We start from the raw sequence: 144,179 nt of genomic DNA, 5'->3' as shown, positions 1-144,179 counted from the left end.
CCACTTGCATGTCGCCTAATGGTCCTCTTTTGATCTCTAGTAGCATGCTCGGGGTATTCTTGTGTCTTCAGGAACCTCTTGATGTCATGGTACCAAGGGTGAGTATTTGATCCCGCCTTGATTACGTTGCAGTAACCGTGTCTTTCCTTGATTTGGATTTCCAAATGATCGACGTGGGCGTTGCCCGGGTAGGGTAGTATTGAAGCCAAAGTAGCAAGTGCATCTGCCAGTTCATTGTGACACCTCGGGATATACCTGAACTCTATTGATGTAAAGCGCTTGCCGAGGTCCTCCACATGCTGTCGGTAAGGGATAGGTTTGACATCCCGAGTTTCCCACTCGCCTTGGGCTTGCCGGATAATCAAGTCAGAATCTCCCATAATCAGTAAGTCTTCGACATCCTGATCGATTGCCATATGCATGCCCATGATGCAGGCTTCATACTCAGCTGTATTATTTGTGCAAAAGAAATGAAGTCTAGCTGTGGCGGGATAATGCTGACCAGAAGGCGAGATCACAATTGCCCCAATCCCTACACCTTTGGCATTCACGGCTCCGTCAAAGAACATCTTCCAAACATGAGCGTCCTCCGAGACCACTTCTACGGTGTTCACTTCTTCATCTGGAAAGTAGGTACTCAATGGATGGTATTCCTCATCGACCGGATTTTCGGCCAAATGATCTGCTAGCACCTGGGCTTTCATTGCCGTGCGAGTGACATAGACTATGTCGAATTCAGTAATCAGGATTTGCCACTTCGCCAGTCTTCCAGTAGGCATCGGTTTCTGAAATATATACTTCAAAGGATCCAACCTGCTTATGAGGAACGTAGTGTGGGCTTGGAGATAATGTTTCAGCTTTTGAGCAACCCACGTGAGAGCGCAACATGTCCTTTCCAGCAGAGTGTATTTGGCCTCGTAGCCGGTGAATTTCTTGCTCAAGTAGTAGATTGCTTGCTCTTTCTTTCCGGTTATGTCGTGTTGCCCTAGGACGCAATCGAAAGAGTTCTCTAAGACTGTCAGATACAAGAAACGTGGCCTCCCTGGTTCTGGAGGGACCAAGACTGGGGGATTCGAAAGGTATTCTTTGACTTTATCAAAGGCTTCTTGACACTCAGTTGTCCATTTGATCGCCGCATCTTTCCTTAACAGCTTGAATATGGGCTCACACGTGCTTGTCAGCTGGGCAATAAACCGACTGATGTAGTTCAACCTGCCCAACAAACTCATCACGTCTTTCTTCGTTCTCGGGGGAGGCAAATCTCTGATAGATTTTATCTTAGTTGGATCTAGTTCGATACCTCTCTTGCTTACGATGAAGCCCAAAAGTTTGCCCGACGGAACTCCGAAAGCACATTTGGCTGGGTTCATCTTCAAGTCATACTTACTTAATCTCTCGAAGAACTTCCTCAAATCTTGGATGTGATTATCCTGCGTCCTGGACTTGACTATCATGTCGTCCACGTATACCTCTATTTCCTGATGCATCATGTCATGAAAGATGGCAGTCATGGCCCTCATGTAAGTAGCCCCAGCATTCTTCAAACCAAATGGCATGACCCGATAACAGTAGGTGCCCCAAGGCGTGGTGAAGGCAGTTTTCTCGGCGTCCTCTTCATCCATCAATACCTGATGATACCCAGCGTAACAATCTACGAAAGACTGTATTTCATGTTTGGCGCAATTATCAATGAGGATGCGGATGTTGGGCAGTGGGAAATTATCTTTGGGACTTGCTCTATTCAAATCTCGGTAATCTACACATACCCGAGTCTTCCCGTCCTTTTTCGGTACTGGAACCACATTCGCCAACCATGTTGTATATTGGACTACCCGAATCACTCCCGTTTTCAGTTGTTTAGTGATCTCCTCTTTAATCTTGTCGCTGACCTCAGTTTTGAACTTTCGTTGCTTTTGTTAACTGGAGGACAATCAGAATGAATCGGCAATTTATGAACCACTAGATCAATACCTAGTCCCGGCATGTCATCATATGACCAAGCAAACACGTCTTTAAATTCAAAAAGAAGTTGAATTATCGCATCTCGCGTTTTCTTGTCCGTGTGAATGCTTATCTTGGTCTCCCGGATTTCCTCCGGGGTTCCTAAATTTACCGGTTCAGTGTCATTCAGATTTGGTTTAGGTTTATTCTCGAAATGTTCCAAATCTCGGTTTATTTCCCTAAAAGCCTCTTCTTCGTCATATTCTGGTTCTGAGTTCATTAATTCACAGTTAAATAGCTCGTTGTGATCTGGGCGTGAAGTCCGCAAGCATGTCATATTTAAAGCCGCATTATTATAACTGAAAGGAAAGATAAAAGGAAAAATAACACAAATCAGAACAAAAGAAAGAATGGGAAAGCAATGATGATTTTTTTTCATTTTCTTTGGAAAGTTGGAAGACAACAATGTTTACAACTCAGGAATTCAAAACAACAATTGAAAGGAAGAAAACGTTCAAGTTATGTCCTGGAGACAACTTGTGACACAGGAAAGGTGGCAGGACAGGTCTACCCGGACTTCCGTTCTAGTCGGGAATGGCGTGGCCTCCCAGTTTTGAAGTTTGGCATTCGGCCCCACGTACATCATCTCAGCAGTGCTTGTGCCTTCACCTGGTTGAACCATGTGGACCTCGTAGAGCATCTCTCTCATCGCCCCACATATCTCCTCGATTTCCTCAGCTGTGAAGACCTCATCATCTTCTTCTTCAGCATACCCTGGCCTGATGAAAGTTGCATATAAATCCGGCAATGGTCGAGGTAACTTCCAACCCTCATTTTTCCTTTTCTTTGCCCACTCTTTATCTGCTGGAGTAGGTTTGAAACCTAGTCCAAAAGGTTTCTTGGTGACTGGCAAGGAAATGGGTTCTGTTATTCCCTGAAGGGTTCGTCCAAGCCCTTTTCCTGGCCTAAATCCGTGCCGGATCATCTCTTTGGCCACCATAACCGAGGCATTAGACAAGAAAGGCTGGGGGCAGGGTATTCCCTCTTCGTGCTGCTCTGCCAGTACAATCTCGAAAGCTTGATAGACCGTATGTTTGCTCCCTTCTCTTGGTTCAAGGTATGGGATAGATGGGTCCCGATAAATAGCATGCTCATCTTCCCCATGGACCACGATCTCTCGGTCTTCGTACTCGAACTTCACCATCTGGTGAAGAGTGGAAGGCACAGCTCCTGCCGCATGGATCCAAGGTCTGCCGAGGAGGAAATTGTAGGATGTATCCATGTCGAGCACCTGGAAGGTTACTTCAAACTCGACTGGCCCTATGACCAACAACAGGTCTATTTCCCCCATGGTATCTCTCTTGATGCCGTCGAAAGCCCTTACGCAGACATTGTTGGGTCGGATTCTTCCGGTCCCAATTTCCATTCTTTGTAGCGTGGAGAGCGGGCAAATGTCAACACCTGATCCCCTATCCAACATTACCCGCTTGACATAGTAGTCCTCGCATTTAACTGTTAGATGCAAGGCCTTGTTGTGTGCCGCTCCTTCCGGGGGTAAATCATTTTTGCTGAAAGAGATTTGGTTGACGTCGAAGAATCTTTCTGTCATCCGCTCTAGTTGTTCTACCGAGGTTTCAACTGGCACATATGCTTCATTCATGGTCTTCAGTAAGATCTTTTGATGCTCGGTTGACCTCATCAACAATGACAACATGGACACTTGTTCGAGGTACTTGCGCAGTTGATCTATCACTTCGTAATCCGGCATTTTCATTTGTTGGAAGAACACTTCCGCTTCTTCAACACTTACGGGCTTCTTTGGCGGGAAGCGCCTTTGTGTGGCGTTGTTCAGCTCTTGGGTATTTGAATACCTTCCAATGAAAGTGTTTTCTGGAAGTTCTCCCATGACCTCTTTACCTTTGTACATTACCAAAGTCTTTTGATAATTCCACGGCACTGTGGACGGGTTGGTCATTGGCTTTTGTGGCACGCGTCCGATAACCACTGGCTCATTCAGCCGAGGTGGTTGTATCGTCCCCCGGACCACATAGGCCCCTTTTGGCACGTACCTAGGTTTTGTCTTTTTGATCCCGAAGTTCTGCGTCTTCTCAGCTCGACCTCGTGGTATGTAAAGAACTCCATCCTTTACCGGTACCACTTTCTTCTCCACCTTCTTTTCAGGCTCGCTCTTTATAGCCTTGGCCTCCTCCCCCTTTTCTGATTTCTGGTCTGTTTCAGGCCTTTTCCCCGTGTCGACAATGGCAATTATAGCTTTCAAAGCAGGGTCGAATTCTTTATCTTCACAAATCATTCTGATCAGCGGCCCATTATTATGAGCAGGCAATGGATTGTTAGTCACATTTGGGATCTCTTCGTCCCTTAGCACTATTTTCCCTTGCTCTATCAAATTCTCGACCACTCTTTTCAACGACCAGCAGTCATTTGTATCATGTCCCTCGGCCCCTGAATGATAGGCGCATCTGACTCCAGCTTTGTAAGAAGGTGACGTTGGGTTTTGCCTCGTTTGAGGGATTGGTTGTAAGAAACCCAACTGGACTAGCTTCGGGAACAAAGTAGAGTATTGTTCACCGATGGGCGTGAAAGTCCGCCTTCGAGGTGGCTCTTGAGGGCAAAAGTTATTCTGCGGGGGTTGTGGGTTATAGTGGTTGCGGTAATGAGGCTGATTTCTGGGAGGTGGAGCTGGGCCTCGGTTGGCTTGTTGTGGTGGATGGGCATAAGGCTGGGCATTCATGACCATATAAGGTTGATGAGCATATGCCAAATTTGAGTAGGGGTAGTAGTGTTGTGGTGTTCTTTCCGGAAAACGGGGCCTGGGATGACGATACTCCCTTGCTTCCGAGGCTGCCATGGTCGTTTCTTCCTTCTTTTTCCCTCTTGTCATTCCTCCGGACCCGCTTTGGACGGCTTGGGAGGTCGCCCTTATGGCTGCTTGACTCAGAATCCTACCTGTTTTCAGACCATTCTCCACCATCTCTCCAATCTTAATTACTTCTGCAAACGGCTTTCCCATGGCTGACATCATGTTTTGGAAATAGTCAGACTCTTGAGCTTGGAGAAAGGTAGTGACCATTTCCACTTCATCCATGAGAGGCTTCACCCTCGACGCCTGCTCACGCCACTTAATAGCATATTGTCTGAAGCTTTCTGAAGGTTTCTTCTTTAAATTTGACAGAGAATTTCGGTCTGGTGCAATGTTGATGTTATACTGGAATTGTTTTACAAAATCTCTGGCGAGATCATCCCATATATGCCATCGGGACATTTCCTGGTCCATATACCATTCCGAGGCTATTCCTACTAGACTTTCCCCAAAATATGCCATTAGCAGTTCTTCTTTTCCGCCGGCTCCTCGCAATTGGTTGTAGTATTTCTTAAGATGTGCAATGGGGTCACCGTGCCCATCGTATTTCTCGAACTTTGGGGTCTTGAAACCCGCTGGCAGGTGCACGTGAGGGAACATGCATAGGTCGGCGTAAGAGACGCTCTTCTGCCCGCTCAATCCTTGCATATTCTTCAAACTTTGTTCAAGGCTTCTCATTCTCTTTGCAATCTCATTTTGTTCTGCAATTCTGGGGTTCTGATCCTGCCCGGGTGCAAGCTCGCACTGAGGCGGTGGAGGATTAGTGCTGGTAGCGAACCTAGTTGGTTCCATTGAGAACGATGGTGCTTGGAATGTAAAAGAGGATGAGTCAAAGCTCGGTTTGTATGTGGCAGGCTGTGCCGTAATCGGGCAAGGCGGTGCAGTAAAGATGTTCATGCTTGCATCGGTGGCTGACATTCGGGGATGAGGCTCAGAAGGCGATCCAGCAGAGAAGGCTGAGGTGGCTGGGTACCCGAATGGGGTAGCAGGATAATTTATGGGGACATTAGAAGTCCCACTTGACCTGGAGAATAATTCAGGGAATCCGGGGACGACACTTGGCGGCTCTTTCCCATTATTCCAGTCGTCCAGCATTTCCAACATGCGGAGCCGTAGGATTCTATTTTCCTCCGCAGTTGCGGATTCAGGTGTGAGGACGGCTGAGATCGAGCTCTCCTCGGAAACAGGGATTGTTTGCAACGGAATTTCTGAAGACATTTCCACACTTCCTTTTGACCTGGTGAAGTAAGTGTGAGTACTGCTTCTGGTCCTAACAACAGGTAGTTGAACACTTCTCCTTGACCTCGTGAAGTATGAGTGCGAGGCCAGACTTTCACCAAACCAACCGTCTTTTCCAAAAACCCTGAGGTACTCAACGACAAACGCACGGTTAATTTGCAGCAAATAACAGATAGTCAATCTCACGTTGGGCATGATGCACCTATACAGTTGAGTGGATTACTACATGTTTTCTACGAGAGCATGTGTCATTTCGGCATTTTTCCTCTTATTATTTTTTCCCTTTTTTTTTGTTTTTGTTTTTCTTTTATTATTTTTTTATTTTGCAGTAAAAGAAATGTGGCCGGATCTGATGAGGACTGCCTACGTATCACGATGCCTACGTGAATCAGATCATTACGTAGTTCGAAACATACAAATGAGCGTAGAAAGCAACACACTTTTTATTGTTGAAATGGTATATTATAAGCTATATTTTGCAAAAGGAAAAACAAACTTTGAAAATAAACCTAGACTCAAAACAGACTAAAATCACTCTTAAGGAAAAACAGGTAGAAGATGCTAAGACATAGACTTGACTTATGAGTACATTATGGTTTTGAGAATTGGTGTCCGCGGGGCATCGTTCGGCCTCGCTGCGGTCCTAGGTGTGAGATCCCTCTCGAGTTGTTCCAGCTCATGCATGGTCTGCTTGACATAACTCATCACTGCCGAGAGGACGGTAACGCTGGTCATGTTCTCACATCGTAGACATCGTCGGGTGATGGCATGGGCAATGGCCTTGATCCTATTTCTGGTTTGCTTCTTCTCTATAAGTAGGCATTTTATCTGATCGCTGCACATCTTGAATACCTGAGCATCCTGAATATGCTGATTCTTCAGTTGCCGTACTTCTAACTTCATTCGGGCCAACAAGTCTTACCAGTATCTGCTCTCAATTTGGAGATCCTTGGCCTGATTAGCTGCTTTGATTTCAAGTGTAGCCATCTCTCTTTTCATTTTAGCAACAGTTTTCTCGTGGTCGCCTTCCAATTGATTCAGGTATCGGCGATGCTTATCTGCTCTTGTATCCCACTGTGCCCTGAGCTCTGCTATGACGTTTTCGGATTTCTCCAAACCATCTTGCCATTCCTTGATTTCACTTTTTAGCCTTTTTATCAGCTTCTCGTCTGATCGACGCCTTGGCTGTTTATCCGCATCCACCCTTATCTGTTTGATCTGGGCTCTGAGCATTTCGTTTTCCTGAATTAACTTGTTCCGCTCTCCCAGATTGGTAGCAACTTGCACATTGTGCTCATATTTCAAGCCTTCCACTTGTCGCTTCAACCTGCTGATTTCGGCGCAATAGCCTCTTTCCTTCGCTAACCAATCCCACTGCTTTTGCGATGATTCGGTGAAATTCCGGATGTGGGGTCTCTTAGCCGGCCTTTCATGCTCAAATTCCCTTCTATACCATGCAAGGTAACCTGGCGCCGTCTCTCCTTTGGCTCGATCCCGCACGCAAGTATCTGATTTCAAATATTGACACTCACTCCAGATCTGGCGAATCTTCGTTTCTGGGAATTGTCCGTTAGGACTTATCTCAACTGCTTGAGTGCTAAGATCTTCTTCATGAGGTACTGTCTGGCATCTTCCGAACTGTCTCAAAACTCGGCAGGGTGCGTAAGGTTGAATGCTCTTAAGCCCCATCAGTAAGAAATGAGTTTTAGCTGCCGATATATATAGGATCTCATCAACAGGCAACCATTCTAGCGTCCATTGTATTTGGCTGGCAGTAAGAGCTTGAAAGAACGAGGTCCATGCCAAGACTCCTTTGGGCAAACTGATCTCTTTGGTTCTCGTGTAAAATTCTTCTATGCAAGTCTTTTCTGGGGAACCATGGCTCAAAATCTCGGAATGATGGCAGAGGTGCTCGGTCATCCATATTTGTAGGAGCAAGTTACAACCTTTGAAGAAGTTTCCCCCAGCTTTACAAGCTGTAAGAGCTCAAAAGATGTCAGATACCACCATAGGTGCGAGAGTACTGTCATTTTGCGTGAGTAAAGTGCTGACGACCCCGGATATCTTCAAATCAATGTTTCCGTCTTTCCTTGGAAATACCAGAAGGCCCAGGAACATCATCATGAAATCTACCCGTCTGTGTTTGTCTCACTTCTGACGAACACCTTTGCTGCACAGTTTGTTGATTGGATTGTTGAATCTCCCCTCATGACCGTACCTATCATATATGAAACATGGAGTACAAAATCCGGCTGCCAGATCCGGGTTGTGGACCGTTTTGGGTATCTTCAATGAATCTAGGAACCGATGTACCGTGACAACTCTTGGGGCGACCAAGTATTTTTGCCTCAACGGACGTTCAGCATTCCCGAGGTACCCGGCCATTTCTTCCAAAGTCGGGGTGAGTTCAAAATCAGAGAAATGGAAAACATTGTACGCTGGGTCCCAGTAGGTAACCAGAGCTCTTATGATATCTCCCCGAGGCTGGATTTCCAACAAACCCACGAGACCTTTCAGATATTTCTTGACCTCATTTTGTCCTTCAACACCTAGATCATTCCACCATAGCCGTAACTTGACAGGGATTTTGGTCATTATTGAAAAATGTTCATTTTGCATCGTGCTCATCCTGCACATTTATTAAGGTGATTTTAACAAAAATGACTTGACTCAAAAATATTTTACAAAGGGGATCAAGTTTTGAACACGACCTTTAAACACTTCGGGGACGAAGATTTTAAGGCTGTGTGGGTCAACTGGACAAAAATGCTAAACAAGACCCAAAGGTGGCTGTTTATGCAAAGTCAGCCTTCCGGCGTCCCTTTTCGGGAACATTCGGCTATTTATGACAAAACAGCATCACCTGACTTATTTATGACTCTTTTAAAATTTGACACATTTTTTTTCTTTTTTTTTATTTATTTATTGATTTTGGCTATTTTAGCAAAAATGGGGTTGAACCCGATGAGGGTTGCCTACGTATCTCACATCCGGTGAGAATCAAACCGGCGTAGTTCGGGCTATCGTGAATAGAGAAAATCAAATAAACCTAGAAAACAAGAATATATATTTTTATACTATTTTTGAAAAGAGATAAAGACTAAAGAAAATATTTATTATTATTTTTTTTAGGAAATATTTGGACTATTAGTCTGAATTTATAAAAGGGGTACTACAAAAGAAACAATATTTTTTTTTGAATTATGAATTTTCCGTTTTTTTTTTACTTTTAAATAAATACCTTCTCTTTTTTTTGATTTTGAAAATGATAAAAAGAAAATTTTTATATTATTTTTTTTAAAATCAAACTAGAAGACAATCTTTTTTTTATATATATATATTTTTTAGAAGAAATTCCGGCGAGGTTTCGACACTACTCGGACATTGGTTTTTCCAAAAGAAGTAATTATCTCCCTACGCTGCTATTTTTCCCTTTTATTTTTAGAAACCGGTCAGCATGCGGAACTGAAGCAAATAAATGCACAAAACAAATAGGATGCAGCAGGATGGTCTTTTCATTTCAGGTTGCTAGTCCTAGACGGACCCAACCCCTGTGTTGAGTCCCCTAAGTCAAATGCAACATGATGCAAATAAGCGTTCCTACTAGGGATCCGGCATGAAGTTTCGTTATACTAGGTTCACAACCTGGGTATTTGTTCTAGACTGTGTACCCGAGCGGACAACTCGAGTCGAGGAGGGGGCTACGTACCGGGGACCCGCGAGATCGTCCGGCTTTGTAACTTGTCCGACCTCTTTCTTATTTCAGGTATTGACACTAACAGAATAGGGAGTCTCGACCAGCGAGCTTCTCCCCGGAGGTAAGAAGAGAAGGGTTTCGGCATAGTTTATATACAGTTCAAATAATATCAAAGCGGTAAAAGACAACATTTAGCACGTTATGCAAAAGCATGTAATAAAGATCAGATAATAAAGCCAAATATAACAATTATTCTAAGCTCGAATTCTTGAACCCTGAACCAGTGGTTCTGGGTTGCATCTCCCCAGCAAAGTCGCCAGAGCTGTCACACCTCCTTTTCTGCGCGCCCGCCCCGATGGGTTAAATGCGTGAGGGAGTTTTTCCAATTTAAGTGACAATATTCGAAATGGGATTATTTATTTAGAGTCGCCACTTGGGAAAGGTTTGGCTTTTGGTGTCCCGAGTCACCAGTTTATCTTGAATCCCAAATCGAGGAAATTTTCGACTTTTCCAAATGAAGTCTGCGAACCAGAAATTCTAAGTAAGAAATTCTGTTGACCCGAGGGAAGGTGTTAGGCACCCTCGAATCCCGTGGTTCTAGCACGGTCGCTTAAATTGTTATAATGGCTAAATATCTGATTTAAATACATGTTATGACTTACGTGCTTTTATTAAGTTTAAACCGCTTTTGTTATTATCATTTATTTTTATAGAATTGCAACGTCGTGAAAATGCATCTCGAACCACGTCACAATCAATGCACCCATGGTCGTCGACACATTTTGACTCCGTTGAGATTCGGATTTGGGTCACATCAATGTGCACCCGTGTTTAAGAAGGTCAAATTATTAAACCGCGCCTAAAGAGTCTAGCACGTTATTATTTTTGTAGAAGGCCATGAAATTCACTAAACGGCCTATCCCGAATTCTAAAATATTTATTATGGTTATTTATTGAGGGCCCCGCAATTTCGCGTTTTATTTGGCGAGGCTCGTCTCTATTTTTTAGAAAGGATATCCTAAAGTGGCTACATTTCTAATGCTTTTGTCTCTAAAACTAGAAGAGAAAGGTACATGCTAATTTAATTATATGCTTTGGCCTAATCCGGATTCTTATGGTTAATTATTTACAAAGTTGAGAAAAACATTATACTTCAATGAAAAAATGCTTTAATTTGACAAAAAAAATCCATTTATTCTAACGAAATACAACACTTAATCCGAACAAACATCTTTAGGTCGAATTTAGATTAACTTGCTTAAACAGGGTTAATAGAATTCCTTATTAAAGAATACTACCGATGATATTCAAAACTAATCCTATAAACTGCCTAAAGAAATCGAAAACTGGACGATTCAAAAACTGTATTATACTTGGCTAGTTTAATAGCCATTTGCCCCTACTTATTCAAAACATGCTGAAAGAGTGAATTTAACTTTAGCAATCGCACTAAATAGTTTCACATTTCATGTATTACATTTACATCATGTATGCTACTAAACGAATCAAACACCACAGTTTCAAATCAACACAAACATTAATTAAGTACAAGCTTACTAATGTATTCTCTCTTAGGCTACAAGTTAAAGGATTTATACATTTTTAACAATATTCGCAAAGCTATAAGTAAGGCAACATATGATTAAAAATTCTTCGGATCTTTCGATCCAACTTTCATTGCGACATCAGTTACATCAGACAGATTCGAAGTGTGTACCTGAGGAGAATCTTACAATGAAGAAAGCAAGAGAGTCAGTTGAGCAACAGCGCAAGCGAAACAGCAGTAACAGATGAACAAACAGCAGGACAAATTCCCAGTGCAAGGTGCAGTTTAGAACCAATGAAAAATGGCAGAATGTAGCAAATTCCCAGCAGAGTGAATCAGAATTTGGGCAGAATAGATCCAGAAATGAACTGATGCTACACACAACTAGTAATCTCAAACAGGACTCAGAAGAAATCAATATGGAACAAGGAAATCCAGACCAGTGAGAATCAAGACAAAGATGAAGATGCAGTCCCTCTTTTCTGTGTTATGCCTCTCTCTATCTATTTCTGTCTGTATGTGTTAATATGTGTGTGTCTCTATGTCTATGTGTGTATATGTATGTATTTTTGCTCTCTCTCTTCCCAGATCTCCTTCTCCTCTTCTTTCTTCCTCCCTTTAAACTGATGGAAGTCATCCTTTTATAAGCCTAAAATCAAACCTTTAACAGCCTGTTTAGATCATTAGAACACCTTCCCATGTGCTGCCCCTTTTCAGTTTCCACTTAGCTAATTAAGTATAAACCTCCCCCATCATATTCCCTGGAAGTCTTACTCTTGAGTAATGTTTATTATTTCTGAAACTAAAGTAGAGTATGGGCAGCAGAATGTGGTTTGACAGCATATGCTGTCAAACTATTTTAATTCAGAAAGGGGGCCTTTATGCACATGTGGTGCACAAGTGCACATGCCATCAATTCAGTTTGCAATTACAGACCACACCTTAGATTTCTGAAATCCAATTAATAACTATAAGTAACTAGACTCAGTTCCTAATTAGATTCAGGCAATGCTTAACAGCAGCAGGTCAATTTGTTATTGTTCAGACAGTTAAAACTAATTGACGACACATGTCGACTCGACTATATTAATCATAACATGTACAATCGTAGCCAAAATCAGACATTCAACAGTATCACACAAGGGGTTCAGATTGCAATGTTAATACAGAATGGCCCTGGGAACTAATTGAACGAACCAATTCAAATTCATTTGATTGTACAGCATACACATACACATTATCAGTGAATAGAAGAGGGACTTAATCAAACACGTAGGTTCAGGCAAAGTGGACAGGACACAGTTGATAAAATTCAGGGACACAAATTAAACAAAACATGAACAGACCTTTAATCAACACATGGACTAAAAATAAAGGAAAGAGGAAAACAAAAACTCACCATAAATCCCGAAAAATCAAAAGTCTTTGATTGGATTCGAACAGGCCCTTCTTGGGGTTGAAAGGACTTTAATCGAAGTGTTCTCAGTGAGAACACTTCGATTAAAATCCATTAGACCCTAAATACCTTGGCTCGAACGGATACGGACCAGTGACGAGGAACCCTAAGGTTCCAAAAATCAGATCTGGGATTCATGCTTCCCTGGTCAGATTCGGACCAAACCAAGCATGGTTTGGTCACAAGGGGGGTCTGGGGAGTGTCTGGTGTGAAACTGGGGTCAAACGGTGTAAGTCAGGTTCCGACTCGAATCTTCAAATGAAGATTCGAGATGGTGGGAAAGGATTCGAGCTAGGTGGTTAACAGATCCATGTTCAGGGTTGTGAGGGGGTTCTACGGTGTTAAGGTGGAGGTCACCGGCATTCATGCCACCGGCTTTCATGGTTAAGAATACAAGGGCGGCTAGGGTTTGGAGGGGAAGGGGATGAGGACGAAGGCCGGGGTCTCGGATAGAGGGGGTAGGGTATGGTAGGAAGGTTATATATGGAATGGGTGGATTGATTTCAACCGTTGGATGAGGCGAGATGGAAGGCCAGGATCCTTCAGTTAAAGGGGAACGGTGTCGTTTTAGACTAAAAGGGGTTGGGTCGGTCCGGGTGAAATTGGTCGGGTTCATCATGGGTTATGGGGAAGTGATCTTGGCCGTTGATCAATCTGAGATCAACGGCCCAGATCAGACTGGATTAAAACGGCGTCGTTTGGACGTTTTTTGAAGTGGGCTGGTCCGGACCGGGTTACACAAGGGTTTTGGGTTTGAGTTATGGGCCTCGAATTTAAAATGAAAATAAGCCCAACTGATCTTCAACCCAATTTTGCACTCTCTTTTATTATTATTTTTTTTATTTTAAAACAAAATCTGAGTAAATCAAATTAAAATTAAATAAACACTTAATACAATTATTTGCACACATATATTAAAATATTTAAAGCAGGTAAAATCAAACAAAAATCACGGACAAAGATTCCTATTTATGATTTTTCTTTTTAATAACCGGATTACGGTTCCAACTACGCATGACACATACATTTTTTTGTATTTTGTTTTAATAAAAAATAAAAATGGACAAAAATCGTAAATAATTAACAAAATGCCACGTAAAAATCCGAAAATTGTACAGCAGGACCATTTGTTAATATTTTTTATTTCTTTTTGGAGCGATTGTCGGGTAAGACAAAAATCACGTGCTCACATTAGGTACTTATGGTGACTTTAGACTTGGGCATATGCCCGGATTAGCATTTAGATATTTCTAGAAGGTTTCGACACTAATTGGCGAAAGTTGAAAATTTGAAGGTTTGGAATGTTCATAAGTTTGACTGGGAGTTGGCTTTGTTGACATTGGGTTCGGATTGTGGTTATGGGAATTGGAATATCTTCGTTATGTCATTTGGGTCTTGTGTGCAAAATTTAGGTCATTCGGAGTTGAATGATATAGTTTGGCATGAATTTTAGAAGTTGGAAGTTCAATAGTTCATTAGGCTTGAATTGATATGTGATTCGTGGTTTTGGTGTTGCTTGATGTGATTTAAAGCTTTGAGAAGTTAGTATTGTGTTTTAGGAGTGGTTTCTATGTTTGGATGGGGTCCCAAGGACCTCGGTTGTGTTTCGGGAAGTTTTGAGCAAGTTTGGGAATTTCAGAACTTTGATAATATTCTGGAGAAGTTGAAGTGTGGAGGGCACATGTTTGGAGTGCTGAGGCAAAGCTCATAGGCGGCCGCAAACGAAATTGTGTGGAGGCACTATCCAAAGTGCGGACCGCACTGAGGGCCGCAACAGAAAAATCTGCAGGTTTGTTGGTCCGTCTTCGGGAGCTTGTATCCTTCAATCTATAAGAATTTGGAGATGATCCAAAAATAAAAATTGAATCCCTTTGAATCTAGTTTTTCGAAAATCAATCGGTTCATCAATTTGACATTTGTACAGAAATCTATGGTCAATTTACTGAAGACTAGTAGTACAGTTACTGCTAAAGCGTGGTCGCACAATATGGATTGTAGCCACAGAACATGGAAGTGCGGACCACATTAGGAAATGTGTGGTCAGCACTGTGGGAGATCATATGTTGTAGTATATAAATGGGATTTTGGACTTTTATTTCATTGATCACCACTTTAGAGACTTGGGAGATCGAGTTTGAAGGGTTTCAACCTAGACCTTCATCTACAAGCGTGGGGTAAGTGATTTTAGCATATATCTATTAGATTTACATGAATCCATCACTATATTTAACATCAAAATATGGGATCTAACAAGAGAAATTGGGGTTTTGTCAAAACTTTTCTAAAGTGAATAATTGAGTTTTGAATATAGATTCGGAGTCAGATTGGGTGAAATTAATATGGTTGGACTCGTAATTGACTGTATTGTCAGATTTTATGGGTTTTGTCGGGTTTCGAGGTGCTGGCTAGGGTTTGACCTTTTGGGTTGACTTTGGGCTTTTGACTAAAAATTCCACCTTTATCGATTGGGTTCGTTTATTTTGGCATTATTTAATGTTATTGAGTTGCTTTTGGCTAGTTTTGAGTCGTTCAAAGGTTGATACGCGTGGAATGACATTTCAAGAGTATTGGTTGGCTTGCTTGATATTTGGTTCGTCTTGTTCAATGTAAGTAACAATTCTAAACTTGGTGTTGAGGGCATGAATCCCTGAATATTCGTGTTATGTGTTTGGTGTTAAGGTGGCACACATGCTAGGTTACCGGCGTGTGGGCATGCAACGTGTGAATTATGACTCGATTGATTATGTGGTACTGTATAATGACCTAATCTTTTTTCTATCCATGAAATTTCTACGTGCTAGAGTAATTGAGCTATGATCCATGTTAGAAACTATGTTTAGGCTATATGCTTATCCTGTTGTGACCCACTGAGGTCATTTCTACTGTTGAGTTATTCTCTTAAATTGTAATTACATACTCAATCATACTCATTCATTGCATATTATATCTCAGTCTCTTTTATCATTTGTCTCACATCATATTATCATTGTTTGGGCCTATTGGCATGACATTTGTGAGGCCGAGAGACTACAAAGATTAATGAATAAGTAAGGCCAAGGGCCTGATTGTAGGATGTATATGGGATCAGGTTGCACGCCGCATCAGACTTTATTGATTCTAGCCATGATTGGCTTACATTAGCGCTTGGGCAGGATCGACCCCTCCGGAGTCTGACTTACTAGCAGTGAGTGCAGGTACCTATTGAGTGCGAGTGTCTAGTGATTATGAGGACTGAGTGATTGTGAGGATTGAGTGGTTGTGAGGTCTGAGTGACCGTGAGTACTGAGTACTATGAGGTCTAAGTGACTGGGAGGACTGAGCGCATTGATACTCTGAGAGTATGCATATGGTTTTATCACTGCGTTGCATTACTGTTGGTATGTTTGGATTGGGTCCCGGGGACCTCAGGTGTGTTTCGGGTACGTTTTGAGCAAGTTTGGACATTTCGGCACATTGATGATGTTCTGGATCAGTTGAAGTGCGGAGGGCACATTTTTAGAGTGCTGAGGCAAAGCTCATGAGCGGTCGCAAACAAAATTGTGTGGAGGCATTGGCCATAGTGCGGACCGCAGTGAGGGCCGCAACAGAAAAATCTGCAAGTCTATTGGTCCGACTTTCAGGAGCTTTTATCTTTCAATCTATGAGGAATTTAGAGATGATCCAAAAATGAAAATTGTATCCCTTTGAGTCTAGTTTCCAAAAAATTAAACCGCTCATCATTTGGACATTTGTACTGAATTTTGGTCAATTTACTGAAGACTAGTAGTACATTTACTACTGAAGTGCAGCCGCACAATATGGATTGCGGCCGCAGAACTTTATAGTGCGAACCATACTAGGAAAAGTGCGGTCAGCACTATGGGAGATCAGATGTTATATTATATAAACAAGATTTTTGGACTTTTATTTCATTCTTCACCACTTTAGAGACTTGGGAGCTCGGGTTTGAAGGGTTTCAACCTAGACCTTTATCTACCAGCTTGACGTAAGTGATTCTAACATATATCTATGAGATTTACACGAATCCATTACTAGATTTAACATCAAAATATGGGATCTAAAAAGAGAAATTGGGGTTTTATCAAAACTTTTCTAAAGTGAATAATTGAGTTTTGAACTTCGATTCGGAGTCGGATTTGGCTGAAATTAGTATGGTTGGACTCGTAATTGAATGGGTAGTCGAATTTTGTGAGTTTAGCTGGGTTTGGAGATGTGGGCTAGGGTTTGACCTTTTGGGTTGACTTTGGACTTTTGATAAAAGATTCCACCTTTGTCGATTGGATTCGTTTCTTTTGGCATTATTTGATGTTCTAAAGTTACTTTTGGCTAGTTTTGAGTCGTTCAAAGGTCGATACGCGTGGAATGGCATTTTAAGAGTATTAGTTGGCTTGCTCGGTATTAGGTTTAGCTTGTTCGAGGTAAGTAACACTTCTTAACTCGATGATGAGGGTATGAATCCCTGAATACACGTGTTATGTATTTGGTGTTGGGGTGTGACACATTCTAGGTGACCTGCGTGTGGTCGTGCACCGTGTGAATTATGTCTCAATTGATTCTGTGGTACTGTGTAGTGAACTAATCTTGCTTCTATCCATGAAATTTCTATGTGTAAGGGTAATCGAGCTGTGATCCATATTTAGGCTATATGCTTATCATGGTTGGACCCACTGAGGTCATTTCTACTGTTGAGTTATTTGCTTAAATTGCAATTACATACTCAGTCATACCCATTCATTGCAGATCATATCTTAGTCTCTGTTATTATTTGTCTCACATCATATTATCATTGTTTGGGCTGATTGGTATGGGATTCATGAGGCCGAGAGACTGGAGAGATTGCTGACTGAGTGAGGCCGAGGGTCTGATTGTGAGGATGTATATGGAATCGAGTTGCAGACCATAGCATACTTTATTGATTCATGCTATGATTGGATTATATTAGCGCTTGGGTAGGATCCACCCCTCTAGAGCCTGACTTACCAGTAGTGAGCGTCGGTACCTACTAAGTACGAGTGCCGAGTGATAGTGAGGACTTAGTGGATGTGAGGTCTGAGTGGCTGTGAGGTCTTAGTGACTGTGAGGATTGAGTGACAGTAAGGACTGAGTGACTGGGAGGATTGAGTGACAGGGAGGATTAGATGGATTGATACTCCAAGAGTATGCATATGGTTTTATCGTTCTGTTGCATAACAGTTGGTATGTTTGGATGGGGTCTTGGGGACCTCGAGTGTGTTTCGGGTAAGTTTTGAGCAAGTTTGAGCATTTTAGTACTTTGATGATGTTCTGGAGTAGTTGAAGTGCGGAGGGGACATTTTTGGAGTGCTAAGGCAAAGCTCATATGCGGCCGTAAACAAAATTGTTTGGAGGCATTGGCCATAGTGTGGACCGCACTGAGGGCCGCAACAGAAAAATCTGCAGGTTTGTTTGTCCGATTTCGAGAGCTTGTACCTTTCAAACTATAAGGAATTTGGATATGTACCAAAAACAAAAGTTGTAATCCTTTGAGTCTAGTTTCCAAAAAATCAAACGTTTCTCATTTGTACATTTGTACAGAAAGTTATGATCAATTTACTGAAAACTAGTGGTGTAGTTTTTGCTGAAGGGCGATCGTATAATATCGATTGCAACCGTAGAATTTTGAAGTGCGAACCACACTAGGAAAAGTGCAGTCAACACTATGGGAGATCAGATGTTGTACTATGTATACGAGATTTTTGGACTTTTATTTCATTCTTCACCACTTTAGAGACTTGGGAGCTCGGGTTTAAAGGGTTTCAACCTAGACCTTCATCTACAAGCTTAAGGAAGTGATTCTAACATATATCTATGAGATTTACATGAATCCATCACTAGATTTAACATCAAAATATAGGATCTAACAAGAGAAATTAGGGTTTTGTCAAAGCTTTTCTAAAGTGAATAATTGAGCTTTGAATATCAATTCGGAGTCAGATTTGGTTTAAATTAGTATTGTTGGACTTGTAATTAAATGGGTTTGTCGAATTTTGTGAGTTTTTTCGAGTTCGGAGGTGCGGACCCATGTTTGACTTTTTGGGTTGACTTTGGGATTTTGATTAAAGATTTCATCATTTTTGACTAGGTTCGTTTCTTTTGGCATTATTTGATGTTCTTGAGTTGTTTTTGACTAGTTTTGAGTCGTTCAAAGGTCGATACGCATGGAATGGCATTTCAAGAGTATTGGTTGGCTTGCTCGGTATTGGGTTCGGCTTGTTCGAGGTAAGCAACACTTCTAAACTTGGTGCTGAGGGTATGAATTCCTGAATATACATGTTATGTGTTTGGTGTTGAGGTGGCGCACATTCTAGGTGATGGGTGTGTGGGTGTGCACCGTGTAAATTAGGACTCGATTGATTTTGTGGTACTGTGTATTGACCTAATCTTGTTTCTATCCATAAAACTTCTATGTGCTGGATTAATTGAGCTGTAATCCATATTAGAAATCATGTTTAGGCTATATATTTATGCTATTGGGACCCACTGAAGTCATTTTTGTTGTTGAGTTATTTTTTCAAATTGCAATTACATACTTAGTCATACCCATTCATCGCATATCATATCTTAGTCTCTGTTATCATTTATCTCACATCATATTATCATTGTTTAGGCTGATTGGCATGAGATTTGTGAGGCCGAAAAACTGGAGTGATTAATGACTGAGTGAGGCCGAGGGCTTGATTGTGAGGATGTATATGGGATCGGGTTGCATGTTGCAGTAGGCTTTATTGATTCATGACATGATTGGCTTATATTAGTGCTTGGGCAGGATCCAACCCTCCTGAGTCTAACTAACCAAAAGTGAGCATAGGTACTTACAGAGTGCGAGTGCCGAGCAATTGTGAAGACTGAACTATTGTGAGGGCTGAGTAACTGTGAGGTCTAAATGACTGTAAGGACTGAGTGACTGTGAGGACTAGGTGACTGTGAGGACTGAGTGACTGGGAGGACTGAGCGGATTAATACTCCGAGAGTATGCATATGTTTTTATCACTATATTGCATTACAATTGGCATGCATACTTGGCATGTAGGCATTAAGAAACATTTCCTTATGCGGTACGACATTGTGACATTTATGACTTAACATGTACATTGACATGTAGGCATAGAGACGTACTTTCTTCATGCCATCTAATAACGACACCTTTTATTTGTTGTTGAATGTTTTTGGGGGGAAATCGCAGTTTTCAGATTTATTCATATTTTTGAGATTTCGGCGAAATATTTGGGTTTTACTATTATACCCGAAAAGCATGTCTATTTTCCGTATCCATGAACGGGCTGAGTATCATATCTTTGAGTATTACTTGTACTATTTTCAGTATACTGTTACGAGTTGTTCTTGGCTATTGGTGTCGGACTCTAACCGTAGTCCAAGCTTGTCACTACTTTCAACCTAAGGTTAGGTTTGTTACTTATTGAGTATATGGGGTTGGTTGTACTCATACTTCACTTCTGCACCTTGCATGCAGATTTTAAAGCTGATGTTGTTGTGTATGGCGGGAGCTGGCATTGAAGACGTACCTGCGTTCCGGTTATAGCTGCCTCTTGTTCTTGGTAGCTTTAGAATTTTGAATTTGTTTATGTATATTTCGAACAGATGATGTATTTATTTCATACCAGCTTTATAAACCCTAAATCTTAGAAGCTCATGATTGGTACTAGCAGTCCTTGGTGGATTCTTAAAAAAAGTTCAGTTATATTATTATTTTTTATTATTATTCTTAGTAGAACTCCTTGGAGTCGGATTATTGTTAGATTGGCTTAACTAGCAGATTAGGTTAGGTTCCATCACGACTAGTTGGGTCGTGACATCAACCCCGGGCCTGCAACCCGATAAATCTCACAAATTTCGAACACTCATTTCAATATAGGTCCAAATATATGTGTTTCATCCAAATCCAACCTCAAATCAACCCCCAAATCACCAATTTTCATTCTTCAAAAACCATTGCAAAACCCTCCCAAACTCCTCCTTTAAATCACATAAACTAGGTTTAATAATCTGTGGAAATCAATATCTAACCTCAAAATCAAGTAGAGTTTACTTACCCCTTCAGTTATAGTGAATAACCCTCCAAAAATCATCCCTAGCCGAGCTCCAGAACTCCAAATAATGAAAAATAGCCAAACCCTTCGAAATAAATATTTTGTCCAGCAATTCCGCATTTGCAGCGGTAAATCCATCGCAAATGCGAAAGTCACTAATCTTCCAGACCAACCGCTTTTGCGGACACCAAGCCGCATCTGCACATTCCACTTTTGCGGAAGAACATGCACTTCTGCGCTAGCACATCTCCGTTCCCCACGCTGCATCTGCGGACTCAGCCTTTCCAACCATGCACCGCATCTACGCCCCCAAGTCTGATTCTGCGGACTCGCACCTGTAGCCAAACCTTCACATGTGCGAAAACACCAGAACATGTCTGCCCAAAAATATAAAAATGATCCGCAACTCATCTGAATTACACTCGAGCCCCGGGACCCCATCCAAACATACCAACCAATCTCAAAACGTAACACGGACCTACTCAAGGCCTCAAATCACACAAAACAACATCAAAATCATGAATCGCACATCAATTCAAGTTTGAGGACTAATCAACTTCCAACTTTCTAAAACTCATGCTGAATCATGTCTAATCAACTCGGAATGACCTCAAATTTTGAGCACAAGTCACAAATGACATAACGGACATATGTCAACTTTTGGAACAATAATTCGAACCTGATATCAACAAAGTCAACTCCTGGTCAAACCTATGAACCTTCCAAACCTTTAAGTTTCCAACTTTTGCCAAATAGAACCAAATCAACCTAGAAAACTCCAAATCCAAATTCAGACATACGCCTAAGTCCAAAATCACCATACGGACCTATTGAAACCATCAAATACCATTCCAGGTTCGTCTATATGTGAGCCAAACTCCAGTTAACTTTCACAACTTAAGCTTTCACCCTTGGAACTAAGTGGCCCAATTTAATCCAAAACTTTCCCGAAATCAAACCAACCGCCCCCGCAAGTCACATAATGAAAAGCACACATATGTAAAGCATCAAATGGGGGAAACGAGGCTAAAATACACAAAACAACCGGCTGAATCGTTACAAATAAGTATAATTCAGAATAACCCAGTAGGCTTTACTTAGATTCTGCATTTGTAAATTATGAAATCCACTACATATGTACATAATCAATTGCGAATTCAGTAATTAAAACAAACTTTGAGTTCGATAACAAGTTCAAAACACAAAAACTTCAAATTCTGACTATGCATCTGCTTCAGAGTCATATTTAGTTACATAAGCCTACTTCACACATATAAATTTGTCGACTAGGGATGTCAATGGTGCGGGGCGGGTGCGGGGCAGGTTAAAATAATTCTTAAAACTTTTAAAGCGGGGCGGGGCAGGTTGCGGATTTAATGCAGGGCAACTTTAAATTTCATCTTTTTTGAATCAACGCGTCGTCTTGTTACTGTAGCTTTGCTTGATACCAGCAACCCTGCTAACCAGCTTGATCTCCAATTTAGGGTAGGCATTAATTTTCGCAATTTTTATATTATAAGTATAATTTAATCAGTACTATACTATTTATCCTAGGTTATCGCTATATACTTTCTTTTAGATGATAAAGAAACAACAGTACTATTGTATTAAAAAACCCTGCTAACCGGCTTGACTTTTACTCTTGTATTCAAAAAGTCAAGGTTTTTCTGATCGTGTTATTCAGAAAGTTGTACCGGCGTAGTTTATAATATTATTTATGATTCTTTTACGTAGATTTAAGTGATATTAGTAGATTAATAGAATCTAAAATTAGATTTAAAGGAAATATTATGATAAAGAAAGTTTTCATACGTTTTCTTTTGGTACACTTTTATATGATTCTATTAAACTCTCCATTTAATAAAATAATAAATGTCAAACTCGTTTGTTTTAGAAAAAAAATTAAGAAAAAAGAAAAAAAAATTAAGTGGGGAGGGGCGGGGCGGGTTGAAATTTTTGTGGGTTTTGCTAAACCCGCCCTGCACCCGCCCGCCCCATTGCCATCCTTAAATGTCGACTGTTTTTCCTTTTTTTTTTTGGAGCTGGCATGACACAATGGATAAAATATTCCCTCTTGTTGAAGCTCTTTTATTAAATTAATATCTCCCAAATATTTCGATTGATCATTTTGAACACTTTCCGATGCATTTGGAGTTCCTGCAACTTCTGAAAATTTATTTTTATTGTGAGCAAGCATCATACGATGGGATAAACTATTCCCTCTTGTCGAACCTCATTTTGTAAATGCCCCCTCAAGTATTTTAATTGATCAGATTAATTAGGGCACCTTATCCATGCATTTGAGCTTAACATGGTTAAGCAAAGGAGTATGTGTCAATTACCATCAGGGTGAAATAGAATGGATGGATCACCATCTTTAATCAGAAATTTGGATATTCCAGTTCTCGAATGGAGAAGTTTTTGGTATGGAGTTTATCTCCCTTTAGTAAACTTACTCGATACGAAATCTGAATTATTGAACTAGTAACTTCAAATACCAAATGCCTAATCAAGTAAAAAAGGATGTGCTAATTCACCGGTGTAGCTTGGCAAGTCAATCAAAAGCATCCATTGATAAGTACAGTGTTATATTGTTTGCTTATTGCATTGTCCTATAAATAATATTTCGTGCTAGTGTGATATGGATTTATAAATTTTATTTTCCACTGTTCATATAGGCAAGAAGGCTTGCACCTTATCTATATGAGTCATGTTTAAGATGTAGCTAGCACCACCTACAATTACTACCTTTGTTACAATTGAAAGTGTTTCCCACCATCATCCCTTCACCCAAAAGGATTCAAAAGTGAAAAAAGAGATGATGGTTGGAAAAGCAATTGACTTTTAGATTTCACAAGGTTGACATTTGGTATAAAGGGTTTACATTTTGAAAGCATCCAAAGCATATAAACAAACTCTACTCCCTCTCTCCCACACACATATATAAGAGAGAGAATAAATGGCTTATGATGGAGTTGTGAGGACCCAATAGCTACCCAGACTCGCTTGGTCTGCTTGTCTCCCTAGCTAAGAATGATGAATCCCTTTGTATCTCTATTAATTTTAACCATATAATTTTATTGCTCATTTTTCACGCTTGAAATAGATTCTTAAACATTTAGTTTTCAAAAGGTTTACACTTGGCCATGTTCCAAGCGAATTTGTATCCGACGCTAACTCAAATTAATCGGGCCAATAAACTTTGAATTATACTTCCTCAGTTTCATATTATATGAGGTAGTTTGACTCGGTACGGAATTGAAGAAAAAAGAAGAAGACTTTCGAAACTTGTGATCTTAAAAGTTTAAGGGCTAAAAAGTTTGTGGGGTCATGACATTTGTGTGACTATAAAAGCTTCTCATTAAGGGTAAATGGGTAAAATAAAAAAATGTAAAGTTAAATTATTTCCAAATTTAAAAATATATCATTTGTTTTGGAACAGACTAAAAAGGAAAGTACCTAGATTGTTAAAAACGAAACAGCATACACTAAATAGTCATTTAAATAAGGATCAGAAAGCAGAAAACATTTGGACAATGGATGCACTTGAAAAACGTTCAACAAACTGCGAAAGACGATTAAATATATAAAATCATTTGATACCACACACACATACAACAAAAACTACATATTGTTTCTCCTACTTGTCTATTTGGAAGAAAATTAGACAGGGAGGACCATCAAGGCGTATGATGGGATGCGTAAGATTCCTCTATTCTTAACCAAAGATTTCGTGTTTGAGTTTGAGAATGAAAAAAAAATTCTTATGAGAAATACTTTCTCATTCAACGAGTCTTACACGGCTCAAATTTGAATTAATCGAGATCTGACTATGGGTACCGGAGATCGAACAAAGAAGTGGGGGGGGGGGTGGGGGGAGCTGGGGTCAGAATAGGGCAGTGTCCACTGACGGATGTTCCCATATCGCATTGCGTGATTTTGCAAAATTGACAAAGGTGGAAGTCCCTTTCCAGCCCCAACTAAAAAAAAAACCTAACCCTAATATATATGCATGGGGTCCCCCTAAAAGGCTTTTGTTTTGAGTGGGGAGTGAAGGTCATATCCTTTATGTCATGCACCAAAAGAAAAGAAAGTTTTGAGTCTCCCACAAGCCCCACCATATGCATTTTCTGTGCCTTTGCTTCCATTTTACATCTCTACTTTCTCACTCTTAATTCATTTCTCTAACTATTTGAAGACTTTAATTTCTTTTTTTTTCTTTTTGAGTTTATATTGTTTGTTGTTAAACATAACAGTGCACTTGAAAGAAGTCGAGCGAATAGAACTAATGTCGTCATGTATAACTTAATTAATTTGATTTATGACATGTAAGAACTCAATTATATAAATTAATTCCTTGATCTCTCGAGATGGATTTATGACAAGCTATGCAAGTTTATATATATATAATTAAAATATAAAAATATAATAAGTTTGTGAAATTTATTCTAAATATACCGACTCTAAATTCTAGACTCGTCGACCTTCCATTGGTTTTTATCTTTGGCACAGACAAGCCTATTGCCACTACCTTCCCTTTAGTCCCGTGATAATATAAGATGTCGACGTTAATTTGTACATATGCCAGCTAAAACAAAAAAAGTTGCATTTATGCATACTATACTTTTCTTTTGTGTTTATGCTTTTTATTTATTTTCTTATTTAGGAGAATCCAAGCTTGTGTAATATCATGAGGTGGTATATGGGGTCCATGAATGATACGGGTTATAAAGGTAGAAATAGGAACAAAGACTTGATACGTAGGATGCCCATGCGAGGGATTTAAGACTTCAAAAAAGAAAAAGAAAAAGAAAACTTGCCCTTTCTTTTTCTCCTAATAATGACACAATATCATCTTCTATACAAAAATACTCCTCCATGCTATGATTAAGAGTGACACTAAAGAATCTTAATCTTATTCGTCAAAGTCTTCATAAATGAAATGAAAAGGAAGATTTTAAATAGCTTGAGAGTGACTGCTCTATTAATCATATTAATCCAAAAGTCAGAATGAAAAAGCATTCATATATAAATTTCCAACGCTATTCTTTTATTTTGCTAGTATGTATATTTTTCGCTGTGATATGCATTCAATATGTATAATATCTTAATATGTGTGTGCGCTTCAAAATTATTGCATATCGTATCTTATAGTTGTATTTTATAGTTGTAATATAATTACTATATGCATGCATATAGTAATTCAGATTTTCATATATAATTAGTCCCTTTTTTCTTTCCTCGTGTCACTGTACTCTTAATTAATATATGCATGCATATAATGAGTGAATTAAAAGTTAACTTGGCTTTAGTTTCTTAATTAGTTAGATGAGGCACTTTACGCTATTAATTATATCAAGTGGTTTGTTTTTATGCAAGCACTTTACGCATCATTAATAGCTTATTAAACCGAGTCTTTTGTCAGATGATCTGATTGTGTGTGTACGGAAATCTCTCTGTTTGTGTGCCTATCTACTTCTAAATAGGATTTCTTGAAATAATTATTCACGTATGTACTTCAACAATAAATTTCTGGAAACTAATATAACTTCTTCCAAAAACAAACACTATTTTGATGAATTTAATAAGTGCAACCTCATAAAAAATAAAATTTTCTTTTGTAATTACCAGGATTAAAAAAAGAACATGGATATTTGCTAATAAAGAGTTCCGAACATGGGCCAACTAGGAGAACTTCCTTTGTCGGAAAATTATATTGTACGATTATAAAATTATTTTTATGTACATATATAGTAGATGTTGAATATCCTTTACTTCTTCGTATATTTACTTCTTTATATTTTATTTTCTTAGTGAGAATTCTAACCAGGGGCGGAGCTAGAGTGCCGGGAGTGAGTTCGGCCGAACCTAGTAGCTTTGATTCGAACCTTGTATTTGTTTTAAAAATTCAATTAATATGCATAAATTATTAATCTAAAACTCAGTAACTTCCAATGATTAGAAATCCCGAACTCATAAGCTTGAAATCTTGGCTGCGTGATCACGCCCAACTATGCCTTATAAAAAGGAGTAAGCGGTCGTTGCAAAATATAATCCGATTTACAAAACCGGAGTTGAATCCCACAAAGAACTAAGGCTTAACTACAATTGTTCAATATCGCTAAGAAACACAAGTCCAAACAATTTCCTAATTATAAAGATTATAATGCTTATTTTTATCTAATTAACTAACAAATACTAGAAAGCAGTAAAACTATGAATTAACAAGGATAAGGATTGGAGGCAAGATTAAGGAGGTCTAGAGTTATGATTTTTCCTATTGTCGGAATCCATTCCGCTACGTTTTCTACAAATTCGCCTAAGTATTCTCTACCGATCATGAGTGCTCTGACGGTTGTAACTCTCTCCCGATTAATTACCACAATTTACTAGACATATTCTCCTGAATTATGCTAGCTCGCATTAAGTACGGCGCACTCGGATCGCACCCAAGGTTTCATTATCCCTAATCCCACCTTTAAACCCTTCGTATTGATCCCTCATATATGTTAGGAGTGATGTTGTTCAACAACTACCTAAATATGCACTCTCTTCCAAGTAATACACACTAAATAGGCACAGTCGATTGAGAGCTCTTCAACCAACCACAATAATAACATAGTTGAACAAATAGAGAAAATACTACAGCAAATCTATATTAACGTAACAGGAAAATCATCTTCCAATAGGTTCCATCAAAACCCTAGATAACAAATTAGCTATTCATAATAATATGCAAAACTACAATACTAGAATTCATAACCAATAATGAAAATAGGAAGAAGGAAGTGAAAAACTCGTTGAAGAATTTTCCACCTTGCTCCTAGTGTGTTCTTGCTTCCTTGGGTCGAATCCCTGATCTCCTTAGCCTCCTTAGGTCTAAATTATGTCAAAAGTCATCAAAATACCGTTCTTCCATGTATATATACCAAGTAGGGTCAGGCCCAAACAATTATACCTTCTTCTACGCGGAAAAGGACATTTTTCCCGGACAGACGTGCGCGTCCGCGGATCAACCGCGGATGGGCCGCGTATATTGACTAGTGTTCTGCCGCATTTGCGCGGCCAGTGCGTGACTGCACACTTGACGTGCACTTTTAACCCTGTTATGTTTGGAATTTGGAAAAACGTAAAACATGTAAGTTGTAGTCCTTTGAGTTAGCTTTCCAACCATATATTGTGGAACCCAAATGGAGTTCTGAGCGAAAGGTTATGTACATTTTACTAGACAGTGTGCAATATGCCTACTCGATTCATCGTTCGTTCTTAACTATCATCCGTTGATCCTGGAACGTTCCAGGCTTAATTCCTTGGGCTTTTACTCATACTTCAAAGCTCCAAATCACTTGAATTCATTCCATAACATCTACATAACTCGGAATAACTCCTACAAGGCATAACCCACATCATTAGTACATAACACTAGCGATTAAAGCTCAGACTCAATTAAAGCGCAGTAAATTAGAGTGTAATAAGCGACTAAAATACGTAATTATAGCATATCATCAATGCAGCTCTGATTCTAACTCTTCCACAGATTTCGAATATAATTTGTTGCTTAAATTTTCTACAAGATAGTATATATGAAGATAGTATCTTAGAAAAGTCATACTCAAGTAATCGTGGATATTGGGGGACCTTTTCGAATGATTACATATTCCTATTGGAGGATACTGAATGATTTAGCGAGGAGTGAAGGGTGATTGAAATACAAAAAATAATACAAAATCTAGGGCAAAGAATATACTTCATCTATTTAGTTTATATGACGCAGGTTAATTGAACACAGTGTATATTAGACATACAAGAACATTTCTAAATCTTTTAGTCTTAAATATATCATAAAATTTGTGTGATTATAAAAGTTTCAAAACTTATTATCTTAAACGTAACATGTAATAGTTTTGTGTGGGTATAAAGGATTGTCATTATAGTAAAATGAGAAATCCAAGTTAAATTATATTTAAAACATTAAAAGGTATTTGTTTTTAACAGATTAATAAAACAATTATGTCATTCTTTTTTTAACTGATGGAGTAATATATAGTCTTGTGTTCTATAAAAAGAAGGAAAAGAAAAACATTATGCAGAAAATCTTAATGAAAATAAAAGGTGAAATTGACTAACAAGTCATAATTAGTATATATATATATATATATATATATATATATATATATATATATATATATATATATATATATATTTAAAATATTAAAAGGTATTTGTTTTTAACATATTAATAAGACAATTTTGTCATTCTTTTTTTAACTGATGGAGTAATATATAGTCTTGTGTTCTATAAAAGGTATTAATTTTATTTTTATTGTTGTTTTAAAGGCTAAATGATAACAAAATACTCTAATTGGTGTTCTTTTACTTTGCAGGGACTAATCCAAGTTAGGAAGAGACTATAGAGTGTTTTGGAGTCAATAATGTGGATATAAGGCCAATCAAGAAGAACCCAAACGAAAATAAGCAAGAATGAGGCAAAGGAGGACTGGACAAGAGGCCACCGCGACCGCGATCAACCGCGGCTGGAACGCGGTAGGCCAAAAGATTGAGGCAGAATAGTTGCGATTCACCACGGTCGCGCCGCGTTTTGCCGCGGCCGCGATCGACTGTGTAATCGCCCAGAAATTTTGGGACTAAAGTGTAAATCGGGGAGAAACTTATCCTAACCCTTTATAAACTCAACAAACTCGCCCAAGCAAAGGTCAAGCTTGTTTTTAGACTGAATTGGAGGGAAAAATAAGTGTGAGAAGAGCAATCAACCATCAGAGTTTTTCAATCTTCTCTTTGTTATCTTTGTTTGCACATTATGAATATTTTTGTGGTTTTATCTTGCTTTGCTATGAGTAGCTAAATATTTAGTCTAGGGTTTTGATGGAACCTGTTGAAGGATGAACTTCTTTTTATATTAATATAGTTTTCCTGGTTCAATCTCTATTTGTTCAACTACGTTCTTGTTATAGTTAATTGATAGGATCCTCAATTAGTTGTGCCTATTTAGTATGTATTACTCGGGAGATAGTGCATATTTAGGTAATTGTTGAACAACACCACTCCCAAACTATATGAGGAATCAATAACCGAGGGTTTAAAGGTGGGATTAGGGATAACGAAGCCTTGGGTGTGATCTAAAGTGAGCTGTAATAAAGGCCAGCTAGCGTAACTCGGCAGAGTACGTCTAGTAAATTATCGTAATTACTCGGGAGAGATTTACGGTAGTAAGAGTGCTCATGATCGATAGAGATGATTATGCTAATATGTATGAAACATAACAGGAAGGGATTCCATCAATAGAGAAATCTCAACCTTAGGTCCTTCTCTTAATTGTTTACAACGCAATCATAGTTAGTCTTTAGTTTACTTAATTGTATTCAGTTATAGTTAGTAAAAATATCATCAATTGTTATTCAAAATATTTGGGAAGTTGATTACGTAGAATTTAGTGAGTCTAACAAGAGTAATTGATAGGTTAATTCCCTGTGAATTCGACTCTGGGCTAAATACTCATATTATATTTGCAACGCCCGCTTGTCTTTTTTATAAGGCATAGTTGTACGTGATCAAGCACTAAAGGTTAAGTACAAATAAACAGGATCAAAGATAATTTTGGTACTTTGAGCTTAAATTCTCTCATTGATTGTGTAAAGGTTTCAAGGAAATTTATATGATGCTCGACTACTCTATTCATTACATTAAGGTTTTGAGTTGAATATGAGCAGATTCTTTCACATATAAACTAGCTATACTTCAAATGTCGAGCGTATGATACATCCTGAAAAAAAAGGAAATATATAACCAAGGTATTTAATTAGACCGTGCACAAAAGGAAGAATTAACTTAATCGTACTCTCAACCGCTCAAGCTAAAAATAGTCAGTAAATATATAGTAATATATTTATATAATTCATGTATAAATATGTACATAACTGTGTATAACTAGTCTATAATCTATATATATTACCTAGAAAAAGTAAACAGTAAATACAACTGGCTATTCGTATAAAGATCCCAAAATTAAATTACACCACGTAGCTATTCTCGAGAAATGAAAAGAAATTAAGAAGTGGTGATCACCTTAACCAAAAAAAAAAAAATTCTTACGCTTTTACCTATATATATATTTAGCCTGAAATTAGGGAAAACAAATAAACACAGTTAGATTTGGTGTTTTCTTAAAGTTTTCCCACAGCAGATGAGGTTTGAAAATAGCACTATAACCAGTGAAAAGAATAATATAAACAAGAGTACTCTTGTAGTCCGATTTCTGTCCTATTTATGAAGGATATCAGCGCAACTATCCAAATTCAGATAAGGTTGAAAAGATCATGCAGACCCTAAAAGGGACAAAATCCAAGAAGCATATAAGAATTTTAGGCAACTCTGAAATGATTCAAGTGTTGAATCTTTTTTAAGGTTTTAGATAACATATTATATTATAATAAAACAATACAAGAAAAGTAAAGTAATTGTGTCGTGTTGAAATTTTTGTTGGTATACATAATCAACCTCTTCCTTTTGATAGATTATTGGCACATCATGTTTTTGAATAAGACAATCCACTAAAAATCATTGACAATGGTCAAATAGCTTCTCCCATTGAGTAGATTGTTGAATTCTGATCTTCTTCCTAGTAGAAAAAAAAAAATAGTTGCCTTCATTTTCCTTTTAACCAAGTATGGCTTTTAGAGGATTTTTGTAATTGAAGTAATTGATTTTGAAAAATAACAACAGAAGCATATAGTTTGCAGTATTTCTTTAGATCATTATGCTAATTAACAAAAGTAGTCCTATTAATTAAAATCATCTTATTGATTTTTTTTCTCTTGATCTTGTTATCCATTCAACCTAACTCATGTGTAGCACAAAGAAGTGACAACTCGGTTTTTTCATTTAGGATTCATAGAATCATAATAAGTAGTTAATTAGTATAACTGCAATCTCATTACATAGTACACTATTCTCCTCGATCCGCCATTATTCATATTTTATGCCTGAGGACATATATTCTAGATACTCCTTCGCCAGTGTCTTTTTACTTCTCACTGCTGTTATAAACAATTGAAAAAATAAGAAATCAATCAAAATGGAACTGAATTGAATCATGACAATACAAGATGCGTTCTGCCAATCAAATATACTTCTTGAACCAACAAGCAAAGAGCTAAAGAGAATTCACTGTTTTTAGCATAAGATGCTTCAGGCCCATATGAATTTTTAGATGTGGAAATGATATCAGTAGCCACTTTTAAGTTTGTTGTTTAAAATATATTTACAATTTACACTACATTTAAAGATTAGTCAATTTCACTCAAACTTCAGGACACAGAATCCTAGAGTTTAAACTTCCAATTTCAAACTTCAGGACATCATATCCTATAGTTCAAAAATTGTGTCCAGAGATTCGAATTTTATTTCTTGAATTTTAAATTAGTAGTGCAGAATAGCATCTCAAAAATTCAGGACATCAAGTCCTGAATTTTCAAATTCAGAATACTTAGTCCTGAAGTTTGGATGAATTAACTAATCTTTAAATACATTATAAATTATGAATATATTTTAAATAGCAAACTTAAAAGTGGCTATTGCTGCACTTCGCCCTTTTAGTTCTCAATCAGCTTCTCAACTTCCGAAGGTTTTGGGCTTTTTCTCTTTTTGGTGTTGAACTGAAATGGGATACTTAATAGTTTAGTGTTCCTCTAGCTTACGGGCTTTTTCAAAGTACAATTTATCTTCTTCGAACATTTACCTAGAACAAATAATTTTTTAATTGAGAAAACTTCAGAGATTTACCCAAAAGAAAAAAAAATACTTATTACCAACAATTATCCATTTAATCATGCTACAAAATATAGTTAAAAAATTACCAATAATATACAACATTCAAAAAACCTAGGCAAAAAAAATATATTTCTCAATGTGTATTATTGAAATTCGTTGAAAATACATGAATGAGACAATATACAAAATTTGAGAAAGATTGGAGGTAATTTGGACTAGTTTGAAGTTAAAATTTGCAACCAATAATATATGATATTAAAAAAATTGGGAAAAAAAAAAGAAGATTTCTTTTTAATGGGTATGGTTGGAATTTATTGAAAATACATAGATGAGGAAATGTAAAATTTACGAAAGATTGGAAGTGATTTGGATTCAAAATTGGTAGTCGAAATGGAGCTTAAAAGCTTAGCTTCGAAACATGTAACGAACATGTATCCCGTATACAGATATACATGAGATATGACAGAGATAAGGAAATCAGATATGATATTCAATTGAACTGAGGGATAACACTATACGATCCTCAATCCTTAGGGAAAACAAGGAGAAACATTGAACAAAAAATGAAAAACAAGAAATGAGAGGTCCCCGACCGCTACAAGGTAGCTAATGAAATAAAAAGAAAACTTCATCCACGCCAATTCTAATTGTTGTTGCTGCTATATATGCTATTCCTCGCCAATCAATTCTTGTCCCTTCTCTAACGGCTTGACAGATATAACATTCCCTTTTAGATTGGGGAATACGTAGTGGTCCAGGTGACTTGGCAAATGCCTCTCTCTAGTACTGCGTCTAGGTAATGTTGGAGTGTGCTGCTGATTCATTACATTGCGATCCCATGAAGATGAACTTTGCCCTTAAGGTTCTGATTTGGGAACTTTTGCAGAAGAGCGTGAGTATCCTCCCAAGTTGCACCAGAAGCAGGAAATCCAGACCATTTGATAAGACATTGTGGAACCTGATGTGCTCCCCTCGAAATAGTGCGAGTTCACAAGACATCTTTAGGTTGTAGTATCAAGGAAGAGAATTGATCCAAAAGGTCAATAGGAGTGACCTGGTGCGATGGATTGCCCAGACACTTGCGGAGAACAGAAAAATGTTTTCATTGTTATTGTTGGTGTTGTTGTTTGACATGGTGATAACAATGGACAAGATGTAGCTTAAAAGAAAAGATTATCAGATTCCCGGTAACGGAACCAATTTGTTTAACCAAAAATCTGAGTCTTTGGTCAAAGCTAGAAAGAAATTCGGGTTACTGATAATCAGGAGACGAAAATAAAATATTTTTGAGAATGATGGTAAAGCAGTAAATAGTTTTGTATTTCAGTAAGATCTCAATAGTATTTCGTGTCCTTACAGATGTTGAGTCTTTCCCCTTTTATAGTTGATTCTAGGAGAAGATATAATGCCTTTGTCTTAATGAGGCAATTATGAGCAATAAATGATATTTAAAAGAAACGTTACACAATCATTTCTATTTAATTCAGATTCTCTAACGTATTTGACATTTAATGCTGTATTTAAACTCTTTTACGTCATCAGATTCGTATCTTCAACTTCTTCTGATCTTTGATCTTTAAACGACTCGAATAGGTACGAGACTCGTACCTATTTTAGTAACGGTCCACACCTATGTTGCTTTCTTTTCCCCCTATCTGTTGTCGCCCGTGCCTCTTGGCTATTTATTGCGTTTTGACCTTTTGACCAGTCCACGTGTCATGACACGTCATCTTCAATATTCAGACTCAGTTTTTTCCCAATACAGATAGTCCCCCCACTTTTCATTTATTTATCCATTAAATATTTGGGAAGTGGACCTTCACAAAAAGGGAATTTTTTGCTGTAATCAATGCTATGACAGTACTGACGCCCCAGTTGTCTTTTCTATTTAATGTTTTGCACACGTGTCACCTTACGATTGGTCTTGTAATTCTGCAGCCTTTTTCCAAGGTTTATTCATCCCTTATATTCACGAAGCGATAGTTGCCTTTATTATAGGCTTTCCATCATTACACTTCTTTGCTTGACGGTTGCTATTATATACATATATATCCTTTTTCCCTTTGTCCTTTTCTTCATAAACCCTTAACAGATCCTTTACTCTTTATTTCTACTCCTTTATCCTTGAGTTCATTCTTTTCTCTGCAATGGCATCTCCGAATCCTAACCCTAAAAGAATCCCAATTCTTGATAGCTTCCCCAATGCCCCTGTAAGACATAGAAGAGGAAGAGGAGGCAGGCTTCGTAGCCTAGGATCCGTTCGTGGTGGTGCCTCTGGTTCTGTCATGCCTTCTTCTAGCTCTGGTACTATTTCCAGAGGTTCTATCACTAAGAAATCTTCCTCTAAAGGTAAAGAACTTCCTGAGCCTCTTCAAGAGCCTTTAGTTGAGGAAATAGTACCCAACGACCTATCTTTTGAGAATGATAGGAAATCTCTTCGTGAGCAAGTTGTCAATTTAGAGAAAGCTGACACTTTTCCTTCTTTAATTACTGAACCTTTGGTTTCTATTGTTCGAAAAGATTGCAACTGGAGAAGTGATTTTCGTATAGTAATCCCTAATCCAAATCAAAGAATATCTTCTTTTAGGATTGGATTTTCTTTTGTTTATACTTACCCCTTCACTTTGGGTTTTATTCCTGCTATTGACCTAGTCATACTTGATTTCTGTCGTTTTTTCAAAATTTGTTTGGGACAAATTGGTCCCCTTGTATGGAGAACAGTGGCTTGTTTGAGGTATTTATCTGTTAAAGCCAGTGTTGATTTTTCCTTTCCCCACCTTATTCATCTTTACCACCCCAAGTTATTTCGCAATGGAGTTTTTACTCTAACTGCAAGAAGTAAAAGGGTCTTAGTAAGCCCTGAAGATGACAAGGACCGCGGGTGGTACACTCGTTATGTTGCGGTACACACAGTTGATTTGGTGGGTGAAACAAATATCCCCTTCCTTGAGAAGTGAAACTTTGCACGTAAGTTTTTTTTTACTTACCGTTCTTACCTCTTAAGAATTTCAACTTCTTTTCTAGTTTCATCCTTTTTTGCTTTTCTATAGCAACCATGGGAGATGTGGAACCCGTTCCTAATTTCTGTGGTTCGGTAGATTTAATCATGAAAGTCGTGCCTATGGAGGCGAGAACGTGGAAATCCATTTCCAATTTACATGGTTGGAAAGTGAAAACTCACGGTATGCATCTCTTTATCATTTTTCATATGATAAGTCCTTTTTTTTTTTAAATCCTTCTTTTTGTTAGGATTTGCTATTCGAGGAATGACAACCGAAGTGGCTACTACCCTTCGAGCCTCTTCTGGTACTTCTCTTTCTGTGGAGAGAACTCAAGCTAGGCTGTCAAAGAGGAAAGTTTTAGAAGAAGATTCTGAGGACGATGAAGACGAAGACACCTCTTTGATAGCTAGACCAAGAGCCAGGAGATGCATAATTTCCGAGAATGAAATGAAGTTACCCCTGTCTGTGCCTCTCTTACTGAACCTGTTCACATTCCCTCTGAAGATGAAACCACTCCGAGGGACACCAACGAATCTATTCATCATCTATTCGTTGGTGGTTTTGAAAGTGGAGAACTAGGTCCAGTTTTAGATAAAGTTCCTCTTTCTTCCTCCGTTACCATTCCTTCTTTTCCTGCTTCTTTACCTACTTCTGCTCTCTTACCTGCTTCGAGTCCTGTGACTCCTATTATTTTCACTTCTTCTACCACTCTTCCTTCTATAGCTCCCCCTTCCTTTGTTCTTATGCAGAGGAGGGTTCTAGTAGCAGAAGCTTGGCTATGAGAAGCGTTACGATTGAAGTTCCTGCTAACAACAGCCTTTTAAGGAAGTCTGGTGGAGCAGATGACTGGCTTAGGCCTTTGATTGGAGATATTGAGAAGAAGAAGAAGATGGATAGCCATAACTGCTTAACTTTGATGAATGACATTGTTCATTCTACTTTGAAGGTATTCTTCCTTTACTTACTAACAAGTTTTTTTAAAAAAAAAATCTTATTTCTATGAATTGTCACTACAGGCTAACCTCATTGGTACAGAATTAATGGGAAGAATTTCCCTTCTGGAAAAGAAAGCCCGTGAGTCTGAAAAGTCTATCCACGAGGCTGAGGAAATAGCCAGGGGAGCACAGCTAGAAGCAGCCAATTGGAAAGAGCAGTTTGAGAATGCTCAGGGAACTATAGAAGAATTGCTAGAGAGTAGAAATCTCCTGGAGCAACAAAAGCGAGGTCTGACTTCTGAGATAGTAGTTGCCAAGGCTTTTTCAAGCCAATTTGAGAAAGATAAGAAGCGCCTTGAGTGTTCATTTTCAGAACATCTATCAAATTGTAGTGAAGAGACTAGAGAACTTAAGGTACTTTTGGCCAAGAAAGAAGAGTATGCAGGGGAGTTAGTGCAAAGCTTGACTCAAGCTCAAGCTGATTTAAAAATCTCTTCTGATAAGGTACGTACCTTAGAGAGTTCTCATGCCTCCCTTGAAGCATCCTTTGAATCCTCTTTAGCTGAAAATCAAGTGTTAAAGAATGATCTTGCTATGTGGGAAAGGGAGTATGAACTTCTTGAGGAGAATTTTAACATAGAGGTGAGTTGGGCTTTTCTAAACTCTCGTCGTGATGCTTTAATGGAGGCCAGTCAAGAAAACTTTGATTTAAACTCAGAGTTGGCCAAAGTTTTAGAGACCATTGAGAGAACCCAACAACCACTTGACTTTCCCTCTCCGTCAATTGAAGCTCTCGTGGCTGAAGAACCTTTAAATGAAGAAGCCGTTGCTATGGCAGTTGAAGTTGAAAATGTTGCAATTCCAGCTTCAGAGGGTGAAACTTCTATGACTCAGTCTGTGGAAGTTGAAGCTTCCGTGACTCTTGCTTCCCTCGTTGATCCTAACATTTCAAGCTCAGCTGAAACCGTTCCTATTGTTGCTTCTTCAGAAGTTGCCACCGTGCCTGTGGCTGAAAGTGAAATTAATATTGCAACTTTTGATGTGCTAACCCCTTCAATTGGATGATGGTTTTATCCCTTAGTTTTTAAGGGATTTTTTGGTGAAAGTCCCCAGTTATCATAATGGGGCACTTGTATAAACTTTTATTGACTAAGTTTCTACTTAGTCTTTTTAATTATATTAAGAAGTTTTGTTAGTACTTCAATGTGTTCTATTCTTGCCTTTTCCTTACTTATTTAGGACTTATAGAATAGTTTAGCATTTTTATCCTTTGAAAATGCTTTATGATTCTTCTCATGACTTATTAACATGAGGTTTATAAAAGAGGGCCCTTTTATTTTATCGACACTTAATGAAGAAGACGTCTCAACTTCACAATGGTGTTATAATACGATGAAAGAAATAGGAATACACATGTTTTGTATGAAACAACTTTGACAAGTTTTATTCATGAACTTCAACAAGTTTTTTTGACTATTACATGTATTAAAATCCATCTATGACTTTCTCATAACTATTTTTCTTGTAACAGATTTTTACATAATATAAAATAAACAAGGTTTTTCTTCATAACCTGTTTTAGTACATAGCCAAGACCCTATCTTTATATATTAAGAAGGATTTGAGAGGTGACTTCGTTTATGAGTTTGAGAGATGACTCTGTTGTTCTCATGGGAAAAACATTATGATGAATGTCTTGTGTTTGTTGAACACGATGATGAATGCTGAAGACTTCGTAACTTTTTCTCAACACTTGTCTCTTTGTGGCCGACTTTTGTTCGATATTCGTATCTGTTTATCTACACATATCTGTGCATAATATGTAGTCCCCCAAGTGTTTGAGCGGTGAAGTATGAAGCCTCGAGCACTTGTTTATTTCTTTCTATTTGGTCCTTTTCCTGAAATAGAAAAAGATACGGGACTCGGAGGTGTGATTATAGATGAAGACTGCCTAACTCGTGTGTATTTCCATCAGATTAATTGTAACCCTGGGCTGGGAATTTTAGAACACTCCATTTTGCCTTGCAGGTCGTGACTCATCATTTGGCACGAGTTAGGGTTTTTGCCTAGCATCTAAAATCGTTAGTAAAACTTTAATAATTCAAAAGAAAATTTTTTAACATGGTGATACCTGACCGTGGGTACTTTCTCAGAAGTAATACCTCTTTAAATGGACGACATTCCAATGTGAGGGTAAAACTTTGCCGTCCATTGTCTCCAACTCGTATGCTCCTTTTCCCGCAATGTCACGAACTTTGTATGGTCCTTCCCACGTTGGACTTAGCTTTCTTGAATTAGCAGCCTTTGCAGATTGGAACACCTTTTTAAGCACGAAGTCCCCAATTTTGAAAAATCTGAGGCGTGCTTTCCTATTGTAATATCGTTCAATTACTTCCTTTTGTGCTTCCATTCTTATCAATGCAGCTTCTCTTCTTCCTTCAAGCAAATCAAGGTTGACCCGCATCTCTTCATCATTAGATTCCTCCGTTGCCCGAATGTACCGTGTGCTTGGTTCACCTATTTCAACTGGAATTAAGGCTTCCGCACCATAAACCATTGAAAATGGTATTTCTCCAGTGCTTGTTTTTGCCGTTGTACGATAAGCCCATAATACTCCAGATAATACCTCAGGCCAATTACCTTTTGAATCTTGTAACCACTTCTTCACGTTGTTGATAATGACTTTGTTAGTGGATTCCGCTTGTCCATTACCCACTGGATGGTATGGCGTAAACGCTATCCTTTTAATCTGCCAACTTTGAAGAAATTCTATGATTTGAGCTCCTATGAATTGTGGTCCATTGTCACACACGATCTCCTTTGGTGCTCCAAAACGGCATATTATATTTCGCCATATGAAGTCTTTAACTTCCTTCTCTCGTACCTGTTTAAATGCTCCTGCTTCTACCCATTTAGTGAAATAATCTGTGAGTACAAGTAGAAACTTTACCTGACCTTTTGCTTGTGGAAGTGGACCTACGATATCCATTCCCCATTTCATAAAGGGCCACGGGGCTATAACAGGGTGTAGTAACTCAACTGGTCTGTACATATTATTGCCGTATCTTTGACATTTATCACATTTGGACACGAAACTGTTTGCCTCTTCTTCCATCTTAGGCCAATAATATCCTGCTCGAATCAATGTTCTTACCATCGACCTTCGCCCTGCGTGATTTCCACAATGTCCTTCGTACACTTCCCTCATCACATATTCTGTTTGAGAGGGTCCGAGACACCGTGCTAGTGGTCCACCGAACATCTTTCGATAAAGATTTCCTTGATAAAAACAATATCGAGCGGCTTTTTTGCGAAGCATGTGAGTCTTCCCTTTGTCAATAGGCACGGTTCCGTGCTATAAAAAAGCAATAATTTCGTTTCTCCATTCCCATGTTAGATGATTAAAATTTACCTCATTCTTATCAGGTTCAAGAACGGAATGAAATAAATGTATGACTGAAGCATTTGCGTCGTTTGCTACGTCAGCTGCAGATGCAAGATTAGCTAAAGCATCTGCCTCCACATTCTTATCTCTTGGGATCTGCATTACCTTCCAAGTTTGGAATTGCTTAATTAGTTCCCGTACCTTTTCGAGATATTCTTGCATTCGAGTTTCCCTGGTTGTATAAGTTCCCAGCATTTGATTGACCACGAGTTGAGAATCACTCTTGATTATAATTTGTGTTATGCCGAGTTCTCTTGCCAATTCCAAACCTGCAATTACAGCTTCGTACTCTGCTTCATTGTTAGTTATAGAATGACATTTTATAGCTTGCCTAATAATTTCACCCGTAGGTGGTATGAGAACTATACCCAGACCTGCTCCTTTTATATTAGATGAACCATCAGTGAATAAAACCCAAGTCCCCAGGTTTGCACCATTAAAAACTTGTAATTCTTTTTCTGCTTCTAAATGCATCCCCTGACTAAAATCAACCACGAAATCAGCTAGTACTTGAGATTTTATAGCGGTCCTGGGTTGATAAATGATTTCGTATTCACTTAGTTTTATAGCCCATTTTGCTAATCTTCCTGACAGTTCGTGTTAATGCAAAATATTTCGAAGCGGAAAAGCAGTAACTACAATAATGGGATGACATTGAAAATAAGGTCTTAATTTTCTAGATGCCATGATCAAAGCTAATGCTAACTTTTCTAGATGTGGGTATCGTGTCTCAGCATCTAATAAGGACTTACTTACATAATAAATAGGAGATTGTTTACCTTGGTCCTCACGGACTAAAACAACACTTACCGCAACTTCAAATACAGCCAGATAGATGCGAAGCTTTTCTCCCACCTTTGGTTTTGCCAATAACGGTGGTTTTGACAAATAAGCTTTCAAATTTCTAAGGGCTTGTTGACAATCTTCATTCCATTCAAAATGATCTTGCTTTTTGAGTGCAGAGAAAAACTTAAAACACTTTTCTGAGGATTTGGAAATAAATCTCCCCAAAGCTGCAATTCTTCCCGTTAATCTTTGAACTTCCTTTTTATTAGTAAGGATATCAGGGATTTCTTCTATTGCTTTGATCTGAGAAGGATTTACCTCAATACCACGGTTAGAAACAAGAAAACCCAAAAACTTACCTGATGCAACTCCAAATGCACATTTTTCTAGATTGAGTTTCATATTAAATTTTCGCAAAATTTCAAATGTAACAGATAGATGAGAAATATGATCATGAGACTGCTGGGTTTTGACGAGCATATCATCTATATATACCTCCATTGTCTTTCCTAAATATTCTTGGAACATTTTGGTGACCAACCTTTGATAGGTTGCCCCAGCATTTTTGAGACCAAAGGGCATTACTTTATAACAGTAAGTCCCCATGTCTGTAATGGAAGAAGTTTTTTCTTCATCACTAGGGTCCATTTTAATTTGGTTGTACCCTGAATATGCATCTAAAAAACTTAGAAGTTCATGTCCTGCAGTTGCATCAATTAACTGATCTATATGTGGTAAAGGAAAAGAATCTTTTGGACAAACTTTATTAAGATATGTATAATCTACACAGACTCGCCACTTACCATTTTTCTTAGGTACAACAACTGTGTTGGCTAACCAATTAGGGTACTTTACCTCGTGGATTGACCCAATTTTTAATAGCTTTTGGACCTCATCTTGAATCACTTGGTTTTTGAAAGCCCCTTGCTTTATTTTCTTTTGCTTTATTGGTGTAAAGGATGGATCTTCATTTAATTTGTGAGTCATCACATCCGGTGGTATCCCTGTCATGTCAGCATGGGACCAAGCAAAATAGTCCACGTTAGCTTTTAAAAATTTAATCAACATACCTCGCATATCTGAGCTTAAATTGGCTCCAATGTAAACCTTCCGTTCAGGCCACTGTTCGAATAATATCACAGCTTCGAGTTCTTCAATTGTTGTTTTGATATTTTCATTCTCTTCAGGTTCTTGAATTGTATCAGGTCTCGAGTCTAAATCCGTCTTTTCTTGTTCAACTGAGGTTTGATCCTTGAATCCTTCAACTGTTTCCTGTAATTGCTATTTTTCTTTATTTACAGTGCTCGTACCTGTTACAGCGTTGATACTCCTAGCTGTCTGCTGATCCCCACGAATTTGGCAAATTCCCCATGGTGATGGGAATTTAATAACTTGATGTAGAGTTGATGGGACAACATCCATATCATGTATCCACGGTCTCCCCATGATCATATTGTAAGCCATTTCCATATCTACCACCTGAAATTTAGTTTCTTTAACAACACCTGCAGCAAAGGTTGTTAGAATTACTTCTCCTTTAGTTACCATACTTGAATTGTCGAAGCCTGACAAGGTATGCGCCTTGGGTATCATTTTATCTTCAACTTGCATTTCACGTAATACCCTTAGTAGTATAATATTTACGGAACTCCCTAGATCAATCAAAATTCGTTTTACATTAGTTTCATGTATAAGTAAAGATATTACCAGTGCGTCATTATGTGGAGTTATCACTCCTTCGGTATTTGCATCATCGAATGAAATACTTTCATTTTCTAAAACTTGCCGTACCTGTTTCCCATGTGTAAATGTTACTTTAGAAACCTTGTTGGAGGTTGTGTAGGTTATACCGTGAATATCTTCTCCCCCACTTATCACATTCACTGTTCTATTGGGTGAAGGGGGCTTTGGTGGCTCTTGCCTATTTTTCATATAGGCTTGTTTACCTTTTTCACTAAATAACTTAGTGAGGTACCCTTACTTCAATAGATGGTCCACTTCACTCTGCAAGAATCTACATTATGAAGTTTTGTGCCCGTGATTGTGGAATTAGCACCAATGATCTGGATTGCGTCTATTTGGATTTGACCGCATCTCTTTTGGCCACCGCACCTTATCTCCCATACTTCTCAAAACAGCCACGAGCTCGGAGGTAGTGATATTAAAGTGATATCCGCCGAACCGTGCCTTTAAACTTCTGTCATCATCTCATGACTCTTTTCTGTTCCGATCATTTCTGAATTTCGATGAAGAACCAGAGTCCCTATTCCTCGATTTTTGATCATATTGCTGGCTATCTTGTTTTGACGGTGGGTCTTTTCCTACAAGTCCCATATATGGATCGTACCTGTTTTTACCTGATCTTTTTTCGGTTTCTGATCTTCTGGAACCACCCCTTTCTTCATGATGAAACTTAGGTACGGTATCTTCTTCAATTCGCAGCTTCGTACTATACCTGTTGTAAACATCATTCCACGTGATTGCAGGAAATTCTCGAAGGCTTTCTTTGAGTCTTCTCGTGGCTTCAGAACTTTTGTAATTTAAATTACTTGCAAAAGCTATTGCAGCCCAGTTGTCAGGCACACGGGGTAGAGTCATTCTTTCACGCTGGAATCTATCATCAAAGTCTCTGAGCAACTCTGAATCTCCTTGTTTGATTTTGAAAATATCTTCCATTCTTTTCTCAACCTTTTGTGCTCCCGAATGTGCTTTAATAAAAGAATCTGCAAGCTCAACAAAAGAATTTATAGAATTTTCAGATAAAAGAGAATACCAGGTTAATGCACCCTTGGTGAGTGTTTCTCCAAATTTCTTGACCAGTACTGATTCAATTTCTTGTTTGGTCAATTCGTTGCCTTTTACGCCTGTTGTAAATGCAGTCACGTGGTCACGTGGGTCTGTAGTACCATCATATTTCGGGATGTCAGGCATTTTGAATTTTTTCGGAATTGGAAGGGGAGCAGCACTTGGCTTCCAAGGTTGTTGTGAGTATTTGTCCATGTCAACTCCTTTTATTACAGGCGGAACTCCAGGGATTTGCTCAATACGTTCATTTTGTTCCTTAATCTGTTTCTGCAAGGTTAGTACTAAATTTTGCAAATAGGAATTATTTGAATTACCTGGTTCCCCTTCCTGTGGTTCACTGGTGGTTCCTCCATTTCCAGAATTAACAAGACCAGAACGAGGATTCTCCAATGTATTATTATTAGGAGTTGGTGTGGGTGGTGCAACAGGAAATCGACTAACTAGAACCTGAAGAGCTTTGCCGACTTGTGCATCAATTAGCTTTTGTAAAGCTTCATTTGTACCACCTTCAAAGTGTTCAGATTATTCTTGTTGATCAGCACGAGATTCAGGAGTGCCTTCACGAGATTGACATGGTGAATTTTGAGGGGAGGGAACCACTTCAATGTTATGTAAATCTCCTTGATTTTGATGGATTTGATTTTCAGGGTTTCCCAAAGTGTTTTCATTGTTATTGTTGGTGTTGTTGTTTGACATGGTGATAATAATGGACAAGATGTAGCTTAAAAGAAAAGATTATCAGATTCCCGGTAACGGAACCAATTTGTTTAACCAAAAATCTGAGTCTTTGGTCAAAGCTAGAAAGAAATTCGGGTTACTGATAATCAGGAGACGAAAATAAAATATTTTTGAGAATGATGGTAAAGCAGTAAATAGTTTTGTATTTCAGTAAGATCTCAATAGTATTTCGTGTCCTTATAGATGTTGAGTCTTTCCCCTTTTATAGTTGATTCTAGGAGAAGATATAATGCCTTTGTCTTAATGAGGCAATTATGAGCAATAAAAGATATTTAAAATAAACGTTACACAATCATTTCTATTTAATTCAGATTCTCTAACGTATTTGACATTTAATGCTGTATTTAAACTCTTTTACGTCATCAGATTCGTATCTTCAACTTCTTCTGATCTTTGATCTTTAAACGACTCGAATAGGTACGAGACTCGTACCTATTTTAGTAACGGTCCACACCTATGTTGATTTCTTTTCCCCCTATCTGTTGTTGCCCGTGCCTCTTGGCTATTTATTGCGTTTTGACCTTTTAACCAGTCCACGTGTCATGACACGTCATCTTCAATATTCAGACTCAGTTTTTCCCAATACAATAGGGACGTAGACGAACATAAACATAATCACCCACTTCAAACACAACCTCTCGATGACCTTTATCCGCATAAACCTTCATATGCTCTTGTGCCTGGATTAAGTTTGCCTTTAATATAGCCAAAACCTCATCACGTTGGCGAAGAGAAGTAGCCACAGTTGGATTAGTTAAATAATCTTTGACATAGCGTGAAATAGTTGGTGGAAGATGGCCATATACTACCTCAAAAGGAGTTACTTTAAAATTATGGTGATAGGATGTGTTATACCAGAATTTTGCCCATGGTAACAAAGAAAACCAAGCAGTTGGTGTATCAGCGGCGAAGCAACGAAGGTACATCTCGAGATATTTGTTAAGAGCCTCGGTTTGACCATCTGATTGTGGGTGATAAGCAAAATTTACAGATAATTTGTCATGACCCAAAATGGAGGGTCATGACTAGCACCCGGGCCATATTTGTCGAGCACCAACGTACATTTTATCTATTCTTCCTTATTATCTTTAAGGGCCGATGAGATAAATATAAATGGTAGACGTGGATCATGAACAACCAACAATGAAAGATAATGGCATGGACATACATAACATGGGATGACCAGAAAGTCAAGAAACTATATATAAGGTACGAGCTACTGTGTTGCCATGAAAGACTATACAACAAAAATCAGCTGACAAGGCATACCAAACTATACATGAGTCGATACCTATCTATGAGCCTCTAAAGGAACATAAGTGTTGTAACATTACCAGAATAAGGCCCCGACATACCCATGATGTCTATAACAAAAATGCATACCAAGACCACGACAAGTCCGGAGAAGGGATCTCGCCAATAATCACTGAATTGGGCAGCATACTGTAGTGGGGGAGCTGCATCTACCCGTCTATCAGGACCTGCAACACGACATGCAGCATCCAAAAATAAAATGGGCATCAGTACGAATAAAGTACCGAGTATATAAGGCAGGGAATCATAAGTATGAATAATAATGTAAGCATGGATAGAGAATATACAACCTGTAACATATGGGTACCTCTGAGGGCTACTGATATGAAATGCATGATACATATGTGTATATATATAAACTTTTAAAACATACGCCTCTGTGGGCATCATCATCGTCATATCATACCTGGTCGTAATAGGTTCGGTAAAAACGTACTCACCCATCATCAAGCTCGGCAGAATCGTACCCGGCCGCGTGGAGCTCGGTAAAACCCAACTGATCAATGGTTGCACAATAGGTGCCGTACCCGGTCGACTATAGCGCGACTCGGTAGAGTAAAATATATACATATATATAATGCATGCTCGAGTCATTAGAATAATATTCTGAACCTTTCGGAATGACGTAAGGTCGGTATCCTCTGTACACGTTATTAGGGCTAACTCTTCATCATGAATCTTATAAGAATAAGAAAGTACCAACAACATTCATAACATAAGAATAATAGAAGTGATGATAGACCATAACTGCGTATTTTAGTCGCTTATTACACTCAAGTTAAATGCACTTTAATTGAGTTTGAGATTTAATCACTAGTGTCTTGCACTAATTGTGTGTTTTACGCCTTGTAGGAGTGATTCCGAGCTATATAGATGTTATAGAATGAATTCAAATGATTTGGAGCTTTGAAGTCTAAGTAAAAGCCCAAGGAATTAAGTCGGGATCGTATTCGGGGATCAACAGATGATAGAGCAATAAAATGAAGAATCAAGTAGGCATATTGTGCACTGTCTAGTAAAATGCACATAACTTTTTGCTCAGAACTCCATTCGGGATTCACAATACATAGTTGAAAAGCTAACACAAAAGGCTACAACTTTCATGTTTTACTTTTTTCCAAATTCCAAACGGAACAGGGTGAAAAACGCAGACGAAACCGCGACCGCAGACCTGAGGCGGGCTGAGGCAGTACACTTGCCAAATACCGCGTCCGTACCGCGGTTAACCGCGGCCATCCAGACGTGAAAAACTTATCCTTTTTCGCATAGGAGAAGGTATAATAGTTTGTGCCCGACCCTAATTGGTATATAAACATGGAAAATCATTATTTTGAGGGGAAGAGACCAATATTTGACACAGATTTGACCTAAGGAGGCAAAGACACAATAGGAGCAAGGCGGAGAATTCTTCTACGAGTTTTTCCTTCCTCTTCCTATTTTTTCATTGTTGATTATAATTTTTAATATTGTAGTTTTACATACTATTATGAATAGCTAATTTGTTATCTAGGGTTTTGATAGAACTTTTTGTAGGATAAATTCTTGTTATGATTTTATATAATTGAGTCGTTGGATTTCTCTACTTGTTCAACTACGTGTTTGTTGTTTTTTATTGAATGGTCATCAATTGACTGTGCATATTTAATGTGTAGTGCTCGAGAGAACAACTACATATTTAGGTAGTTGTTGAACATACGTCACTCCTAACGTATGTGAGAAATCAATACGGCAGGTTTAAAGGCAGGTTTAGAAATACCAAAGCCTTGACGTGGTCATAATGAGCGGTTAGATAAAACCAACTAGCATAGTTTGAGAGAATATGTCTAGTAAATTGTTGTAGTTGCTCGAGAGAGAATTACGACACCTAAAGTGCTCACGATCAGTAGAAAATACATTGGCGAAATTGTAGGGAACATAGCTAGAAGGATTCTGACAATTGGAAAAATCATAACTCTAGACCTCCTTAATTTAGTCTCCAACCATTTGTCTTGTTAGTTGATAATTTTACCGTTTTCTAGTATTTGCTAGTTAATTAGTTAAAAATATAAATCTCAATCTTTATAATTTAGAAAATTGTTCAAACTTGTCTTTTAGTGATATTAAACAGATATAGCTAAGTCTTAGTTCTCTGTAGGATTCGACTCCGGACTTTTAGACCGGATTATATTTGTAGCGACCGCTTATCCTTTTTAGGACTAGAGTTGGGCGTGATCAAATTTTGGCGTCGTTGCCGGGGAACTCACGGTGTAGTTGTAGCTATATATATTGCTAGGGTTCAAGTTTGAACTTTCATTTTGTTTTGTTTTGTTTTGTATTTTTTTATAATTGTTGATTTGATAAACATGACATCTTGGAATTATGGGAATTTAGGTGTAGATAATTCTACTATTGATCTCCATACATATTGTGAAGGAACCACCCGTGACAAAATTTTCAAAACGTTCCTGAGAGTGAGTTATGTGCACCAACTCAATCTTATTTGTGGAATGTGTGTGATGTGTGTGGTGGTAAAAATGGTCACTTTTATGGTTGTGCTTATATTTCTTATCTTCCCCCAACCCCTAACTATGATAGTTCTACCTTTTCTTGTGAAGTTAACATGAACAAATAATCTGGGGATGCAGACCTGAAGGAGATCAAGGATATGTTAAAGTGCCTTCTGAAATAAAATAATGAAAAACAATTGCAGATAGAAGGCAAGAGGCAACTATTCGCAACTTGGAGGCTCAATTGAGTCAAGTGGTTGGAGCTTGTAATGCTCAACAAACCAATATTGAGGATAGTAGACAAGAAGAGCATGAATTTGAGGTGTTAATTGGGGAGGTTAGAGTAGAACATCAACAACCTAGCCAACTACAATTTGAGGATGTCAATGTTGAAGAAGTGGGACTAGAGCCAGCCAAGGACTTTGAGGATATAAATTTTGTTGATTCTAGTATCATTGATGTTGAGGATGTTGAAAGTCCTGAAGTTCATGTGTTTGAGTGCATTGGTCCTCACTCCAAATATTTTTCCACATTGGGTTTGGATGATGATATGGAAATAGAGTCATCCGAGCCGATTGAGGAGTCAAGGAATGAGGAACAAGGTGCCTACATTCTGGAGTTTTTCTTGCTAGAAAGACAGGACTACATACCTCATCTAAAATCCAAGAAGTGTAGAATATTACAATGGTTGCTTGGGCCAATTATATTTGTTCCTCCACCCCTGGAGCATAGTCAAAAACTTGATGCCAAATTGGGGGTTCAATTCATAAGCTCGAGGTGGAGGCAAAAAGTGATACGCGTCGTGCTGCGATGTTAAATCAAGCCCTTGTTGGGAGGCAACCCAGCTTTATTGCTTTATTTTATTTTATTTAATTGTATTATTTTTGTATTGTCAATTTTTTATTTTCTAGGAGCATGGAAAGCAAAGGTATTGGAAGGATGCAATAGCAAACCAAATGGTTGGAACTAAGTGTAAGGTACCCGCACGAAGGACTAAGCTTGGGAGAAGTCTGAGTACCCTATAAGCTGTTAGTGCTTTGGCCTTTGGCCTACCAGGGAGTCTCTTTTACTCTTTTATTAGTTATGGTGTGCATTGAGGACAATGCACAATTTTAAGTATGGGGTGAGGAGATTGTTTGAGTGACTTTTTATGCTATTTTAGTTGTGTTAGTTTAATTGAATATTTTTTTTTATTTTTTTAAATAGAAAAGATTGGATTTTCCCGACGATGGATCTATTAGACAATTTTCTTGAGGGATTTAAGTCTAAAGAAAAAATAAAATAAAAAGAGTTTCTTTTGTTAGGTAGTGTAGCAATTCCCCCTTGGTTTTTCTTTGTGCCGCGGTTCTTTTCCAAGGGTTTTATTTGAACCTGGTGTAGTTAGTTTTTTTTAGGAATAGGAGCCATTGTGTTGTGTTTTGAATTGAAGCAATATCTCTTGACTTTGTTATGCCTTGAGAATTGTGAATACTTTGGTTGTGACGCTTATGCTCAGTTTTTGACTCTTGTATAAGTACCATAAATTTTATGATCTTAACTTTGCTTAACTGCTTTGACTAGAGTGTCTTGATGAAACCAATCCTGAGTGAGTTATGTGCCATGTGTGTGTAAGGATTTGTTATATTCTGTGCAATGCATTTGATTCCTAGAACTTGCCTTGTGTGTTTGCAAAGCGAAATAGTAGTTTTGTTCAGTCTTGGAAGTGATATAGGCGTTTCTTTGTTGAGCCAGATATGTATATTTTACCCACCTAATTGTTATGTATCGTAGTTAACCCCTTTGAGCATGTAATCTTATTTCTTTGGCAACCACATTACAAGCCTTACCCATTTGTTTGAATTAACCATCTATTTGAACCATTGTAACCTCTCATGAGCACTTGAATTGTTTATGAACTTTGTAAAGGTTAAAGTGTGGGGTGGTTGGTTTGGCTTTTAAGTGGAACTAATTAAATAAGGAGAAAGGTGTACTGTTTTGAAATAGTAAGAGCCACTTGAATTGAAAAAAAAATTAGTTGGATTGCTGTGAAAAAATAATTCCTTGATAAGTGATGGCTCTTGATGTAAGTGTGCTTAAAGAAGAATGGGGTAATATACATTGATGTGAAAGTGGAGTTTTAGTTTGACATAAGTATGAGGTTTGAATGTTAAAATATATGTATTAAAGTGCTTAGGGGGATGTAGTCACTCTTATATCTAAATGTATCCTATTTGTCCCGTAGCCTACATTACAACCAAATAAAGTCCTAATTGATCCTAGATTGAATGAGCTCGATTAGTGGAGTAGTACACTACAGGCAACCTTATGGTGCATATTTTATGGCATATGAATGTTATTTCTGAGAATGAGTGAATTCTTTCTATCTTGAGTTCCTAAGTGTTCTTAAATTTTATTGTGTGGAACTACTCTCTTTTGCTATGTGAGGGCACTTGATTCATGAAGGAAATGTAATCAGTGACCTCAATGTTAGAGTAAGTGGGTGAGTTGTGAATAATGCGTGGTACTTGTGAGTCAAATCTTGAGGTGAAGATGTTACGCTTTTGTGCTTAGTCTATTTTAAATACTCTTGGTGTGATGAGTTAGGAGAATTGTTTAAAAAGGTCGTGTCTATAAAAAAAAGTGCAGTTTGATTGCTCAAGGACGAGCAATGGTTTAAGTATGGGAGTGTTGATGATAGGCCATAATTGCGTATTTTAGTCGCTTATTACACTCAAATTTACTGTACTTTAATTGAGTTTGAGCTTTAGTCGCTAGTGTCTTGCACTAATTGTGTGTTTTATGCCTTGTAGGAGTGATTCTGAGCTATGTAAATGTTATGGAATGAGTTCAAGTGATTTTGAGCTTTGAAGTCTGAGTAAAAGCCCAAGGAATTAAGCCGGGATCATATTCGGGGATCAACAGATGATAGAGCAACAAAACGAAGAATAGAGTAGGCATATTGCGTACTGTCTAGTAAAATACACATAACTTTTCGATGAGAACTCCATTTGGGCTCCACAATATATAGTTGGAAATCTAACTCAAAGGGATACAATTTTCATGTTTTACATTTTTCCAAATTCTAAACGGAACAGGGTGAAAAACGCGGTCGAAACTGCGACCGCGGACCTGAGGCGGGCTGAGGCAGTACACTTGCCAAATACCGCGTCCGTACTGCGGTTGACCACGGCCGCGGCCATCCAGACGTGAAAAACTTGTCCCTTTTCGCGTAGGAGAAGGTATAATAGTTTGGGCCTGACCCTACTTGGTATATACACATGAAAAAATGTTATTTTGAGGGGAAGAGACCAATATTTGACACAGATTCGACCTAAGGAGGCAGAGACACAATAGGAGCAAGGCGGAGAATTCTTCTACGAGTTTTTCCTTTCTCTTCCTATTTTTCATTGTTGATTATGATTTTTAGTATTGTAGTTTTACATACTATTATGAATAGCTAATTTGTTATCTAGGGTTTTGATAGAACCTTTTGTACGATAAATTCTTGTTATGATTTTATATAATTGAGTCGTTGGATTTCTCTACTTGTTCAACTTCGTGTTTGTTGTTGTTGATTGAATGGCCATCAATTGACTATGCCTATTTAGTGTGTAGTGCTTGAGAGAGAGTACATAGTTAGGTAGTTGTTGAACAATGTCACTCCTAACGTATGTGAGAAATCAATACGGCGGGTTTAAAGGCAGGTTTAGAAATACCAAAGCCTTGACGTGGTCATAATGAGCGGTTAGATAAAATCAACTAGCATAGTTCGAGAGAATAAGTCTAGTAAATTGTTGTAGTTGCTCGAGAGAGAATTACGGCACCTAAAGTACTCACGATCAGTAGAGAATACATTGATGAAATTGTAGGGAACATAGCTAGAAGGATTCTGACAATTGGAAAAATCATAACTCTAGACCTCCTTAATTTAGTCTCCAACCCTTTGTCTCGTTAGTTGATAATTTTACCGTTTTCTAGTATTTGCTAGTTAACTAGTTAAAAATATAAATCTCAATCTTTATAATTTAGAAAATTGTTCAAACTTGTCTTTTTAGTGATATTAAACAGATATAGCTAAGTCTTAGTTCTCTGTGGGATTCGACTCCGGACTTTTAGACCGGATTATATTTGCAACGACCGCTTATCCTTTTTAGGACTTGAGTTGGGCGTGATCAAGAAGCAACATCAACATCAATCGCTCCATAAGAAGGGAAACAATGTAAGTACTGCTAGCTTCTAAGAGGAAAGTATCTTTGGAAGCTCATTCATTACATTATGTACAATCGGAGTCGTGCAAAAGAACGAAAGAGATAGCCTCACATACCTTGTATATACTGTCCAACCTCAAGCTATGCAAATTTCACGACTCCTTAGTCTACAATAAGAGAAATGACATTATCGTTATCGTTTAGGCGTCGTAACTATTATGTATCGACCACAACCCATTTTACGAGGAAAAGGACAGCACCTCCCCTATTTATATCCACCAACCAACGACACTACTACCAAGCCTTTCGATATATATTTCACAAATTCTAGCTTCAACGACTTAGCCGCAACTTGGATAATTTTAAATACATATAGAGTAAGAGGTTCCTTACCTTTAAACAGAAAGAACAAATCCAATTTGACCTTAATTTTCCACAAAATATCCCTCAAATGCTGCCACAAGAACAAGGAAGCGAAACTAGCAATCAATTAGGGTTTTTCGGCACTAGAATCACTTTAGAAGACTTAAAATCACCTAGGGTTGATATTAAAAATTTGAGGGAGTATTTACAGAACAAAAACCATTAAAAACAACCTCCCACACGAGCTGGAACAACATAAAAATGAGCAACAACAAGAAGAACAAGAAACTTACTAGAGCCACGGGATTTCCGACGCTTGATTTGTGTTGTTTGCCCTTTGTTTGGTCTTGTATCATGAGAGAAACTTGAGAGAGTTTTTTAGGGTTATAAGGTCTGAATATACTGAAAATGAATGACTAAAAATTAGGGTTGAGGCATCTCATTTATATCCATATGTCTTAAACTGCCTATGTGGGCCCCATAGAGAGTTGTTTGGCGCAGTCTCAGGAAAATGCGAATATCGCTCTACCCCGATATCGTCTTGATGAACTGTTTAATGTGTTGGAAACTAGACTCATATATATTCAATTTTGTGGGTAGATCACCCCATAATTCCAAGTAAATTGGGATAAAATCTTAATAACATTTGACCTAAAGTTTAAGTAAAATTATGAACCTAAGTTGCGACAACTTTTGTCGACTTTTGTTTCATAACTCGTTTGACTTCAAGACTTATGATACGGATATTATAGATTCAAATACCTTAAAACACGATCTTTTGAGTTTATTAAGCACCTCTAGGTTTACCCGAAAATATGGGTTACAACATCCTTGATTCGTTTAACTTCTAATACTTGTTAACCACCCTTGTATAATTTAAGACCAATAGGATTAACTTCTTATCATCTTAAATGTAATCTCTTCATGGATTTACGTCGACTATCTTATGTAATGAACTAACGTATGTGAATATGAGTTGTAACACCCTCCCCCCTTAAAAAACATTCGTCCTCAAATGTAAAAGTTTATTGGGAGTCTAAATCATCGGGGATTCCAACGGAAATTTCCGGCCGAATTTCCCCTATAATATGGACACTAGCCAAACATGCAAGAAGTCAAAGCCAACGTATTGCCTCACAAGGCTATACAAAGCATTATGGATATGTACATTATCTGCATATCACCATAAGGAAGAGTATTCTCAAGCTATTGCTTACCTCATAGAGTTGTTTCACATTCTAATGCGTCCTGCGTTCCCCTGGCATCCTTGTTATCTTCATTCTGGAACAGGTAAGGGTATATAGACTTCATCTCCTCTTCTGCTTCCCATGTCATTTCTTCTATATTCTTGTTCCTCCACTATACTTTGACGGAAGCAACATCTTTTGTTCTCAGCTTGCGGACTTGTCGATCTAATATAGCCACTAGCACTTCTTCATATGATAGATCCTCTGTAACTTGTACATCTTTGATAGGGACGACTCGAGAAGGGTCTCCAATACATTTCCTCAACATAGATACATGGAATATCGGGTGGACAAATTCCAATTCGGATGGCAATTCTAACTCATAAGCAACCTGTCCAATTCGTCGAAGAATTTTATATGGCCCGATATACCACGGACTCAGCTTACCTTTATCCCGAAATGCATAACACCCTTCACCGGTGAGATTCTCTAAAACCCAATCACCAACCTTAAACTCCAGATCACGACGTCGGACATCGGAATAAGACTTTTGCCTGCTTTGTGCCATCCTCAATCGTTCTTGTATAACTTTCACCTTCTCAATGGCTAGGTGAATCAAATCTAGCCCATATAATTCTATTTCACAGACTTCAAACCATCCAACTAGTGATCTATATCTTCTCCCGTAAAGTGCCTCGTACGGAGCCATTTTAATACTGGAATTGTAGCTATTATTGTAGGAAAATTCCATGAGTGGTAGATGGTCATCCAATTCCCCTTGAAATATAGAACACATGCTCGTAGCATATCTTCAAGTATCTGAATGGTACGTTCAGCCTGTCCGTCAGTCTGCAGATGGAATGCAATGCTGAGATTCACTTATGTGCCTAAACCCTTTTGAAAAGACCTCCAAAATTTAGCCGTAAATTGAGCTCCTCAGTCTGATATAATAGATATCGGCACACCATAAATCCTAACAATATCCTTGATATACAACTTCGCATAATCTTCAGCCGTGTAAGTTGTCTTAACTGGCAGAAAATGGGCACATTTTGTAAGTCGATAAACTATCACCCAGATGGTGTCAAACTTATTATAAGAGCGAGGTAATCCAATAATGAAGTCCATATTAATCACCTCCCATTTTCAGGTCGGAATCTCTATATTTTGGATCAATCCACCGGGTTTCTGGTGTTCGATATTTACTTATTGACAATTAGGACACTGGGCAACAAATTATGCAATATACTTCTTCATGTTATCCCACCAATACTGCTCCTTGACATCATGATACATCTTTGTCGAGCCGGGATGGATGGAATATCGGGATTGATAAATCTCATTAGCCGTAATTTTACACTGCTGAATGCTCTCTCTCAATCATACTAAGATAGGATCTTCATATTGCTGTGCTTTTACCTTGGCTACCAAAGATGATTAAGCTATATTCTGTACAGTAACACCTCAGTCATCAGAGTATAACAATCCGATTATCATATTGGCTAGTTGATGAAGCTCTTTAGTCAACCCCTGTCTACCTGCCTCAATGTGTACTAAGCTTCCCATTGACTTACGACTGAGAGCGTCTATCACAATATTGGCTTTACCGGGATGGTACAATATCTCGACATCGTAACCTTTTAGTAATTCAATCTACCTACGCTGCCTCAAATTCAACTCCTTCTGCTTGAAGATACATTGTAAACTCTTGTGATCTGTGTAGATGTCAACATGGACACCGTATTAGTAGTTCCACCATATCTTCAAAGCATATATTACTGCAGCCAATTCCAAATTATGGGTCGGGTAATTCTTTTCATGTTTCTTCAATTTTCTTGATGCATAAGCAATTATCTTCCCATGTTGCATCAATACGCACCGCAAACCTATACCTGAGGCATCACAATATACCACATAACCTTCTGTTCCTTCTGGGAGGGTGAGCACTGGCGTGGATGTCAATCGATTCTTTAGCTCCTAAAAACTTCGTTCACAAGCGTCAGACCACTGGAACTTAGTAGCTTTCTGTGTTAACTTAGTCAATGGTGCTGATATAGAGGAAAACCCTTCTACAAATCGCCTATAATATCCTGCTAGCCCCAGGAAGCTGCGGACTTCTGATGGTGTTGTAGGTCTCGGCCAATTCTTTACTGTATCAATCTTCTGAGTGTCGACACTAATACCCTCATCAGATATCACATGGCCAAGGAATGCCACTGAGTTCAGCCAGAATTCACATTTGGAGAGCTTAGCATGCAACTTACGATCTTGAAGCGTCTGTAATACTATGCGCAAGTGGCCCGCATGTTCTGCCTCCGAACAAGAATACACAAGAATGTCATCAATGAATACGATCATGAACACATTAAGATAGGGACTGAATACAGTATTCATGAGATCCATAAAAACAGCTGGGGCATTTGTTAGCCCGAACGACATCACCAAGAACTCAAAGTGCTCATATCTTGTCCGGAAGGCCGTATTTGGAATGTCCTTCTCCTTACCCTCACCTGATGATACCCTGAACATAAGTCAATCTTGGAGAAATACTTGGCACCCTGGAGTTGGTCAAACATGTCGTTAATCCTTGGAAGTGGATACTTGTTCTTTATAGTGAACTTATTCAATTGTCGATAGTCGATACACATCCTTAACGACCCATATTTCTTCCGCACGAACAAAATTGGCGCACTCTAAGGTGAAGTGCTAGGCCTAATGAAGCCCTTACCCAGCAAGTCCTTCAACTGCGCCTTCAACTGTTGAAACTCTGCCGGGGCCATCCTGTATAGAGGAATAGATATGGGTTGAGTGTCAGGCAACACATCAATGCTAAAATCAATCTCCCTTTCAGGAGAAAGGCTTGGGAGTTCATCTGGGAAAACATCTGGAAATTCACTAACCACAGGGATTGATTGTAGAGTAGGCAGCTTTGCCTCCGCCTCCCTAACGCGAACGAGATGATAAATGTAACCTTTTGAGATCATCTTCCTTGCCTTAAAATAGGAAATAAACCTACCTTTCAGCGTAGCAATGTTCCCCTTCCATTCAATGACGGGTTCACCAGGAAACTGAAACCTAACCATCTTCATACGATAGTCAACATTTGCATAGCATGAGGCCAACCAGTCCATTCCCATTATCACATTGAAATCAACCATTTCTAACTCAAATAAATTTGCCGAGGTTTGATGACTACAAATCATCACTGTGCAACCTCTATATACCCTTCTAGCAATCATAGAATCTCCTATCGGAGTAGATACCACAAGTGGTTTACTTATCAATTCAGGTTCAATGCCAAGCTTATTAGCCACAAAGGGTGTAACATATGATAATGTAGATCTCGGATCAATCAACGCATATACATCGTAAGAAAATACAGACAATATACCTGTAACAACATTCGGAGATGACTCGAGGTCCTGTCGACCTACTAGAGCATAGGTTCGATTTTGAGCACCACTCAAATTCGACACTGCACCTCTACCTCTGCCCCGACTTGTCGACTACTGAAAACCCCATGCTGGAGGTCGAACTGATGAGGAAGAACCAGATACAGATCCAGTTGGCTGATCCATACCACCACCTCCTCTGTTAGGATAATCCCGCATCATATGGCCAGGCAATCCGCAAGAATATCACGCATCAGAACCTCGACGACACAGTCTAAAGTGGGCCTTGCCGCACTGATCACAACGTGGTATTGCGGTTTCGTCTAACTAGAATCCCTGTGATATTGTGAGCCTGATGCCCGTGAACTCTGACCTAAACCAGAAGAGGTAACTCGATCATATCGAGGCCTTTAAAACTGTGGAGGAGCACTAGCTACAGGTGGCACCAAACTCCTCAAAGACTGGGGCCTGACACGCCTCTGAAGTCATCAGAATACCCTACAAATCTCGCCCTCTTATGTTGGCCCCTATTCTGCTCCCTATCTGCCCTTTGCTGGTGCTTACGATCCTCTAGGTTCTGGGCATAAGCCTGAATACGGGAAATGTCCATGCCTCCACCAAGGAGGCTGTCGTGCACTCATTTATCAGATGTGGTCCCAATTCGTTCACGAACAGATGCACCCTATCGCTCATATCAGCCACTATATAGGGAGCATACCTTGCTAAAGAATCAAACTGCATACTATAGTCTCGCACACTCATATTACCTTGTCAAAGGTTCAAGAACTCAGCTCTAGCTCGTCGTATCTCAACTAGCAATTAGTGACGAAGAAAGACTTCAGAAAATTCCTTCCACACAGCTGGAGGAGCGTTCGGATCCCTGGATCGCTCCTAACTATCATACCAGAAAATTGCTAAATCCCGTAATCGATAAGAAGCCAACTCTACTTCCTCCATATCACTAGCATGTATAACTCTCAGTGTACGATGAACTTGATTAATAAAAGTCTGCGGGCCCTCCTTGGGGTCTGTTTCGGTAAACACTGGAGGGTCTAGATTAATAAAATCACGAACTCTTGTACTAACTGATTTATCAATAGCACCGGTATTCTACCTCTGAGCCTGAGCAGCTATGAAGCTAGTCAAAAACTGCACCGCACTCTGCATATCCTGGTCTATAGTGCCAAACGGAGGAACTGGTGGTGCTGGGTGCCTCTTAATATCCTCTGGAGGAGACGGAGTAGATGAGGTATGAGACGGTATCTCACTCTGAGCCTCACTTTGGCCTGTTCTGGTACCCTCTCCTGCAGTTATATCAAGCCGTCTACTAATCGCTTATTTCCTAGTCAAAGGCATCGCTGAAAGAAAACAAGGTGAATATTAGAGACGAACACTTATGACTCAACTCTACACACGATCTAGATTCAAGAAGAAGATAATAACACTTATGACTCAACTCTACACATCCATAATAAAGACTCTACTAGACACGGCTCATAGACAACCCCTAGGACAGACTTGCTCTAATACCAAGTTTGTCACGACTTAAATTGGCGGGTCATGACTAGCACCCGGGCCATATTTACCGAGCACCAATGTACATTTTATCTAACCTTCCTTATTATCTTTAAGGGCCGGCGAGATCAATAAAAATGGTAGACATGGATCATGAACAACCAACAATGAAAGATAATATCATGAACATACATAACATGGGATGACCAAACAACCAAGAAACTATATATAAGGTACGAGCTACCATGCTGCCATGAAAGACTATACAACAAAAATCAGCTGACAAGGCATACCAAACTATACATGAGTTGATACCTGTCTATGAGCCTCTAAAAAAATATAAGTGCTGCAACATTGCCAGAGTAGGACCCCGACATAACTATGATGTCTATAACAAAAATGCATATCAAGACCACAACAAGTTCGGAGAAGGGACCGCGCCAATAACCGCTGAACTGGGCAGCCTACTATGGTGGGGGAGTTGCGTCTACCCATCTATCAGGACCTGCAGTGTGACATGCAACGTCCACAAATAAAAAGGACGTCAGTATGAATAAAGTACCTAGTATGTAAGGCAGGGAACCATAAGTACGAACAGTAATGCGTGCAGGGATAGAGAATATACAACCTGTAACATCTGGGTACCTCTAAGGGCTACTGACATGAAATGCATGATACATATATATATATACATAAACTTTTAAAACATACGCCTCTGTGGGATCATCATCATCATATCATACTCGGCCGTAATAGGCTCGATAAAAATGTACCCGGCCATAATAAGGCTCGGTAGAATCGTACCCGGCCACGTGGACCTCGGTAAAACCCAACTGATCAGTGGTTGCATAATAGGTGATGTACCTGGCCGTCTATAGCACGGCTCGGTAGAGTAAAATAGATACATATATATGATGCATGCTGGACTCGTTGGAATAATATTCTGAACCTTTCGGAATGACGTAAGGTCGGTATCTTCTCTACACGTTATTAGGACTAACTCTTCATCATGAATCTTATAAGAATAAGGAAGTACCAACAACATTGATAACAAAAGAATAATAGAAGCAACATCAACATCAATCGCTCCATAAGAAGGGAAACAATGTAAGTACTGTTAGCTCCTAAGAGTAGAGTATCTTTAGAAGCGCGTTCATTACATTATGTACAATCGGAATCTTGCAAAAGAAGGAAAGGGATAGCCCACACATACCTTGTATATACTGCCCAACCTCAAGCTATGCAAATTTCACGACTCCTTAGTCTACAATAAGAAAAATGAGACTATCGTTATCGTTTAGGCGTGGTAACTATTATGTATCGACCATAACCTATTTTACGAGGAAGCGGACAACACCTCCTCTATTTATATGACTTCTCACTAGTCAAAACAATCACCAAACAGCTCAAACAACAACAATAATAATCATATTGAGCCTCCCAAAATAGTCCACCAACCAACAACACTACTACCAAGCCTTTCGATATATATTTCACAAGTTCTAGCTTCAACGACTTAGCCGCAACTTGGATAATCTTAAATACATGTAGAGTAAGAGGTTCCTTACTTTTAAACAGAAAGAACAACTCCAATTTGACCTTAATTTTCCATGAAATATCCCTCCAATGCTGCCACAAGAACAAGGAAGCGAAAGTAGCAATCAATTAGGGTTTTTCAGCACTAGAATCACTTTAGAAAACTTGAAATCACCTAGGGTTGATATTAAAAACTTGAGGGAATATTTATAGAACATAAAACATTTAAAAAACCTCCCACATGAGTCGGAACAACACAAAAATGAGCAACAACAAGAAGAACAAAAAACTTACTAGCGCCACGTGATTTCCGACGCTTGATTTGTATTGTTTGGTCTTGGATCATGAGAGAAACTTAAGAGAGTATTTTTTAGGGTTCTAAGGTCTGAATATACTGAAAAAGAATGACTAAAAACGGGGTTGAGGTATCTTATATATATCCATATGTCTTAAATCGCCTATGTGGGCCCCATAGAGAGCTGCTTGGCGCAGTCTCGCGAAAACGTGAATATCTCTCTACTCCGAAATCGTATCGACGAACAGTTTAATACGTTGGAAACTAGACTCATAGATTTTCAATTTGGTGGGTATATCACCCCATAATTACAAGCAAAATTGGGAGAAAATCTTAGTAACATTTGACCTAAAGTTTAAGTAAAATTATGAACCTAAGTTGCGACAATTTTTGTCGACTTTTGTTTCATAAGTTTGACTTCAACACTTATGATATGGATATTATAGATTCAAATACCTTAAAATATGACCTTTTGAGTATATTAATCACCTATAGGTTTACCCGAAAATACAGGTTACAACATACTTGATTCGTTTAACTTCTAATACTTATTAACCACCCTTATACACCCTTATATAGTTTAAGACCAATAGAATTAACTTCTTATCATCTTAAAGATAATCTCTTTATAGATTTACGTTGAATACCTTACGACATGAACTAACGTACGTGAATATGGGTTGTAACAAAATTGTGTCCCCTGAAGCTTGTGGAGTTCATGCCAGAATTCAGTGAGAAATAAGGGGTCCCTATCCGATACAATAGTGACTAGAAAACCATGGAGTCAAATGAACTCCCGTACAAATACCTCTGCTACTTTATGACTGACGAAGTTTGTGGGCAAGGCAATAAAATGGCCGTATTTGTAAAACGATCCACAACGACCAAAATAACCGTGCGACCATGGGAAGGAGGCAAACCAGTAATGAAATCCATTGAAATATCTTCGAAGATAACCTTTGGAATTAGCAAAAGGGAAAGCAGTCCAGCAGGTTTCAAATTTGAGTCCTTCATTTGGTGGCAGATTTTGACAAGTATTGATAAAAAATTTCACATTTGTCTGCATAGTATCCAAATAAAAATTGGAAAAGAGGCGATGAAAAGTATGAGAGATGCCTGCATGTCCACCAGTTTTAGAGGAGTGAAATTCCTCAAGCAGTAATGTGCGTAGCTTAGTATCTCGAGGGACAACCCGTCGATTGCGAAACGAAAAAAAATTCTCCTGAAAGGAAAAGTGAGGTAAAGTAGTTGGACCAGTCTCCCATTTCCTTTGCAAGGGTAATAACTCAGGATTTGTTTTATTCAGGGCCCCCAGCCAGTCAATTAAAGCCAATTCAGTAACAGCCAAGGTGAGGGCATGCAATGTAGGAACTCAAGAAAGAGCATCAGCGGCTGAATTGAGTCTTCCCGATCTGTAAAGAATCTCAAAATCATACCCGATTAGTTTACTGAGCCAACGTTGTTGTTCATGTATTTGGATCACTTGACTAATGAGGGACTTTAAAGGTTGTCGGTCTTTGATTATAATAAACTTGCGTCACAATAGGTATTGCCGCCACTTTTGAATAGCTTGTGTGATAGCAAACATTTCTCTATTATAAATCGAGGCAGCCTGCATTCTTGAAGATAATTTCTGACTCAAGAAGGCAATGGGATGGCCTTCTTGAGATCGCACTGCATCAATCCATGTACTCGATGCATCTTCTTCCACCGTGAAGACTTTGGAGAAGTCAGTCAATGATAAAACAGGAATGGAGCTCAAGGCCTTCTTGAGTTTTAAAAAAGCAGCAGAAGCCAAATCAGACCAAACGAAAGAATCTTTCTTCAACAAGTCCGTGAAAGGTGAAGACAATTGAGCGTATCCTTTGACAAAACATCAATAATAGCCCGTTAGGCCAAGGAATCCACGTATATCTTTGACTGATGAAGGATAGGGCCAAGATATGATAGCAGCAATTTTCTCTGGATCAACTTGAAGGAGATCAGAAGATAAAATATGACCCAAATAGGCAATGGAGGACAAACCAAATTGACATTTTGATTGATTTACCACTAAAGCATTGCTACAAAAACTATTAAATACAGAGCGAAGGTGAGCTAGGTGATCCTTCCACTATTGGCTATAAATGAGAATATCATCAAAAAAATGAGGATAAATTGGAGAAGAAATGGTTTGAAAATGGAGTTCATTATGGACTGGAAGGTGGAGGGGGCATTCGAAAGCCCAAATGGAATAATAGTGAACTCATGATGCCCATCATGAGTGCGGAAGGCAGTATTTTCAATATCCGTGGGATGGAGGCAAATTCGGTGATACCCTATTAATAAATCCAGTTTATATAAGAAGCGAGCATTGTGCAACTCGTCAAATAATTCATCAACAGTAGGTATAGGAAAACGATCTTTAACTATAATGGAGTTCAAGGTCCGGTAATCAATGCAAAAATGCCAAGTCCCATCTTTCTTCCTAATTAATAGAAAAGGGAAAAATATGGACTTGAACTGGGACGGATAACATCGGACTTAAGCATTTCAGGCACTTGGCGTTCAATTTCAGCCTTCTAAAAATATGGATATCGATAAGGAAGCACATTAATTGGATTAGCACCCGGAAGCAGTGGAATACGATGGTCCCTAGGTCTGGAGGGTGGAAGTGACTTTGAGGATTTAAATACATCATCATAGGATTGAAGGAGAAGGCATAAGTCTTGAGGATAACCAGGTAAAGTAGTGGTAGATGTAGAGTGGAGATCTAACCGGAGGAGATAAGAAATGACATCAGTTTGTGTAAAATGACGAAGGGTTGTCATATTGATTTGGGTTGGGAAAGAAACAGGGTTACCTAACCAACAAATGCATTGCCTAGAAATGTTGAACTCGAAGAGACGTTTGACATAGTCTGTAGTACTAGGACCTAGTGTGGCTAGCCAAACCACACCCAAAACAAGGTCAAACCCGTGAAGATCACTGACAAAGAAGTCAATGGAAAAAGAAAAACCTTGAATAGTAATAAGAACATCATGTATCATTCCAAGACACGTCAACGCATGCCCATTTCTAACCACAACAGAAAATCTAGTAGATGATTCAATGGCCAATTTAAGTTTCCTAGTAGCACGCGGAATGACAAAATTATGAGTGCTACCTCCATCAATGAGAATCTGAGCTGCAAGGCCCTTGATGTAACCAGTCACGCGAATAGTGGAGGAATATAGTCCTCCAGAGAAGGCGTGAAGACTAATGGTGAGAAGAGAGGGTGAGGTAGGTGATATATCAGGAGGAGGGGAATCAGATGGTGGTGGTAACAATTCCAATGAAGGATCCTCAATGCTTCGTCATCTACGAGATGAAGAAAAGATGGGGTGTTGAGGAGAAATGATGACCTTTGTGGTATTTTTCGTCACAATTGAAACACAAATTTAGCTCGTGTTTGCGTTGAATCTCCATCGGTGTTAGTTTTTTAAAAGGGATGCGGCCAACTCTGGGAAGAGAGAGAGTTGGGGATTGCAAAGAAGGAGAGATTGACGGGGTTGGTTTAGAGTTCCAAATGGTTTGTTGTGGCAGGGAAAGAGGCTGTGGTTTAGAGAAAGAATTGGGCCGGTTGTTTGTTTGGGTTGGGCCAAATATTTCTGCTCTTGTAAAAAGGCCAAACCAATAGCCTCATTCTAGTCCACAAGATGAAAGGAAAGCACATCGACCTTAATATCTGGTAGAAGCCCTGAAGTAAAGCAATGTTTCAACATTGGCCGCGACATCTCTGTCGTACGATTAGCGAGCTTTTCAAAATGGGAGAGATAGTCATGAACGGAAGAAGTCATTTGCAATTTTGCAAGCAAACTCTCCAGTGATTCCAATGATTTCACCCCAAAAGGAGTCACAAAAACTCTTATTAAGTGAACCCAACCACATTATTTGTGACTCCGGAACATCCATTGATACCAATCTCTAGCGTTGCCTTCAAGAAAGAAGGAAAATTGATTGATATGTTCTTCATCGGGAACATTGTAGTGCTCGAAATACTGATGGGACTGGAAAATCCAACTCTCCGCAGCGTTACCGTCACACTTTAGTAATTCAATTGCTCTGTCTCTGCGAAAGTGATTATAGGGCTGTTGTTTTTATTATTGTTGTGGTTGAGTGATGTTAAAAATTGGTGTGTGTGGTGGTGTGTGTTTCTTATACCCAGTTTGTTGTTGCGGCATCGATAATTGACCCAACACAGAGGAAGAAGGGCTAGCAGAGATTGGCACCGGCGTCGGAGAAGGAGCTCTCTGAGAGGCCTTGTGCGCAACAATCTCCTGAAGGGTATTGTGGATGGAGTCCAAAACTTTGGTGTGAATAGTTGACTGTTCTTGGAGGTGTTTCACAGCTTTATCCAAAGATTTCAACCGAGTATTGTGTGCACCGTCACCCATTTGTAGAAGGAGGATCAATGAAAGCACCAAATGCAAGGAAACCAGATATGATATTCAATTGAACTGAGGGATAACACTATATGATCCTCAATCCTTAGGGAAAACAAGAAGAAACAGTGAACAAAAATGAAAAGCAAGAAAAGAGAGGTCCCAGACTGCTACAAGCTAGCTAATGAAATAAAAAGCAAACTTCATCCACGCCAATTCTAATTGTTGTTGCAGCTATATATGTTATTCCTTGCCAAGCAATTCTGTCCCTTCTCTAACGGCTTGACAGATACAACATTCCATTTTAGATTGGGGACCACGTAGTGGTCTAGATGACTTGGCAAATGCCTATCTCTAGTACTGCGTCTAGGTAATGTCGGAGTGTGCTGCTGATTTATTACATATACATTTGATATATATGTGATATACATCAAATTTGGTTCAAGGAGATACACAAGGGGATACACAAGGAGATACACAAGTAGATACACATCTTATCTTCTTCCATGTTCATCTTCAGTTTCAAATTTGGTTCAAATTTTAATTCAAACTATCTCAAGTCTATTATCCCAAAAATGAGATTCAAATACTTTGAGATGTACCCAATCTATTTCAACAACACACACTCGAAACAAAATCTAATTTGAAACACAAATTTTAAAATTCAAGCTTAAGCAATGGCTTAATTTTCTTGACTTCAGCGTTGCTCTATGGAACTTCGCCATCATGTTCACATTCTTTAGGTCACTTCATAAGCTCCATTTGGAGATTTCCTGTTTTCTGTTGCAACTGCAAAGTTGAAATTTGCGGTTCGTTAATTCTAATCATCATTGTCGTTGATAGCTTCATCTACTCCTAATGGCCTTCAACTTTTTTCTTTTTAATGAGAATCTGCTTTTTAGCACCTAATGGTTATCAGCTACTTCAAATCAGCTACTCCAAACGGGCTCTTTACCTCAAGAACTTTGTTATTTAAATTCTACAAAAAGGTATGTGATGTTTTCACTTGGATTTATTTTTGTGATGTCTTTTCACATGTTTTTTTTCTCTTATACATTTGATTTTTAATTATTTTATGTGAATGTCCCACAATATATATTTATTTTTAAATTTAATTTTTTATTTCTTCTGTATTTAGTAAATTTATAAAAAAAAAGTTTACGCCGCGCGAAGCGCTAGCAAGTTCACTAGTGTATGTATAACCACACAAGACCGATATATACGATCCGTCATAATAGAATCACCAACCGGTCTAGATACATGAATATGAATATCAAGAGAAGCACAAGGCATATACAAATAAGGAGCAAAATATGATGACACATATGAATATGTAGACCCCAGATTGAACAGCATAGAACCATCTCTATGATAGACCAAAACCATACCTGTGATCACTCCATTTGAGGCCACCGCCTCTGGTATACCCAAAAAAGTATAGCTACGAGTCTGACCACCACTGGTTTGTCCACCACCAACCTGACCCCCTCCACTTGGGCGACCTCTAGTTGCATGACCTCCCCCTATAACTGATTGGGTCGGGGATGAAGTAAGTAGTGCAGGGACTACAATTTGAGAAATCTGCAGAGTTATGCCTCTAGCAAGTCTAGGGCAATAGTATTGCCAAACTCTCCACACTCATACAAACCTCTAGCTGATGGAGGCTGCTGAACCTGAATTTGCCCTTAATGGACCGAATATCCGCTGGAAGAACCCTGAACAGACGGAGCGCAATACAAACTCACTAACAGAGCACTAAAAGATGATGGAATCGGAGTGTTGAAAAATGGCCGAGACACTATAGTGATGGCTACTTGTTGTGCAGAATAAGCTGGCCTACCATGATGACCCCTACCAAACTGACTCCTACCTCCCGATAAGGTACCAATAAAACTACTATAATGAAGAGGCCTTTTATCCTTCATCATGGCCTCTTTCCCCTGACCACAAATACGCTCAATCCTCTGAGCTATCTCTACAGCCTAGTGAAAAGTAGTCCCAATCTCTGACTCATGGACCATAGCAATTCTGATACCATAACTCAATCCCTTATTAAATCTCCTCACCTTCTCTGCCTTAGTGGGGATTAAGAAAACAACATAACGATACAACTATGTGAGTCTCGCCTCATACTCAATCACAGTCATGTGATCCTGCTGAAGTTGCTCAAGCTGACCTCTCAACTCATGGTGTGTGGGAGGCACCTCTATAGAAACAAGTTTGAGAACTAAGTCCAAGTAAGAGAAGATGAACCTATTGACCTACCGAACTCATAAGTCTGCCACTATCTCCTAGCAGCCCCTCTCAATTGAAATGTTATAAAGTCCACTCCCTTGGACTCTACCAAGCCCAAGTTGCAAAGAATCTGATGACATCGGTCTAAAAAATCCTGGGCATCATCTAAAGCGTCACCATCAAAGTGAAGAAGATGTAGCCTCTTAAACTTCTAAACCTTTTTATGCTCCTCAATAGACATAGCAGGCTCAACCATGGGTCTAGCACCATAATAGGATGCTCGAAGCCAATTGGCAATGCTTTCGGCGTCTTAACCATCGCGCTACCTGCTCTAGAGTATGAGTTTTAGGTGTTTGGGTTCCCCCTCTAACCTGAGATGTATCTGGGGCTATTTTTTTATTAACAATCCTAGAAATGACTATTTGTGCACTTCCCCAGGAATCAAGGGCTATAATCCTGGCAATATAGTAAAATTTCTCCCTTATATTTAAGAAATTATTTTACGTATAAAAAATAAATAAAGCCTCAACCAAATAAAAGATAATTTTCTCTCTAGTATTAGAGATTTGGTTTTAAGAAATTAAACAAAATGCAAACACAATCATGTATAATTGCATTAGTTTAAGATTTGCATAAAGATAGTTTATAAATTTTCTACATATATAACGTAGAACAATATGCAACTTTTCATAGAATATATGATATTTATAATAAAATACAAATAGCAATATGCTATAAACAGTCAAATTACATTAATTTGTATAAAGTCTAGCATAAACCATTCTATTTCTCTAATAGAGTAGTACTTCAAAATTTAAGACATGAGGGTGCAAAGTGCCAAAACCGGAACAAATGGACCTTTGTATATACAGCTGGATACATCCTTTGTAGCAGGCGCGCGCACACACCCAAGTCTTGGCAAAACCCCAAGAAGTTAAAAAGATGAACAAGGAGGTATTGAAGCTAGCAAAAGGTTTCAGAGGGAGAGCCAAGAACTGTATTAGAATAGCAAGGGAGAGAGTGGAAAAGGCGCTTCAGTACTCCTATAGAGACCGTCGAAACAAGAAGAGGGATATGCGTTCCCTTTGGATTCAGCGCATCAACGCCGGCACTCGCCAACATGGGGTTTGTTTACTTTTAACTCTTTCCTTATTTATATATCTTTTACTGGTTTTTAGCAATAGGAGCGCCAAATCGATTGCACTTGAATTGGGTGATAAACATTCCTACAAATTATCCAAAGAACGAGAACAGTAAATTTTTTAACCGGTCCCTGTGCTGATGGGAGGGAGGATCATGTACCCGATGGACTAGTCGAGCTGCACGCAAGTTTGTCCGCATGCCATTTGTCAAAAAAATCTAATATTTTTATGCTTCATGATCCTGTTATCTTTTTGCTTGACTCATTGTGTAATTATATTTGTTGTCATTTTGTTCCGGTTTAGTTGCTTAGACTTTTTTAACTCCCTACGTTTATCTTAGACAGTATTGTCAAAGGCTCATTTAAAGTGCGCTTACGCCCTGTAGCTCAATAAAGCTCAAGGAGGGCCCTTCGCCTCGCTTAAGCTGCGCTAAGACATACGTCTTATAGGCCATGCGTTCTATGTTTAATCGAGTGGTACTAAGCAATAAAGTATAATTAACAAAGAGATATAATAATTGTTAAAGAAAACATTATGAATGAATTTGTTACTTTTTTTTTCCTGCATTACATATATATCTTTATTTTTCCTCATTGGGCTTTTTTTTACTAAAGTCCACACCTTACCTGCACTTTGCACTTAAAGCCTCAATAGACCGTAGAACACTTTTTAAAGCTTTTCGCCTTTGGCAACACTGGTCGTAGGTATTGTTTTTTTAATAAGAAGGTAAATTTTCATTAATCATAGCACCAATTGGGTGCTCAAAAAATGTGTGTGTGACTTAGACCCTTTCAGCATAAAGGGAAATGAGGAATCTATAATGTCCAGTGCGGTATGCAAGTCATATACAGAGTCTGGGTTACACCAAACTTTTGTTATCGACAGTTGTTGCTCTCCTCCAGCCATGTTGTCAATAGAAACAGGAATATAGTTATCCAGTCTTATCAGTTTTCCACTCATGTCTATCCATCCAGGTTCGGAAGGCTATCTTTGACATCACCTAGTGCACTCCAACAGGTTGAGGAAGAGATACCGTTTCTGCTACGTATTGCTAAAGAGTATAAAAAATGATTGGGGAACTCTAGAGATCTTCTGCACTTGTAGCATAACATCTATGACGTATTTTATTAGCTACCTTTAATCAGTATGTTGTAGCATGATTTCACGGTGAATTTCTCATCTTTCCAAATAGAGAATCAGCTTCAGATGTATTTTGTTCTTCTTGTTTATGCAAGAGAAGTTCCACTCCATCGACTTCCCAATCCTCTGGACTTAATCAGCAGTCCATTGTTATTTCTGCAGTCTGCAATTGTAGCATCTCTCTGTTTGGCAGGAAATTAATCTTTCTAAACAGCTTGCACGATTTACGAGTCCTATCATTATAGTCCTAATTTACATCCATTTCCGACTTCCAATCTTAATTACCAAGGTTTGGAATTCTGTTGTTAGTTGTTTAGTAATATGAGTGCCACCATAAGAGGTAGACACCACTAAGTCATTTTGATGGAAATCTTGTATTGTTAAATGGTACTTTCCCTCTCTCTCACTACAAAAAGGAAAAACATCGACCCATATGATATGTTAAATAGTTTTTTGATGCAAATCATGATATGCTTTTCGCTTGCGTCATTTCTTTTATAGGTAAATTATGGAAACTTCATGCATAGACTGATGAAGGAGAATGTCCAGCTGAACAGGAAAGTCTTGTCCGAATTGTCGGTGCACGAACCATACGCTTCAAATCCCGCAGCGCTTTCCCAGGAAATAAGACGGCAATAGTACCTTGTCTTGCTATTGTTCTTTGACTTGCATTTCCTATTCTCTTCTTTTGTGTACTGTTTTTCTATTTCTTTCTTCTTCTTTTTATTTGTTGTTTTTTGTCAGTCAAGTATTTATCAAAATCTTTAGGAAGTAGGTTATGGGAATAAATTATATCAACATTTATGTTAGCAAACTCCCAACATACTCTAGAAATTTTGTGTTCTCAAAAAAATTAGAGTGGAAAATGTTTATACCAGTCAGTTTATATTTGTGGGAAAAACCTGACAACTATCAAATGCTCTTTAGCTTGAAGCTGCTTTAACATTTGAACTACGCTCTGTTTTTACCTCCTGAATGATCATGTCTCTGCCCAGCTTCCTTCATTTAAACCCACTCAACCTTTTAAATTATTTTTAATTAAATGGACCTGGTTAGATTTTTTTTTTTTTTTTTTTTCTTTTCTGAAGAAAAATAGATTAAACTCTTTGTTTTATAGGGAATGACAAGTTTGATTTACGAGGGCCAATTTTCCAGGTTACGTTTTTATCCATTAATGGCTTCTTGAAAATATGATTGTTTTTGTTTGACTACAGTAGTCATGTTTCTTTATTTAAGCCCGTGCCAGTTCTTATAAATTTGAGTGAGACAGACATAAATAAAACGATATGAACAATGAAAACTATATAGTTGATCCCAACTTGTTGGGAATTGAGACACATGTATTGCATAGAGCAAGCTCGAACCAATAATTTTATTTGCTGACAGTTACCAGTTAAATAGACAATTGGTTCAAGTTCAGCCCGCCCTTCATAGATGTTTTTAGGTGAGGAGAAACATACGCATCTTTGGTTTCGACTTTGTTAACCGAGAGCTTTCTGCATAATAGTAAAGAAATTTAAATAAGCAATTTTACTCTTATGTATTAGAATCCTTGAGCCCATCGAAGGGATTGAAAAAGCTAACCAAAGAGAAATTTTGAATTTTCAAATAGTTCTCTTACAAATATATGTTTCTTAATGGAAAATGTGCCCGAGTTGTTCAAGTCACATTGGACATGGATGACTCACCAGGTTCGAGTCCATAATCATTGACAATTACTCTACGAATACTCACTTTCACTAGTAATCAAGTTTTAAGCACAAGTAACACAGGAAACATTTCAAGATACTGACAAAGAGAATGTAATTGACCTTTGACAATGAGAATGTAAGGACCTGCACTGCGTTAGCTTATCTTCCTAAGCTAAAAGAACGTATTCTTACATGTTACAGCTAACGAACCTTTACCTTCGGACAAATCTACCAAAGTTCCAGCGCAAGGAACGGCTAAAATTACTTACAGAAGAAAAAGAAAAAAAAAGGAAGATTCAAAAGAGAAAGTTTAGACAGCATCTCGAAAATACATGCACAGCTGCCATTTTTGCAACTCAGCCTACTCCTGAAAATTTCATACTGAGATAATGCGACAGAAACACCAGACCCTGCCTGAACTTACCCAACTACCATAGTTTTAAGCTGTCAATGAATTTAAACAGTTCTTCCAGTGTCTGGTCCCACAAACTTCTCAATTCAAGAGGCATCTTCTGAAGAAGTAACCTCGATTTTGTTGGAGTCAATATTAACAGTTGCCTGTGACTTATCACCGTACTCATCGTTCTTCTTTGACTGAAAACGACCACCACATCCTCTAGCTCTTTTTAGTGCATGTAAATGCCAAGATTCATGCAAGTAGGGCTGCAAGATTATTTCGTAAAGTAAGACCCCCAAGGTCTTGGTGCTGGAAGCACACAGCCTCAAACAGAGATTACAACAATTAATGGGGCAGGCTGCCTTAATAACAGACAATGCTACTCGACACAATCAAAGCTTTGACTTTGAGCTCTTAATTTACTAGGAAATTAATGACATCGTTGATCAAGCGCAAGATATTCCTGATAAATAATGCGTCCAACTCAGACAAATTTTAAGCCTCATACAATTCTATTTATTCAGTTGCATTTCTCAACTATTTGGACACTTGTACAACTAAAAAATTAATACTTGGACCATCAAAAGAATAGAGGCAGCAGGAACACTTCTGACTACAATTCTGTGGCTGAAAAAGAGAAGCACAAATAGAAAAAGTCAGAAGTGTTTAGGAAGTATACACTAGGTAAAATTGCACTTGTTCCTAAGTTCAAGGACACAATTAGTCCCTCCAATATCTAAGCAACATATAAATCACCCCTTTTGTAGTGTTCTATAATTATTCACATCCAAATCTACCATCCATTTTTTATATCCTGTTTTCAGATCTAATTTGGAAAGTAGATAATCCAGTATTTCTCAATATCAATTGTGATCCAGAGAAAGAGCTAACTCCTGATTGGGTTGACCTAAAGCAAACTCAAACTTGATTACAACTAGGAGCAAAGCCAATAACAATCAAGTTCCCCCAATAAATTGCAATACATCTTTGAGAATCATTTTTATTTTATTGTATTTTTTGATCTGTGTCACTTATATTTCATATGATGCCTACTCTTTTTTATCACTTTTAATTCTGTTCAATTTTTCTTATGTGTCATCATGTTGGAAATTATCACGAAAGGAAGAACGATCTACACATGAAGTTCATTGACCTAGAGAAAGCATATGATAGAGTACCATGAAAGGTCCTTTGGGGAGCGACGGAGAAGAAAGAAATTCATATCAAATATATAAATATTATAAAGATCATGTATGAAGGAGTTGTCACTAGCGTGCAAACAATAGTAGGAGAGACTGAGGAGTTTCCCATATCAGTGGGTTTACACTGGGGTTCTAAATTGAACCCCTACATATTTATCCTAGGCATGGATGAGATAACCAATACAAGATGAGGTCCGATAGTGTATGCTATTTGCTGATGAATTGTGCTAATTGACGAAACTAGTGAGAGTGTCAACCACAAACTTGAGCAATGGAGAAGCACCTTAGAAAATAAGGGTTTCAGGATAAGTAGAAGTAAGACGGAGTACATGCACTGCAAGTTTAGTCAGCATGAGAAGAGCAAAGTTGAGGTAAGACTAGATGAGATTACGGTGACAAAATGCAAACAATTTAGATATCTAGGTTCGTTTCAAGAAAATGGAATGATAAATAAAGATGTTACTCATAAGATTAAAACCAAATGGTTGAAATAGAGAAATACTAGTATGCTACAAGGAGTTTTGTGATAGAAGGATGCTTGTCAAAGTGAAAGGTAAGTTCTATAAAACAACTATAAGACCGGCTATGTTATATGATAGTGAATGTTGGGCGGCTAAAGTCCACCATATTCACAAGATGAGTGTTGCAAAAATGCAGATCTTAAGATGGATGTGCGGTCACACAAAATTAGATAAGATTAAAAATAACCACATTCGTAGGAAGGTACAAGTTGTATGCATTGATGAGAAAATGAGAGAAGGCCGCTTGAGATGGTTTGGCCATATACTACGTCGACCTACAGATGCACCGATCCGTACGTGCGAAACTATAGTGAGGGAAAGTATTAAAAAGGGGACGGGATCGACCTAAAATCACATGGAAGGAAGTAGTCTCGAAAGACCTAATTTTTGGAATCAACATAGATTTAGCTAAAGATTAGGACACAATGGAAGAGAAATATCTATATAGTTGTTTCCTACTAATTGGGAATAGGTTTTAGACTTGGTAGAGAACTTCTAATAATATTAGTATTATTACTATTATTTATATATTTATGTGTATATACATATGTATATTTTTTTATTTATCTTACTTTTTACTTTCATTTTTGTTTTATTTTATTTTGGTAATGATGATGATACAAGGTGAGCTTAAAGAAAGAAATAAGGATTCATATTGTCAACCTCAACTTGTTCGGGATTGAAGCATAATAATTGTTATTGTTGTCATGTTGGGATGATAGACAACAAACCATAAGATGTTGATGGAGCAATTAACGAAATAGCACTTTTACTCCTCGTGTGGCCCAAAAATCATGAGTACATGTAGTTTCTTAGATTGGAGTTAGATCCTGATTTCGTCGGAATAACATTTTTAATGTTTAATACCATTTGGTGCAGCAAAGACATTGGTACAATATATCATGTTACAAAATCCTACGGATTTTCATGTGCACCAAGAGAGTATCTGAGGCATTAACTTGCACTAGACCTTAAGCAAATGGAGTAAAACTGCTTTCTGCCAATTTCCCTACTAACTTTTTCACTATCTGCTTTTTATTGTCACGATATAGTACATAAGAAATAAAATGTTGGGGTTTTACGTGTTACCATTATGTCTGACCTCAAAATATAAGGGGCCAAATAGAAGTTCTACAGGTTGGTAAATCTGGCAGGCTAATGAACTGGGAAATATAAATCAGCCGTTGAACCAATAAGCTGCCAAATGGCAGGCCTACTGAAGCAACTGACCCTGCAGGTAAAATGATACAAAGTGCATTTTGTACAAAATACCTTCCTAGCTTTTAGAAGTTTATTTTCTGATTCAGCTTTTGCACGAGATTGTCGACGCCTCAAGATGCCATGATACTGTTTTGCATTAACAAAAACAGGTTCTTCTATGGTATCTGATGGCAGAGGAACACCAACTTGCTGAATTCCCATCAATTGAAGTTGAACCTGCCAAACCATGGGTCAGATAAACTTTGTGAAGACTTCTTCACTAGATTCCAAATGAAAATGTAATTAGTAAGAAAGACTTCTTCACTAGATTCCAAATGAAAATGTAATTAGTACGAAAATCTATACCGTTGACTGTGCTGGATAAGGTTGTGCAGGGTAAGGCTGCATGTCATAGGGTGCAAAGATACCCCTGTAGTAAGGGTCTGAATAAGGATAAGCTGTTTGCGCCTGCAATAAATAAAAGACGACAGTAGATCATTCTTAGTTCCATTATACATGAAAAAACTTAACCCATGCTGATTGAGGGGTTAGTGTACAAATAGTAATGGTAGATGAACATTCTAACTAATGGATGACGTCTGAGTATGACATTTAAAGTAAAAGGAAAACATCATACCATTTGCTTACATTTGAAATGTTTGAAAATCTTGAAACTAATGCCCTAAATATTTCAAGAATTTTTATTAAAAACAATTGTCGGGGGGGGGGGGGGGGGGGCAAGATTAGATGCTTATTAATTTGATGTAGTATGACAAAAATACAAATTTGATCTCTAGACTTTACGTCCCTACACTATGGTATTGTATGGTTCCCAGCAAAACTTATTTCAATCTGCATATCAAGATGAACAAGGATATGGAAATTTGCTTCCAATTATTTAAGCCAATTTTGGAGTGTTCAGAGGATCATGTGAATTTAAATAATATATGCAACATATATGTGCGTGCACTGTATTAACTAAACAAAAGAAGATGAAAAAGGCAGATAACAAGTATCTGCATGAAGACAATACTCCCAAACCAACATCAATACATTCACATGTTCATATTTTTAGTTCTTTGCCAGATTTAACAAGAACCCTATTACTGAACAAAGATAGCAGTCATAGAACTTAAACAATCACATGTGTGTGTATTATTTTGTGGGGGGGGGGGGGGGGGGGGATGGAAATTGCATTTACTGGCAAGAATAATGACTAGGAGCAGAATAAAAAGGACTTTCATAAATAGGTTATCACAAACAAAAGTTGAAATGAGTTCAAAATAATAATACCATAGCATTTGCATCTCGGAATTGAGAAGGCATGAAGTAGTGCATGTTTGGTGGCACAGTGCCAGGGAGGGACAATTCATCTACAGGGGATGAAGACTGGCTTTGCACCTCTGACTGCTTTTGTGGCTGTTCATTCTCGCTATTATCTGAAATTTATTTATCAGACAACCTCAGATACAGTATATTAACCACATACAATACAAGTTCATTATGTTAGGCTAAAGAATCAAAGCTGATCTTCACACAATGAAGAAAAACTCCATAAGATGAAGCCATTATCAACAATTGAAATCATGAGTTAGTCAATCAGTGAGGAGAGATAAAGTCGAGCTGAGTGCAGAAAAAGTAGTTTAGTGACTTGCATTGGTACTTCTATAAGTGTAAGTCCAAGTTTTGTAACCAATTGGTTAAACAGGAACTTTGCTGTCTTGATACTTTCTTGCTGATTATTCTTTTTTCCCTTTCTGATCCATTTCCACTCTTTTGATCAGGATACAAGGATACTTTTTCTCTCCCTTCCATTGATGGAATCACATTTTATATAGAGGAAATGGACAAGGAGCAAATATAATCTGAGGTATGGAAGAGATCGTTTTCTTGGAACCAAAAATACAAGCACTTGGGGCTCTTCAGTTTTACAGTGTTTGCTAATCAAGCCCAAGGACAAGGCAAATTGCTCGCTTGCGCTCTCTCTCTCTCTCATACGCACACATACACACACAAAAAAAAAAGAGTCTTTAGACCCTAGAACTTGTTCAGTTTTTGTGAAGTATCTTCTAATCTTTTTGAAGTTTTTAATTGCTTATAAAAAATGGTTTGAAGTTGGTATGTTCTTAAATGTCCAATATTATTGTTAAGAACTTTATCTCATTTTACTAATTTGGGAACAAATAAAAGTGTGTTCTCTCTAACAGCTTAAACTTTTAGATGAGATAGTCACACACTTCAACATGGTATCAGAGCAGGCAGAGGTCCTGGGTTCGGGTCTCACCACCACCCAATATCAAAAAGAATTTTCACGTGCTTGACTCATAAAAAAAGAATCAAGCCCGCACGTGAGGGGCGTGTTGAAGACATAATTAAATAAATAAAAATGTATTCTCACTATCAATTTAAGCTTTTAAATAAATAAAAATCATAATTAAATAAATAAAAATGTATTCTCACTATCAATTTAAGCTTTTAGATGAGATGGTCACTGGTCACACACTTCAACAAATATCATTGCTCCTGGTTTACAATGATTACAATGAGTAACAGCTTTTGGGGCTAAAGTTGTTTTCATTAATCTACCTAAGCTTTCAATGAACCAAGCCTTATGTGATGGAGGCTATTGATTATTCTAGATTACTTGTCTGTGTTTAATTTGGCCAAGTTAAACTGATCTAGTAGAGGAAAGCAATTGATGGTTAAGAGGAATTTTCCAGAAATGGTCAAGAAATGCACGGGATAGTCCAATGGGCCAAAACCACGTTACAATATCCAGTTAGTGAGCAGGAAAATACTTAGCAGTAAAGGCTCCATACAAAAGAGAGAATCAACTGAAGGGGCCTCTCTCCATATTAACACAAATCAGAATAATTTTGGAAAGGATTCAAGTTCACCGTTGTCAAGAATTGGAAACTTTGATCACTTATATTAGCTCTCCCGAACTAATGATTTCGACTTATCTCTAGTTGTCGAAACTAGTTGATGTTGTGGAAGCCAAATGTATATAGTGTGAATAAGTCACAACTACTATACCAAAAATTATGACAGCCACCAAATAATAAATAAGACAATAAAGCAACAATAAAGGGAATATCAGAATTTACGAGGTTCTGCTAATTTTGCCTACTCCTCGGACACAACCAATATTTTATATTACTCCAAAAATACAAGTGAAATAATACTAAAAAGAGAAGATACAAATGCCTTAAACAGATGAGAAGGCAAATGAGAGGTGTGTTTCAATCCTAAACATTAGGCCTTCTTTTATAGGGGAAAAATCCCCCCCAAACTTAACTCCCAACCAATGTGGGACTTTGGCATTTTGCCAAACTTCAACAAATCTCCACCTTGGCAAAATTCCACATTTTCAATTCTCTCTCAATAACAAATTTTGGTTGTGTCTTCATCTTCAATCTTCAGTGTTCAACAATGTTGATCAAATCCAAACAATGTTGAAACTTGATCGCAGTCACCACCTTAGTTAGCATATCAGCAGGATTCTCTGTAGTATGAATTTTCTTCACTGTGACTCCTCCTTCTTCTATGATTTCTCGTACGAAATGATACCGAACATCAATATGCTTCGTCCTTGCATGATAAACTTGGTTCTTCGCTAATTGAATAGCACTTTGACTATCACAAAAAATTGTGATACCTTTTTGTTCAACACCAAGCTCCTTTAGCAATCCTTGAAGCCAAATTGCTTCCTTCACAGCCTCTGTAATAGCCATGTACTCTGCCTCTGTTGTAGACAAAGCAACTGTTGACTGCAAAGTGGACTTCCAACTAACTGGTGCTTTTGCAAAAGCAAACACATAACCAGTAGTTGATCTTCGTTTGTCCAGATCACCCGCAAAATCTGAGTCACAATATCCAACTACAGACTGATTGTCTTCCTGCTCAAAAACTAACCCGACATCTACAGTATTATGAATATACCGTAGAATCCACTTCACAGCTTGCCAATGCTCCTTCCCTGGATTGTGCATATATCTGCTAATAACTCCAACAGCTTGTGAAATGTCAGGCCTTGTGCAAACCATTGCATACATCAAGCTACCAACAATATTTGTGTATGGTACCTTTGACATATACTCTCGTTCAGCTTCATCCATTGGCGACATAATAGTACTTAGCTTAAAATGGGAAGCAAGTGGAGTACTAACTGGCTTAGTCTTGTCATCTATGCCAAAACGTTGAAGTACTCTTTTCAAATATTCCTTTTGAGATAAACAGAGTTTCTTTGAACGTCTATCTCTAATTATCTCCATGCCAAGAATTTTCTTTGCCTCACCCAAATCCTTCATCTCGAACTCCTTCTTCAGTTGAATCTTCAACTTATCAATTTCTTCCAAATTCTTGGAAGCTATCAACATATCATCAACATATAGGAGAAGATATACAAAGGAACCATCTTTAAGCTTGTGCAAATACACACAATGATCGTATTTGCTTCTCTTGTACCCTTGCCGCAACATAAACTCGTCAAATCGCTTGTACCATTGTCTAGAAGATTGTTTCAATCCGTACAACGATTTTTCAAGTTTGCACACCATATTTTCTTTTCCAGCAACTTTGAATCCTTCTGGCTGAGTCATGTAGATCTCCTCCTCCAAGTTTCCATGTAAAAACGCAGTTTTTACATCCATCTGAACTAGTTCCAAATCCAATTGTGCTACCAAAGCCAACATAATTCTAATGGAGGAATGTTTTACAACTGGAGAAAACACTTCATTGTAATCAATTCCCTCCTTTTGAGCATATCCTTTGGCCACCAATCTTGCTTTGTAGCGAACATCTAATTGGTTAGGAAATCCTTCTTTCTTTGCAAATACCCATTTGCACCCAATTGCTTTCTTTCCCTTCGGGAGATTGGCCAATCTCCATGTATGATTCTGATGAAGGGACTGTATTTCATCATTCATGGCAATCCTCCACTTATCTTCTTCTGAACTTTGGACAACGTCTTTATAAGTAGTAGGAACATCATCAGCTACTATTGAGGTTGCACAAGCAACCGTCTCTATGAGACGAACAGGTTTCGTTATTGTTCTTTTTGGCCTGCTGGTTGCTATTGATTCAAGTTGTTGTTGAGATTCCTAAGTTGGAATCTCCTCTACTGGCTCTCCTTCCAGAGGGTAATCTTCATTTGTTTCCTCCTCTGCTTCTTGTGTAGGAAAAATAAATTTTCCCTCAAACTCCACCTGCTTAGAAGCACCTTCATTTTGTTTGGTATCTTCTGTTACCTTATTTATCATAGCAAATTCATCAAAGGTAACATCTCTGGTGAATATTACTTTCTTTGTCATAGGACACCATAAGCGATATCCTTTGACTCCAGAAGTAATTCCCATAAAAATAGCCTTCTTTGCCCTTGGATCCAATTTTGACTCCGTCACATGATAATATGCAGTTGAGCCAAACACGTGCAAAGAGTTATAATCTATAGCAGGTTTTCCGTACCATTTTTCAAATGGTGTTTTGCCATCAATAGCAGCAGATGGTAGACGATTAATGAGGTGGCATGCATATGTAATTGCCTCAGCCCAAAATTCTTTGCCCAAGCCAGCATTGGACAACATACACCGTACCTTCTCCAGCAAGGTCCGGTTCATACGTTCTGCCACTCCATTCTGTTGTGGTGTATGTCTAACAGTGAAGTGTCGGACGATGCCATCATTTTCACAGACCTTATTGAAATGATCATTTTTGTATTCACCTCCATTGTCTGTGTGAATACACTTGATCCTCCTGCCTGTTTGATTCTCCACCATCGTCTTCCATTTGAGAAAAATTCCCAGCACTTCATCTTTGTTTTTCATTGTATACACCCACACTCTTCGAGAAAAATCATCAACAAAGGTTACAAAATAGTGCTTCCCACCCAATGAAGGTGTTTTGGAAGGACCCCAAACATCAGAGTGTACATAATCCAAAATGCCTTTAGTATTATGGATCGCTGTACAAAATTTAACCCTTGTCTGTTTCCCTTTGACACAATGCTCACAAAACTCCAAGTTGCAAGCCTTTACTCCTTTTAACAATCCTTGATCTGATAGAGTTTTCAAGGATTTTCCTCCAGCATGTCCCAAGCGCATGTGCCATAGCTTGGTTGCTTCTGCCTCTTTGTCGTCACTGGATGTCACTGTCGCTGTCCCAATAACTGTACTGCCACGATAGCGGTACATATTATTATTCTTCCGATTAGCCTTCATTACCACTAGTGCACCGGAGCATACTCTCATCACTCCATTTTCTGCAATGATTTTGAACCCTTTTGATTCTAGGGCTCCCACAGAGATGAGATTCTTCTTCAAATCCGGTACATATCGAACATCTATCAATGTTCTGATCATTCCATCATGGTTCCTTAATCGTATTGAACCAATGCCATATGAGGTAAGATGGCTGTTATCCGCTGTGTGGATGACTCCATATTCTCCTTCTTGAAATTCCACGAACCAGTCCCTGTTGGGACACATATGATAGCTACAAGCCGAGTCCATCAACCATATGTCTGATGATGTTGATGACTCTGTTGTAACTAAAGAGAAGTCTGAATCATCACAATCAGCTACATTTGAATCCATAATAGCCTTTCCATTGTTATGTTTGGCCTTATTCTTCAACTTCGGACAGTCTTTCTTCCAGTGCCCTTTTTCTCGACAAAAGGCACATTCATCTTTGCTGGGTCTGGATCTTGACTTGGATCTTCCCTTCTTTGTCCTCGTTTGATTTTAAGGACGACCCCTCACAAATAGTGCTTCTCCTTCTCCGCCCTTCTGTTTTTCTCGCTTTCTTTGTTCATAGCTGTACAAAGCCGAACAAACTTCTCTGAGAGAAACTTCGTCATTTCCATGGAGTAGAGTAGTTTCAAGGTGCTCGTACTCATCAGGAAGTGACGCCAACAACATCAAGGCCAAGTCACCATCATCATAAGTTGTATCCATATTTTGCAAATCTGTAACCAACTTATTGAAACTGGTGATATGTTCATTCATCGTGGTACCAGGAACATAGGTGAAGTGAAACAGTCTCTTCTTCATGTACAATTTATTTTGACTATTTTTCTTCAAAAATTTATCCTCCAGTGCTTTCCATAATTTACTTGCAGAAGTTTCCTTTGTGTATGGATATTTCTGCTCTCTAGCAAGGTAGGATCGAATGGTACCGCAAGCAACACGGTTGATAATTCTTCAATCTTCTTCTCCAATAACATCTGGTTTCTTTTCTTCAATGGCCAGATCTAGCCCTTGTTGAAAAAGGACATCTAGAACCTCGCCTTGCCACATCCCAAAATGTCCGGACCCGTCAAATATTTTGACCGCAAATTTCGCATTTGACACAATTCTTGTCATAAGCGAAGATGCCAATGATGACGTATTGTTGACACTTGATGTAGATTCTTCTTGTTTATTGTCTCCCATTTTTGACACAAATATTATTTAATAGCTGACGACACAAATCAAGATTATTTCCTTTCTGGTGTGGAAGATCAGACTAAGCTGCAACCACAGAGCATACTCAGACAGAACCTTGACTCAGTTACCAAGATAAATCTTTTCTGATGTGGAAGATCAGACTATGCTGCAACCACAGAGTATACTTAGACAGTACCTTGGCTCTGATACCAATTGTTGCGGAAGCCAAATGTATATAGTGTGAATAAGTCACAACTACTATACCAACAATTATGACAGCCACCAAATAATAAATAAGACAATAAAGCAACAATAAAGGGAACACCAGAATTTACGAGGTTCGGCTAATTTTGCCTACTCCTCGGACACAACCAATATTTTATTTCACTCCAAAAATACAAGTGAAATAATACTAAAGAGAGAAGATACAAATGCCTTAAACAGATGAGAAGGCAAATGAGAGGTGTGTTTCAATCCTAAACATTAGGCCTTCTTTTATAGGGGAAAAATCCACCCTAAACTTAACTCCCAACCAATGTGGGACTTTGGCATTTTGCCAAACTTAACAGTTGAAGCATTGTTCAATCTTTGTTGCGGCTTGTTAGGTCGTAGAATCATGTGCATCTCTCCATTTTGCTTTAGTGCTTTTCTGTTTCCGGCCCTAGTTCATTTTTAACTCTGACCCACTAGTTGTTCTACCACTTATATACAAGTTTTTTTTTTTTCCTGATATGTCCACTTCTACACAACTCTTTAGGTAGCTTAGATGTCCATTTGGATTTAGCAGGTCAAGCTGGGTCAGTTAAAATTTGTTACGTCATTCTAATTAGCACACCTGCTTCAGATTGAAACTTAGTTGTTGAAGTTGTTTTTGTATTCTAATCAGCACAACCAAAATCACCGTACCTTTTGCCAACTACCTCGAATTTTCACCAAATAGAACTCAAGGTCGGACTTCAAGAAAATGGTCTCCTTCCTTTTTATTCAATGCTTCCATCTTGAAGACGAACAAAATTCAAGATCTGATTTTTCTGTCTTTCACATCAGCAGAGACCTCAGTTTGAACCATGACTTTCTACATCTTGAGTATAAGGCCTTAGCAGACCCCTGAGAGCTACCATTCCACCGTCGGCAGCTTTTATTGTAAGCAGTGTTACATTATCTTCTCCAACAATTCACTCCTTTCCACCATGACCGACTAATTCAAAGGCTGCTCACCAACTTTGAAACCTCAAGTTTCAGTTACCACTTAGTCGAGAACATGAGAAGCAAGAATTCACTGAAGATTCTCTAAATTACTCAAAGAGACTACATTAAACTACTTAAAAAAGATGGTAGAAAGCATGAGAATTTAACAGAGAAAGCTATCACTATCATCCTTTGAAATAACTTACCTTTGTAAGTTTAACACAACTAATCTACTAATAATTGTACTTGACCTAAAACAGAAAATGTGAGTCAAACGGTTCCTGCATGCTTGCCCCTTTACTTCATTTTAATTGAGGAATAGAATAAACCAAACTAAATTTTTCACTCATTCGAAAGAAAATCTTACCCAATTAGTGAGATATTAGAAGATGTTCAATTTTAAATCAATCAAATATACTATGGCACGGCAAGTTTATCCATGAAGCAAATAAGTTTAGAAGCTTAGAAGCTAAACCAATTGAATAACGAGTACCAAGATGGTTGGAAAGCTTAGAAGCTAAACCAATTGAAGAAAATAAGTTTCATCGAAAGTCGACAAGTTCGGAATGTTATAACATGTACCTTAGGGTGATACTATGGTTCTTAACATGATAAGGAGGTTATGATATGAGTTATTTTAGTCGTATGATAGTAGTGTGCTATATTTTGAAGTCAAGCAAGTTGTAGAACAAAAGTTGGCAAAGGTCATCACAAGTTACATTCATAATGTGCTGAAAATTAGGTTAAATGTAAATGAATTTTTCTCCCAATATACTTGGAATTATTGGGTGATATATCAACCAAATTGAAGATCTACGAGTCTAGTTTCTAACGCATTAAACCGTTTGTCAATACAATATCGGAATAGAGAGATATTCATGTTTTCGTGAGACTGCGCCAAGCATCTCCCTATGAGACCCACATAGACGGTTTAGATATATGGATATATATAAGAAGCTTCAACCCCGTTTTTACTCATGCTTTTACAGTATATTCAGACCCTAGACATCTGGAAACACTATTCAGACCCTAGACACCTAAAAATACTCTCTCAAGGTTCTCTCATGATCCAAGACCTAAACAAAGGGCAAACAACACAAATCAAGTATCGGAAATCCCGTCGCGCTAGTAAGTTTCTTGTTCTTCTTGTTGTTGCTAATTTTTGGGTGGTTCCAGCTTATGTGGGAGGTTGTTTTAAGTGGTTTAAGTTCTGTAAAATACTCCCCCATGGTTTTTATATCAATCCTAGGTTATTTCAAGTCTTGCAAATGGATTACACCATATTTCAACATCAAAAGTGAGTTCTAGTGAAGAAGAACACCTCTTTGAGGTTGTGTTGTCATTGAGGATAGTTGTGGGATGTGTTTGGCTAAATTTTCATGTGGTTTCTGCTGGTTTAGGCATGAATAATACTCTACTACATGCTCTTGAAGTTGTTTGTATGTTGGTTGCATTATTTGAGAAAGATACTACAAGATAATACTTGGATTAGCTTAAGTCACTTCTATCGTGTTGTATTGCCATTGAGGAATGTTGTAAGCTAAATATAACTTGGATTTTAACTTGAAGCTACTGTAGGAGGTATGTATATTATTTTCTTTCATGTGCCTAAGGTTATCTTGATGTTGATTAAGTTAAATGGATGGACTAGACATGAACTAGTGAATAAAGTTGCTAATTGAAGATAGTTGAAGTTGTAGATTATTTTCGTTGTTATAAATATATGGTATAAGGTTGGAATCATTGATTAATGACTTCAGTATCATGTTAATCATATTGTTAAGGTGAATTAAGAAGTCTATAAGGGGTGATATGGGGTATACGGATTCCAATTGGAGCTTGCCACTCGTCGTGAAGTAGTTGTGACTTGTTGTTGCTATATGATGTCTTGTTATTGATATTTATATGTTGCTGGATTTCTCTGGTTTTTGTTGTTGTTGGTATATGGTATTGGAGGAGGCCCTTGTTACAGGGGAGATACTGACCAAATTTACATAAACGAGCTACTAGTTTAAGTTGCGGACTTAGCCTTTACACAACACTGATTTTGAATCGCCGTATGCTATGGTAGATTGAGTTGAGTTGTTTGAAGAATAACTTAGAATGTACTATGGACTCAAAGGAGTTAAGGTATGTTAAGGCACTTCCTTCTTTCTTTTGGCATGATCTAAAATGAAATGAATACGCTATTTCATAACGGATCTACTCCTAGCAACTAAGGTTACCGATGTTGTTCTTTCCTTATAAAGTTATTCTAAGCATGTATGATCCTTGAATCCTACTGAGGTTCATATTGATGGTATGTGTAACGACCCTATCAGTCGTTTTGAGCTCTAGAGTGTTGTTCAGCAGCTTGAGGCCATGAGCAGCTTCACTTCAGGTATTATGACTTGTACGCTTGGTCCGAATTGAATTCCGGGGAATTCGGAGTTGATTTGGAAAATGAATTCTCATTTCAGAAGCTTTAAGTTGAAAGAATTAGCTAAGGTTGGATTTTTGAGTAAACAACCTCGGAATCGAGATTCGAAGGTTCCAATAGGTTCGTATGATGATTTTGGACTTGGGCGTATGTCCGGATCGGGTTTTGGAAGACCTGGGAACCTTTTGGCGCTTATTGTGGAAGTTAGCATTTTAGAAGAAATTTCTCAAGTTTGGGTTGAAGTGCATTTCAGTGTTATCGATGTCCGTTTGGGATTCCGAGTCTGGGAATATCTCCATATGGTGATTCTAGTATTGGGAGTGCGATCAGAAGTGAATTCGGAGGTCCGTAGGTCATTTTGGAGTCATTTGGCTAAAGATAGAAATTTGAAGGTTTTTGGGAAGTTTGACCGAGAGTTGACTTTTTGATATCGGGGTCGGATTTTAATTCCGGAAATTGGAGAAGGTCTGTAATGTTGAATACGACTTGTGTGCACAATTTGAGGTTAATCGGACGTGATTTGACGGGTTTCGGCATCGAATGTAGAAGTTTGAAATTTCAAAGTTCATAAAGTTTGGATTGGAGTACGATTCATGATTTTGACGTTGTTTGATGTGATTTGAGTCCTCTAACAGGTCTGTGTTAAGTTATGGGACTGGTTTGTGTGATTGGACGGGGTCCCAGGGGCCTCGGGTGTGTTTCGGGGTGGTTTCAGATCAAATTTGGATAAAAAGTTGTTGCTAATTGCTGGTATCTGGTTTCCTTCTTCGCGAACGCGAAGGGAGTCCCGCGTTCGCGAAGTGGAAAGTGGGAGGCTGCTGGATTTGACCTTCGCGAACGCAAAGTGGAAATCGTGAACGCGAAGGGGTGGGCTGAGTTGACTACGCGAACGCGTATGAGATATCGCGAACGCGTAGAAGGAAAGATGAGAGTGGGGCTTGAGGCTGTTGGCCTATGCGAACGCGAGGCCTGGAATGCGAATGCGTAGAGTCCGGGGAGCTGGCCTTCGTGAACGCGAGCGTAGGGTCACGAACACGATGAAGAAATTTTGGGGCTGAAGCAGGTTGTGCTTCGCGAACGCGAGGGCATTTCCGCGTTCGCAAAGAAGAGTAGTGCTGGGCAGTGACTTGTTTTAAGACGTGATTTGGCCCATTTCTTTCATTTTTCTCTTGGCTTGGGCGATTCTTGGAGGATTTCAAGAGGGGGTTTCATCATTCAATGGCAAGGTAAGTTATCCCCACTTAATAGGAGTTAAATACATTGATTTCGCATGGGTTTTAACATGGAAATTAATGGAAATTTGGGGTTTTTGAGGAAGACTTAGAAATTTGGTATTCTTGAATTTTGACAACGATTTTGGACATGAAATTAAGAGAAAATCATATATTTGAGTTTGTAAGTTCATGGGTAAACTTTATCTTTGAAAAATTTCAGAATCCGGGCACGTGGGCCCGAGGGCAATTTTGTTAACTTTTCGATCGGGGTTAGGAATTGTTATAAATTAGGTTGTAATGAGTAATTGAACATATGTTAATGGATTTGCATAATTATTGGCTAGTTTTGAAGCATTGTGCATCGATTCGAGTCTTCGGAAGGGCGTGGAATGCCGGTTATGGATCTTCGGAGCGAGATGAGTCTCCTTTCTAACCTTGTAAGAGGGAATTTTCCCGATATGTGATGTGATTGGTTATGTTCTCCTATTTGTGGGGGATACGTATGCACGAGGTGACGAGAGTCCGTGCGTAGCTACTATTATGTGTAAGTTCGGGTAGTCTAGGATCCAAAAACATGCTATACTTGGAATATCTGTAATCTTGTTGGCAGTTGAATTGCTTAAATCCTATCGAATTAGTAAATGAATTTCTAAAAGGATTAAACTTCATTTTCTTAAATCGTTAAAAAAGAATTGGCTTTTATTTGGATAAATGTTCCCCGATAAATTCTTAATTGGCTGTTTGAGCATGTATTTCTATGTGTACCTGTGTCGCATGTATGATTCGCGAGCAGGGTGATTGTTTATTTAAATTTGACCGCGTCACATGTATGATTCGCGAGCGGGGTAATAGATGCATCTATGGTTTGCGCCGCTCGACCCTCGACAGTGCACATTTTACATTTATGTTGGATCGGGTCGTACTACCTCGACATGATTTGTGCATGCTTGTATTGCTTGCCTGGAGATTTATTGATATTGATATTTGCTCTCCCCGACTTGAGATAATTGTTAATGAATGGGTTATGAATTCAGAGACTTTTAAATAAAAAGGAACTTTTACCTGTTTCGTGACTTATTTGAATTTAATGTTGTTCTTAATAAATCCGTGATTCATTGCATTAATAATATTATTATTGGACCACTAGCAAGTGATGAAGTCGACCTCTCGTCTCTACTTCTTCGAGATTAGACGGGATACTCATTGGGTACACGTTGTTTTCGTACTCATACAACACTTGCTGTGCATTTTTGTTGCACAGTTTCAGATGTGGCTAGTGGCTTAGTGGCATAGCGGCATGGTTGATATGGAGACTTAGGTGAGCTGCATTTATCGAGGCGACCCGTATCCAACACGGTCTCTTCCAGATTATTGTATTTATTTTCTGTCCAATTTGTATTCTGGACAGTTGTTGTATTGTATTGCTTCCTAGAAATAGCTCATGCACTTGTGACACCGGGTTCTGGGATAGTTATGGGGTATTTTGTATTGACTTCTTGACATTTATATTTAATTTGAACTGATTATCTTTTACTAGTAAAAATTGAAGAAAAAAATCAGAGTTTTTCGCAATTGTGTAAATGAGAATTTAATTAAGTATTTTGGTTGGCTTGCCTGATAGTAGTGTCCGACGCCATTGTCACACCTCCTTTTTCCTACACCCTGCAAGGGGTATAAGGGGAGTTTTTTCCAACTTAAAGTGACAATCGAAATGAGATTTATTTATTTATTTAATAAATTCAGAGTCTCCACTTGGGATAATTTTATGGTGTCCCAAGTTACCGGTTCAAATCCTGAATCGAGGAAAAATTGACTCTGTTTTATAGCCTGCGAACACAGAAATCCGGGTAAGGAATTCTGTTAACTCGGGAGAAGGTGTTAGGCATTCCCGGATTTCGTGGTTCTAGCACGGTCGCTCAACTGTTATATTTGGCCTATTTACTTGATTTTAATACATGTTTTAACCTATGGTTCAATTTTAACTTTATAACCGCTTTAATTAATTATTTTTAGAAAGATTCAATGTCGTCAAAAGCACATCTTGAACCACGTCACATAAATGCACATGCGGTACATGACACGTTTTACTTGACGTTGTTGAGATTTAGATTTGGGTCACATAAATGCACACCTTAGTTTAGGAAGGCAATTTAAATTACACAATTTTTTTTTTAATTTGCGAGGGCCATGAAAGTTCAACTAAATGGCACGCCTTGATCTATCCTTAAGGAATCGTAATTATGTCACGCAAACGTATCCACAATCACGATAATAAATTAAAACGCGCCTAAGGCATCCTACTAATGTTCATAAGTGTTTATTTTCCTAAGTTTGAGGTTATTTGAAGGTTAGGAATTACAAAAGAAAAATTAGCACAAATATATGGCCCATTAACGTTACTTGATACACCATAAAATCACAAGGCCCAACCAACACAACTACTACCCGTCTTCAAATATTTTCCATTTTTAGCTTTTAGGACATACGTGTACAATGATTAAGCCAGAACTATATGCTAACACAATAAGAAAAAGAAGAAGAAAAACAAAACAACCAAAAGCCTATTTGATTAGAGTTTACCCGAAATCCCTTTATACTTTCATTTTTTTCTTTCATAGTTATTTATCTAAAAGAGAAATTCAAAGTGGCGATGAAATATGCAAATCAGTAATGTCCACCCATCAAGTAAACATATGAATATAAATCTTAACTCATACAATTTGTAGTAATGCTCTTGGACAAAACACAGGCAACTAAACAATTTGATAAGCTATCAAAGGCATTCAAACAAGATAGAGCACAAAAAGACTAAGCAAACACATTATATTAAACCAAAAATGAATCAAATAAGAAAGTGACCTCTGTTGAGCAGAACTTTTCAATTTGTTAATAAAGGACCTCCGAGTGTTGAATTATAAGTAAGAAAGATTGGTCAAACTCGCCCGCGGATCGGAGCATCAGTAGAAACGAAACAACAAACTTCTCCCTCGACTGAAACTCGTGAGTTTTAATGGGTAAGTGCTGCTGCGTTTTTGCAGCAATTTCAGCCGCGATTTTGGCTGATTTTCATGCATGTTTCTTAGATTTTTAAGAGTGTTTCAAGGCCGCTTCATTGACTGTGTTTGGAGCTGATTTCGGGACTGCTTGATGCTGTTTTTCAACTGATTTTACAGCAGATTTTTGCTGAAAAACGAGCTGATTTTTGGACTATTTTTTGACATTTTTATAGCTGTTTTTGAGATGATTTAAGGGTTGGTTTATGGGCAGTGTTCAGCTTGTTTTTGGAGATGAAATTGGATGGCGTTGGAGGTCGTTTTGGTGCGTTTTTGGAGATGGTTTAGCTGCCTTTCATGGCCGAAAATTTAGAAGTGAACATCGGCTTTTATGGTGAAGCTCGGTGGGGAAGACGAAGTTTCGGAGGGGGGGGGGGTTCTTTTGTCTGCGGCTGTCAGCCCTTTCAGATGCCTCTTTCTTTTGATTTTTTTAGGCGTATTTTTGTGTGTCCCCCTTCTTTTAGGCCTTACTTCCCCTATGTATAGGTCTAAGTCTAATATGTATTTTTTGTGTATTTTGCCAACTAGTCCCTAGGTCTTTTTGTGTTAAGTCCTTAAGGTCTTTTTATTTGTTTTTTGTTCCAAAGAAGAGTCTAGAAGGGTCCCTAGGATTAGCTTAATGGGTATTGGATATTGAGATTAAGGAACGGGCTAGGAACTTGGGCCTTTATGACTAGTTATGTTTAAAATTAGCTTAATTAACTAAAAGTATTATCAAAAATATTAATTAGCTCTACTTAAGTAAATATAATTATTAAAATAAGACTGACCATTAAAACAAAACTATTTTTTGGTATTTTTTCAAGATTAAAAATGACTACAAAACATTTAATGAACCTATTTTTTGTAATTTTCGTGTTCTTGTAATAAAATAAAAGTAAAAGAGTAAAAATGAGTTGAAATAGCTATATTAGGCTGAAATTAAATATTTACGTGCTAAAATATGAAAAATCTTGGGGAGGGTCAAAAATCACATGTCTACAGCTGCCCCTCTTTGACTAGAAAGACGAAGTATTATCAGACAAAGATCGACTAGACAGGTGTTTTTGACCCGACCCTTATTTACAGGGACCAAAAACTAAGAGAAATGAGAATGTGATCGAGCCTTGGTCTCTGAGCTGCCTACATATCCTTGGCTATAAAGGAATCAGGCCATGTGTAGTTCAGAAGTGAGTGAGATGATGGAGTATGCCGAGGTGGAGAGCCGGTCGAGGTGCCGTTCTGTCGAGGTTCCGGTCCGCGGTCCTATTATTACATCAAAAATCAAAACATCAAAAAGACTAGCTAAGTCCGTCAACTACGAGTAACAAGATTCCTATCTATAAGTCTTCTGAAGCTTGATCTTGAGTCTTGAGTGGTTCTTAATGCAGACTTTAGATTTGAACCTTGACGCTTACTAGTTGCAGGTGCTAGTTCATCCTTCTTCAGCTTTTCGGATCAAGACCAGGCATGTAGTGCTTGTGACCTCGGCCATGTCTTGAGCAGCCCACATCTTTCATCAACTTTTGCCTTTGGATTAACTTCTTGCCTTTCTTTTTTTCTTTATTGTGACTAACTTCTGTTGATCATCTCGGACTGTTGACTCGCATTCTTGCCGAGAGCTTCTTTTGTTGCTGACTTGATTTGCGTTCTGTAGTGAATTCCCTTATTCTCCAAGTAGGCGCCTGATTGCTAACATTTAAATTGCTGTTTTGTTCTTCAGGTGGGCTCCTGATTACCAACACTTGAATTGCTGCTTTGTTCTTCAGGTGGGCTCCTGATTACCGACACTTGACTTGTTGCTTTGTTCTTCAGGTGGGCTCCTAATTAGCAACACTTGACTTGTTATTTTGTTCTTTAGGTGGGCTCCTGATTACCAACACTTGAATTGTTGCTTTTCCTCGAAACTTGAGTTGTCTTCCTTCGAAACTGTTTTCCCTTGAAACTTGAGTTGTCTTCCTTCGAAGCTGCTTTCCCTTGAAACTTGAGTTGTCTTCCTTCAAAACTGTTTTCCCTTGAAACTTGAGTTGTCTTCCCTTGTTCTCCAGATGGGCGCCTGATTACAATAAAACAGACAAAACAAAAGAAATTTTCCTACCCCAGTTTGATATTGGGAACATCTGTGAGTGTTAACAAAACTATAAATCACTTGCGCTGCTGATGAAGGATGCAATGATAAGAGTAAAATTAATGACTCGACTAGGATGTGCGTCTCCTAAACGTGATTGAGCTTGCAGAAAACTATAAACTAAGCTTGACTAAAGTAAAAACTGACCCTATTCTCCAGGCGGGCCCCCCTAATTTCAGTAAAACTAAACATAGAAAATCTTTAAAAAACTTAAAAAAATGACTTCCCTTTTTTTTCAAATTCAGACTTCCTTTTTTAAAAAAATAAATTATTATCCTAGGAGAAAATTCATCGGACTAGGTTTTCTATCTTAGGAGAAAGATTTATCAGACTAAGATTTTGATCCTAGGAGGAAGTTCATCAGACTAAGTCTCTTTTTTACTTCTTTTTTGGTATCTTAGGAGAAAGGTTTGTCACACCTCCTTTTTACCTACACCCCCGGAAGGGAGTATATAAGGGAGTTTTTTCAATTAAAGGACAATCAAAACGGGATTATTTCATTTAAAGATTCAGAGTCGCCACTTGGGATAATTTATGGTGTCCTAAGTCACCGGTTCAAATACCGAATCGAGAAAAATATTGACTCTGTATTACTGTCCACGAACAGAGAAATTCGAGTAAGGAATTCTGTTAACCTGGGAGAAGGTGTTAGGCATTCCCGGGTTCTGTGGTTCTAGTATGGTCGCTCAACTGCTATAATTGGCCTATTATCTGATTTTAATACATGTTTTAGCCTATGGCATAATTTTAAATTATTAAGCGCTTTTAATTAATTTTAAGAAAAAATTACAATATCATTTAAAATATGTTTTGAACCACGTCACATAAATGCACCCGCGGCTCTCGACATATTTCAATCTAGCATTGTTGGGATTTGGATTTGGGTCACATAAATGCGCACCCGAGTTCAAGAACATAATTTATTAAAATAATGTGCCTAAAGCAACTACGCGTTTGCAACTTTGCGAGGGACATGAAAATTCGCTAAATGACTCACCTCGATTCTAAGGATCAAAACAATATTAATTAAATGAGTGCCATGCAATTGTCATTTTGTTTGTCACGGCGCACCTCAATTCCAATTGTAAAAGGGAATGCAAACTATGTTTTGGAGGGCCATAAACTATTTTATTGTCTAATATGGCACACCTCCAATCTACTTTTATAAGATTCAAAGTTAATTAAAGAAAAAGCCTCAAGGAGTTCAAAAGGCCCTTCATACTAAAGTTAAACTCAAAATGCGGAATGAATGAGCAAACACCCGTTCCTGTTTGAGATCTGGGCTCAAAGGAAGCCCAACACTTTGTTGCGAATGCTACTAAACTACTGATCTCTTGAGTGGCTTAAGCTAAGCCCCAAAATAAGGCCTAATTTGTGAACACAGTGCATTTATAACGCTGGGACTCAGGATCGAGTCCCTATGATGACATGAGGCAGCACACATACATATTGCAATTAACTTGATCCTATGAAACAAACACACAAGTACTATTTAACCTTCAGGTTTGACTGTTTCAGCAAGACATGAATAAATCATCATTTTTAAGACTCGAAATTTGGCAATCAACAAGTAATCATGCTTGAATCCATTCGTTGCTTTTTTAAAACTAATTCTTAAGAGAGCATTTCCATGTTATTTGAGACATTTGCTCCAAATGGATGACTGACTAATGACAATTTTGCAAGCTAATTCAGTAGACACTAATAATCTGGACTTTATCCTCAAGCTAGATGTGCTTACCAAACATCACACAAATAAATCAATGTGAATTTACAAACCATTATTCAACATTTAACGAACTTAAAGGAAATTTTCAAAAAATTCCAGAACCAATCTTGACTTCCCCTCGAACCTTCCTCATTCTCAAAGAGCTCAACACATTCACAAAAAGAGAAGCACTTAAACAGAGATCTAAAACTATGCAGGGGCAAATTTTATCATGATTGCTGGAAAATAACCTCAATAACTCATAATTGGAATTAACATGTATTTAACAACCATGACTATGGAACCAAAACTAAACACTTCAGCCAGTACACTGCAACTCACAGTCCATATTTAATGCTCATTACAGAATCCAAGACAATCTCTATTCAACTGCATCCTCATAAGTTCAAGTCTAAACTTAACAAAAAGAAAATGAAAGTCACACAAAGCTATACTAAAACAAAACAAGAACCAGATTTAAACTAAACAGATAGCAGAAAAACTAGTATTAATTATTGCTTCAATTTGAATTACAGAAGTTCATAGTTGCACTTCACATGATGGCAGATCCAAAGCATACCTGGAAATTGAAATATAAACCAAAGGGTGAGGAATCAACAGTAGTATTAGATGAAATCAGCACCAACAACACTCAGTAAACATTTCAAACTCCAGAAAATGATGTGCAACAATCCAGAAATCAGTTTCGATCAAACAGTGACCCAAACATCAAACCAAACTTCTACAACCCAAGTTCAATCCATTCTAACCCCTAAATGAGAAACCATTGTTTTCAAAAATTGAAAAAAAAAATCAGAAATCACTGAGGCAACTCAATGAAACAGTAAAAATCAGTCGTTTTTTATTTTTCTCAATTTTTCTCTTCAGGTCTGCCTTGAATGGTAAGATAGGGATGCCTTTAAAGGCAAGGCAATAGGGAAACTAATAGAGACTCAAATTTTCCTTTAGGCCATTTTCATGTTTTCATTTTTGCCTAGATATCCCTATTTAGTTTTCAGATTTTCAAAACAATCCCAAAGTCAACTTCCAAGAAGCTTCCATTTCAGTTATACAAAGATTCCCTAGACTAGAATACCCAAATTACCCTTTAATGACCATGTTTTTACTGCTGAAACCTATGGGTATGGGTCATGGGTCAATGACTCATATGTTCAGGTCCAAATGAACAAATCAAATGAACCTCAGGCCCAAACCAAAAGGAGTTAGAAACCCAACCAAATTGCTAATAAGCAGTAAAAGAAAATATTTGAGTGATTTCAGAACACGGAACCTAAGCTACGAGTGATGATTTTTCTTAAGCTAAAAGTACTAAATTGAAATTAACACTAAATTACCAGTTTATTAACAATCTAACCTAAGCTATTTTATCAGAATGGTTATCATAAAATCAAGAGAAATAGAGGATATTGGTTAAGATTTTAAAAGAAAACTGAGGAAATGAAACAGAAATAAATACATAACCACACATGAAAACAACTGCCTCAACGGGAAAACTAGACTCAAAGCTGAGTTTAGTTGGGGCATGAGAAGAAAAGGAGAAGAAGAGGCGGGGCGGAAGGATGAACAAAAAGGCAAAGAAAGACAAGAAACTTACCGATTTAAACTTGAAATCACCGGGTAGTTCTGATTTAATCCCAAAATGGTATAAATCGCCTGTTCTTTGTTAAGAACACACGAATAACACCATTCTAAGATGAATCAGGCTTTGAACACTCGGAGGAACTGGAGCGATGACCTTGCATGGATGAACTTGACTTTGACCTCTAGAACTTGAACCTTAGATTTAATATTCGAGAGGTTTTAGGGGTATTTAAAAGAAACTAAGTGAAGATTCGGAATGGGGGGGGGCTTGGAGATTGCGTAGTGTTGATTTGGTGGTGAACGGAGGTGGCGCCGCCAGCTGAGAACGGTGGAAATCAGGGCGGTGCTAGGGTTTGGTGGTGGTCTCTGAGAGGGGTGAATTGAGAGACGATGAGAGGGGGTCTTTCCGACATTTAAATACCAAAATCGAGTCAGTATAGATCGTCTGATCAACAGAGATCAACGGTCCAGATCAAAAAAATAAAAACAGTGTCGTTTGGACTGTTGGGGGGGAATAACCGGGTTAAGAGTGGGTTTGGGCTTGGACTGGGGCGGGTTTTGGGTAACTGACTTGGGCTCGAGAGAATTAAGTAAAAACGGCCCAAAATTGGATTTCCCTCTTTTCCCTTTTCAAAACCTTTTTAATTCCTTTTCTTTTTGTTTTTTTTTTCTTTTCTTTTTTCTAAAAATAAAACAAAACAAAACCCAACTTAATTCTTAACCCAAATTATCCTAGAAAATTAAATTAATTAACCCTAATAATTATTATAACTAAGTAAAATACCAAATTAAAGGAAAACCAACCAAATTCAAATCTAAAAATTGAATAATGCAACATAAACCATTTTTTGTGATTTTTCCCTTTTCATAAAATAACTAATTTGCTAATTAATCCTAAATATATAATTAAATCATAAATGCAAATGCAATATATTATTTTTGTATTTTTCATTAATTAAGCAAAATTAACATGCATAGACAGATGCAAACAATTAACAAAAAATGCTACAAAAATCTACGAAATTGCAAATAATGGAAAAATTTATTTTTCTTGAATTTATGGGAGTAATTCACATAGGGAAAAAATCACGTGCTCACAGCTGCCCTTCTTTTCTCGGAAACACGAAGAATTTTCGTGCAAAGACAAAGTGAGCGGATACGAGCGATTTTTGCCCTTTTGATTACTTCGTGGGAAACATTTTTGAAAGATTTGACCGCACCCTGCTTCCGAGGTTGCCTACATATCCTTGGCTATAAAGAAATCAGGTCAATGTAGTTCGGGAAGTTTCGGTAGCTGGGACTACCATGAAACTGTGATCTCATTGTTGCTGCTGCTGTTGCTACTATTGTTTACCGAACTCCTTATTACACCATGTCAAAATAAAAAAAAGCTAGACTAGACTATGATCTATGCATTACAAAAATCCTATCTACATATTCAAACTTGATCTTATGGTTCTCGTTGCCTTGTTGATTTGTATTCTCCCGGCGAAATCCCTTTGTTGCCAACTTGAATTGTAACCTGAAATGTTTTCCCTTTCTCCAGGTGGACGCCTGATTGCTGAACTCGAATTGTACACTGAGATGCTTTCCCTTTCTCCAGGTGGATGCCTGACTGCTGAACTTTAATTATATTCCCGTGCTCTCCAGGTGGGCGCCTGACTGTTGAACTTGAATTGTATTCCCGTGCTCTCCAGGTGGGCGCCTGATTACTGAACTTTAACTGTATTCCCGTGCTCTCTAGGTGGGCGCCTGATTTCAACAAGATAGACAAAACAAAGAAAATATTATGCCCCAGTTTGGTACCTGGGTACATATGTGAGTGTTTATCGAATATTTTAAGAAATTGAAAGCTAGATCCCATTATCCAGGAGGGTCCTGACAACTCCTAGTTAAATGACAGTTTTTTTAAAAGCTGAATTATATTTTCTAAAGGTATGACTTCCGCTAAATCTGGTTATCTAAGAAGGTCTTAAAACTACATTCCATTATCCAGGAGGGTCCTGAAAATCAAAATCAAGCCTTATCTTAAGAGTGACAATTTTTAAGGCTGAATTATGCTTCCCTACTGCAGAACTTACGCTAAATCTTGTTATCTAATGAAAATCTTAAAGCTAGGTCCCATTATTTAGGAGGGTCCTGAAAACCCCTAATTGAATCCTATCTCAAACATGCAAACTTTGAAACCATCTTATATTCCTTGGGGTATATTTATGCTAGATTTTACTACTCATGATTGTTTTGAATTTTAAACTAGGTCCATTTTACAGGAAGGTCCTGAGAACTTCAAATTAAATCCCATTATCCAGGCGGGTCTTGAGAGTTTGCGGTCAAACCTGTTTGGTGGTTGCCTTTCCTTATGGAAGGTTTCTCCGAAACAACGAAACTTTCTGCCCCTGTTTCAATCAAAGAAAAATCTTGTCAGTTTAAAATGTGGTGGTTAGTTGCTGGCATTCTTGCTAAAGGTCTCTCCGCTGCCGTGCTTTGTTTTGACTGGCTTCCCCGAACTGGCCCTAAACTACTTGGCTTTCTGACTGACTTTCAAACTACCTGACCCCGGATAACTCGAGTTGTTCTATAACCAAACCGTTGTCTTACATTTCTGACCCCTTTATCCGAACCTCTACATCTCTCATGAGGTTACTAAATCATCCCGCCGATGGAAATTTCGCTGACACTTTATACTCCACTTTACATCATACTATCTTTGGTATGTTCTGGCCACACTGTGCTTTGCAATTTTTGAAGTTGGTAGTGAGCTTTGAAATCCTTTATTTTGCTTGACCAAGACTGACATTGAAACATCTCAGAGAAATGAAACCCAAAAGAACTGAAATGCAATGACCCTGAGAGTTAAGGATAAAGATAATCCAAAACTGGATGACTTGCTAAAAAAGGAAAAAGGAAAGAGACTTATCTGAGTGGAGCAGCTGGTACCAATGATCATGACATGCATTTTAGATTAATCGGCCAGTCTGTTCAACCAATCAACTTTTAGTTGCCATACTTTGTTGCCCCGGAGTTTCCATAACCTGACTCCTTCGCCAAAACCTTGACCTTGTTCGGCCTGTGGTGCCCGGAAGGGTTTTCACCAACAAGCCTCTCTCATTTGTTCATCTCTCAACTCATTTTTGCCTTACGGTGCCCGTGAGGGTTTTTTCACCAATAAGACTCTCTCATTTTTGATTTCTCTCAGCTCCCATCGCCTTACAGTGCTCGTGAGGATTTTCACCAATAAGACTCTCTCATTCTCATTATTTTTTCCTGCTTAGACCAGAGTGTTGCCCCTGATATGAATTACCTCTCCTTGCTTGACTTGGCATCTCTCGATCAGAAGGTCTTTCTTTGGACCGTAACGTGGGCTTTTGGATAGGGTTAAAAAGAAAGGATATCAAAGGTTCAAAACAATTCACATGGGTTCAAAATTACAACTTTCGGAATCAGATTTCTTACAACAACCACAACTTCTGCCCCAGTTTCTTGCTTGGGGACTTTTGGATTTTTATTTTGAATCGAACCGTGAGGCTGCCTGCGTATCCTTAAAAGGAATCAGGTCGAACGTAGTTCATGTCGTAGAAATTGCTTTGTTTTTGTGGTTTTCTTTTCTGTTCTTCCTCTTTCTCTTCTTTATTTTCTTTCTTCCTTTTCTCTTTTTGTTGTTTTGTTGTTTTTTTTTTCTTCTTATATTTCCCTTTTTCTTCTTTTCTCTTTCTTTTTCTTTCCTTCTCTTTTTTTTCTTCTCTCTCTTTTCATTCTTTTCTTTTCTTTTTTTCCTTTACTGATCTTTCGCATTTTCGCTTCTGATCTTTGCTACTGATTACAAAAGAGGGGTATGAAAGGAAATAAATAAGGCTCAAGGGGATAACAAAGGACAAAGTGTTTAGATAGCAGAACGAAACGCCTTCGTCATTCCAATCATCAAAACATGCCAAGTACAAACAAATACAATTTAAACAAAGAAATCATACATAATATCTCTTGACCGCATCAGAATTGATGGAAATTTCTACACATTTGCCTTCTATATCTGTTAAATACAAAGCACCATTGGACAACACTCTTGTTACGACGAACGACTCCTGCCAGTTTGGGGCAACTTGCCTTTTGCTTCAGCCTGATGAGGAAGAATGCGTTTCAATACTAACTGACCCACTTCAAACTTCCTTGGACGCACCTTCTTATTATATGCTCTTGCCATTCTCTGTTGATACAACTGGCCATGACACACTGCTGCTAATCCTTTCTCATCAATCAAACTCAGTTGCTTCATGTGGGTTTTGACCCATTCATCATCATCAATTCCGGCCTCAGCAATAATCCGAAAGGATGGGACTTCAACTTCCATGGGTGTCACTGCTTCCATGCCATATACCAACAAATAAGGAGTTGCCCCTACTGAAGTACGAACAGTAGTGCGATAACCCAACAATGCAAAAGGCAGCTTCTCATGCCATTGCCTGGAACCTTTCACCATTTTCTGAAGTATCTTCTTTATATTCTTGTTGGCTGCCTCGACTGCTCCATTCGCCTTGGGGAGATATGGGGTGGAGTTGCGATGGGTAATCTTAAACTGTTGACATGCCTCTTTCATCAACAAATAATATTTGAGTGCACAAAATCGACCACCGCTTTCTTGGTCACAGGCTTGAACGTTTTAGCCTCAACCCACTTGGTGAAATAATCGATGGCCACCAGAATGAACCTGTGCCCATTTGATACTGCTGGCTTAACTGGTCCAATGGCATCCATGTCCCATGCAACAAAAGGCAATGATGCAGACATTGTGTGCAATTCAGATGGTGGAGAATGAATCAAATCTCCGTGCACTTGGCACTGATGACACTTGCGCACGAAACTGATACAATCTCGCTCCATAGTGAGCCAATAATAACCTGCTCGGAGAATCTTCTTTGCCAGCACGTACCCACTCATATGCGGTCCATAGACTCCAGAATGTAATTCGGTCATGATAGTTGTGGCCTGTCTAGTATCTATGCATCTCAATAATCCAAGATCCGGAGTCCTTTTATACAAAACCCCTCCGCTGAAGAAAAATTCGCTTGCCAAATGCCGAATTGTTCTCTTTTGATCACCTGTGGCTTGTACCGGATATGCCCCCATCCTGATATATTCCTTGATATCGTGAAACCAAGGCTCACAATCAAGTTCTTCTTCTACCACATTGCAGTAAGCATGCTGATCGTGGACCTGAATATGCAACGGGTCAACATAGGCCTTATCTGGATGGTGTAACATTGACTCCAAGGTAGCTAAAGCATCAACAACCTCATTATGGATCCTTAGAATATGCCTGAACTCTACTGCCCAAAACCGTTGACAAAGATCATGCAAACATTGCCAGTACGGTATGAGTTTTAATTCCCGTGTTGCTCATTCCCCTTGAATCTGGTGCACCAGAAGGTCCGAGTCCCCCAAGACCAAAACTTCCTAGACACCCATGTCTGTGGCTAACCTTAAACCCAAAATGCATGCCTCGTACTCAGCCATGTTGTTAGTACAATAGAAACAAAGCTGAGCCGTAACAGAGTAGTGATGTCCTATTTCAGAAATCAATACAGCTCCTATCCCAATGCCTTTCATGTTAGCAGCTCCATCAAAGAAAAGTTTCCAACCTGGCTCTCCAACTTGTTCCAGCTCATCAATGTGCATTACCTCTTCATCAGGGAAGTAAGTCTTCAAAGGCTCATATTCTTTATCCACTGGGTTCTCAGCCAAATGGTCGGCCAATGCCTGGGCTTTCATTGCAGTCCGGGTCACATAGACGATGTCAAATTCTGTGAGCAAATTTGCCACTTTGCGAGCCTCCCTATGGGCATAGGCTTCTGAAAGATATACTTTAATGGATCCAAACAAGAGATGAGGTAAGTAGTGTAAGATGACAAATAGGGCTTCAACTTCTGTTCTACCCAAGTTAGGGCGCAACACGTCCTCTCAAGGTGGGTGTACTTAACCTCGTAAGATGTGAACTTCTTGCTAAGATAATAGATGGCCTACTCCTTCCTGCCGGTGATGTCATGCTGACCCAACACACAACCAAACGAATTGTCCAAAACCGTCAAATACAGAATCAAAGGTCTCCCTGGTTCTGGTGGGACCAACACAGGTGGGTTTGACAAGTACCCCTTTATCTTATCAAATGCTTCTTGACACTCATCTGTCCACCTAACCGCAACATCCTTCTTCAACAGCTTGAAGATAGGCTCACAAGTCGTCGCAAGCTGAGCAATAAACCTGCTTATGTAATTGAACCTCCCCAACAGACTCATCACCTCAGTCTTGTTCCTCGGGGGTGACAACTCTTGGATAGCTTTGATCTTTGACAGGTCCAATTCAATACCTCGACGGCTGACTATGAATCCCGACAATTTTCCAGATGGCACACCAAATGCGCATTTTGCAGGATTGAGCTTAAGATTGTACCTGCGAATCCTTTGGAAGAATTTTCTCAAATCTCTGACATGATCAGACTGCTTTCTAGACTTTATGATTACATCATCCACATAAACCTCGATCTCCTTGTGTATCACGTCGTGGAATATGGTTGTCATTTCCCTCATGTAAGTTGCCCTAGCATTTTTCAAATCGAAAGTCATGATCCTGTAGCAGTATGTTCCCCATGGTATGATGAACTCCGTCTTCTCCACATCTTCCTCATCTATTAAGATCTGATGATAACCCGCATAACAGTCCACAAAAGACCCAAGCTCATGTTTGGCGCAATTATCAATCAAAATGTGGATATTTGGCAGTGAGAAGTTGTCCGTAGGACTCTCCTTATTGAGATCATGATAATCAACACACACCCTGATCTTGCCATCCTTCTTTGGCATAGGTACTACATTGGCTAACCAAGTGAGACACCGAGTGACCCGAATGACCTTTTCCTCAAACTGCTTTGTGACCTCTTATTTAATTTTTACACTCATGTCTGTTTTAAACTTTCTCAACTTCTGCTTGACAGGAGGGAATGCCGGGTCAGTGGGCAATTTGTGAACCACCAAGTCAGTGCTTAAACCCGGCATGTCATCATATGACCATGCAAATATGTCTTTGTACTCAAGTAACGCTTTAATTATCTCCTCCCTAAGTTGAGGTTCAAGATGGACACTTATCTTAGTTTCTCTGATATTATCTGGGTCCCCTAAATTGATTGCTTCTGTATCACTCAGGTTAGGCTTGGTTTTTTCTTCAAAATGGCTTAATTCTTTACTAATCTCTTCAAAGACCTCATCCTCATCATATTCCGATTCATCATCACACTCTATTTCTTGAATTACTATTTCAGAATTAGATTGGCTTTTAAGAATGGGCCGAAGATTCCTTGTGCATGTCATATTATTGAAACCAGCATAAAATGAACTATACAAGGAAGAAAAGAAAACAAAAATAAAACTGTCAGGAATGAGGAAAAAGGGAAGTTGTATTTCATTAAAAGATAACAAGGTTTATACATCCAAATGGACGGAACATAGAATCTGAATTACAACCCTGGAATAATTCAGATAAACTGAAAGAAAATCAAAGAAAACTACCAAAACTCCTTCCTGGTGGGGAGAGGAGTAGCTTCCCAATTGTTAATTTTTGTACTGGGTCCAACATGTTGCACATCCGCCTTGCTAGAACCCTCTCCAGCTTCCACCATGTTCACCTCGTCGAATAACTTCTCAAACCTTTCAAGCAACTCCTTATCAGGACCAACCACAGAACTAGGAACTGTTGTTACTAGGCATTTCTTGGTGCCAGGCCTGACAAATGATCTGGAGAGCCGTAGGAAGGGCTTTGGGAGGACCCAGGCCCTCTGTTTCAACTTTCTAGCTCTTTTTACGTCCGCAACTGTGGGCTTGAACCCCAAACCAAATGTATCCAAGTTCTTGGGGAGAGACACCGACTATATGATACCTTGCAGAGATGCACCCAAACCCTTGCCCAGTACAAAACCGTTTTTCAACATTTAAACGGCTACCATGACTGATGCAGCAGCTACCCTAGGAGTTGGAACACACTTCCCTTCTGGAATTTTCTCTACCGATACCATGTCAAAAACCTGGTAAACCCATGGTCCCTTGTCGTCTTCAAACTCTATTAACAGAACAATGGCATCACTGAGAATACACAAATTGTCTTTGCCGTGCACAACAGTTTCCTATCTATCCCATTCAAACATGACCATTTGATGCAGAGTAGACGGGACCGCTTTGGCAGCATGAATCCAGGGTCGACCTAACAGCAGATTGTATGAAACAGCCACATCGAGCACCAGGAACTCCATGGTAAATTAAACTGGCCCTATTGTAATCTCAAGCACTATGTCCCCGACTGAATCTTTCCCTCCACCGTTGAATCCCCGAATGCAGATACTATTTTTGTGAATTTTTTCTTCATCCACCTTTAACTTGTTCAGAGTGGAGAGAGGGCAAATGTTTGCACTAGAACCATTATCAAGTAGTACCTGAGTAACCACGGAATCTTCGCATTTTCCGTAAGATAGAGGGCTCTATTGTGCTCAGTACCCTCCACGGGCAACTCATCATCAGAAAAAGTGACTCTGTTTACCTCAAATATCTTGTTAGCTATCTTTTCCAAATGGTTTACTAAGATTTTGTCAGGAACATAGGCCTCATTTAGGATCTTCATCAAAGCCTGATGGTGCTCATCTGAATGGATCAATAATGACAATAGTGAAATCTGAGCCGGTGTCTTCCTCAACTGGTCCACAATGGAATAGTCCTGCACTTTCATCTTTCTCAAGAATTCCTATGCTTCTTCTTCGGTCACAACTTTCTTCACTAGCACTGGGTTATCTTTGGAGATCTTAGCTTTTCTCAACTCTTCGGGGGCAAATCATCTCCCCAATCGCGTCAAACCATGGGTCTTACAAACTTCTTCTTTAACCTCTTTCCCTTTGTAAGTCACTGTCACTCGTTCATAATTCCACGGGATCTCCTTGCTGTTGACTATTGGTAATTGGGTTACCGGCTTGATAATGACAGGATCTATGCGGGCACCCTCCACAATTACAGTAGGCTTGTTCGCCATTCGTGGCACAACCACTTTTGCTCTTTCTTGTTTTACTGCCACATCACTTGGGGTCCCCTTCTTGACTACTGCAGATGGTTCACTGTTTTCCCCGCTCAACCTAGTCATAGACTTCTCACTTGTTGGTTCTTCAATCAGCCTGACTTCACTGGACCGAATCATCATGACGGTCTGTGAAGGCTTCTTAGGCTTCCCTCCCCTATGTACTATCTCGATATATTTGTCTCATGATGGGCCGACAACGGATTCTGGTTGATATTGGGTGCCTCCGTAGCTTGGACCTCAATTCGATTAGTATCAATGAACTCTTGAATAGCTATTTTCAATTTCCAGCACTTCTCTTTGTCGTGCCCCGGAGCACCAGAACAATATTCGCAACTCACAGAGTGATCAAGATTCCTCGGGGGGAGGGTTTGGTAGTTTTGGCTCAATCGGACTCAGCATACCCAATTGTCGCAACCTGTGGAACAAGTTGGTATAGGATTCTCCCAATGGAGTGAAAGTTTTCTTCTTCTGTAACCTCTTATTCTTAAATGCTTGGTTGGGCCGGAAACCTGATCCAGGAGGGTTTTGGTAGGCTCTTGGGGGTGGATAGGCATTTTGTGGAGCTGGGTATGTATTTTGTGGGACTGGCGTACGCCATTGTGCGTGGGCCGAAAGTGGCTGTATGTTTGGGCATGGTGGACAGAAAAATGGGGGTCTGGTGGTGAGTAGTAATGTTAGGGTGGATTATACGGGGTATAGAGGTAGGTTTGGTGGTGGGGACGAGGCTGATGATAGTGGTGAGGTGTACCCCTAGGTCCGAACAAAGCTCCTAAATCAATCGTTACTACATCCTCTTTCTTCTTCTTTCTAATTACTCCCCCAGTTTCACTTTGAATGGCCTGGGTGGTTGCCTTAATAGCCGAATAACTCATGATTTTGTTTGTCTTGAGCCCTTCTTCTACCATACTGCCCATCTTTACCACTTCATTGAAGGACTTACCTATAGCTGATACCAGATGACCGTAATATGCAGGTTCTAAAGTCTGCAGAAAATAATCCACCATTTCACTTTCTTTCATTGGAGGGTCATCCCTTGCTGCCTATTCTCACCACCTAAAACCATACTCCCTGAAACTCTCATTGTGATTTTTCTCAAGTTTCCACAAAGACAGACGATCCAGAATAATTCGAGATTGTACTAGAAGTGACAAGCAAATGCCTGGGCTAGATCATCCCATGTGTACCATCTTCCGTGATCCTGCCGAGTATACCATTCCAACATTGATCCACTTAGACTCTGACTGAAATACGCCATTAGCAGCTCGTCTTTCCCGCCAGCTCCCCTCATTTTGCTACAAAAACCTCTCAAATGCGCCCATCATACAAATCAAACTTGGGCATTTTAAACCTTGCCGGCAATTGCACATCTGGAAACAAGCATAGGTCTTTGTAGGTCATACTTACTTGAACTCCCAACCCTCGCATGTCTCTGAACGACTGTTCCAGGCTTTTAACTTTCCTGAACATCTCCTCCTGTTCGGGATTTTTAGAGAGTTTTTCGGTTTCCCTAGGGAGGTCAAAATGAGGTGTGTAGGAATAGGGTTTGGGAACCTTGAAAGTGGGCTCCGGGGGTAATACTGGTTGTCGTGAGTCTGGAACAGAGGCTCACTGGAGGATCGGTGTAATGCAGCAGGTGGGGGTGCCACAAAAATAGGAGTGACTGGTGGAAGAGGGTATGAGACTTGTTTGGGTGGTGGAGCTTGTGATGTACGGGAAGTGGTGCCGTGGCATTATTGGTAGAGGGGAAATGCCGGAGATGAGTTCACAGTGGGAGGTTCCTGGGGCTGAGCCAATGGCGGGACAAAAGGAGGGTTGGTGGGGTAAACTGGCGGTGGGTGCCTTTTTGCCCATTCTTGATACATTTCAGCCATCTGCTGCTTCAACTTATACAACTCATCTCTCAGATTAACCTCTGATTCTTCCACCTCTTTTGACGGATCGACAATACTTGCCTCAAGTTCCTAGTTGGCCATGTTCAGCTTGTTTTTAGACCAGGTGTTGTAGGAGTGAGTTGCCAGAATGCCAATCAAACTAACCACCTTCCTGAACTATAATTTCATCAATAACAAACTTGTTAGCGATTAGGTCTTTAACGGATAGGCAACCACACATTTGAGGAGTGAATGCACCTAAGCAGTTAACCGTTTCTATTATGCATTTGATCGGTTGCTTGCGTTATCCCGACTTTTCCTTATTTCCATTTGCAATTTCTCTTTTCTCTCTTTTTTCTTCTCTTTTTCATTCTTGCCTTTCCTTGCTTGGTCTCTTTTTGTTTTTATTCTTTCATGTCTTTTTCTTCTTCTGCAATTGTTCCCTCCCATGGTTTCTTATTTTTCTCTCTTTTCTTTTCTTGTTTTTCTCTTGTTTTTCCTCTCTCTTTTTTTCTTCTTTTCTCTTTTTCTTTTGATTATGGTCGAATCCTATGGAGATTGCCTACGTATCATGACCACGCATGAATCAGACCAAGCGTAGTTCTGGGGGATAAGTGTAAAAATAAAATATTTTGGGATTTTCAGATTTTCATAAAAAGAAAATGTTTTGATTACAACGACTCAAAAACTAACAGACTTAAAAAGACACTGACAAACTTTGATGAAAAGATGAAATTACCGACTCAAAACAAACTGACAGACCCCAACAGAAAGATGAAAACACAGACTCAAAAACAAACTAACAGGCTCCAATGGAAAGAAAATACAGACTCGAGTAAAAATCATGAATACATTAATGCCTCAAATGCTCCTGGGGCCTGCGGGACATCATTCGGTCTCGCCACGAGCCTACGCGCTAAATCCCCTTGGAGGTGGTAGAGATCTTCAGTTATCTGGCGGATAAATGTCATCACAGTGGCAAAGAACATGGATCTGGTCATATCCTCACAACTACTACACTTCATCGCGATGTAGTCGGCGATCCTTCTGACTCTCTCTCTTATGACACCCTTTTCTTGCAGCAAACGCCCAATCTGCTGGGCCCTGGCTTCCAAAGTTTGTTCGGCTACATGATTCTGTTCTTGAAGTTGTTGCAAATCTCTTTCTAACTGTGCCATCGCTGCGTAACAGTGTTCCCTTTCTGCCTTAAAGTCTTTTGCCTGCTTGATCATTTTGTTCTCAAAGGTGGTAACCCTTTTCTTCAACCCCACAATCTCATTGTTGTATTTCTCTTTTAACTGTTTAACCAAGCGCGCTTGTTCCTCTGCATTCTTAGCTAGTTCACACTCGACCTTATTCAGATCAAAACCATACTCACTCACCTTTTGCCTAAGATTATTTATAAGTTTTTCATCTTTTGCACTTCTGGTGGGATTTTCTGCCGCTATTTTCATTTCTCGAATCTGGGCTCGAAGGGCCTCATTTTCTTTTCACCCTCATCCGCCGCGACTTGCAAACCATTCTCGAATTGGAGATCCCTGACTTGCTGTTCTAGCTTTCTTATTGTGGCCTTGTACTCTTTCTCCTTGGCCAACCAAGCCCATTGTTTTTGCGACGCTTCAACGAATTCCTGAATATGAGGATTTTTGGCTGGTCTTTCAGGTTCAGCCCTTGTGGTGTTCTTCTTTCTATACTAGGCAAGATAGGCGGATGAGACCTCGCCTCTAGATAGGTCACAGACTTGAGTGTTCGTTGTCAAATACTGGCACTCGTTCCCAATAGAACAAATTGTTTCTTCATGAAATTGGCTGTCAGAGCTAACCTCGACCGCATAAACACTAAGATCTTCATCTGGGTGCATCACATGACACCTTCCCAACTATCTCATCACCCGGTATGGAGTGTAAGACTAAATTCCTCGAAGACCCATTAGGAGGAATTAAGGACCAGTGGCGGGCATATACACAATTTCTTCAATAGGAAGCCAACCTAGTGTCCATTCTATTTGCCCCGCAGTGATGGAGCGAAGGCGAGATACCCAATCTCCAAACCCTTTTGGTAACTTTAACCCTGAAATCTTTGTGTCGAACTCTTCAATGCAACTTTTCTCTGTGAACCCATAACTCATATACTGAGGGTGGTGACACAGGTGTTCGATCATCCATATTTGTAGTAGCAAATTGCATCCCTCGAAGAAATCTGCCCCAACTTTACAAGCTGTGAGAGCTCGGTATATCTCAGATACTATCATAGAGGTAAGTGTGTTGTTGGCATTGGTAATCAAGACTTTGACGACCCCAGCCACCTGCAGATCGATATTCCTATCTTTCCGGGGAAACACCACGAGGCCTAAGAAAGCTACCATGAAAGCGAAACACCTATGCTCATCCCAGTTTGCTTGGTTCCCTTTGCTACAAACCCCACTTTCCGGGTTGTTGAATCCTCCTACATTCCCGTACCTCTGGTATATAAAACGTAGAGTGGAGAAACCATCCTCCAACTCGGAGTACAGGACTCCCTTGCTTATTTTTAGCAAATCCATGAATTTGTGAGAGTTAACGGCTCTTGGAGCGATCAGATACTTATGCCTTAGACCTTCAGTACTTTCCATATAACCTGCTATCTCTTCCAAGGTGGGTGTGAGTTCAAAATCCGATAAATGCAAGACGTTGTGAGCTGGGTCCCAAAACGTAACCAACGCCTTTATGATGTCTCCTCTAGGCCTTATCTTCAATAACCCGGTGAGGCCTCCCAAATGTAGATTGAACTTATCTTGCTCTGATTTAACCAGATCCTCCCACCACATATGCAACTCCAAAGGGATCTTGTTCATGACTGTTATTGGCAAACTTTGGCTCGTGCTCATTCTGCACATTTATTAGGGTGATTAAGCAAAATCAAGACTCATTTGACTCAAAAACAAAGTTAACACTGTTTTTTCTCTCTTTTCTTTTCAAATTTTCATTTCAAAATAAAACCCGGCTTTACAAATACGACCTTTCAGCACTTCTGGGGAGAAGATTTTAAAGCCGTGCTTGCTAATCGGACAAATGTCAAAAAAGAGACCAAAGGTGGCTGTTCTTGCAAAAACAGCCTTCCGGTGTCCTTTTGGGGACATTCGGCTATTTTCGATAAGAATGGCTTCACCTTACTTATTTCCAACAAAGTAAGAAAATTTTGATGCCTTTTGGGCTATTTTTGCAAAAAATAAAGTTGGACCCGATGGGGGTTGCCTACGTATCTCACACCCGATGAGAATCAAACTGGCGTAATTCGGGCAATTTAAAACAAAAACCAACCTTTTTTCTTTTTTCTTTTTTTTTTCAAAATAAAACAAGAGTTTCTGTATATTTTGGGACATCGGTTTTTCAAAAACAAGCAATTATCTCTCTTAGCCCTCACATTGACTTTCCTTCTCTCAACCTTTTCCCTATAAGCCGGTCAACAAGCAAATCCGAGGCAAATGAATGCACAAGTAGCAAGTAGGATGCATCAGGATGGTCTTTTCATTTCGGGTTCACCTGCCCTAGACAGACCCAACCCCTGTGTTGAGTCTCCAAGGCCAAATGTACATGATGCAAACAAGCGTTCCTACTAGGGATCCGACATGAGGCTGAGTTATTCTAAGTTTAAAACCCGGGTGTATTGTTCTAGACTTGGCTTACTCGACCCAAGCGGACAACTCGAGCTGACAGGGGATACCGGTAACCAAAAGATCATCCGGCTTTACAACTTGTCCAAACCTCGTTCTATTTGGGATATGACACTAACAGAAAGAAGTCACGACCAGTGTGCACTCCTCAGGAGAGAGAAGAGAGGGGTTTCGTAAAAGTTTATATATACAGTTCAGATAATATCAAAGCGGTAAAAGCAACATTTAGCACATTAGGCCCAATCATGTAATAAAATCAGATAATGAATAAAGCCAAATATAACAATTCATCTAAGCTCGAATTCTGAACCCTGAACCAGAGATTCTGGGTTCGATCCCCAGCAGAGTCGCCAGAGCTGTCACACCTCCTCTTTACCTACACCCCCGAAAGGGAGTATATAAGGGAGTTTTTCCAATTAAAGGACAATCGAAACAGGATTATTTCATTTAAAGATTTAGAGTGACCACTTGGGATAATTTATGGTGTCCTAAGTCACCGTTTCAAATCCCGAATCGATGAAAAGATTGACTCGGTATTACACTCCACGAACACAGAAATTTGGGTAAGGAATTCTGTTAACCTGAGAGAAGATGTTAGGCATTCCCGGGTTCCGTGGTTCTAGCATGGTCGCTCAACTGTTATAATTGGCCTATTATCTGATTTTAATACATGTTTTAGCCTATGGTATAATTTTAAATTATTAAGCGCTTTTAATTAATTTTAAGAAAAAATTGCAACATCATTTAAAATATGTTTTGAACCATGTCACATAAATGCACCCGCGGCTCTCAACATATTTCAATCTAGCATTGTTGAGATTTGGATTTGGGTCACATAAATGCGCACCCAAGTTTAAGAACGTAATTTATTAAAATAATGTGCCTAAAGCAACTACGCGTTTGCAACTTTGCGAGGGACATGAAAATTCGCTAAATGGCTCACCTATCTTCTAAGGATCAAAACAATATTAATTAAATGAGGGACATGAAATTGTCATTTTGTTTGGCACAGCGCACCTCAATTCCAATTCTAAAAGGGAATGCAAACTATGTTTTGGAGGGCCATAAACTATTTTATTGTCTAATATGGCACACCTCCAATCTACTTTTAAAAGAGTCAAAGTTAATTAAAGAAAAAGCCTCAAGGAGTTCAAAAGGCCCTTCATGCTAAAGTTAAACTCAAAATGCGGAATGAATGAGCAAAAGTCCGTTCCTATTTCAGATCTGGGATCAAAGGGAGCCCAACACTTCGTTGCGAATGCTACTAAACTACTGATCTCTTGAGTGGCTTAAGCTAAGCCCAAAAATAAGGCCTAATTCGAGAACACAGTGCATTTATAACGCTGGGACTCAGGATCGAGTCCCTGCGATGGCATGAGGCAGCACACATACATATTGGAATTAAATTGATCCTATGAAGCATACACGCAAGTACTATTTAACCTTCAGGTTTGACTGTTTCAGCAAGACATGAATAAATCATCATTTTTAGGACTCGGAATTTGGAAATCAACAAGTAATCATGCTTGAATCCATTTGTTGCTTTTTTAAAACTAATTCTTAAGAGAGCATTTCCATGCTATTTGAGACATTTGCTCTAAATGGGTGACTGGCTAACGACAATTTTTCAAGCTAATTCAGTAGACACTAATAATCTGGACTTTATCCTCAAGCTAGATGTGCTTACCAAACATCACACAAATAAATCAATGTGAATTTACAAACCATTATTCAGTATTTAACGAACTTAAAGGAAATTTTCAAAAAATTCCAGAACCAATCTCGACTTCCCCTCGAACCTTCGTCATTTTCAAAGAGCTCACCACATTCACAAAAAGAGAAGCACTTAAACCGAGATCTAAAACTATGCAGGGGCAGATTTTATCGTGATTGCTGGAAAATAACCTCAATAACTCATAATTGGAATTAACATGTATTTAACAACCATGACTATGGAACCAAAACTAAACACTTCAGCTAGTACACTGCAACTCACATTCCATATTTAATGCTAATTACAGAGTCCAAGACAATCTCTATTCAACTGCATCCTCATAATTTCAAGTCTAAACTTAACAAAAACAGAATGAAAATAACACAAAGCTATACTAAAACAAAACAAGAACCTGATTTAAACTAAACAGATAGTAGAAAAACTAGTATTGATTATTGGTTCAATTTGAATTACAGAAGTTCATAGTTGCACTTCACCTGATGACAGATCCAAAGCATATCTGGAAATTGAAATATAAACCAAAGGATGAGGAATCAATAGTAGTATTAGCAAAAATCAGCACCAACAACACTCAGTAAACCAATTTCAAACCCTAGAAAATGATGTGCAACAATCCATAAATCAGTTTCGATTGAAAAGTGACCCAAACTTCAAACCAAACTTCTACAACCCAAGTTCAATCCATTCTAAACCCCAAATGAGAAACCATTGTTTTCAAAAATTGAAAAAAAAATCAAAAATCACTGAGGCAACTCGATGAAACAATAAAAATCAGCCGTTTTTTATTTTTCTCAATTTTTCTCTTCAGGTCTGCTTTGAATGACAAGATAAGGATGCCTTTAAAGGCAAGACAATAGGGCAACTAATAGAGACTCAAATTTTCCTTTAGGCCCTTTTTTATGTTTTCATTTTTGCCTAGATATCCCTATTTAGTTTCCAGATTTTCAAAACAATCCAAAAGTCAACTTCCAAGAAGCTTCCATTTTAGTTATACAAAGATTCCCTAGACTAGAATACCCAAATTACCCTTTAATGACCATGTTTTTACTGCTGAAACCTATGGGTATGGGTCATGGGTCAATGACTCATATGTTCAGGTCCAAATGAACGAATCAAATGAACCTCAGGCCCAAACCAAAAGGTGTCAAAAACCCAACCAAATTGCTGATAAGCAGAAATAAGAAATATTTGAGTGATTTCAGAACACGGAACCTAAGCTACGAGTGATGATTTTTCTTAAGATAAAAGTACTAAATTGAAATTAACACTAAATTACCAGTTTATTAACAATCTAACCTAAGATATTTTATCAGAATGATTATCATAAAATCAAGAGAAATAGAGGATATTGGTTAAGATTTTAAAAGAAAACTAAGGAAATGAAACGGAAATAAATACACAACCACACACGAAAACAACTGCCTCAACGAGAAAACTAGACTCGAAGCTGAGTTTAGTTGGGGCATGCTAGAGAACAAAAGGAGAAGAAGAGGCGGGACAGAAGGATGAACAAAAAGGCGAAGAAAGACAAGAAACTTACCGATTTAAACTTGAAATCACCAGGTAGTTCTAATTTAATCCCAAAATGGTATAAATAGCCTATTCTTTGTTAAGAACACACGAATAACACCGTTCTGAAATGAACCAGGCTTTGAACACTTGGAGGAACTGGAGGGATAGCCTTGCATGGATGAACTTGACTTTGACCTCTAGAACTCGAACCCTAGATTTAAGATTCAGGAGGTTTTGAGGGTATTTGAAAGAAACTAAGTGAAGATTCGGAAGGGGGAGGGGGCTTGGAGATTGCGTGGTGTTGATTTGGTGATGAACGGAGGTGGCGACGCTAGCTGAGAACGGTGGAAATTAGGGCAGCGCTAGGGTTTGGTGGTGGTCTCCGAGAGGGGTGAATTAAGAGACGATGAGAGGGGGGGTTTTTTCCGACATTTAAATACCAAAATCGAGTCAGTTATGGACCGTCTGATCAACTGAGATCAACGGTCCATATCAAAATAATTAAAACGGTGTCGTTTGGACTGTTGGGGGGGGAAGGACCGGGTTAAGGGGGTTTGGGCTTGGACTGGGGCGGGTTTTGGGTAACTGACTTGGGCTAGAGAGAATTAAGTAAAAACGGCCCAAAATTGGATTTCCCTCTTTTCCCTTTTCAAAACCTTTTTAATTCCTTTTCTTTTTTCTAAAAAAAATAAAACAAAACCCAAATTATCCTAGAAAATTAAATTAATTAACCCTAATAATTATTATAACTAATTAAATACCAAACTAAAGGAAAACCAACCAAATTCAAATGTAAAAATTGAATAATGCAACATAAACCATTTTTTCTGATTTTCCCCTTTTCATAAAACAACTAATTTGCTAATTAATCCTAAAATGTAGAATTAAATCCTAAATGCAATTGCAACATATTTTTTTTTTGTATTTTTTATTAATTAAGCAAAATTAACATGCGTAGACAGATGCAAACAATTAACAAAAAATGCTACAAAAATCTACGAAATTGCAAATAATGGGAAAATTTATTTTTCTTGAATTTATGGGAGTAATTCAAATAGGGCAAAAATCACGTGCTCACAAGGTTCATCGGACTAAAATTTCTATCCTAGGAGAAAGTTCATCAGACTAGGTCTTCTATCTTAGGAGAAAGATTCATCAGACTAAGATTTTGATCCTAGGAGAAAATTCATCAGACTAGGTCTCTTTTTTTTGGTATCTTAGGAGAAAGATTTATCAGACTAAGATTTCTTTAATAGGATAAAGTTCATCAGACTAGGTCTTCTATCTTAGGAGAAAGATTCATCAGACTAAGATTGTGATCCTAGGAGAAAATTCATCAGACTAGGTCTCTATCTTAGGAGAAAAATTCATTAGACTAAGATTGTGATCCTAGGAGAAAGTTCATCAGACTATGTCCTCTATCTTAGGAGAAAAATTTGTCAAACTAAGATTTCGATCCTAGGAGAAAGTTCATCGGACTAGGTTCTCTTTTTTGTTATCTTAGGAGAAAGATTCATCATACTAAGATTTATATCCTCGGAGAAAATTCATCAGACTAGGTTTTCTATCTTAGGAGAAAGATTTATCAGACTAAGATTTATATTGGGAGGAAAATCCATCAGACTAGGACTTTTATCCTAGGAGGAAAAATGTGAAGATCAATGGCAAGATTTTATGCACAATAGCAAGACAAATAAAGGCAAAGATTTGAGAAACTTCCCTTTGTCAGCTCCTCTCGTCTTTCCTTTTTCTTCTCTTTTTTCTTTTTTTTTCTTTTTTTTCTTTTTGAATCACTTTCCTTGCACTGCTTTGTTCCTGTTTCATACAAAGAAAAATTTGTCAGTTTTGAAAATGGTGGTCGATTTGTGGCCTTGAATCTTGGGTAGCTTGGCTTCTGCTCAATCAGCTTGAGTCGGTTTCAAGAGACTTTTGCTCTACATCAACCCTAATTGTTTCACACCTAGTATCATTTGTACTTGTGGCTCAATCAGCCTTATCTCAACTGGAGATCTTTGCCTAGGTGACCCTTTCCGATATCTTGAATGGCTTTCTGCTTTTTGAGCAATTTGTATGTCAAAGAGAATCACCAGTTATCTTTCTTGCGCCAAGTAGGCTGAGAAGAGTCTTTTTGGGGAAGCCTTTGTATGAATCCTCAAGGTATATTGACAGAAACAACTTAGTGCTGGCCAAATTTGCTTTATGCAATTGAAAAGTTGGTAGCAGATTTTGAAATCTTTTCTTGCTTGTTTTGACAAGGACCGACTCGGAGTGAAGGACACAATGATGAAAAGAAACAAGTATTAACAAGAAATGCCCCTGTCGGAAGGACAGAAGGACGAGTTCTTTTTTCTTTTTCAATAACTAGCTTTAATGATCATGACATGCATTTTGGACTTAACGACCGATCTACCAAACTAATCCAATCTTCCCTTTTACCATTCTTATGACCTTTGAAGTCGGGCTTGTTTATGCCAATTCTTCGCATCAGCTTCACGACTCACTTTTGACAAGTTGTGCTCGAGGGGTTTTCACCAACAAGTCTCTCTCCTTTATTCATCTCTGCTTACCGTCGCCTTACAGTGCCCGTGAAGGTTTTCACTAGTAAGACTCTCTCATTTTTCTTTTTCTTTCTCTCACTTTTTGTGAGTAACTTGACAGTGCTATATGTCGTGTGACAACCGTTATCCATTGCATGCTTCTCTTGGAATTCTTGAAGGTATATCGGGAGGTCTTTATTTGGAAGGTTTTTGGATAGGGTTGGACGAAAGGCCGATATGAGGCTCAAAATAAACTAAAGATGACGGGGTTGTATACTTACAACTTTTGGAATCGACTCTTTTGAAAATGAAATAAAATCTTTGCCCCAGTTTCAGCTATTGGGGGATTTTTTTTTTGAATTTTGTTTCTTTTAAATTCTTATTTTTTTGGACCGAACCGTGAGGCTGCCTACGTATCATTCTTTAAGGAATCAGGTCGAACGTAGTTCAAACATCTGACCTAACTAATTTTTTTTCATTTTTCTTTCTGTTGTTTTTTTTCTTTTCTTTTCTTTTTTTTTTCTTTTGTTTTCAAAACAAGTTGCCCCAGCTCCTATTTTTTAGGGGATGGACCTTTGACAATTTTTTTTTTGAACTTTCTAAGACTTGCCCCAGTGTGTACTATTGGGACATGGATTTTGTTTTTTGACTCTAAACTTGATTCCAAAAGAGGGTAGTTAAAATAAAATAACAGAGGCTCAAAAAGGAGTAGCGAAGAATATAAACTGTTTGGATAGCAGAAAGAGGGCCTCCCAGCCTCGAGAATGCCAAACATAGTATCTTTCGCGATCACATCATTGGCAAACATGTCTGTCCTCTTGGTGTGTCATGGTCACAAGACACTTTCCATCCCTTAATGTCAAAATTTCTAACAAACATCAATTGATTAAACATCATCAAGCCCGATCTTCACAATGATTTGAAGGTGAATTTTACTCGACCTTAATTCCAAAGTATTTCAACTCTTTATTCATCCTCAAAAATGCCTTTTCCTCAGTTGTCCAATTCAAAATTAAATCAATTTTCTAAGTTCTGGCCAAAAATTTCGCAGGCATGTCATGTCATTAAAACTAGCATGAAAAGAACTAAGCATGGAATGACACAAAAGGACAAACTATATTTTATTGAGTAAACAACAAGACAAACAACCTAAAATCCCAGTTACAACCCTAAATAACCCGGCTAATGAAAATAGCAACAGAACAAAAAGACAAGACTCACGCAAACAGAATGGAGGGATAGAAGGATTTGACTAAATAAAACAAATAAAATCTGGATCACAACCCTGAAATAACCCAGATAATAGAAAAAACATCAAAAACAACTACCAAGATTCCTTCCTAGTGAGGAGGGAATGAATTTTCAATTGCTAGGCTTGACATTTAGCCGTAGATTTGCTCATCAGAATCATCAGAGGCTTCTCCAATTTCAACATCATTAACTTTAATTAGCAAGTTCCCGAGAGGATTCTCATACTCCATGTCACCAGGCATCATCCCCACAAAGTGTGCATCATGATGTGCAGGTAAAGGATTCTGCACGATATTCTGGGTGTCACTGTCTTTGATCACAATCAGGTTTTCCTGGATCATCCTTTCTATTTCTCTTTTCAAATCCCGACAACTTTCAACATTATGCCCCTGGGCATTGGAATGGTATTCTCACCTTTTAGAAGGGTCAAAGCTTCTTGCACGGGGGTCCACATGATTTGGAGGAATAGGTGCAATCATGTCATACTGCTTTAATTTCTCAAACAAGCTTGCATAGGACTCTCCTATTGGTGTAAAATTATCTTTCAGCCTTTGTTCCCTTCTATACCTCTGACCTGGATGTAGGTTATAGGGCATTTGAAAATTTTGTGGAGGCTGGTGGAGATTTTGCGGTGTTGGTGCTTGCTTTCTGGGGTGTCTTGGTGGGTGGCCAACATACTGAGGTGGAGCGACATAGTATTGTGGGTTCTGAGGTGGATACTAATGCTCAGGGGAGTCATGGGAAACTTGATGAGCCTGCGCATACCTTCGAGGTGCTCTCCTGGGACCTCTTCTCGACCTTGTTGTCATCATGATTTCTTCATCCTTCTCATTTGTGTCACTAAAATTATCAGATTCAACCTGGATAGCCTGAGTTGCGGCTTTAAGAACTTGCTTGACTTATAATTTTACCTGTCTTAAGACCATTCTCAATCATTTCCCCCATTTTGATTGCTTCCGAGAAGGATTTACCCACTGCGGACATCATGTTTTGAAAATAATCTGGCTCTTGAGCCTGAAGGAAGACAGTGATTAACTCGTGCTCATCCATGGGTTGCTTAACTCTGGCCGCTTGCTCTCTCCATTTAATGGCATATTCCCTGAAACTTTCAGTTGGTTTCTTCTTCAATTTTGAAAGGGAATTGCGGTCTGGGGTAATGTCAATGTTGTATTGGAACTGTCTGACAAAGGCCTGTGCCATGTCATCCCAAACATACCAGCGAGACATGTCTTGATCCATAAACCATTCGGAGGCTACTCCCGTAAGGCTTTCCCCAAAATAAGCCATCAACAATTCTTCAATTCTTCCCGCACCTCTCAGTTGATTGCAATACCTTTTCAGGTAGGCTATAAGATCTCCATGTCCATCATACTTTTCAATTTGGGAGTCTTGAAAGCAGGCGGCAAGTGGACATCGGGGAACATACATAGATCTTTGAAGGCAACACTCTTTTGACCTGCCAACCCTTGCATGTTCTTCAACCGTTATTCTAAGCTTTTCACTCTTTGGGTCATTTCTTCCTGTACCATCTTTCGGGCAGGCTTCTCAATGTTTGTAGGAAGATCAAACGAGTATGAGTGGTACTCAGGATAGTGGTACTGCTCTTGCTGTGTAGCAAATTGTGACTCATGACGAGAATGCCCTTGACCACTGGCTCATGCTTGACACATTTTAGTCATTTGCTGTTTCAGTATTCTATTTTTCTCAAACACAGTAGATTCTTATTGAACCCTCTGACCCTGAGTCTCCTGAGCACTTGTAACAGCTTTGATGTCAGTTATCATTTTTCCTTGGATCTTGTGTTTCCAGCTTACCACAAACCGGCCACCTCAACTTTCTTCACAATTCAAAACAAAACATGTTAGAATCGACTCAGTCGGTCCTTATTATTATCAATATTTTTCATTTCTTCATTTTTTTTCATTTCTTTTTAATGGTGATCGAACCTGATGCGGGTTGCCTACGTATCATGTGGGAACATGAATCAGATCTTGCATAGTTCGAGAAGATCATGTATAAAGTAAATTAACTAACTTCTTTTTTTTTGAATTTTTTATTTTATTTTTCGAAATAAAGACTTATAAAAAAGAAAGAGAACATTTTTGGATTTTGAATTTTCTTCAGCATTTTTCCAAAGAAAGACTTCTAAAGAAGAAAGATTGTTTAAAAACTTTTTTTTTCTGGAATTTCGAAAGAAAATATTTTTAGAATTTTATTTTGAATTTACGAAACAAATGTATCTAAAAATAAGAAAATATTTTTGAATTTTGAATTTTCTTTTCAATTTTGAAAGAAGAATGAAAATATTTTTAGATTTTTGGAAGAAATTAAAAGAAAATATTTTTGTATATATTTTTAAAAAAATAATAATTAGGGTCTAAAATAAAGGCTTTCAAAAGAAGCAAGTAAAGGAAAATATTTTTGAATTTTTTGAAAATTAGGGTCTAAAAAAAAGACTTTTCTAGAAAGGAAGTAAAGGAAAATATTTTTGGATTTTTTGAAAATTATGGGCCGGAACCGATGAGGTTTGCCTACGTATCTCACATCTGGTGAGAATCAGACCTGCGTAGTTCGCCCAGTTTTGACGGAACAAAAGCAAATATGACCTATTTTGAAATGACTTTTTTTTTTCAAAATTTCAACAGAATTTCAAGGTAATTCAAATACCTACCTCTCACTCTCTTTTCTTTTCTCTTTTTTCGATTTTTATTTTTTTTCATTTTCTTTCCCTATTCTATAAGCCAGTCAGCATGCAAGCCGAAGCAAATGAATGCGCAAGTAGCAAGTAGGATGCATCGGGATGGTCTTTTCATTTCGGGTACACTTGCCCTAGACAGACCCAACCCCTATGTTGAGTCTCCAAAATCAAATGCACATGATGCAAACAAACGTTCCTACTAGGGATCCGACATGAGGCTGCGTTATTCTAGGTTTAAAACCTGGGTGTGTTGCTCTAGACCTAGCTTACCCGAGCGGACAACTCGAGCCGAGGGGGGGGCAGCGTACCGGTAACCAAAAGATCATCCGACTTTGCAACTTGTCCGAACCTCATTCTATTTGGGATATGACACTAACAGAAAGAAGTCACGCCAGCGTGTACTCCTCAGAAGAGAGAAGATAGGGGCTTCGTAGCAGTTTATATAAAGTTCAAATAATATCAAAGAGGTAAAAAGCAACGTTTAGCACATTAGGCCCAAACATGTAATAAAATCAGATAATAAATATAGCCAAATATAACAATTATTCTAAGTTTGAATTCTTGAACCCTGAACCAGAGATTCTTGTCCCCAACAGAGTCGCCAGAGCTGTCACACCTCCTTTTTCCTACACCCCGCAAGGGGTATAAGGATAATTTTTTCCAACTTAAAGTGACAATCAAAACGAGATTTATTTATTATTAAATTCAGATTCGCCACTTGGGATAATTTTATGGTGTCCCAAGTCACCGGTTCAAATCCCGCATCGAGGAAAAATTGACTCTGTTTTACAGTCTGCGAACACAGAAATCCGGGTAAGGAATTCTGTTAACCCAGGAGAAGGTGTTAGACATTTCCGGATTCCATGGTTCTAGCACGGTCGCTCAAGTGTTATATTTGGCCTGTTTACTTGATTTTAATACATGTCTTAACCTATGGTTCAATTTTAACTTTATAACCGCTTTAATTAATTATTTTTAGAAAGATTCAACATCGTCTAAAGCACATCTTGAATCACGTCACATAAATGCACCCGCGAGTTTAGGAAGGTAATTTAAATTACGCGCCTAAAGCAACTACGCATTTTTTAATTTGCGAGGGCCATGGAAGTTCAACTAAATGGCACGCCTCGATCTATCCATAAGGAATCGTAATTATGTCACGCGAATGTGTCCACAATCATGATAATAAATTAAAACGCACCTAAAGCATCCTACTAATGTTCGTAAGTGTTTATTTTCCTAAGTTTGAGGCTATTTGAAGTTTAGGAATTATATATAAAAAAAAATCAGCCCAAACATATGGCCCATTAACGTTACTTGATACACCATAAAATCACAAGGCCCAACCGACACAACTACTGCTCGTCTTCAAATGTTTTCCATTTTTAGCTTTTAAGACATACGTGTACAATGATTAAGCCAAAACTATATGCTAACACAATAAGAAAAAGAAGAAGAAAAACAAAACAACCACAAGCCTATTTGATTAGAGTTTACCCGAAATCCCTTTATACTTTCACTTTTTTCTTTCATAGTTATTTATCTAAAAGAGAAATTCAATATGGAGATGATATATGCAAATCAGTAACGTCCACCCATCAAGTAAACACATGAATATAAATCTTAACTCATACAATTTGTAGTAATGCTCTTGGACAAAACACATGCAACTAAACAATTTAATAAGCTATCAAAGGCATTCAAACAAGATAGAGCACTAAAAGACTAAGCAAACACATTATATTAAACCAAAAATGAATCAAATAAGAAAGTGACCTCTGTTGAGCAGAACTTTTCAATTTGTTAATAAAGGACCTCTGAGTGTTGAATTATAAGTAAGAAAGATTGGTCAAACTCGTCCGCGGACCGGAGCATCAGCAGAAACAAAACAACAAACTTCTCCCTCGACTGAAACTCGTGAGTTTTAATGGGTAAGTGCTACTGCGTTTTTGCAGCAATTTCAGCCGCGATTTCGGTTGATTTTCATGCATGTTTCTTAGATTTTTAAAACTATTTCAGGGCTGCTTCATTGACTGTGTTTGGAGCTGATTTTGGGACTGCTTGATGCTGTTTTTCAATTGATTTTACAGTAGATTTTTGCTGAAAAACTAGCTGATTTTTGGACATTTGTTATAGCTGTTTTTGGGATGATTTAAGGGCTGGTTTATGGGCAGTGTTCAGCTCGTTTTTGGAGCTGAAATGGGATGGCGTTAGATGTCATTTTGGGTGAGTTTTGGTGCGTTTTTGGAGATGGTTTAGCTGCCTTTCATGGCTGAAAATTTAGAAGTGAACATCGGCTTTTATGGTGAAGCTCGGTGAGGAAGATGAAGTTTCGGGGGGGGGGGGGGGGGGCTTTTGTCTACGGCTGTCAGTCCTTTTCAGATGCCTCTTTCTTTTGATTTTTTCTGGCGTATTTTTTAATGTCCCCCTTCTTTTAGGCCTTACTTCCCCTATGTATAGGTCTAGATCAAATGTGTATTTTTTGTGTATTTTACCAATTAGTCCCTAGGTCTTTTTGTGTTAAGACCTTAGGGTCTTTTTATTTATTTTTTGTTCCAAAGAAGAGTCTAGAAGGGTCCCTAGGATTAGCTTATTGGGTATTGGATATTGAGCTTAAGGAATGGGCTAGGAACTTAGGCCTTTATGACTAGCTATGTTTAAAATTAGCTAAATTAACTAAAAGTATTATCAAAAATATTAATTAGCTCCACTTAAGTAAAAATAATTATTAAAATAAGACTGACCATTAAAACAAAACTATTTTTTGGTATTTTTTTCAAGATTAAAAATGACTACAAAATATTTAATGAACCTATTTTCTGTAATTTTTGTTTTCATGTAATAAAATAAAAGTAAAAGAGTAAAAATGAGTTGAAATAGCTATATTAAGCCTAAATTAAATATTTATGTGCTAAAATATAAAAAATCTTGGGGAGGGTCAAAAATCACATGTCTACAGCTGCCTCTCTTTGACTGGAAAGACGAAGTATTTTCAGACAAAGAACGACTAGACAGGTTTTTTGACCCGACCCTTATTTACAGGGACCAAATAACTAAGAGAAATGAGAATGTGACCGAGCCCTAGTCTCTGAGCTGCCTACATATCCTTGGCTATAAAGGAATCAGGCCACGTGTAGTTTAGAAGTGAGTGAGATGATGGAGTATGCCGAGGTGGAGAGCCGGTCGAGGTGTCATTCCGTCGAGGTTCCGGTCCGTGGTCCTGTTATTACATCATAAATCAAAACATCAAAAAGACTAGCTAAGTCCGTCAACTATGAGTTACAAGATTCCTATCTATAAGTCTTCTGAAGCTTGATCTTGAGTCTTGAGTGGTTCTTCATGCAGACTTTAGATTTGAACCTTGACGCTTGCTAGTTGCAGGTGCTAGTTCATCCTTCTTTAGTTTTTCGGATCAAGACCAAGCATGCAGTGCTTGTGACCTCGGCCATGTCTTGAGCAGCCTACATCTTTCATCAACTTTTGCCTTTGGATTAACTTCTTGCCTTTCTTTATTGTGACTAACTTCTGTCGATCATCTCGGACTGTTGACTCGCATTTTTGCCACGAGCTTCTTTTGTTGCTGACTTGAGTTACGTTCTAAAGTGAATTCCCTTATTCTCCAAGTAGGCGCCTGATTGCTAACATTTGAATTGCTGCTTTGTTCTTCAGGTGGGCTCCTAATTACCTACACTTGAATTGCTGCTTTGTTCTTCAGGTGGGCTCCTGATCATCAATACTTGAATTGTTGCTTTGTTCTTCAGGTGGACTCCTGATTACCGATACTTGACTTGTTGCTTTGTTCTTCAGGTGGGCTCCTGATTACCAACACTTGACTTGTTGCTTTGTTCTTCAGGTGGGATCCTGATTACCAACACTTGAATTGTTGCTTATCCTCGAAACTTGAGTTGCCTTCCTTCGAAACTGCTTTCCCTTGAAACTTGAGTTGTCTTCTTCGAAACTGTTTCCCTTGAAACTTGAGTTGTCTTCCTTCAAAACTGCTTTCCCTTGAAACTTGAGTTATCTTCCCTTGTTATCCAGGTGGGCGCCTGATTACAACAAAACAGACAAAACAAAAGAAATTTTCCTACCCCAGTTTGATATTGGGAACATCTGTGAGTGTTAACAAAACTATAAGTCACCTGCCTGCTGATGAAGGATGCAATGATGAGAGTAAAATTAATGACTCAACTTGGATGTGCGTCTCCTAAACGTGATTGAGCTTGTGGAAAACTATAAACTAAGCTTGACTAAAGTAAAAACTGTCCCTATTCTCCAGGCGGGGCCCCTGATTTCAGGAAAAGTAAACATTGAAAATCTTAAAAAAATGACTTCCCTTTTTTTTTTTCAAATTCAGACTTCCTTTTTTTTTTTTAAAAAATAAATTATTATCCTAGGAGAAAATTCATCGAACTAGGTTTTCTATCTTAGGAGAAAGATTTATCAGACTAAGATTTTGATCCTAGGAGAAAGTTCATCAAACTAGGTCTCTTTTCTACTTTTTTTTGGTATCTTAGGAGAAAGGTTCATCGAACTAAGATTTCTATCATAGGAGAAAGTTCGTCAGACTAGGTCTTTTATCTTAGGAGAAAGATTCATCAGACTAAGATTTTGATCCTAGGAGAAAATTCATCAGACTAGGTCTCTTTTTTTTGGTATCTTAGGAGAAATATTCATCAGACTAAGATATCTTTACTAGAAAAAAGTTCATCAGACTAGGTCTTCTATTTTAGGAGAAAAATTCATCAGACTAAGATTGTGATCCTAGGGGAAAATTCATTAGATTAGGTCTCTATCTTAGGAGAAAAATTCATCAGACTAAGATTGTGATCCTAGGAGAAAGTTCATCAGACTAGGTCCTCTATCTTAGGAGAAAATTCGTCAGACTAAGATTTCGATCCTAGGAGAAAGTTCATCGGACTAGGTTCCCTTTTTTGTTATCTTAGGAGAAAGATTCATCAGAGTAAGATTTATATTGGTAGGAAAATCCCTCAGACTATGACTTTTATCCTTGGAGGAAAAATGTGAAGATCAATGACAAGATTTTATGCACAATAGCAAGACAAATAAAGGCAAAGATTTGAGAAACTTCCCTTTGTCGGCTCCTCTTGTCTTTCCTTTTTCTTCTCTTTTTTGTTTTTTTTCTTTTTCATTTTTTTCTTTTTGAATCACTTTCCTTGTACCGCTTTGTTCCTGTTTCATACAAAAAAATTTGTCAGTTTTGAAAATGGTGGCCGGTTTGTGGCCTTGAGTCTTGGGCAGCTTGGCTTCTACTCAATCAGCTTGAGTCGGTTTCAAGAGACTTTTGCTCTGCATCAACCCTAATTGTTTCAAACCTAGTATCATTTGTACTTGCGGCTCAATCAGCCTTATCTCAACTGGAGATCTTTGCCTAGGTGACCCTTTCCGATATCTTGAATGGCTTTCTGCTTTTTGAGCAATTTGTCTGTCAAAGAGAATCACCCGTTATCTTTCTTGCGCCAAGTAGGCTGAGAAGAGTCTTTTTGGGGAAGCCTTTGTATGAATCCTCAAGGTATATTGACAGAAACAACTTAGTGCTAGCCAAATTTGCTTTATGCAATTGAAAAGATGGTAGCAGATTTTGAAATATTTTCTTACATGTTTTAACAAGGACCGACTCGGAGTGAAGGACACAATGATGAAAAGAAACAAGTATTAACAAAAAATGCCCCTGTCGGAAGGACAAAGGAAGAGTTCTTTTTTCCTTTTCAATAACTAGCCTTAATGATCATGACATGCATTTTGGACTTAACGGCCGATCTACCAAACTAATCCAATCTTCCCTTTTACCATTCTTATGACCTTTGAAGTCGGGCTTGTTTATGCCAATTCTTCGCATCAGCTTCACGACTCACTTTCGACAAGTAGTGCCCGAGGGGTTTTTACCAACAAGTCTCTCTAATTTATTCATATCTGCTTACCATCGCCTTACAGTGCCCGTGAAGGTTTTCACTAGTAAGACTCTCTCATTTTTCTTTTTATTTTTATTTTTCTCACTTTTTGTGAATAACTTGACAGTGCTATATGTCGTATGACAACCGTTGCCCATTGCATGCTTCTATTGGCATTCTTGAAAGCATATCAGGAGGTCTTTATTTGGAAGGTTTTTGGATAGGGTTGGACGAAAGACCGACATGAGGCTCAAAACAGACTAAAGATGATGGGGTTGTATACTTACAACTTTTGGAATCGACTCTTTTGAAAATGAAATAAAATCTTTGCCCCAGTTTCAGCTATTGGGAGATTTTTTTTTGAATTTTTTTCTTTTAAATTCTTATTTGGTTGGACCGAACCGTGAGGCTGCCTACGTATCCTTTTTTAAAGGAATCAGCTCGAACGTAGTTCAAACATCAGACCTAACTATTTTTTTTCTTTCTATTGTTTTTTTCTTTTCTTTTTTTTTTCTTTCTTTTTCTTTTATTTTCAAAACAAGTTGCCCCAGCTCCTATATTTTAGGGCGTGGACCTTTGACAATTTTTTTTGTACTTTCTAAGAATTGTCGCAGTTTGTTCTATTGGGACATTGATTTTTTTCCTTTTTTTTTGACTCTAAACTTGATTCCAAAAGAGGGTAGTCAAAGAAAAATAACACAGGCTCAAAAAGGGGTAGCGAAGGATATAAACTATTTGGATAGCAGAAAGAGGGCCTCCCAGCCTCGAGAATGCCAAACATAGTATCTTTCGCGATCACAACATTGACGAACATGTCTGTCCTCTTGGTGTGTCATGGTCACAAGACACTTTCCATCCCTTAATGTCAAAATTTCTAACAAACTTAAATTGATTAAACATCCTCAAGACCGATCTTCACAATGTTTTGAAGGTGAATTTTACTCGACCTTAATTCCAAAGTATTTCAACTCTTTATTCATCCTCAAAAATGCCTTTTCCTCAGTTGTCCAATTCAAACTTAAATCAATTTTCTAAGATCTGGCCAAAAATTTCGCATGCATGTCATGTCATTAAAACTAGCGGGAAAAGAACTAAGCATGGAATGACACAGAAGGACAAACTGTATTTCATTGAGTAAACAACAAGACAAACAACCTAAAATCCGAGTTACAACCCTAAATAACCCGGCTAATGAAAATAGCAACATAACAGAAAGACAAAACTCACACAGATAGAATGGAGGGATAGAAGGGTTTGACTAAATAAAACAAATAAAATCTGGATCACAACCCTGAAATAACCCAGATAATAGAAAAAACATCAAAACAAACTACCAAGATTCCTTCCTAATGAGGAGGGAATGACTTTTCAATTTCTAGACTTGACATTTAGCCGCAAATTTGCTCATCAGAATCAGTAGAGCCTTCTCCAATTTCAACATCATTAACTTCAGCTAGCAAGTTCCCAAGAGGATTCTCATACTCCATGTCACCAGGCATCATCCCCACAAAGTGTGCATCATGATGTGCAGGTAAAGGATTCTGCGCGACATTCTGGGTGTCTACGTATCTCAAATCCAGTGAGTATCAAACCCGCGTAGTTCGCCCAGTTTTGACGGAACAAAAGAAAATATGACCTATTTTGAAATGACTTTTCTTTTTTTTTTTTTTCAAAATTTCAACAACATTTCAGGGTAATTCAAATACCTACCTCTCACTCTCTTTTCTTTTCTCTTTTTTTCGATTTTCATTTTTTTTCATTTTCTTTCCCTATTCTAGAAGCCATTCAGCATGCAAGCCAAAGCAAATGAATGCGCAAGTAGCAAGTAGGATGCATCAGGATGGTCTTTTCATTTCGGGTACACTTATCCTAGACAGACCCAACCCCTATATTGAGTCTCCAAAGTCAAATGCACATGATGAAAACAAACGTTCCTACTAGGGATCTGACATGAGGCTGCATTATTCTAGGTTTAAAACCTGGGTGTGTTGCTCTAGACCTGGCTTACCCGAGCGGACAACTCGAGCCGAGGGGGGGCAGCGTACCGGTAATCAAAATATCATCCCGCTTTGCAACTTGTCCGAACCTCGTTCTATTTGGGATATGACACTAACAGAAAGAAGTCACGCCAGCGTGCATTCCTCAGAAGAGAGAAGATAGGAGCTTCATAGCAGTTTATATACAGTTCAAATAATATCAAAGCGGTAAAAAGCAACGTTTAGCACATTAGGCCCAAACATGTAATAAAATCAGATAATAAATATAGCCAAATATAACAATTATTCTAAGCTCGAATTCTTGAACCCTGAACTAGAGATTCTGGGTTCTTGTCCCTAGCAGAGTAGCCAGAGCTGTCACACCTCCTTTTTCTACACCCCGCAAGGGGTATAAGGGGAGTTTTTTCCAACTTAAAGTGACAATCGAAACGGGATTTATTTATTTATTAAATTCAGCGTCTCCACTTGGGATAATTTTATGGTGTCCCAAGTCACCGGTTCAAATCCCGAATCGAGGAAAAATTGACTCTATTTTACAGGCTGCGAACACAGAAATCCAGGTAAGGAAATCTGTTAACCCGGGAGAAGGTGTTAGGTATTCCCGGATTCCATGGTTCTAGCACGGTCGCTCAACTGTTATATTTGGCCTATTTACTTGATTTTAATACATGTTTTAACCTATGGTTCAATTTTAACTTTATAACCGCTTTAATTAATTATTTTTAGAAAGATTCAACGTCATCTAAAGCACATCTTGAATCACGTAACATAAATGCACCCGCGGTCCATGACACGTTTTATTTGACGTTGTTGAGATTTGGATTTGGGTCACATAAATGCACACCCGAGTTTAGGAAGGTAATTTAAATTATGCGCCTAAAGCAACTACACATTTTTTATTTGCGAGGGCCATGGAAGTTCAACTAAATGGCACGCCTCGATCTATCCTTAAGGAATCGTAATTATGTCACGCGAACGTGTCCACAATCACGATAATAAATTAAAACGCGCCTAAGGCATCCTACTAATGTTCATAAGTGTTTATTTTCCTAAGTTTGAGACTATTTGAAGGTTAGGAATTATAAAAAAAAATCAGCCCAAACATATGGCCCATTAACGTTACTTGATACACCATAAAATCACAAGGCCCAACCAACGCAACTACTACCCATCTTCAAATGTTTTCCATTTTTAGCTTTTAAGACATACGTGTACAATGATTAAGCCAACACTATATGCTAACACAATAAGAAAAAGAAGAAGAAAAACAAAACAACCACAAGCCTATTTGATTAGAGTTTACCCAAAATCCCTTTATATTTTCATTTTTTTCTTTCATAGTTATTTATTTAAAAGAGAAATCCAATGTGGCGATGAAATATGCAAATCAGTAACGTCCACCCATCAAGTAAACACATGAATATAAATCTTAACTCATACAATTTGTAGTAATTCTCTTGGACAAAACACAGGCAACTAAACAATGTAATAAGCTATCAAAGGCATTCAAACAAGATAGAGCACTAAAAGACTAAGCAAATACATTATATTAAACCAAAAATGAATCAAATAAGAAAGTGACCTCTGTTGAGCAGAACTTTTCAATTTGTTAATAAAGGACCTCCGAGTGTTGACTTATAAGTAAGAAAGATTGGTCAAACTTGCCCACGGACCGGAGCATCAGCAGAAACGAAACAACAAACTTCTCCCTCGACTGAAACTTGTGAGTTTTAATGGGTAAGTACTCCTACGTCTTTGCAGAAATTTCAGCCGCGATTTCAGCTGATTTTCATACATGTGTCTTAGATTTTTAAGAGTGTTTCAGGGCTGCTTAACTGATTGTGTTTGGAGCTGATTGTGTTTGGAGCTGATTTCGAGCTGATTTTTGGACTATTTTTGGACATTTTTTATAGTTATTTTTGAGATGATTTAAGGGCTAGTTTATGGGCAGTGTTCAACTCATTTTTGGAGTTGAAATGGAATGCGTTGGAGGTCGTTTTGGGTGAAGCTCGGTGAGGAAGACGAAGTTTCGGGAGGGGAAGGTTCTTTTGTCTGCGGCTGTCAGCCCTTTTCAGATGCCTCTTTCTTTTGATTTTTTCAGACGTATTTTTTTGTATCCCCCTTCTTTTAGGCCTTACTTCCCCTATGTATAGGTCTAGGTGTAATGTGTATTTTTTGTGTATTTTGCCAATTAGTCCCTAGGTCTTTTTGTGTTAAGTCCTTAGGGTATTTTTATTTATTTATTGTTCCAAAGAAGAGTCTAAAAGGGTCTCTAGGATTAGCTTAATGGATATTGGATATTGAGCTTAAGGAATAGGCTAGGAACTTGGGCCTTTATGACTAGCTATGTTTAAAATTAGCTTAATTAACTAAAAGTATTATCAAAAAAATTAATTAGCTCTACTTAAATAAAAATAATTATTAAAATAAGACTGACCATTAAAAAAAACTAATTTTTGGTATTTTTTTCAAGATTAAAAATAACTACAAAACATTTAATGAACTTATGTTTTGTAATTTTCGTTTTCTTGTAATAAAATAAAAGTAAAAGAGTAAAAATGAGTTGAAATAGCTATATTAAGCCTAAATTAAATATTTACATGCTAAAATATGAAAAATCTTGGGGAGGGTCAAAAATCACATGTCTACAGCTGCCCCTCATTGACTGGAAAGACGAAGTATTTTCAGATAAAGAACGACTAGACAGGTTTTTTGACCTGACCCTTATTTACAGTGACCAAAAAACTAAGAGAAATGAGAATCTGACCGAGCCCTGGTCTCTGAACTGCCTACATATCCTTGGCTATAAAGGAATCAGGCCACCTGTAGTTCAGAAGTGAGTGAGATAATGGAGTATGCCGAGGTGGAGAGCCGGTCGAGGTGCCGTTCCATCGAGGTTCCGGTCCGCGATCCTGTTATTACATCAAAAATCAAAACATCAAAAAGACTAGCTAAGTCTGTCAACTACGAGTTACAAGATTCCTATCTATAAGTCTTATGAAGCTTGATCTTAAGTCTTGAGTGGTTCTTCATGCAGACTTTAGATTTGAACCTTGACGCTTGCTAGTTGCAGGTGCTAGTTCATCCTTCTTTAGCTTTTCGTATCAAGACCAGGCATGCAGTGTTTGTGACCTCGACCATGTCTTGAGCAGCCCACATCTTTCATCAACTTTTGCCTTTGGATTAACTTCTTGCCTTTTTTTTATTGTGACTAACTTCTGTTGATCATCTCGGACTGTTGAATCGCATTCTTGCCGCGAGCTTCTTTTGTTGCTGACTTGAGTTGCGTTCTGAAGTGAATTCCCTTATTCTCCAAGTAGGCGCCTGATTGGTAACATTTGAATTGCTGCTTTGTTCTTCAGGTGGGCTCCTGATTACCAACACTTGAATTGCTGCTTTGTTCTTCAGGTGGGCTCCTGATTACTGAACTTGAACTACTTCCTCTTGAGACCGCTTTTCCTTTGAACTGTCTTGTTACTTTGTTCTTCAGGTGGGCTCATGATTACCAACACTTGAATTGTTGCTTTTCCTCGAAACTTGAGTTGTCTTCCTTCGAAACTGCTTTCCCTTGAAACTTGAGTTGTGTTCCTTTGAAGCTGCTTTCCCTTGAAACTTGAGTTGTCTTCCCTTGTTCTCCTGGTGGGCACCTGATTACAACAAAACAGACAAAATAAAAGAAATTTTCCTGCCCCAGTTTGATATTGGGAACATCTGTGAGTGTTAACAAAACTATAAATCACCTGTGCTGCTGATGAATGATGCAATGATGAGAGTAAAATTAATGACTCGACTAGGATGTGCGTCTCCTAAACGTGATTGAGCTAATTAAAAAAAACTAAAAAAATGACTTCCCTTTTTTTTCAAATTCAGACTTCCTTTTTTTTTTAAAAAAAATTATTATCCTGGGAGAAAATTCATCGGACTAGGTTTTCTATCTTAGGAGAAAGATTCATCAAACTAAGATTTTGATCCTAGGAGAAAGTTCATCAAACTAGAACTCTTTTCTACTTCTTTTTTGGTATCTTAGGAGAAAGGTTCATCAGAATAAGATTTCTATCCTAGGAAAAAGTTCATCAGACTAGGACTTCTATCTTAAGAGAAAGATTCATCAGACTAATATTTTGATCCTAGGAGAAAATTCATCAGACTATGTCTTTTTTTGATATCTTAGGAGAAAGATTCATCAGACTAAGATTTCTTTACTTGGAGAAAGTTCATCAGACTAGGTCTTCTATCTTAGGAGAAAGATTCATCAGACTAAGATTGTGATCCCGGGAAAAAATTCAACAGACTAGGTCTCTATCTTACGAGAAACTTTCATCAGACTAAGATTGTGATCCTAGGAGAAAGTTCATCAGACTAGGTCTTCTATATTAGGAGAAAAATTCGTCAGACTAAGATTTCGATCCTAGGAGAAAGTTCATCGGACTAGGTTCCCTTTTTTGTTATCTTAGGAGAAAGATTCATCAGACTCGGTTTTCTATCTTAGGAGAAAGATTTATCAGACTAAGATTTATATTGGGAGGAAAATCCATTAGACTAGGACTTTTATCCTAGGAGGAAAAAATGTGAAAATCAATGGCAAGATTTTATGCACAATAGCAAGACAAATAAAGGCAAAGATTTGAGAAACTTCCCTTTGTCGGCTCCACTCGTCTTTCGTTTTTCTTCTTTTTTTTTTGTTTTTTTTTTGTTTTTCATTTTTTTCTTTTTGAATCACTTTCCTTGCACTGCTTTGTTCCTGTTTCATACAAAGAAAAATTTGTCAGTTTTGAAAATAGTGGTCGGTTTGTGGCCTTGAGTCTTGGGCAGCTTGGCTTATGCTCAATCAGCTTGAGTCGGCTTCAAGAGACTTTTGCTCTGCATCAACCCTAATTGTTTCACACCTAGTATCATTTGTACTTGTGGCTCAATCAGCCTTATCTCAATTGGAGATCTTTGCCTAGGTGACCCTTTCCAATATCTTGAATGGCTTTCTGCTTTTTGAGCAATTTGTCTGTCAAAGAGAATCACCAGTTATCTTTCTTGCGCCAAGTAGGCTGAGAAGAGTCTTTTTGGGGAAGCCTTTGTATGAATCCTCAAGGTATATTGATAGAAACAACTTAGTGCTGGCCAAATTTGCTTTATGCAATTGAAAAGCTGGTAGCAGATTTTGAAAACTTTTCTTGCTTGTTTTGACAAGGACCAACTCGGAGTGAAGGACACAATGATGCAAAGAAACAAGTATTAACAAGAAATGCCCCTGTCGGAAGGACAAAAAGAAGAGTTCTTTTTTCTTTTTCAATAACTATCTTTAATGATCATGACATGAATTTTGGACTTAACGACCGATCTACCAAACTAATCCAATCTTCCATTTTACCATTTTTATGACCTTTGAAGTCGGGCTTGTTTATGACAATTCTTCACATCAGCTTCACGACTCACTTTCGATAAGTAGTTCCCAAGGGGTTTTCACCAACAAGCCTGTCTCATTTATTCATCTCTGCTTACTGTCGCCTTACAGTGCCCGTGAAGGTTTTCACTAGTAAGACTCTCTCATTTTTATTTTTATTTTTATTTTTCTCACTTTTTGTGAGTAACTTGACAGTGCTATATGTCGTGTGACAACCGTTGCTCATTGCATGCTTCTCTTGGCATTCTTGAAGGCATATTGAGGGTTTTTATTTGGAACGTTTTTAGATAGGGTTGGATGAAAGGCCGACATGAGGCTCAAAAAAGACTAAAGATGACGGGGTTGTATACTTACAACTTTTGGAATCGACTCTTTTGAAAATGAAATAAAATCTTTGCCCCAGTTTCAGCTATTGTGGGATGTTTTCTTGAATATTTTTTTCTTTTAAATTCTTATTTGGTTGGACCGAACCGTGAGGCTGCCTACGTATCCTTTTTAAAGGAATCAGGTCGAACGTAGTTCAAACATCTCACCTAACTAAAATTTTTTTATTTTTCTTTTTGTTGTTTTTTTTTCTTTTCTTTTTTTTTTCTTTCTTTTTCTTTTGTTTTCAAAACAAGTTGCCCCAACTCCTATTTTTTAGGGCATGGACCTTTGACAAATCTTTTTTTTTTTAACTTTCTAAGAATTGCCCCAGTTTGTACTCTTGGGACATGGATTTTTTTTTCTTTTTTTTGACTCTAAACTTGATTCCAAAAGAGGGTAGTCAAAGAAAAATAACACAGGTTCAAAAAGGGGTAGCAAAGGATATAAACTGTTTGGATAGCAGAAAGAGGGCCTCTCAACCTCGAGAATGCCAAACATAGTATCTTTCGCGATCACATCATTGACGAACATGTCTGTCCTCTTGGTGTGTCATGGTCACAAGACACTTTCCATCCCTTAATGTCAAAATTTCTAACAAACATCAATTGATTAAACATCATCAAGCCCGATCTTCACAATGATTTGAAGGTGAATTTTACTCGACCTTAATTCCAAAGTATTTCAACTCTTTATTCATCCTCAAAAATGCCTTTTCCTCAGTTGTCCAATTCAAAATTAAATCAATTTTCTAAGTTCTGGCCAAAAATTTCGCAGGCATGTCATGTCATTAAAACTAGCATGAAAAGAACTAAGCATGGAATGACACAAAAGGACAAACTATATTTTATTGAGTAAACAACAAGACAAACAACCTAAAATCCCAGTTACAACCCTAAATAACCCGGCTAATGAAAATAGCAACAGAACAAAAAGACAAGACTCACGCAAACAGAATGGAGGGATAGAAGGATTTGACTAAATAAAACAAATAAAATCTGGATCACAACCCTGAAATAACCCAGATAATAGAAAAAACATCAAAAACAACTACCAAGATTCCTTCCTAGTGAGGAGGGAATGAATTTTCAATTGCTAGGCTTGACATTTAGCCGTAGATTTGCTCATCAGAATCATCAGAGGCTTCTCCAATTTCAACATCATTAACTTTAATTAGCAAGTTCCCGAGAGGATTCTCATACTCCATGTCACCAGGCATCATCCCCACAAAGTGTGCATCATGATGTGCAAGTAAAGGATTTTGCACGATATTTTAGGTGTCACTGTCTTGGATCACAATCAGGTTTTCTTGGATCATCCTTTTTATTTCTCTTTTCAAATCCCGATAGCTTTCAACATTGTACCCTTGGGCATTGGAATAGTATTCACGACTTTTAGAAGGGTCAAAGCTTCTTGCACGGGGGTCCACATGATTTGGAGGAATATGTGCAATCATGCCATACTGCTTTAATTTCTCAAACAAACTTGCATAGGATTCTCCTATTGGTGTAAAATTATCTTTCAGCCTTTGTTCCCTTCTATACCTCTGGCCTGAATGTGGGTTATAGGGCATTTGAAAATTTTGTGGAGGCTGGTGGAGATTTTGCAGTGCTGGTGCTTGCCTTCTGGGATTTCTTGGTGGCTGGCCAACATACTGAGGTGGAGCGACAAAGTATTGTGGGTTCTGAGGGGGATAGTAATGCTCAGGGGAGTCATGGGAAACCTGATGAGGCTGCGCATACCTTCGAGATGTTCTCCTGGAACTTATTCTCGACCCAGTTGTCATTAAGATTTCTTCATCCTTCTCATTTGTGTCACTAAAATTATCAGATTCAGCCTGGACAACCTGAGTTGCGGCTTTATGAACTGCTTGACTTATAATTTTATCTGTCTTAAGACCATTCTCAATCATTTCCCCCATTTTGATTGCTTCCGAGAAGGATTTACCCATTGCAGACATCATGTTTTGAAAATAATCTAGCTCTTGAGCCAGATGGAAGACAGTGATTAACTCGTGCTCATCCATGGGTGGCTTAACTCTGGCCGCTTACTCTCTCCATTTAATGGCATATTCCCTGAAACTTTCAGTTGGTTTCTTCTTCAATTTTTAAAGGGAATTGCGGTCTGGGGAATGTCAATGTTGTATTGGAACTATCTGACAAAGGCCTGTGCCATGTCATCCCAGACATACCAGCGAGACGTGTCTTGATCCATAAACCATTCGGAGGCTACTCCTATAAGGATTTCCCCAAAATAAGCCATCAACAATTCTTCATTTCTTCCCGCACCTCTCAGTTGATCTCCATGTCCATCATACTTTTCAAGTTTGGGAGTCTTGAAACCAGGCGGCAAGTGGACATCGGGGAACATACATTGATATTTGAAGGCAACACTCTTTTGACCTGCCAACTCTTGCATGTTTTTCAACCGTTATTCTAAGCTTTTCACTCTTTGGGTCATTTCTTCCTGTACCATCTTTCGGGTAGGCTTCTCAATGTTTGCAGGAAGATCAAACGAGTACGAGTGGTACTCAGGATAGTGGTACTGCTCTTGCTGTGTAGAAAATTGTGACTCATGTCGAGGTTGTTCTTGACCACTGGCCCATGCTTGACACATTTCAGTCATTTGTTGTTTCAGTATTCTATTTTTCTCAAACATAGTAGACTCTTGTCGAACCCTCTGACCCTGAGTCTCTTGAGCACTTGTAACAGCTTCGATGTCAGTTATCATTTTTCCTTGGATCTTGTGTTTCCAGCTTACCACAAACCGACCACTCTAACTTTCTTCACAATTCAAAACAAAACATGTTAGAATGGACTCACTCAGTCCTTATTATTATCAATATTTTATATTTCTTCAATTTTTTTCATTTCTTTTTAATGGTGATCGAACCTGATGTAGGTTGCATATGTATCATATGGGAACATGAATCAGATCTTGCGTAGTTCGGGAAGATCATGAATAAAGTAAATAAACTAACTTTTTTTTTAATTTTTAATTTTATTTTTCGAAATAAAGACTTATAAAGAAGAAATGGAACATTTTTGGATTTTGAATTTTGTTCAGCATTTTTGCAAAGAAAGACTTCTAAAGAAGAAAGATTTTTTTTTAATTGTTTTCTGGAATTTCGAAAGAAAAACTTCTAAAGAAGAAAGAAAATATTTTTGAAATTTTATTTTGAATTTATGAAAGAAATGCTTCTAAAAAAAAGAAAATATTTTTGAATTTTGAATTTTCTTTTCAATTTTGAAAGAAGAATGAAAATATTTTTGGATTTTTGGAAGAAATAAAAAGAAAATATTTTTGGATTTTTTGAAAATTTGGGTCTTAAAAAAAGACTTTTCTAGAGAGGAAGTAAAGGAAAATATTTTTGGATTTTTTGAAAATTATGGGTCGGAACCGATGAGTTTTGTCTACGTATCTCACATCCGGTTAAAATCAGACCCGCGTAGTTCCCCCAGTTTTGACGAAACAAAAGAAAATATGACTTATTTTGAAATGACTTTTCTTTTTTCAAAATTTCAAAAGAATTTCATGGTAATTCAAATACCTACCTCTCACTCTCTTTTCTTTTCTCTTTTTTCGATTTTCATTTTTTTTCATTTTCTTTCCCTATTCTAGAAGCTACTCAGCATGCAAGCCGAAGCAAATGAATGCACGAGTAGCAAGTAAGATGCATCAGGATAGTCTTTTCATTTCGGGTACACCTGTCCTAGATAGACCCAACCCCTGTGTTGAGTCTCCAAAGTCAAATGCACATGATGCAAACAAACGTTCCTACTAGGGATCCGGCATGAGGCTGCGTTATTCTAGGTTTAAAACCTGGGTGTATTGTTCTAGACCTGGCTTACCCGAGAGGACAACTCGAGCCGAGGGAGGGCAGTGTACCGGTAACCAAAAGATCATCCCGCTTTGCAACTTGTTCGAACCTCGTTCTATTTGGGATATGACACTAACAGAAAGAAGTCACGCCAGCGTGCACTCCTCAAAAGAGAGAAGATAGGGGTTTCGTAGCAGTTTATATACAGTTCAAATACTATCAAAGCGGTAAAAAGCAATGTTTAGCACATTAGGCCCAAATATGTAATAAAATCAGATAATAAATATAGCCAAATATAATTATTCTAAGCTCGAATTCTTGAACCCTGAACTAGAGATTCTGGGTTCTTGTCCCTAGCAGAGTCGCCAGAGCTGTCACACCTCCTTTTTCCTACACCCCGCAATGGGTATAAGGGGAGTTTTTTCCAACTTAAAGTGACAATTGAAACAGGATTTATTTATTTATTAAATTCAGAGTCGCCACTTGGGATAATTTTATGGTGTCCCAAGTGACTGGTTCAAATTCTGAATCGAGGAAAAATTAACTCTATTTTACATCTGCGAACACATAAATCCGGGTAAGGAATTCTGTTAACCCGGTAGAAGGTGTTAGGCATTCCCGGATTTCGTGGTTCTAGCACGGTCGCTCAACTGTTATATTTGGCCTATTTACTTGATTTTAATACATGTTTTAACCTATGGTTCAATTTTAACTTTATAACCGCTTTAATTAATTATTTTTAGAAAGATTCAACGTCGTCTAAAGCACATCTTGATCCACGTCACATAAATGCACCCACGGTCCATGACACGTTTTATTTGACGTTGTTGAGAATTGGATTTGAGTCACATAAATGCACATCCGAGTTTAGGAAGGTAATTTAAATTACGCACCTAAAGCAACTACGCATATTTTAATTTGCGAGGGCCATGGAAGTTCAACTAAATGGCATGCCTCGATCTATCCTTAAGGAATCGTAATTATGTCACGCGAACATGTCCACAATCACGATAATAAATTAAAACGCGCCTAAGGCATCCTACTAATGTTCATAAGTGTTTATTTTCCTAATTTTGAGGCTATTTGAAGGTTAGGAATTATAAAAAAAAATCAGCCCAAACATATGGCCCATTAACGTCACATGATTCACCATAAAATCACAAGGCCCAACCAACGCAGCTACAGCCCGTCTTCAAATATTTTCCACTTTTAGATTTTAAGACATACATGTACAATGATTAAGCCAAAACTATATGCTAACACAATAAGAAAAAGAAGAAGAAAAACAAAACAACCACAAGCCTATTTGATTAGAGTTTACCCGAAATCCCTTTATATTTTCATTTTTTCTTTCAGAGTTATTTATCTAAAAGAGAAATTCAATGTGGCGATGAAATATGCAAATTAGTAACGTCCACCCATCAAGTAAACACATGAATATAAATCTTAACTCATACAATTTGTAGTAATGCTCTTGGACAAAACACAAGCAACTAAACAATTTAATAAGCTATCAAAGGCATTCAAACAAGATAGAGCACTAAAAGACTAAGCAAACACATTATATTAAACCAAAAATGAATCAAATAAGAAAGTGACCTCTGTTGAGCAGAACTTTTCAATTTGTTAATAAAGGACCTCCGAGTGTTGAATTATAAGTAAGAAAGATTGGTCAAACTCGCCCGCGGACCGGAGCATCAGCAGAAATGAAACAACAAACTTCTCCCTTGACTGAAACTCGTGAGTTTTAATGGGTAAGTGCTGCTGCGTTTTTGCAGCAATTTCAGTCGCGATTTCGGCTGATTTTCATGCATGTTTCTTAGATTTTTAAGAGTGTTTCAGGGATGCTTCATTGACTGTGTTTGGAGCTGATTTCGGGACTGCTTGATGCTATTTTTCAGCCGATTTTACAGCAGATTTTTGGACTATTTTTGGACATTTTTTATAGCTATTTTTTAGATGATTTAAGGGCTGGTTTATGGGCAGTGTTCAACTCGTTTTTGAAGCTTAAATGGGATGGCATTGGAGGTCGTTTTGGGTGAGTTTTGGTGCATTTTTGGAGATGGTTTAGCTGCCTTTCATGGCTGAAAATTTAGAAGTGAACATCGATTTTTATGGTGAAGGTTCTTTTGTCTACGGCTGTCAGCCCTTTTCAGATGCCTCTTTCTTTTGATTTTTTCAGGCGTATTTTTTGTGTCCCCACCTTTTTAGGCCTTACTTCCCCTATGTATAGGTCTAGGTCTAATGTGTATTTTTTGTGTATTTTGCCAATTAGTCCCTAGGTCTTTTGTTTTAAGTCCTTAGGGCCTTTTATTTATTTTTTGTTCCAAAGAAGAGTCTAGAAGGGTCCCCAGGATTAGCTTAATGGGTATTGGATATTTAGCTTAAGGAATGGGCTAGGAACTTGGGCCTTTATGACGAGCTATGTTTAAAATTAGCTTAATTAACAAAAAGTATTATCAAAATTATTAATTAGATCTACTTAAGTAAAACTAATTATTAAAATAAGACTGACCATTAAAATAAAACTATTTTTTGGTATTTGTTTCAAGATTAAAAATGACTACAAAACATTTAATGAACCTATTTTTTTGTAATTTTTGTTTTCTTGTAATAAAATAAAAGTAAAAGAGTAAAACTGAGTTGAAATAGCTATATTAGGCCTAAATTAAATATTTATGTGCTACAATATGAAAAATCTTGGGGAGGGTCAAAAATCACATGTCTACAGCCATCACGACCCTAAGTGGATTTCGGGTTGTGACAACATGGTATCAGAGTACTAGGTTCCCTTAGGTCTCACGAGTCATGGGCAAGTCTAGTAGAGTCTTGCAGATCGGTATGGAGAAGTCTGTACTTATCTTTGAGAGGCTACATGGCTGTTAGGAGTACTTCCCTTCTTGATTCATCATCGTGCGATTCGATTCCTTTGAGGCTTATGCCTTTATTTCCTTCCTATTCAATCTTATGCGACGTGTAGCGCTTATTGTAAATCAGGAATTGAGAAATTTTAAAGGCACTACAGAGGTGGTACGAGATGCTTCTCCCGGTGTAGTTGATTTGACTAATTGTCGTCGCCTTGTGGAAGGATATTCTGTCGTTTCAGCTTAGTAGCTGTACTTCTGAGAGCTCTGAGGCTAGGCACAAGTTTCCACGATGCTTATGAACGATTGTCGCGCAATATTGATGTAATGGTAGGATGCTTGCCTACGTGTCGGGGTAGTGAACGTCTTGAAGGGAGGTTTACTCAGGGCATGATTTAGAGATTCGATATTTTATTCCTGGCGGGGGAAAGGCAATCGGGCTAAGGATTTTCAGATTTGGGTTAATGGAGTAACGAGGCTTGTTATTTGCGAGCGTGGTAGAATTCTCATCTGTGATGAGGTGATGTTTACCTTGTTGAAATGTGCTAAGTTGCCGGTGTTATAATCTTCTACAATTTTCCCTTGGGGTAGGGCATTGTGATATAGAAATAGAGAAGCGGCTATCAGAGATTGCGAGGTGCGGTGTTTCAGGATCTAGTCAATGTTTCCAATGTCGATGGCTCGAGAAGAGATGATCTTCAGGAAGGTTTAAAGTTAGTGGAGATCTGTTGTTTCAAATATTGCAGAAATAGGGTCCAGATCAAAGCAACAACTGGGCAGCAAGGAAAGAATGAGGACAAGTGGGAAGTGTTATGCGATGGTAAAATTTCCAAGGAAGCCAGGTGTAAGGAGCAAAAGTCAAATAGTCGCATAAAGAAAAGGGTTCGGCCAAAGTGGGAGACTGGCAGTGTAGCATATGGGTTCAGTGGCAGGATAACTACACACCTTGAGGAGACGTTTAGAGTGAATTAGGATTCATGGTGGTCAGTGACTAGGTTTGCGAGCTCGATTTGAAATATTGGTTGGCATACGACGGGAAATTGGGTGTATCAGAAAGAAGTTTCTTGATATGAAGAGGGATACAACATGACTTGGGATTAGAATGTATTGTTGTGCCTCTAGTTGATGTCCATGAGGAGTGAATGGACTTGTGCAGCTAGTGAGTGAGCATGAGCTCAGGATGGGTTACTAATTTCGTAGTAGTTAGGAAATGCAGCTTCGTTGGGAGATGTCGACATGTAATTTCCACAGGTGGGTTATCTCCTGTGAGCAGGTCAGCTGTCGCGTGGTTGGCGAAGTTTCTACAAAGGATTTTACTGTCTATCCACTAAGAGGTCGAATATGTGGATGTTGCTAGAGATTCAGAGTGTTCATGAAATGATAACTGAAGGATTTTGAGGAATTTGGCGGTTTCATTGTGCAAGATCATGTCAATAAGAGATAAAGGACCTTGGTGGGTTCCAGGGTTGTGTAATAGTAGCTTCAAGCTAAGTGGGAGAGTCTCGCTGCCTATGATTTGGTTGCATAGTCATCTATTTATGAGATTTCTAGTTATTGGTATATTGGCGAGATATTATGACTATGGAAGAGGGTCATCAGTAGTGGTTTGAGCAAAGAATTTGAGGAATGCGTGCTATAATTGGCCTTATTGATTATATTCGGGACCAAGTCAGAGTGGGTGGCTCTTAAGAATTGAGCTTTTGTAGAAGATTATGATAAGAGGCTCAGAATGTTCTATGATATTTTTAACTTGCAGTGTAGCATTAGGAGGAAAATGAGAAAAAGACTTCAGATTTGTAGATGAATTATCAGAATGGGTGTATCAGTTGAAGATGCGAATGTGCCTGCAAAGAGGTGTGAAACGATTCATGGGTTTGGAGACAATGTGGTCTCGTGGAATGGGGTTACTCAAGATGAGTGCGGATTTAGGTTGGTGATGTAAGGAATGGAGCTATTATTATCTCTAAGGCAAGTTAAGGATGAATTAGAAGAAGTTAGATTGATTAGCCAGGGTTGAATTGGCATAATGGTGGCGGTGATCAGCTCCTTCAGCGTGATTAAGTTATGCATGTGATTTGTAGCGGTACGTGCGAGGCTTAACGGCTGCCGTAATTGGACGTATTCAAGTATTGTGAACGGTTATGTGTAGACGGATCCCGAAAGGTTTATGGTGGTTTAGACCACTACTTGAGGATTTGAATGTTCTACGGTCATGAGAATTCACTCGCGTGTTGCTATGGTTCTCTTGGAATGAGTTAAGTGAAAAGTTTCCATGTGATGAAGTGTTTACCATATTATTGGTTCAGGAGTTATAATGAAACATGTAGGCTTGTTAGGTGCAGTAAGCAGTATAAAATTTGAAAGTGAGGATCAAGGTTGTGGTTCGGCGTTGACAAGGATGTCACGGGCTCAGATGAGCAGGAAAGGAGCTTGGGAATTTAAAGTAAGTTGGTATTGTCTTTAGCGTCACCTAAGATCGGTGTTTTGTGAAAAAGGCTATGCATCCTGGTTGTGGATTCTTGATTTGCTCTACAGCGTTAGTGGTGTAGATGTGCAAACTTGTTATCTGGCGTGGAAGGTCGTGGGAGCATGTCTTACGGGAAGATTGTATAAGTGTGGCATGTAGTCACTTGATTGATTGAGGATTTAAACCAAGTATGAAGATTGTGGTGATATCATTGATATGAGAATTTATGCGTGGAGGGCACTCGGTTTATTGGGTTGTGGACTGTGGAGGATTGCTCTGGTCATGATGATTGTTCTGGTGTGTTATGGGCAAAAGTGGGTCATTATGGACCCAAGAAAGATTATTGACCTAGTTCGGTACGATCAAAACCATCTTGAGGTTTGTGATTTAAATATGAATACGGGCTCTATATCAGGCCAGATGTGTTCATTTCAGCATAGCGCTCCTTATGGATGAGTATTCGGACATTGGATGTTGTTTCATCGATGGCTATTTCATGTAATATTATTGTGTCATATGAGCTGCGAGATGGCTTGGTGAATTTCTTATGTGTTGAGGTTCCGCGTAGAGATGATGTTATATGAGCAGGATGGCTTTTGAGATTCAGATCGTATATCTCACCTCAGTTGTGCTTGAGTTTTGTAGCTTGTGGCGCTATATGTCTCACCAAGGATGGTGTTATGCACTTAGCGTGTCTGTGACCGATATTCGGTATTTTGTTGTAATGAGCAATCAAGCTCGGTGTGTGTCTCCTTATGTGAATTTTATGTGTGGATCGAGTGGCACGCTGCCATGGGTATATTGTTTAGATCGGGTTGCACGCCGCAATAGTGTGATGTTGAGTACGGTTCCCCGTATCTGTTTTATGTGTTTTGTTTCCTATTTTTCTGAGGAAAGCTCATATTAGCTGTGTGTCCGCATCGCATGTATGATTCACGAGTGGGGTGTCGGTTTAGTTATGTTGACCGCGTCGCATGCATGATTCGCGAGCGGGGTAATTGAATTTTCTTTTCAGAGTTCATTTTTCTTTTGTATCACGTTAGAATTGGGTAGCCTATTGGCGCATTGTGGCATCATATAAGACTTTTGTCATGTCTGGGTGGCTTATTGCCTGAGCAGTTTGTACTGTTGAGACGAGATCATTGGATTTAGGATCAGTGCAATATGATTATATGAAGTATATTAAGGAGCTAAGACCATTATTTGGTTCAGAATGAGGTGATGGTTCTTGTCAGAAGTATAGACCCAATGATTTGTCGATTCGGCAGTTGGTTATGAATTTCTACACATCTCTTCTGTCGTGGCGGTATTGTAAGAGTTAGAGTAAGACCTATGTATGTCATGAGGTGCAATGAGAGCATCAGATTTGTGAAATATCGACTAATTTGATCAGAGAGTGTTATTGTGGTCCTGTGAGTAAAGTGGTGCAAGGTGTGAATTCAGCAAAAATTTTGTAGTCATGTTTGGGTATAGCGTGTAGTGATTGATATGGTGATCATATGTTGGAAACAGTCCTGGCAGAGAATTCCGGATGCTGGAATTGGGCTCTAAGGCTTATTTGCTTGAATAAAAGGAAATATCTCCAGAATTGATCGAGCTAACATGCTCAACTGAGTTGTGGTAGCACGGGTAGGTGCACAAGGTGTTAAACAGTGATTTCAGACTACTTCAGTGTAGTTCTCAACACGTTCGAAGATGAACGTATGTTTAAGTGGGAGAGAATGTAACGACCCAGCCGGTCGTTTTGAGCTCTAGCGCGTC

At 38.4% G+C, this 144,179-nt stretch overlaps 2 protein-coding genes and 1 pseudogene across 2 annotated transcripts; 1 reads left to right on the top strand and 2 right to left on the bottom strand.

Moving 5' to 3' along the window:
- Window positions 1-44,893: 44,893 nt before the first annotated feature.
- Window positions 44,894-45,250, bottom strand: LOC142176172 (uncharacterized). The gene has a single exon (XM_075243259.1). The coding sequence runs from the start codon at window positions 45,248-45,250 to the stop codon at window positions 44,894-44,896; it is 357 nt and encodes a 118-aa protein (XP_075099360.1).
- Window positions 45,251-61,048: 15,798 nt separating this feature from the next.
- LOC107821023 (uncharacterized) lies at window positions 61,049-70,397 on the top strand (annotated as a pseudogene).
- A 959-nt stretch (window positions 70,398-71,356) lies between these two features.
- On the bottom strand, window positions 71,357-107,822 carry LOC107821024 (uncharacterized). The gene is made up of 6 exons (XM_075243254.1): window positions 107,737-107,822; window positions 107,389-107,607; window positions 75,824-75,971; window positions 74,897-74,998; window positions 74,603-74,767; window positions 71,357-71,873 (listed from the first exon to the last, which is right to left on the bottom strand). Exons 1-6 carry the CDS (start codon window positions 107,820-107,822, stop codon window positions 71,709-71,711), a joined length of 885 nt encoding a protein of 294 aa, XP_075099355.1. The 3' UTR covers window positions 71,357-71,708.
- Between the last annotated feature and the right edge of the window lie 36,357 nt (window positions 107,823-144,179).

The sequence above is a fragment of the Nicotiana tabacum genome, chromosome 3, assembly GCF_000715075.1.
Source record: "Nicotiana tabacum cultivar K326 chromosome 3, ASM71507v2, whole genome shotgun sequence".
Classification (NCBI taxonomy): domain Eukaryota; kingdom Viridiplantae; phylum Streptophyta; class Magnoliopsida; order Solanales; family Solanaceae; genus Nicotiana; species Nicotiana tabacum.
Note: the sequence above shows the minus strand (reverse complement) of the source record. Positions and strands in the feature narration are given on the sequence as shown.

Bases quoted from the DNA above. Each gene is read 5' to 3' on its own strand.
- LOC107821024 (XM_075243254.1), bottom strand. From the start codon at position 107,822: ATGGGCTTGGTTGGCCAAGGAGAAAGAGTACAAGGCCACAATAAGAAA. The intron at 75,972-107,388 runs GTTAGAAAGAGA...TAAATAAATTTC, and splicing joins TGTTACGCAGCGATGGCACA to AGATAATAGCGAGAATGAAC. The intron at 71,874-74,602 runs GTATTTTGTACA...ATAATCTTGCAG, and splicing joins AACTTCTAAAAGCTAGGAAG to CCCTACTTGCATGAATCTTG.
- LOC142176172 (XM_075243259.1), bottom strand. From the start codon at position 45,250: ATGTACCTTCGTTGCTTCGCCGCTGATACACCAACTGCTTGGTTTTCT.